Consider the following 144,179-nt stretch of genomic DNA (forward strand, 5'->3'; position numbering starts at 1 on the left):
TATTTCCATTTCAGCTAAATCTATCAGGATGCAAAACAATCTGTTTCAGAGGTGAACTAAAAACATAAAGTCTGTTGGACATTTAAGCAAGAAGCCTCAGAACTGAGTGCAAATGAAAATCGTCAACAGAACATCTTTAGCTTAGGTGAGCTATTGCAAAGCATCAGCAGTTGTATCCTTTATGCAATTAAGTGTGCTATAGTCAATAAAAGTTAATTTCTTGTTTCTCCAAATTCCTACATGATACAAGTAGTCTAAAATTACACTTGTGTTCAACTTTAAGTGGTCTACCATAAATCAAAAAAATCAATGAGGAAGCAAAACTTCTGAAATAAATTGTTGTCTAGTATTACTGTACTCAAAAAATTTGATGAACATTTAAGGAAATATTCCTTCTACTTTTTAATTTCATTTTTCAGTAGTTAGAGATGGAGAAGTCTCACTTAGTCTCACTTCTACTTTTTCTTTTGGTAAATATCACCAGATATATTTAATTTATTTTGGGGAAAATGCACACACACTTTACATCAGAGAAAATGAATTTTTCACAATAATCATAAATTAATCTGAAATATTAATTATTTATATGTATTCCATGCTATCAATTTAATACTACAAATTATAATGTTCAACCCGATTACAATTCACATTGTTGACCTGAAACTAGCAAGTCACAGCCAACATTAACTGGAGCAAGATTAATTATTTGGGACAACGGCATCAAGTTTTGAACTCAGATTAACTTTCTGAGTGTATTTACACTTCTATCTTGAAAGGTTGCTGCTGCACAGCATTTCCATTTATGAAATTAATGTTATATGCAGTGTATGCAATAGTTTAGTAGTATTTTAGTAATGTTGTATGTTCTTGCCTTACTACAGAAAAAAACAATGCAAGTATCCCTGACTCTTGTGTTTTTCTTTCAATTAATTGCTGAAGTTACTAAACATAACACTATACAAGTCCAGCTATATAGTCTCTGTGTTAATTTCAATGTTATGAAGAAAACTCACTGTAGCTTACTCTGATGTATTTGTCAAATCAAGATTGTGTGTAGAGATCCTGAATCACATGCTCCTTTGTCTCCTTTGCTTAGTTCCTGTGTTGCATGAATGAAATCACCAGAGAGAATGTTACTGGTAGATACAAAGCAGCTTCTTTATTCGACAAAACAAGGTACAGCAGGCATTGAGACACTTTTGATGGAAAGGTCTGCTGGCCCAGTGTGGGGCTCGATACTTATTTGCTAAACACAAAGGGCAATCCATATTTACAAGGTATAGACAATGCTTTCTTTTGAAGCTACATACAAAACTTCAGACCTTCTGATTACATCCATCCCAACGGCACCAGCAGCATCTGGACTGGTATTCAGGAATTCATTGTTCCAAATTGAATCCAAAGTACATTTATTTGGTATTTTATGTGCTTAACATGAAGGACAATCCATACTTACAAAGCATAGATAATGCTGTCTTTGAAACTACATGCAAACCTCACAGCTTCTGGCTTACATCCATCCCACAGGCACCAGCAGCGTCTAGACTGGGATTCTGGTAATCTCAGCTTTTAGGAAATACTTTGTTACAAATGGACTGGGATTCTGGTATTCACAGCTTTTAGGAACAGAAGACTGGTGGCCGAAGCCATTTGCTAAGTGTAAATGACCTAACCCCAAAACTTACTCTAACAGTCCTTCCTCTTGGCCCTCCTGGACAAAAATAAATTTGTACCAGGAAAGGCCAACCTAGGAGGATCTACTCAAATAGGGCAGCAAAAACGCCCTGCCTGGGAATTATCCCCCCAATTTTTGTGTGTCTCGATATCTACTGTATCCATCCCTAATCGCTACCTACCAAATGTTAAGCAGAGAGGCTGTTCCAGAGATTTGAACAAGTCTTTAGAAATTCAGCTTCTTTCGTGTGCCTGTCGGATCTTTCCCTGCAGTCTGATTGCAGCTTCATCACTTTCCTTTGTCTTCAGCTCTTCGTTCTCTGGTTGCTGAAACTCTGTTTGCAGGAGCACCTACAGGCCCTCTCATCGATGTACAGGAAGGGGTTGGGGTGGCCTCTACGTAAATATCTGTAGGGACCTCTCCCTGGTGGCACCCCCTTCCTAACTGTCCGGTCAATCACTGGCCCAACTGCTGAAAAGGGCCCAGCTCCTCAGACTGGGTGTGACTGCTTTCAGATGCCGAGTGCAGTCTGAAATGCCATTGAAATTGTGGAACTTGCTGCCTCTGCTTTAACTTAAAAATCCCTCCCCATCTATTTTCCAATATTTTTCTATTCTATGCTATTAAACTAATTATCTACCTTCAGCAACCAGCCTTCCTTACTGAGTACCATCATCATCACACCTTAGCAGAATGTTCATGGATTTCCAACATGCTCTCAGTGTCTTCTGCCACGCTCTTGACGTTTTCTGCCTTTGCGTTTTCTCCGAGTATGTTTTCATCAGCTGTGGTCAGGTCTGCCATGGTCAGCTGGTGTTCCTCTCTTAGGTTCTCTGTAATTACATGGTTACTGGGTACACTTGGTTCCCCATTCTGTCTGTAGGAGCAACAAGAAGGTGAGTTGTATGCTTTAACCTGAGTCCAGTGTTTCCACTGGCTGCCTCGCCGAGTCTGTACATAGATACACGTATCATTGGTTAAGAGTACCATCTATGGTCCTATCCACCTGCGGGCAAACCCTGGCCTTTCTGGCAGCACCCTCCCCATAACTTGGTCACCGGACTGTGGAAGGACTATCCCCTTTCCCTATGGCTTTTTCTGATCAGCGATTCGCTGCTGTTATTTTGCTTGATCCTTCAACACTTTAAGGTCTTTCACATATTGTGTCATTCTATCCCTGTAAGCCCCAGGCTTCCAGCAACCCGTAATTACCCCATAGGGGAGTTGCATTGCTCGCTCCATCAATAATTCGTAGGGGCTGAGACCCAGCGTGTAGTTTGGGGTTGCGCGCAATCTCATTAGGATTCCTGGTAATACATCATTCCATGTCTTTCCTGTCTCAGCTATAGCTTTGGTTAACGCATTCTTGATTGTTCGGTTCATCCTTTCTACCATTCCTGAACTCTGGGGGTGGTAGGGTACGTGGAACCGCTGTCGAATCTCTAGCAATCGGCACATTTCCTTCATCACTTTCCCTGTGAAATGTGCTCCCTGATCTGAATCCACCTGAACTGGGGTTCCCCACCTTGGGAGGATTTCCTGAACTAGGATCCATGCAGCGGTGCGGGTGGTGCAGTCCCTTGTTGGGAAAGCCTCCACCCACCAGGTGAAGTGATCCATAATTACTGGGCAATACACATAAAAGTTGTTGGTGAACGCAGCAGGCCAGGCAGCATCTCTAGGAAGAGGTGCAGTCGATGTTTCAGGCCGAGACCCTTCGTCAGGACTAACTGAAGGAAGAGCTAGTAAGAGATTTGAAAGTGGGACGGGGAGGGGGAAATCCAAAATGATAGGAGAAGACAGGAGGGGGAGGGATGGAGCCAAGAGCTGGACAGGTGATTGGCAAAAGGGATATGAGAGGATCATGGGACAGGAGGCCCAGGGAGAAGGAAAAGGGGGAGGGGGGGAACCCAAAGGATGGGCAAGGGGTATAGTGAGAGGGACAGGGGGAGAAAAAGGAGAGTGAGAGAAAGAATGTGTGTATAAAAATAAGTAACAGATGGGGTACGAGGGGGAGGTGGGGCATTAGCGGAAGTTAGAGAAGTCGATGTTCATGCCATCAGGTTGGAGGCTACCCAGAGGGAATATAAGGTGTTGTTCCTCCAACCTGAGTGTGGCTTCATCTTAGCGGAAGTTAGAGAAATCGATGTTAGCAGAAGTTGGAGAAGTCTGGGTCAGGTTGGAGGAACAACACCTTATATTCCGTCTGGGTAGCCTCCAACCTGATGGCATGAACATCGACTTCTCTAACTTCCGCTAATGCCCCACCTCCCCCTCGTACCCCATCTGTTACTTATTTTTATACACACATTCTTTCTCTCACTCTCCCTTTTCTCCTTCTGTCCCTCTGAATATACCCCTTGCCCATCCTCTGGGTCCCCCCCCCCATCTTTCTTCCCGGACCTCCTGTCCCATGATCCTCTCGTATCCCTTTTGCCTATCACCTTTCCAGCTCTTGGCTCCATCCCTCCCCCTCCTGTCTTCTCCTATCATTTTGGATCTCCCCCTCCCCGTCCCACTTTCAAATCCCTTACTCACTCTTCCTTCAGTTAGTCCTGACGAAGGGTCTCGGCCTGAAACTTCGACTACACCTCTTCCTAGAGATTCTGCCTGGCCTGCTGCGTTCTCCAGCAACTTTGATGTGTGTTGCTTGAATTTCCAGCATCTGCAGAATTCCTGTTGTTTGCATAATTACTGGGCAGTAGCTTTTCCCCCTGCTTTCTGGCAGGGGCCCTGTGAAGTCCATCTGGATGTTTTCCCAGGGTCCCCTTGGCCATGGCTGATTTGCCAGCCGTAGCTCTCTGCCCTTACCAGGGTTATGCTGGACACAAATGATACAATGGCAGCAGAATTTCTCAACATTCTCGCCCATCCCTGGCCACCACCAGTCCTGCTGAAGGGTTGTGATCATGCTTTGCCTTCCCTGATGCATCGCCCCATGATATAACTTCAATAGTATCTGTCTAATACAGGATGGGGCCATTGCGACTCTTGCCTCCCTGTCTGGTCCTTCCTTTGCCCCTTTTCTCCTCCATTTTTCCTTCTCTTCTGCCTCCACCTCTTATAATTTTACTAAACCACCTTCTGTCATTTCTTCCTACACACTTGCAATTTCAATTGCCTCTTGTTCCCCTGCAATAATGTCTGCCCTTGGAGGGACTGGAAAAACCTTATGTTCTGGAGACAAGCCATTCAGGATCGTTTCAGGGCCCACCCACTCTGGGATGCAATCTCGGCATGGTCTTAAGGGCAGTATAGCCTATTGTTAATATGTAGGCATGATCCACTGGGCTTTACTGGCCATACAGATGAGTTAGTAGTGGCCGCAGTCTCTCTGAGTATCCCCTGGTGTTTTTGTTCCTTTGCTGTACCCGAGATAGCTGCCAGTCTGTCAGTTTTTATAGGGTACTGCTTATGGGGTTTATACAGACCCTCCTCTATTTTAACTGGGTTTATCTTTATTCGACCACAATCTTGTGTCATGGTCCGGTCTGTGGACTCCGGACTCCGGGTCTTCCGGCTGTCCCTTGTTTCAGTTGGGCTTAATCATAAGCACCTGATGCTTGTCTTGGGGCTGGGAATATATGTGGCCCTGGGTTCGTGTGTGGTGCTGGTCTGTCTTGTCAGTATCCTGTCCTTGCCTCTGTGGGGTAAGCCAGGCTGTCTTTGCTGTTACCCTGAGGCTGGACTGTTCCCTTCCCTTTCCCTTCCTTCTGGAGCCTTGCCCTGCAACCTTGTCAAGTTCTCCCACTGGAGCGAGACTGGAGCCTTGCTGTGTCAAGATAAGGAACTGTCTATCATTGAGTTGGAACCATATCTGTGTCCACGCCTTTGCTAGGAAGGTCTGGCCATTTGCCACTACCTAGTGTTAGGAACCGTCTCTGTGTCCATGCCTTCGCTAGGTAGGTCTGGCCGTTTGCCGCTACCTAGTGTTGAGAACTCTCATTGTCTTCAGCATTCTGTGTAGAGCCCCGGCCCCAAGTCCTGTTCCCAAGGAGGGGTCCTGTCTCTGTGTTCTGTGTATGAGTCCTAGCCCCAAGTCCTATTCCCAAGGAGGGGTCCCGGCTCTGTGTTCCTGTCTCTCAAGTCCAAGGCTCCGTGTTCCCATGCTCTAGACCAAGGCTCTGTGTTCCTGTCCTCCCCAAGACCAAGGCTCTGTGTTAGAACATAGAACACACAGTGCATTACAGGCCCCTCGGCCCACAATGTTGTGCCGACCCTCAAACCCTGTCTCCCATATAATCCCCCACCTTAAAATCCTCCATATACCTGTCTAGTAGTCTCTTAAACTTCAAGAGTGTATCTGCCTCCACCACTGACTCAGGCAGTGCATTCCACAACCCAACCACTCTGAGTAAAAATTCTTCCTCTAATATCCCCCCTTGAACTTCCCACCCCTTACCTTAAAGCCATGTCCTCTTGCATTGAGACCTGGGGAACAGGCACTGGCTATCCAGCGTTCCTGTCATCCCAAGTCCAAGGCTTGGCTGTTTCTGAGTACCAAGTCAAGGCTTCATGTTCTCGTCCTGTGCTGGAGTTCCCTTATCCTGCCTAGGAGTCTCTTGTTCTGTCCTGTAGCCTCGCCTAGTCCTGTCCCCAAGAGCACGTCCAGTCCTGTAGCCACATCATGTCCTTGCCTAGTTCCGGGGTCCAAGCCCGAGTCAAGACCCATGTTCTGGGTCCTTGTCCAGTATCTGGCTCGGAGTCCAAGCCCGGGCTCCTAGTTCCCAGTTCATTGTCCTGGTTGCTTGCCTAGCCAATGTCCTAGCCCAAATCTGTGTTCTTGTCCCAGCTGTCTAGTCAAGTCCTGTTCCTAGTACTTCTGTGTCTGTGTCTTGCATTTGGGTCTGCCAACAGCACCCCCCCCCCCCCCAATGACATCTTGCTTGTGTGTAGCCCACACTGCTGGGAACTGCTAACAAAGTAACCCATAGACACCATCCTGGCTCCAGTCTCTGGTGATCGGGGCAACTGTGACTATACTAGCCAGGCTGTGTATTCTGTTGGTTGTACGCATTCGCTGCCCCTGACTTGTCCATATTATTTCTCCCTTTCCCGAATCTATAAAAACTCCTGCTTCCCTTAGGATGTCTATTCCAAGGGTAGTGCCCTCGATATTTGGACAAACCCAGAATACACTGGAAGCTGCACTCCCCCGATTTCTAGTATTTGCGACTCGCTTCTTTCTGCTTCCACCGTTTTCCCTCCTACACTCCTAATATAAATGGCCTGTCTGGTTGTTGGCAAGGGTAAATCTGTTATCAATACTGATGTCCCTGTGTCCATTAACATATTGCATCGCCGTCCCCCTAATAATGCTGTTGTGTACATCCGCGGGTCTCCAGCGCTGGCAGTGGGGCCCGCCGCCACATCTTTTTCTGACCTAGGAGCCATCTTTACTCGCTCTATGATCTGATCGACAGTCAGATTGGTCAGACTGGGTACTGGTGGGTGAGAGATTGCGTGTCTGCTGTGACGTTCACATGTTTTTCTTTCCTCTGTTTTGGACACTGCCTCCAACCAGGTCCCAATAGGCTGCACCTGTAGCATATCAACTCCTTTACCGTCCCACGTCTATTCCAGCAATTCCTCACTTCATGCCCTAGCTGCTGGCAAGCAAAACAAACTTTCTGGGACATCACAACAGCTGCATGAACTATAGCCACTTTACGATTTCTCTTGCACTTTCTTTGGTCTAACTCACTGGCCCATGAAACTATCGCAGAGTAGGTTGACCCCACCGTTATGCCCAAATCTAAAACTTGCTGGTGGGCTGAGCTCAGGCCTTCCTTCAGCATTTTCAGGAAGACTTGGTCATCCCTCCCTGGATTATCCAACCCGGAATACTCCTTGTACACTCGATATTTACGCTCTGCATAATCCATGGCTGTCTCATCAGCTTTTTGAATTACTGCCATTATCGTTCCCCAGTTACTCTCGCCTCCCCCCAGTCACTGCCTCACTTCCCCTTTAAAAATGCAATATCCTCCTTCTTTGCTGGCATTCCCGATAGTTGCCCAGGTACCATCCCGCACCTTCTGTGTCATCCTGTCCCACATATTCCTCGGGCACTTCGCTTTTACCAACACGTGTATATCTTTAGGGTGCATCTGGTGAATTTCAACCATTCCCTCAGGCTTACGCCAGGATTCAGAATTCGCACATGCGACTTTAAGTGAGGGTAACTCAGACAAAATGCTCTGTTTCTCCCTGGGGGTGAAGGGCTTATAAATGGTCATAATCAAAGTCAAGGGCTGGCTCAGATCATCAGGGTTCTCAACCTGATGTTGCTTGACCTCAATAGGTGCCATTCTGGTAGATCTATCTGGGTAAAACCTCTCCCTGAGATATCCCCACACCAATTCCCACACTATGCAAAATATAAAAGATGGGTACCAGTTAAACAGCACATAATTAAAACCGCAGAGTATGTACTCTGCAATCTGCCACTTTTGAGCACCTGAACTCATGATGCCTGCTGTATTCCTTTGCATCACACTTGCAAAACGGTGTACACTAAAATGCAGCTTCCTGAACGAGTATACACGCCTCTGCTCTGGCGTCCTGAACCGTTGGTTACCACCTTTTGCAACTGGTGGCTCCATCTCACCAAATTAACACACGAAGTTTCCTCACTTACATAAACACACATGCACGCACACACACCACTTTTATATCTACTAGTTCAGCGCTTTGCATTCATGATACCTCATGTTCCTGTGTACCACTGACCCGAACAGATCCGAGTGTGAGTGCTATTTCAGAAAAATACTGACCAACATAGACTGCTAGGACTGCTGGCCACATGATTGGTCACGAAGGTATCCCACTCCTGCCACCAAATGTTGTTGCGTGAATGAAATCACCAGAGAGAGAGAGTTACTGGTAGATACAAAGCAGGTTCTTTATTCGACAAAGCAAGGTACAGTAGATATCGAGATGCTTTCAGTGGAAAGGTCTGCTGGCCCAGTGTGGGGCTCAATATTTATTTGCTAAACACAAAGGGCAATCCATATTTACAAAGTTTTGACAATGCTTTCTTTTGAAGCCTTATACAAAACTTCACACCTTCTGATTACATCCATCCCACCGGCGCCAGCAGCATCTGGACTGGTATGCAGGAACCCATTGTTCCAAACTGAATCCACAATACATTTATTTGGTATTTTACGTGCTTAACAAGAAGAACAATCCATATTTACAAAATATAGATAATGCTGTCTTTGAAACTACATGCAAACTTCACAGATTCTAGTTTACATCCATCCCATAGGCACCAGCAGCATCTGAACTGGGATTCTGGTATTCACAGCTTTTAGGAAATGCATTGTTACAAATGGGCTGTGATTCTGGTATTCACAGCTTCTAGGAACAGAAGACTGGTGGCCAAAGCCATTTGCTAAGTGTAAATGACCTAAACTCCAAAATTATTCTAACAGTTCCCCTCCCATCTCCTTACTTTTATTCCTTGGTCCACTCTCTTCTATCAGATTTCATCTTCCTCAGCCCTTTCTCACTTCCACTTCCCAGCTTCTTGCATTATTCCCAATCTCTCTCCCCACCCCCCACCTGCCCATCAGTCACCCCCTCACCTGGATCTACCTATCACTTGCCAACTCTTGCTTCCCCCTTCCCCTCAACTTTTTATACTGGCTATCTCATCTCTTTTTCCAGTCTCAATGAAAAGTCTCAATCTGAAACATCGACCATCCACTGTAGGAAACATATTGAGGCTTCGGAGAGGGTGCAGAAGAGGTTTCCCAGGATGCTACCTGGATTTGAGGGCATGTGCTATAATGAGAGGTTGGATAAACCTGGTTTCCTTTTTCTGGAGCGGTGGGGACTGATGAGAGACCTGATAGAGGTTTATAAGATTATGACAAGCATAGACAGAGTGGACAGACAGTATCTTTTCCCCAGTGTTTGAATGACTAATACCAGATGGAATGCATTTAAGGTGAGAGAGGGTAATTTCAGAGGAAATATCAGGGGTGAGTTTTGTTTTTACACAGAGAGTGGTGGGTGCCTGAAGTGATGGTAGAGGCAGATACATTAGAGACATTTAGATAACCACATGAATGTGAAGAAAATAGGAGGGTATGGAGGGCATTAGTTAGGTTGCCCATTTGTTTGTTAATTTAACTGGATGGGCACAACATTGTGGGCCAAAGGGCCTGTTTCTGTGCTGTAATGTTTTATGTTCTATAGTGTGATTTTAGGAGGAAAAATTTAAGATTTGAAAATTTTACAGTGAATAATGGCAGAAATTAATCAAAAGTGGAAATTTCATTGATGCTTCTAACAGTAATGCTTGTTTTTTCTCTCTAAGTCATTTGAAGATGTCAAAAACCTTGTTCAAATCAAACTTGAAGTGTGACATTATTATAAATAGGAAGAGTTCGATGCATGCTTAAGAGAAAAAGAAAGTATGACTATTACTCTAAAATGGCCATTATAAATCCTTGGAATGGAAGTATCAGTTTGAAATGTTTTGTTGATAAATGAAGTCAAGGAAATGACAGACTGTTGAAGTGAAAGTGATTTAATGTTATTTTGTAAAAGCAGTTTTAATGCCCTGGTTAAGATTTCTACTGTTATGCTGTGAGGTATTTTATTTTAGTAGTTTTCTGTAAAAGCAGTGTGTCCTGTTGGTAAGAGTGTTTTGGCTCTGACTAAAGATCAGGAATTATGTTGTCTAATTTAGGAATGTCATGTCAGCCAATTAGGATTGTGGGATGTGAGAGAAGGTTCTAGAAAGCTGGGTGGGAGGAGATTTCTGAAGGACAGTCTGGTTTTGGGTGTTTTCGTGGGAGGTGTGGGAAGATTCCTGGAGGATCCCCTCCAAAGGGGAAACCCTTTTGCAAGGAGTGTTTTGTGAGATGGAGGATTCCAGGAAGGGAAGTTCTACCTGCGGATTCAACACTGAGTAAAGCAATACACGCAGCTACTACAGAAATGAGCTCCGTTTATTTGTACTTTTAGACTAGTTGAACTGTAATTGGCCCTTTTATCTTTGTTTTTCCTTCTCTGTTAACTGTTGATAAAATTGAAAATTGGTAAATATCTTTTCTTTATAACATTATGCAGGTGTATGATCTGTCATTTCTGGGCTACTGATGATTTACATAGGCAGTATTACACAGCATTCATTCAAATCAAAGTTCCTTTAATTGGAACATTCCGATGTTCCTGTTTGGTTCCCAAATTATACTGGCCCTAGAAGTATACTGCTTATGAAAGGGGCCATTCTCACTGCTGAGTCACATGGCTGTTAGTAGATTAGCTAGTGAGCCAATTTGGTGCATGAGCCTGGTGAGAGGGTTGTACAATTCATCTACTGAAAACCAGAAAAAGGGGAACAGGTTAGAGATATCAGAACCAAATATGAGTTTCATAATCCTTTTTTAATACAATAGTATATAGTCATCTTAGTTTAAAATAGTTTGAAAGTGCCAAGAAAACCTCATATGGAAAGTTGAACTTCTGCAGGAGCTATTCAGTTAATGACTAATTTATGTTGATTTCAACACAAGATAAACTTGTGCTTTTGTTTAAGGAAAACCTTGAGGTATCATACACTTCTTTAAAACATACAAGTCAGGAGGCTGCTGTGGATATACCCCAAGTTATGAAAGAAGAGGTTGCCACAGCTTTGGCAATGACCTTTGTGTCTTTTCTGGCCGTAGGAGTAGCAACAGACAACTGGAATGTGGCCAATGTTATTTCTCTGTTCAAGAAATGAAATAGGGATAATCCTTGGAATTATAGACCAGTGAGTCTTATGTAGGTAGTAGTCAAACTATTGGAAAGCACTCTTAAATATAGGATTTACAAGCATTTAGAGAAGCATAGGCTGATTAGGGTCAGTCAGCATGGCTTTGTGAGGGACAGGTTGTGCCTCATGAGCCTGATTGAATTATTCGAGGATGTGACAAAACAAATTGATGAAGGTGGAGCAGCGGATGTAGTGATATAGATTTTAGTAAGGAGGTTGACAAGGTTCACCATGTAGCCTCATTCAGAATGTAATGAGGCATAGAATCCAAGAAAACTTGGCTGTGTGGGTTCAGAATTGGCTTGTCCACAGAAGGCAGAGGGTAGCAGTAGGTGGAGCCATTTCTGCCGAGAGGTTGGTGACTGGTTGTGTTCCGGAGGGATCTGTTTTTGGACCCCTGCCCTTTGTGATTTTTATAAGTGACTTAGATAAGGAAGTGGAAGGATGACCACAAGACATAGGAGCAGAATTAGGCCATTCAGCCCATCAAGTCTTCTCCATCATTCCATCATGGCCAATCCTGGATCCCACTCAACCCCATACACCTGCCTTCTCGCCATATCCTTTGATGCCCTGACCAATCAGGAAATGATGAACTTCCGCCTTAAATACACCCACAGGCTTGGCCTCCACTGCATTCTGTGGCAGAGCATTCCACAGATTCACTACTCTCTGGCTAAAAAAATTCCTCCTTAACTCTGTTCTAAAGGGGTCATCCCTCAATTTTGAGGTTGTGTCCTCTAGTTCTGGATATCCCCACCAAAGGAAACATCCTCTCCATGTCCACCCTATGTAGTCCTTTCAACATTCAGTAAGTTTCAATGAGATCCCCATGCATTCTTCTAAATGCTCTGCAACTGACATGAATGTTGGTGGTGTTTCAGATGTTTGTGGGTTTCAACAGGACATTGATGGGATGCATAGTTGTGCTGAGAATTGGCAGATGGAGTTCAATCTGGAAACGTGACATGATGCACTTTGGAAGATTGAACTTGAAGGCAGAATACAGAGTTAATGGCAGAGTTCTTAGCAGTATGGAGGAACAGAGAGATCTTGGGTTCACATTCAAGCATCCCTCAAAATTGCTGTGCAATTTGATAGGGTGGTTAATAATGCATGTGGTGTGTTGGCCTTCACTTGTCAGAGGATTGAGTTCAAGAGCCATGAGGTAAAGCTACGGATCGATAAAACTCTGGTTAGCACACACTTGCAATATTGTGTTCAGTTTAGATTGCCTCATTATAGGAAGGATGTGAAAGCTTTAGGGAAGGTACAGGAGATTTACTAGGATGGTGCCTGGATTAGAAAGCATGTCTTATGAAGAACGGTTGAGCAAACGACTACTTTTCTCTTTAGAGTGAAAAGAATTGAGAGATGACTTTACAGAGGTGTGTAAGATGATAAAGGCATTGAAGTGTGGATAGCTAGTGCCCTTTTCCCTGAGTGAAAATGGCTAATATGAAAGGGCATCATTTTAAGGTGATTGGAGGAAAATATAAATGAGGTGTCAGAGGTAGTTTTTTTTAAAAAACACAGGAAGTATGAGTGTGTGGAAGTTTGCAGATAGTTCCACCTAACAGCTGTCCTCTGAGTTCAGCCTGAATGCATTCCCATGGGGAGAAACTGTTAGGGGTCGCAGAGCACAAACCCAAGCAAACACCATCTGTAAAATAACAAATACTTTATGTAACATGATGAAACAAATTACATGAAAATACTGAAAGTGTGATACAAAATATCATGCTCTAATGGTTTTCTGTACTTTTAGCAGTTTTAACCTTGCAGCTCCTTTTAACGCTCCTTCTCTCCCTACAACCAGTTAATTCTGTTTGTCATTCCTTGCAAACTACCCTTTAACATTACTTATTCTTTAACTCCAGGTGATTTTTGACAAGACTCACATGGTGACTACTCAGATTGTTTTGTTTATGACTTCTTGCAAATTGCCCTCTTTCTTGCTAAACCCTCCATAACCGATAAAAGTTTGCACCTGTTTAAACTTGCTTGATGTAACCTTTCTTTTTGATTGCACCACTTCCATCCTGGCTGGTGGATGTTGGAATGGATCACATCCAACCTTTTACAAGCTAATAATGCTTTGGTGGAGGAGTGTTTTGAGTTTCCAAGCAGTCTAAAACTGTGTTAGCAAGCATTCCCCTTGACATTTACACTCATAAATGCTAGTCGAGGACAGAGTTATACATACGAGAATTATTCATGCAATTACTTGCTATCTTAGTGACATTGTCACACGGTGGAAATCTAGAAGAAACCCTTGAGAAAATATTGGTCAGAATTTGGGCTGACAGAGTTATACACACGAGAATTATTCATGCAATTACTTGTTATTTTAGTGACATTGTCACATTGTGGAAATCTAGAAGAAAATCTGAGAAAATATTGGCCAGAATTGGGGTCAGCTGGTTAGGATTGAATGAGGAGAAATTTCTTTACTCAGAGGAAATTTCCACCACAGAGAGCTATGGAATCTTGGTCATGGAATTCATTCAATATAAAGATGCAGATTTCTGAGGTTATGGCCTTCCATATATCTTTGTGGGTGTACTTTCCTTTATCAGACACATTTGCTATATGATTACCCATAATAATTGAAGTACAACTCTTATCACCTGTAGCTCAATTTGAGGATGCTTTTCATGCTCAATAAACTCAGCTGTAGATATTTTCTAGGGACAGCGAGTTTCTTCAGAGAAAAGGTATATGTGTATTATAATCACACTCCTTGATAAATGGACATCATAACAGAGTACACTTCTCAACTTTTAAGCCTTGGCTCCGTCATTGGCTCCCTGCCTGCGCTGAGGGAATTATTGCGAGGTTCCAAATTTCTATTTGGCTCTTGTAAATACATTTGTAAATATTACTGGAAATTATAACAAAATAACCTTTTGTTAAAATCTTATAGCTTGGAACCTTAGCAGTTAAAGGCTACCAACAGTGGAGCAATCAGAATTAAGTGATCACATGAGGTGAAATTTGAGGAGCGTGATTATTTTGAAGGGCATCCAGTGAAATCAGTGATAACAAAAGCATGAAAATAACTGTCAACAGATGAACTGTCACTGAAGATTTTGCACAGCAGTACAGAGGTAAAAATAAGTGAACTAATTCATAGCTCTTGGCTCATCTGATAATCAGGCACAAACCAAACCTGCAGAAACAGTAATTCAGATCCAGAACAGTGGGAGAGGAATGCAGACAGTGACCTAGGGCTTTTTTCTCTAGCATGAAGGAGGATAGGAGGTGGCTTGATAGAGGCGTTCAGGATGATGACATATAGCTCAATGCCCAGAGACTTTTTCCCACTGTGTAAATGGGTAATACCAGTGGGCATAATTTTAAGGTGATTGGAGGAAAGTACGGGGGGTTGGGGGGGTGGATGCCAGAGGCAAGTTTCTTACACAGGGAGTGTGGGTGTGTGGAACGAGTTTCCATTGATGGTGGTAGAGGCAGATACATTAGGGACATTTAAGAAACTCTTGAAAAGTCACATGGATGATAGAAGAATGGAGGGTTATGTGGGGAAAAAAGGGTTAGATTATTCTTAAAATAGGTTAAGAGGTCAGCATATCATGGGACTAAGGCCCTGTTCTGTGTTCTGGTTTCTATTAGTTCTGTGTTCTCCTCATACAAATTTGGAGCAAAAACTCAGTATTGGAATTTAGAGAGGTGACGATGAAGCACTGTTGAGTCGTACATGGGCAGATCTGTAGAGGTAAATGTATTTTGTGCAATTTCTTCATCCAACATCAGTAATGTGTTGCAAACAGCCAACTGATATTAGTGCAGGGTTACAGTGCTGGGAAACAAAATAAGGTGCAACATGGCCCACAGCTATTTAATGTTTCTAACAATGGTTTTAACTCCTTCAGGAAAATAGATCAGAATCAAGTTTATTATCACCAGCATGTGACGTGAAATTTGTTAACTTATCAGCAGCAGTTCAATGCAATACATAATCTAGCAGAGAGAGAAAAAAATAAATAAAACATAATAAATAAACAAGTAAATAAATTACGTGTATTGAATAGATTATAAAAAAATGTGCAAAAACAGAAATACTGTATATTAAAAAAGTGAGGTGGTGTCCAAAGCTTCAAAGTCCATTTAGGAATCAGATGGCAGAGGGGAAGAAGCTGTTCCTGAATCGCTGAGTGTGTGCCTTCAGGCTTCTGTATCTGATGGTAAGACACTGCTTTCTAAAGATGTCCTGGGTAATTTGTAGGCTAGTGCCCAAGATTGAGCTGACTAGATTTACAACCTTCTGCAGCTTCTTTCGGTTCTGTGCAGTAGCTCCTCCATACCAGACAGTATACAGCCTGTCAGAATGCTCTCCACAGTACAACTATGCAAGTTTTTCAGCTTATTTTTTGACATGCCAAATCGCTTCAAACTCCCAATAAAGTATAGCCGCTGTCTTGCCTTCTTTATGACTACATCAGTATGTTGGGACCGGGTTAGATCCTCAGATCTTGACACCCAGGAACTTGAAGCTGCTCACTCTCTCCACTTCTGATCCCTCTAAGTGTTGTGTTCCTTTGTCTTACCCTTCCTGAAGTCCACAATCAGCTCTTTTGTCTTACTGACGTTGAGTGCCAGGTTGTTGCTGCGGCACCACTCCACCAGTTGGTATATCTCACTCCTGTACTAACTCTCTGAGAAATTAGCTTTAGTTAACCTGATCATTTTTTTCCCTTCTTAGGCACCTTCTTTGAGTTAAGGATTAGTTGCTCCACTTCACTTCTGAAGAGACAGATAAAGCCTCCAGGTAACTTGAAAACTGCCAGAAATGAAGCAGGATGAGCTGCTGGTCATTTAGGAGGTATCACAGAACTACTCTGGACTCTTAAGTGCCTCTGGCAAAGGAAGATAATCCTCTCTCGATTAATCACAGCTCTGGGATTTCCTGGAGTTAGCATGGATAATAATGCTTTATCAAAGCTACTTTTTGTCCTGATAATATTGTGGTGGACCAGATTTGAAATACTTGTTTCAGGCATCTGGTGTTCAGTGTGCAAATGATGTGACCTTCTCATTTGAGCCTGCCGAGTGTGATTATAGCCTATATTTGCCTGGTAGAAGACACTGCGATTGTTTTAGTTTTTCTCCTTTTGGACTTGGAGGATTGGAGTTACATTACCAAGATTTAAGGTACCTGCTGTGGGTCGTCCATGACTCAGAAGTGCAATAGAGGGCAAGGATTCCTGCTGCCCATTAGCCTGAGCTTGGGGCTAGGGTTGAAATTTGATCAGACTACAATGGGAGGGAGCGACTGAACTCTGCTTTCAAGGGGAAAATTGTTGGGTTAGGTCCTGCTTCTGACAGTAATATATTTGGCAAGGGTTGAATACATGAATGGTGACATAAAAAACATTCCATGAAGCTGAATTGGATCACAATTATCTAAATATTTATAACATAAAACAGCTGTGATTCTTTAAGAATCTTGAATGCAAGTTTCTCATGGTTCATCCTCCCATCTCTTCTAGAAGTGGTCCAGAAATCCCCTTTAACAATTTTCCATCCACCTAAATTTTTGGAAATGCGGGCTTTTCCCAGAACTGGAAGAATCATTTAACTCTCCTTTTCTTCAGTAGCACGAAGAATTCAGACTTTAATTGCTGGGGAAGTTTGCTTATAATTAAACAAATTAGCTACGTTGCCCTTTAGAGTTCATTTGTTATTTATTTACTCAGAGACACAGCACAGTAACAGGCCCATCAAGCACCACCCAATTGGTCACCATGTGACCAATTAGCCTTCTACCTTTCGAATGTGGGAAGAAACCAGAGTACCAATGGAAAGCCACACAGTCATGGGGAAAATATTCAAACTCCTTACAGACAGTGGTGGAAATGAAGCGGGGCCACTTCTGCTACAATAGCATTATGTTAACGGCTATGCAACTATGCCACTCCTAATGATAATTAATTAGAAACATTGAATAAAATCATCACATGTAGAGAACAAACATTTCCCCTGCCCCAACAATGTGATTGCTCACTTTATCTTTGTTTTGCCACTGCTGCATCGATCCTGACCAGAGTCATGGGTAATACTGGACTGATTCATGTCTGAAAACTTGGCAGACGGCATCCAGGAATGATGCAGTGAAGAAAGTTTTCTCACATGCAAAGGAAATACAAGTATTTATTTATCCTGTTACGTATTTTCTGATGGTGAAGTATTGCAAATTAATGACTTGCTAGGCCAATTCAGAAAGCAACTACGTGGGAGGGGACAGATGCCTTGCATAAACCAGCCCTGGATGGGAGATTTCTTAAATACAAGAGATTCAGCAGGAGCTGGAAATCCAAAGCAACACATACAAAATGCTGGGGAAACTCGGCAGGTCAGGCAGCATCTATGGAAAGGAATAAACAGTTGGTGTTTTGAGCTGGGACCCTTCATCAGAACTGGAAAGGAAGGGTGAAATAAGGAGGTGTGGGGCGATGGGGGAAGAGGGGCAGAAGGACAAGCTAGAAGGTAATAGATGAAGCCAGGCGCGTGGAAGAGGAAGTAAGAAATAGAGAAGTGATAGGTGGGACAGGTAAAGGGCTGGAGAAGAAGGAATCTAATAGGAAAGGTGTTGTAAGTGAGGAAACAGATTCGATAGGTCTCAAAGGCAAGGACTCTGGACACAGACTTGGTAGTAAAGGATTTTATTTACAGAAGGCAAATGTGGGAAAATGGCAACAGAAGCCACACACACACAATTCACAGTAGTCGGATCAGCAATAAAACACATGCGGACAATTAATAAAATTGCGCGGGAACGAAGTACACACCGCCCTCCCCCCCCAAGGGAAAAGTCAATACGATACCTGACACCCTTGGCTCTGTGCGTGCACGGCTCTTATGATATTAGGGGCGATACCCACACCCCTCACCCTATTCAATGCACAACTCACCAATGGCAGAGTGGTCCCTTGGAGGTAGCAAAAAAGAGAAAGGGTCAAGCACGCGTGGCTTCCTTTTGTAGTGCAGCAGGGCTGATGAGTCCAGCCCAGGTGATTCACAGGGAAGCCAATGGCTTGGTGCCAGCAGGGTTAAGCTGATTACAAAGACCAATTGCCCGAGGTCAAGTACAAGGCTAATTAAAGGGGCTAATGGTTAGGTGTGCTTTGATGGCGAGGGGGAGTCAAACCTTGATTGGCAGGTGATGTGTCTTTTGACCAGGTAAATGGGCAAAGCTGTCACGTGACAGTCACGACCCCTCCAATACAAAAGGAGAGTGGACCATGGGAGAAGGGGAGGTGAGATGAGAGGCAGGTGAGGAGAAGAGGCGAGAGGGGATTCAGAGTGAAGAGGGAAAGGGGAGGGGGAAAATTACCAGAAGTTAGAGAAATCAATGTTCATCTCATCAGGTTGGAGGTTCCCACATGGAATATGAGGTGTGCTCCTCCAACCTGAAAGTGGCCTCATTGTGGCAATAGAGGAGGCCAGGGACCACCATGTTGGAATGGGAGTGGGGATTTGAATGGTTGGTCACTGGTAAATCCTTCATTTTGCGGATGGGCAAATGTGCTCGACAAAGTGGTCTACCAATCACCATTGTAGAGGAGACCACATCAGGAGCACCGTATGCAGTAGACAACCCCATTAGATTTGTAGCTGAAGTATTGTCTCACCTGGAAGATCTGTTTGGAGCCCTGAATGGTGGTGCATGAGGAGGTGAATGGGCAGGTGTAGCACTTTTTCCGCTTGCAGGTACAAGTGCCAAGAGGGAGATGAATGGGAAGGGAATCATGGAGGGAGTGATCCCTGTGGAGAGTGGAATGGGGGGGGGGAGGTAATGATGTATTTGGTGGTAGGATCCCATTGAAGATGTCAGAAGTTGTGGAGAATGATATGTTGGATGCAGAGCTGGGCTGGTAGGTGAGGACAAGAGGAACTTTATCCTTGTTAAGGTGGAAAGAAGATAGGGTTAGCATGGATGTCCAAAAAATAAAGGAGATGCAGGCAAGGGCAGCATCAATGGTGGAGGAAGGGAAACTCTGCTCTTTGAAGAACATCTGATGTTGGTAAGGAAAGTCTAATCTTGGGAACAGTTGTGGTAGAAATGAAGGAACTGAGAAAAGGGAACTGCATATTTACAGGAGTCAGTGCGGGAAGAGGTATAGTCAAAATACTTGCGGGAATCAGAAGGTTTATAAAATATATTGTCTTTCTAAAACAGTTTGTCTCCAGATATGGAGACAGAGAGATTGAGAAAGGGGACAGAGGTGTCAGAAATGTACCAAATGAATTTAAAGGCAGGGTGGAAGTTGGAGGCAAAGCTGCTGAACTTGACAAGCTTAGCATGGGTGCATGAAGCAACAATACAGTCATCAATGTATTGCAAAAAGAGTTGGGGAGCATTACCAGGGGTGGCATGGAACATGGACACAACATGTTGGCAATGAAAAGGAACACAGTGCTGGAACCCATGAGTTTAGAAAACGTGGGAGGAGCCGAAGGAGAAATTGTTGACAGTGAGGACCATCCAAACAGACAGAGGAAGATGGTGGAGGGGAACTGGTTGGATCTTTTGTTGAGAAAGAAGTGGAAAGCTTTAAGGCTGTCTTGATGGAGGATAGACGTGTATAGGGACTAGAGAACCATGGTGAAAATGAGGCAGTCAGGGCCAGGGAATTGGAAGTTGTTGAGTAGATGAAGAGCATTGGAAGTGTCATGGATGTAGGTGAGAAGGGACTGAACCAAAGGGGATAAAATAGAGTCAAGGTATGCACACTCAATGGCCTGATGGCCCTCAGTGGGGTCCTTTTCAATGGGCAAGTAAGAGGAAGTGTCAGAGTTTCTGCCAGGCCTTAGCAAGTAGAGGTCAGTGCGCCAGACTACAACAGCCCTCCCTTTGTCTGTGGATTTGATGTTGAGGTTGGGATTGGTGCAGAGAAAATAGAGGGCAGTGCACTCATAGGGAGTAAGGTTTGAATAGGAGAGAGGAGTGCTTAAGTCGAGATGGTTGATGTCTTGTTGGGAATCAGAGATGTAAAGATCCAGAGCAGGCAGAAAACCAAAGCAGGGTGTACAAGAAGGCGAGGAGGGTTGAAGATGGCAAAAAGGTCCATTGGTGCGAGGTGGGGAATCCTTGCCAAATAAGTGGGCTTGGAGATGGAGGTGACAGAGAGAGCTGGGTGTTGTGGCGGGTACAGAACTCGCCGAGGGAGATTTCTTCCCCTGAAGTGCAGTATGCTTTTACAATAGTCCAGTAATTGGTGTTTGCTCAAATAAACTGATTTTAAATTCCACGGCTGGGAAGCAATGGAAGTTAGCTCTTTGGATTGCAAGTCTAGTAGCTGAATCTCCACACCACACCAGAAGGTTAAAGGAAATAGCAATCTGAAGGCGAAACAGTTCTACTGGTCATTCCCACAGCATGTTATTTCTCTTTAATCACTTGCATTTTTTTAAAATTAATATTTTGAGTTTTTATAATAGAACAAAAAAAGAGATTTATACAATGCAAAACAAACATGCCTAATATACAATTCATAACAATAAAGAAAAAGCACCCAAAATAAAATCATATAAAGTTAGTATCCTCCCCACCCTCCCACTATGCAACTCCAAGCCAGCCATTTCAATGTAAAGAAAAGTTAAACAGAGCTTTTGTCACCATAGAGCTGTAAATGTAAAAAAAGTATATTGCCTATTATGTAAACTGTAATATATTTCCCATGAAAAAAACCATAAAGCTGAACCAGAAAAAAAAGTAAGGGAATAAATTACAAAAAAAGAGGATAAACCTTTAATCTAAAGAGGAATTATGAAAATATTCAAGGATAGGTCCCCACACCTTACGGAACTTTATGTCCGAATTAAGAAGTGAATAATGAATCTTTTCAAGGTCTAAGCAGAACATAATGTCTCTAAGCCATTAAGCATGGGTGGGTGGGGCAATATCTCTCTACCTAAGAAGAACTAAACGTCTAGCCAAAAGAGGCAAAAGATAATGTTTAGTTGGACTCAAATGTATGTCAGCTTCACCCGAGGTGCCAAAAAGAGCAATCAAAGGGTTAGGTTCTAAGTGGCAATTAAGAATATGGGATAAAGTTGAAAAGACTTCTCTCCAAAATTTCTCCAAACTAGGACAAGCCCAATACATATGGATAAGAGAAGCCTCGTCCCCTTTACACTTGTCACAAAAGGGACTAATATCAGGATAGAACCGCGATAATTTAGTTTTGGACATATGAGGCCTATGTACAACCTTGAACTGCAAAAGGCAGTGGCGAGCACATAAAGAGGTTGAGTTAACTGAATTAAGAATTGAATCCCAAACCTTGTCGGACAGAGAAGTATTTAAATCATGCTCCCAGGCAGTTCTAATTTTATCAAAGGGGGCACGCCTCAAGGTCGTTAACTTATCGCGAATAGTAGATATTAAACCTTTACCCGATGGATTTGTACAAAGAAACAAGTCCACAATGTTTTTTTCAGGCATCTCAGGAAAGTTTGGTATAAAAGGGTTAATAAAATGTCTAATTTGAAGATATCTAAAAAAAAATGAGTATTAGGTAGGTTAAGCTTTGCAGTTGTTTAAAAATTGCAAAGCGATTGTCTATGGAAAGATCTTCAAAGCACCTAATGCCCTTTCTGTACCAGACATGAAATGCTAAGTCTTGCATAGAAGGTTGAAAAAGATGGTTTTGCAAAAATAGGACTAGAGAGAGAGAGAAACTGTGAAGACCATAATATTTTCTAAACTGAGCCCATATTCTCAGAGAGGATTAACAATTAGTTTAGGCAAATGACAAGGAAGTGCAGATCCAAGAAATGGAGAAATCCTTATTAGAGTTCAACTCCATTGCCACCTATTTTGGGCTGTCAGACTGATTATAAAAAAAAGGCCAAAAAGTAGACAACGTATGTTGGCTACCCAGTAATATAAGTGAAAATTAGGCAAGGCCACACCACCTTCCCTTTTAGGTTTTTGAAGGTGAACTTTATTAAGTCTGGAGCATTTGCCCTTCCATAGATAGGACAAAATAATAGAATCAAAAAAAGCTTTAGGAATAAAAATTGGTATAGATTGAAAATTAGTATAAAAATTTAGGAAGGATATACATTTTAACAACATTAATTCGACCTACCAGAGACATGGACAGGGGTGACCAGTGTGCCAAACTCTGTTTTGTGTGATTTAAAAGATTAGTGAAATTTTCTCGAAAAAGACGCTTAAAATTCCTTGTTACTATAATACCGAGGTAAGTAAATTGATTTATTACTTTAAAAGTGAGGTTTATGAAATTCTAATTCTAATATTTGTTCTTCTCTGTTAATTGGGATAAGTTCACTCTTATGTAAATTAAGTTTGTATCCGGAATGCTGGCTGAATTTATTAAGACTAGCATTTCTGACTAGGTCAGCATTTATCGGCTTCCCTAATTGTCCTTGCAAAGGTGAGCAGAGCCAATGAGTGTGGGTAATGTAAAACGTAGAGAGGAGAATGCAGGTGCTGATGGTTCACTCACTCATTCTTCCTACTGGATGATATAATTTTTGAGTTTGAACAGTGTAGTCAGGTTTGTGTCCCAATCATAAATGCAAAATTATTCTCAGGATGAATTACTTATGGTCAATCAATCAACTGCATTTTGCTTGGTTTCTGTTTGCAAGGGAACTACCAGTTTCTCATCTGCTGCCAACCACCACTCAGTTAAACACCTTGATATTCCACAATATTAGATTCTTCTAAAAGGGAAAGGGAATTAATTTCTCTGGAGAATACAAGCAAGGATCTTCAGATAGTGAAAATCTCAAATAAAAACAAAATATGCCAGATTACTCAGTAGATTTGGCAGCAGTTGTATAGAGAGGAACAGGGACTATGTTTCAGGTTAATAGTGTTCTTTGGAATTGGGAAAATTCGGAAAAGGGGCATACAGTTGGGATAACATCATGAGGACCAATGTTTAAATCGCAAGTGCATTAGCACTTCACCTGGAAGAACTCCCTGGGGACTGGGATGATAGGAAGGGAAGAGTTAACAGGGGTGGTGTCTTCTGAGGGAAGGTGATGTGAGATGTGAAGATGGGAAGATGAGACAGAGTTGGGGAGGAACAGTCCTTTCAGAATGCTGAAAGTGAAGGAGAAGTGAAGACGAATCTGATAGTGTTATTTTATTGAAGGTGAAAGAAATTACACTAGCCTGTTTTGACATGACTTTGTTTTTCTCTCTCTACTATTGCACATTTCTAGTGTTTTATTTGTTTGATTTAAACTGGAGATTTGTGGTTATTTCACTTCAAAAGCAGCTGAATAAAGACCTGAAGCAACCGAATTTGGCAGATGTTTCATGATCCTAGGGACCCCGTTATGAACAGGTTATGCATGGGTATAAGTTTACTTTTGTCTGCAGACACAGTAAAGAATCTACATTTCACAAGGGTGCTTTGTAGAGTCTCCCCTCACAAACAGAAGTCATTATTCAATATTAATAGGGATCTCATTGTCAACTACTTAATCCCAATAATGACATGCAGTAATTTGGTTTTATAAATAGTCTCAATACAATCATTAAATTTCACGAAGGCAATTCTGATTTATGTTAAAAGTAACTGATCAATGTAAATTGTCTGATCAATAGGCATCAGACAATGAAGTTATCCTTCTTGTACTACTATCCTGCAAAAGTACTCTGTTTGTGGATTATCACTTTAAAATGGACTAGATGGCAGCCAGGTCCCTGATCCAGTGGTTATTTTTTCAAAAAGTAATGGGTGTGTAGTTTCTATTGGATCTTTTGAATTCTTCTTCAGTTGGTTGAAATATTTCATTAAATCGTTTTTCTTTTGTCCTTTTGAAATTCCACGTAAATGGAGGAGGGCTGAAATATGTTCTTCGCTGCAAAATAAGCATTAATAATGAGAATTTATTTAAGATATACATTCTCAGAGATGTGAACTGCAACTATTTAAGAGGATTCAAGACAGGCGGTGAAAGCAGATAGCCGCAACAATAGTTAGCGAATAGTTGAGGTAGGAATTTGGCGCAGCCTAAACTTCAGGAGGAATGAATGACGTTGCTGCAGAAAAATGCAATTAGATCTCGAGAGGAGAAAAAGTCAAAACAGAAGCTTAGAAATGGAAACATCACCAGAATTACAGGGCTCGGGCTCAGAACTTCAGCCAAAATACACAAGTTCACCAACAGATTTAAAATACATTGCTAAGATTAGAGAAGCTAAAACTTGGCCAAAGTAAATAAACATTAAATAATATCTTGCATTATTAAGCAGAGAATGTATAAAGCACCTTGTGAAACACATACTTGAAATATTATTTCTTCACATGCAATTTTGGATCCATGATTGCAATTTACTAATAAACAATTTAAACAAAGGCAAATTAATTGCAAGGCCAAAGTCCAAGTCCATTTCACATTTCCAATTCTCAGGTCCTTGCGTTTTTGAAACTGCAGTGTTTTCTACATTATTTGGTGGAATTTTACCAAAAGCTTGATCACTAAAAGCCAAAAGCACCCAAGCACATGCAGTGAAATCAGATCACAGACAGAGCACAAAGGCATTCTGCATACACAAAACTTGGAAGCAATACAGATCTCACACACTGATATAGGCTTTAACTGGAGACCGAGTGGTCTGCTTCCAAGTTACTTAAAGGGGTCCAATCTGGTCACATCCACTTCTCCTTTAAGAGATCTCCTTAGTGGTTATTACATAACATCATCCCAACCCCTCCATTGACCTCAAACAAGAGAAAATCTGCAGATGCTGGAAATCCAAGCAACACACAAAATGCTGCAGGAATTCAGCAGGCTAGGCAGCATCTATGGGAAAGAGTACAGTTGAAATTTTGGGCTGAGACCCTCTATTAACCTTTTCAGCCAGCCCATTCTTCAGCGCTCTGATGCTCTGCTTGCACCACCTTTCCTCTTCAAGTAAAAACCACTAACTCAGCCCAAACCCCTATGTGACCCTCCATATTCTGCTATCCCTCTGTGGACCTGCCCCTCCATCCTCCCCTTCTTCTTGTCCAGGCCTCTCATTCCATTTCCTCACCACTGTTTGGCTTGCAGTGATTTCCTTGTCATGGTCTACAAGGGCGAGCAATGTCATTGTGCGCCGGGCCTCAGGCATATGAGAGTGTCACTGCTAAAGACTGGTGCACTCAATTGGCATAGTCCTCCCCCACTCTCAAACTCAGCACTGGCTTACTGTACCTCTTCAGGTGCAATGTAATTTCTAGCTCCATAAGTTCAATATGAAAAACTCTTAAACCAGAGCTTAAAGCACTTGAGTGCAATTTACCCAATCTCTGGACAGTCCTCGAATAATGCTCTGAGTTTTGATTCAAGTTCATTTTCATTTCCATTAATAAAATCGAACAAATGTTGAGTTATTGGAAAAAGCCACAAAGCAGTGCTACCCTGGGAAATAAAAGACACAGTTAATAGATTTAGTAATTAAAATAAATTACTTATGCTAACACATGAAGACAAGTTTTTATGTTTCTCTGTTGCTCAGCCACGGTTCTGACTAATAATCATAATGAATGCAGTAACTTATACACTTCTGAATGAACATGATGACCAACTGTATTTTAGAAGTAAATTTTACCAGTGACTCATACAACATGCTGGAGGAACTCAGCAGGCCAGGCAGCATCTGTGGAAAAGAGTAAGCAGTTAGTGTTTCTGGCCAAAGCGTCGACTGTACTCTTTTCCATACAAGCTGCTTGGCCTGCCGAGTTTCTCCAGCATTTTGTGTGTGTTGCTTGGATTTCCAGCAACTGCAGATCTTCTCTTGTTTCTGATTGGATTTTTACCAGTGACTGCATATTGATTACAATGCTTTATAAAACTATGCAATCATTTGCACATTGCACATTCAGACAGATGTAACGTAAAGATTTTAACTCCTCTTGTATGTGAAGAATGTAAGAAATAAAGTCAATTCAATTGAAAAAAATTCAATTGAGAAAAGATTTCAAAACATGCTCTTTTACATTCAGATCATGGTCACATTTTTCAGTTCCTATTAATTACAAAAACTCCTCAATACTGTAAAATGAGTAGAACTTTTCCTTAGACTTATTACATACTACCATAGGATACGGACATAACTGGGATTGCCAAGTAGCACATATTGTCCACCCCCATGTTCTGCTCCCCCAAGAGGATCACAACCTTGTTGGAGAGTTTGGAGGCTTGTGTGCCTGAATAACCCTGAGAGTTATGTTGGCTGGAGTCAGGGCCTTGGGCTTTGAGTCTTGGTAGGGTCACCCATGCCAAACAGGTCAAAGGGTAGAGGCCAGACGAAGAGTGATCCACTAGTCCTCCAGGTTCTGGGGTTCAGCTCAGAGCTAACAACCCTGGCTGGTCAAAAAAAATTGTTATGGAAACAGCAATGAAGATTCCTTCTACATCTGTGTGCGACAGTATTTCCTGAGTCTCCACTGGGATTTGTATGACTGATAGTAGTGAAAAATGAGAGGGAGCTACTGGCATGATGAAGGGAGCCCTGAACACTGCCAAGACCAAGACCAACATTGGGTTTTGGAATCTACGAACTACGTACAACACTGGCAAGCTAGCACAAATATCTGCAGAGATGTGTTGTTACAACCTACGTATACAGGGTGTCAAGGAAAGCAGATGGACAGGGTCTGGCAGACTAAAGGCAGCAACTGGTGAAACAGCTTTATACTCAGGAAGGGCTGATGGTCAGCATCATGATGGTGTAGCTGTTGTTATGAAGAAAGGCAATGAGAAGTGCTTGAGGGAGTGGAAACCAATCAACAGTGAGTGGGCTGATGAGAGTCAGGCTGGAAGGGAAGCAAGTGAACATGACTGTGATCCAGAGCAATGTCTATCTAACAACGGTGACATTGAAGAAACAGATGTTTTCTACAAACAGCTGTAATCAGAGGTAGAGACGTAATCATCATCACTGGAGATCTAAACACCAAAGTGGGAAATAACAACTCACACTCCACTAGGGCCATGGGCACTCATGGATGTGGAACAATGAATAACAGTGGTGAATGACTGGTGGAATTCTGTGCCATGAACAATCTGGTCATAGGAGGGACCCTCTTTCCATGCCATGAAATCCACAAACTGACATGGTGCTCTTCGAATGGATGTGACCATTTAATGATCAACATTATATGGAGACGATCTTTCAGGATGTAAAGGTGAAGAGAGGAGCAGATAGAGGAAGTGATCATCACCCTGTTGGAGCAGTATGAAACTCAAGCTGAGAAGCACTGGGGCCAGAGAACATGTACAAAGACGTTTTATAAGACCATAATATATTGGAGCAAAATTATGGCATTTGGCCCATCAATTCTGCTCTGCTATTTCATCGTGGCTGATGCAATTTTCCTCTCAGTCCCAGTCTCCCGCCTTCTCCTCGTATCCCTCCATGCCCTGACCAAACAAGATGTTGAAAAGCTCAAGGACACCAGTGTGAAATCTGCTTTCACCATTCAGCACAAGAACAGACCTTGCAAGACCTTGACAAGGACGTGGCAACAGACAGGATCAATACAATATGGAAACAGACTGCCTCACTCTTTAAGGAGAGCAGCAAGGCTTGTCTAGGTACAGAGCAGGAAAGAAGAACAAAGAATGGATACAGCAGGAAACATGTACAGCCTTAGAAGAAAGACAAAAATTTAAGAAGAAGTTGTTAGATGCAGAGTCAACCCGAATTAAGGAGAAACTTCAACTAGCATACACTGAAGCTAACAAGAAAATGAAGAGATTTGTAGGAAAGGACAAGAGAGTCTACAAGAATGACTTTGCAGAGGAGGCTGAAGCAGCACCCACTTGAGGTAATCAGGTAAACATATACCAGATTTCAAAATTGTTATATGGAAAGTTCCAGGCCAGATCCAGTGGTCCCGTGAGAGATAAGAACAGTTTGCTTTTGACAACTGAGAAAGATCAAGAAGCATGATGGACAGAATATTTCAGAGAATTACTGAATAGACCACCACCAGATGAAGAACCTGACTTACAAGAGGCAGCAGAGGACCTCAACATCAACACAGATCCACCCAAGAAAGGAGATTGTTGCTGCGATTAATTCATTACAGAACAGCCGATCTCCAGGACATGACAATTTGAACACTGAACTGTTCACAGCTGAACCAGAAGTTGCAGCAGCCATCCTGCAACCACTGTTTCCTATAATCTGGGAACGAGGACAAGTAGCCAAGAACCGGACAAAGGGAGTTATTGTTAGAATCCCCATGAAAGGAGTGCTAAGTGATTGCAACAACTGGTGTGGCATCACACTTCTGTCAGTGCCCAGCAGGATTCACGCCAAAGACATTATCCAATGGATTATAGATGCCGTCGATATGTGCTTGAGGAACAGAGGCTGTGTTGGCCAGATCTTCATGCACATAACATCACAAAACATCACATAACATCACAAGACAGTAAACAGAGTGGCAGAGACAACTGTATGTACATTTTGTGGACTTTGAAAAGGCTTTTGTTAGTATCCACAGGGAGAGCTCTGGTGAATTCTTAGATCATATGGGATCCCTTGCAAAATTGTCCAGCTTATCCAGAGTTTCTTTACTAACTTCACTTGCACAGTTGGGGACTGCAATTTGAGAGTTGAACTCAAGACAGGATCAGCCCAGGCAGTGTCATGTCGGCAATATTACTTAACCTGGTGATTGATTGGGTTACGAGGCAAACAACAAAAGAAAAGCAGAGAGAGTCATTAGACAGACTCTATTCTCTAGTTCAGAAGACAGTGACTTTGTGGATAACCACACATTACTGTCACATACACACCAGCACATGCAAGAGAAAACTCAGCACCTGTGTACCTTTGGCGGACAGGTTGGATTCAGAGTCAGCTAGAGAGAAACAGAGAACATGACCCTCAATATAGGGTCTCCTCCTCACATCAAGGCATATGGCATCAACTTACCCAGATTCACCTACCTGGGCAGCATCACTCGGCAGGATGGTGGGACCAAGGACGATATTCAGTGCAGACTTAGCAAAACTAAAACATCTTCAGATCACCATAAGGAGGTCAACCAGGTACAGCATCCACACCAAGTTGAAGCTGAACCAGAGCTGTGTTTCGTCCACATTTTTATACAGGTCAGAATGCTGGTGCATGATAGACAGTGACCTCGCTAAGCTGTTGTCATTCCACACCATGAACCTCTGGAAGATCCTCTGTATTTTTGGCCAAGAAAGATCTCCAACGACACCCTACTTCTTCAGTGTCATTAAGAGGACATGGCCACAATCTTCATGAGGAAACATTGGAGATGGATTGGGCATGTGATGAGAAGACAGACCAACTCCATCATCAAGACAGAACTTCATTTGACCCATGAAGGGCCAAGGACAACTTGACACTGTGTCACAAAGGCAGAAATGAGGACCCTTAACTACACCTGGAGCACAACAGAGATGACGGCTAAGGACAGACATAGATGGAAGACCTTCATTGCTACTCTAAACACCAGTGGGGTATCAGGCATTGATGTTCTCCTTAACTAAGAAGCCAATTAAGAAACAAACACATAGGTGAATCTGGAATCATACATAGGCCATATCAGGTTCAAATGGCAGACTTCCTTCAATAAGGTCATTAGGGATGTACGTTGGTTTCTTTAACAACCCACTAATTTCATAGTTACCATAAGTAGCTACACAGTTCAGTACATGAACTTCGAATCCCAAAGTGCCAGTGTGAGTTAAGACTATGCCACTATATCAATACACGAGAAAATCTGCAGATGCTGGAAATCCAAGGCAACGCACACAAAATGCTGGAAGAGCTGAGCAGGCCAGGCAGCATCCGTGGAAAGGAATAACCAGTTGATGTTTTGGGCCAAGACCCATCAGCAGGACTCACTGTTATTCCTTTCAATAGATGCTGCCTGGCCTGCTGAGTTCCTCCAGCATTTTGTGTGTGTTGTCTCTATATCAATAGTCCATTTTCTAGCTGTTAAGTCTACTAATCATAACTCTTAGTAACATACGGATGGTTTGCTCCATCCTCCATGCAAGAGTCAACTGGACTGGCTAGAAAAAAGCATTTTGAAATGCCCCTTGAATAACTTCTATCTTTGTATCAGAACCTGCCGTTTTGATTGGTTAATAATCATTTTTCGTATCTTGGGATTAAAATTACCTGTAAACATAAGTATTTATTTAAGACTAATTACTTACCCTTAATTGACCACATTACACAACTTTCCTTTAAATGGTCTCCACTTTATTTAACTTTGACTGGTCGTATTAATGCTGTTAAGATGTTTATTCTACCAAAATTTTTATATATATTTCAGACATTACCGATTTTTGTTCCAAAATTCTTTTTTGATAAAGTAGACTCCAAAATCTCTTAATTTATTTGGCAAAATAAAAACCCGAGATTGGGTAGAATACATCTACAGAAAGCTAACAGAGATGGAGGCTTGGCATTATCTAAATTTAGATTTTATTATTGGGCAATTAGTATTCAACACATGAAATTTTGGTTACTTGACCAAGATATACTATGCATTCCTAAATGGGTAGTATTGAAATTACATTCTGTTCAACGCTATGCACTTGGCTCTATATTAGGATCTTCTCTTCCTTCCGATTTGAAAGGCTATAAGCAGGTTTGCAACCCGATAGTTAAACATACCTTACGTATCTGGTTTCAATTCCGAAAATATTTCAATCTTAATCAATTTGTGCTAGCAATTCCTATTATTGGCAATATATTTTTTCTCCCCTCCTCTATGGACCGTGCCTTTCAAATTTGGAAGACTAATGGTATATCACAGTTTTTGGACTTACTTTCAGATGGCTCCCTTATGTCTTTTGAACAGAACACATTCTTTTAGATATTTGCAAGTTAGAAATTTCCTAAATACCATATTGTCTTCCTTTCCGGCGTTAACCCCTACAAATATTTTAGATGCTATCATTAACCTCAACCCATGTCAGATAGGTGTAACGGCTATTATTTATCATACTATCATGAAACTTAGGAAAGCTCCATTCGATAAGATTAGGACTGACTGGGAAGAGGAATTGGGCCTTTCTATCCTGGCGGATGGCTGGGCTAATATTTTACAACTAGTTAATACTTCCTCTATCTGTTCCAAACATTCCTTAATTCAATTTAAAGTTGTCCATAGGGCACACATGTCTAAAGATAAATTAGCTCATTTTACTCTCATATTAACCCTCTTTGTGATAGATATGATCGGGAGATAGCTTCCTTGATCCACATGCTTTGGTCTTGTCCTACTCTGGAAACTTTTTGGAAAGACATTTTTAATATTATCTCAAAGGTTTTGAATAGTGATATTTCTCCCCATCCTATTACTGCTATCTTTGGATTACCTAAAACTTCCAGAAATTTACCCCCCTCAACGCGTAGAATGATTGCATTTCTCACTGTAATGGGGAAAAGATGTATTCTACAACGTTGGAAGGAGATTAATGCCCCAACTACATTTTTTTGGTTCTCTCAAACAATACTGTGTCTAAATTTGGAAAAAATCAGAAGTAATCTTTATGATACTTTAACTTTATGATCTTTAAATTTGAACAGAACTGGAGATCTTTTATTTAATATTTTCATTTAATGTAACTTTTTTTTTCTCTCTGATCATACATACACTCCCTTCTTGGATTTTATCTGCTACTAGTGGAGGTCGGGTTTGAGGATGTGATTGTTTAATTTGTTCAAGTCTACTATTTACCTAGTTAGCCCATTGCTTTGCTTACAACAGGAATTCTGCAGATGCTGGAAATTCAAGCAACACACATCAAAGTTGCTGGTGAACGCAGCAGGCCAGGCAGCATCTCTAGGAAGAAGTACAGTCGACGTTTCGGGCCAAGACCCTTCGTCAGGACTAACTGAAGGAAGAGTTAGTAAGAGATTTGAAAGTGGGAGGGGGAGGGGGAGATCCAAAATGATAGGAGAAGACAGGAGGGGGAGGGATGGAGCCAAGAGCTGGACAGGTGATTGGCAAAAGGGATATGAGAGGATCATGGGACAGGAGGCCAAGGGAGAAGGAAAAGGGGGGGGTGGAACCCAGAGGATGGGCAAGGGGTATAGTCAGAGGGACAGAGGGAGAAAAAGGAGAGTGAGAGAAAGAATGTGTGTATATAAATAAATAACAGATGGGGTACGAGGGGGAGGTGGGGCATTAGCGGAAGTTAGAGAAGTCGATGTTCATGCCATCAGGTTGGAGGCTACCCAGACGAAATATAAGGTGTTGTTCCTCCAACCTGAGTGTGGCTTCATCTTTACAGTAGAGGAGGCCGTGGATAGACATGTCAGAATGGGAATGGGATGTGGAATTAAAATGTGTGGCCACTGGGAGATCCTGCTTTCTCTGGTGGACAGAGCATAGATGTTCAGCAAAGCGGTCTCCCAGTCTGCATCGGGTCTCGCCAATATATAAAAGGCCACATCAGGAGAACCGGACGCAGTATATCACCCCAGCCGACTCACAGGTGAAATGTTGCCTCACCTGGAAGGACTGCTTGGGGCCCTGAATGGTGGTAAGGGAGGAAGTGTAAGGGCATGTGTAGCACTTGTTGCACCTACAAGGATAAGTGCCAGGAGGGAGATCAGTGGGGAGGGGTGGGGAGGGATGGGGGGGATGAATGGACAAGCGAGTCACATAGAGAGCGATCCTTGTGGAAAGCGGGGGAGGGGGAGGGAAAGATGTGCTTAGTGGTGGGATCCCGTTGGAGGTGGCGGAAGTTACGGAGAATAATATGTTGGACCCGGAGGCTGGTGGGGTGGTAGTTGAGGACCAGGGGAACCCTATTCCTAATGGGGTGGCGGGAGGATGGAGTGAGAGCAGATGTGCGTGAAATGGAGGAGATGCATTTGAGAGCATAGTTGATGGTGGAGGAAGGGAAGCCCCTTTCTTTAAAAAAGGACATCTCCCTCGTCCTGGAATGAAAAGCCTCATCCTGAGAGCAGATGCGGTGGAGACGGAGGAATTGCGAGAAGGGGATGGCGTTTTTGCAAGAGACAGGGTGAGAAGAGGAATAGACCAGATAGCTGTGAGAGTCAGTAGGCTTATAGTAGACATCAGTGGATAAGCTGTCTCCAGAGATAGAGACAGAAAGATCTAGCAAGGGGAGGGAGGTGTCGGAAATGGACCAGGTAAACTTGAGGGCAGGGTGAAAGTTGGAGGCAAAGTTAATAAAGTCAACAAGCTCAGCGTGTGTGCAGGAAGCAGCGCCGATGCAGCGAAGGAAAAGTGGGCGACAGATACCAGAATAGGCACGGAACATAGATTGTTCCACAAAGCCAACAAAACGGCAGGCATAGCTAGGACCCTTACGGGTGCCTATAGCTACACCTTTAGTTTGGAGGAATTGGGAGGAGCCAAAGGGGAAATTATTAAGAGTAAGGACTAATTTAATTCCGCTAGATGGAGCAGAGTGGTGGTAGGGGGGAACTGATTAGGTCTGGAATCCAAAAAGAAGCGGAGAGCTTTGAGACCTTCCTGATGGGGGATGGAAGTATATAGGGACTAGACATCCATGGTGAAAATAAAGCGGTGGGGGCCAGGGAACTTAAAATCATCGAAAAGTTTAAGAGCGTGAGAAGTGTCACGAACATAGGTAGGAAGGTATTGAACAAGGGGGGATAAAACCGTGTTGAGGTATGCAGAAACGAGTTCGGTGGGGCAGGAGCAAGCTGAGACAATAGGTCGGCCAGGACAGGCAGGTTTGTGGATCTTGGGTAGGAGGTAGAAACGGGAAGTACGAGTGTGAGAACTATAAGGTTGGTAGCAGTGGATGGGAGATCCCCTGAGCGGATAAAGTCGGTGATGGTGTGGGAGACAATGGCCTGCTGCTCCTTAGTGGGGTCACGACTATCTACTATAAGCCTACTGACTCTCACAGCTATCTGGTCTATTCCTCTTCTCACCCTGTCTCTTGCAAAAATGCCATCCCCTTCTCCAATTCCTCCGTCTCTGCCGCATCTGCTCTCAGGATGAGGCTTTTCATTCCAGGACGAGGGAGATGTCCTTCTTTTTTAAAGAAAGGGGCTTCCCTTCCTCCACCATCAACTCTGCTCTCAAACGCATCTCCCCCATTTCACGCACATCTGCTCTCACTCCATCCTCCCACCACCCCACTAGGAATAGGGTTCCCCTGGTCCTCACCTACCACCCCACCAGCCTCCGGGTCCAACATATTATTCTCCGTAACTTCCGCCACCTCCAACGGGATCCCACCATTAAGCACATCTTTCCCTCCCCCCCCTCTGCTTTCCGCAGGGATCGCTCCCTACGCGACTCCCTTGTCCATTCGTCCCCCCCATCCCTCCCCACTGATCTCCCTCCTGGCACTTATCCTTGTAAGCAGAACAAGTGCTACACATGCCCTTATACCTCATCCCTTACCACCATTCAGGGCCCCAGACAGTCCTTCCAGGTGAGGTGACACTTCATCTGTGAGTCGACTGGGGTGATATACTGCATCCGGTGCTCCCGATGTGGCCTTCTATATATTGGCGAGACCCGACGCAGACTGGGAGACCGCTTTGCTGAACACCTACGCTCTGTCCGCCAGAGAAAGCAGGATCTCCCAGTGGCCATACATTTTAATTCTACATCCCATTCCCATTCTGACATGTCTATCCACGGCCTCCTCTACTGTAAAGATGAAGCCACACTCAGGTTGGAGGAACAACACCTTATATTCTGTCTGGGTAGCCTCCAACCTGATGGCATGAACATTGACTTCTCTAACTTCCGCTAATGCCCCACCTCCCCCTCGTACCCCATCCGTTATTTATTTTTATACACACATTCTTTCTCTCACTCTCCTTTTTCTCCCTCTGTCCCTCTGACTATACCCCTTGCCCATCCTCTGGGTCCCCCCCCCACCTTGTCTTTCTTCCCGGACCTCCTGTCCCATGATCCTCTCATATCCCTTTTGCCAATCACCTGTCCAGCTCTTGGCTCCATCCCTCCCCCTCCTGTCTTCTCCTATCATTTTGGATCTCCCCCTCCAGCTTTCTCCTATCATTTTGGATCTCCCCCTCCCCCTCCAACTTTCAAAAACTTTGATGTGTGTTGCTTCCATTGCTTTGCTTTGTAGGTTAGTTGCATGGTAGGTTTTTTTTTTGGGTTTTTTTTCCTGTTTTTTTTCTCATTTATCGATATATATGGAAAATTAGTATACAACTATATTACCTTGTTATTTTATAACTAACTTATGTTGTTTGCATTGTTTTTTTTGTATTAATATTACTTGTATATTTATATCTTAACAATGTATTGGTTGCTATATGTTTTACCTTTTGTGTACTAATTCAATAAAAATATTTAAAAAGAATAACTTCTATCTCTATGTCCCACATCCTTCTTTATTATGTAAGCAAAATAAATATCAAACGCTTTCAAACTGGACCTTCTAAACCCAAGAAGGATTTTTGAGGTGATAGGATTTCTGTTGATCTATCAGCAGGTTCCTCTACATTTTTCCCAACACCTTCCCAATTTATTTTAATTTTTTTATATACCAGTAAAGAAAAGCAGTCCATAACAATGAGTTTTTTCCCCTTAGTTGCTGACATGGTCTTTTGATATTTCAGGTGAACACCCTTGGAAGTGTGCATATTTGCAGGAACTTTTTGGAAGCTAATTTTTATTTTAGGGTAATACCTAAAATAAATATTTGCAAATTTCACCAGATTTAGCTAAATTTTATATCAGGGATTAAAAGGGAATGCAAAAATCATCTAATAATGCTGAAGATTAAAAGGAACAGTTGCTACCTAGATATAGTTGCTGACTAGATATAGGCTACATAATTAATTCTGAATATTTACACAATTCTATGAATGGTGGAGCGGTGGTGTTTGCTTTGGCTCAGAGAGGAAATTAGTACTGGAATGCATCAATTAGTATACACAAAATACTTGCAAAAAACACAGGAGGAAACAAAAAAATGGTATATACTTACAAATTCTTCATACATTTTATTTATTGCTCCCAATTCTTCTCTTATCTTAGCTGCTGTGATATGCTTTGAAGATGTTATTTTGCTGATTTTCTTTTTCATGAATGCAGTAATGTACTCTCTAACAAACTGATAGTGAAGATCAGAAATCACCACCTTTTATTTAAATAGATATGCAACTTTTGGTTATTTATAAGAAGCACCTCTTTAAAAAAATAATAAGCTTTTTATTTAAGAGCAATAAGCGATTTACCTGGTAATTGGCCTCTTTCATTTTCCTTAACTCGTAACAATATTTTTCAGTCATGTCCATTAACTGATCAAAATCTTCACTGCTGGACAACTGCTTATTTTTCATGATCTTCTTAAAACAACACTAGAAAATACAGTTAACGGTATAATACCAAGTCCTTGATATTTAAACATTTGAGAGAACTATTGACAACCTACCAAAACTTCAGAAAGGAGATCATCTGAAAGAATTTTGTTGAGTTCATGTAGTGCTTCATTTAATGCCTTTTCTACCTCATTGAGAGACGCAGAATTATCTTCTTTAAGGTTCTTAATGAATTCCCTGTGTTGGATAGGAAAGAAGATATAGGTAATAATATTGTGTGCATCAAATAATAGCCATAAATGAAAGGGTAGTTAGTAGACATGGAGCTTTAGTTGTTATGGACCTAGGTTTAGGAATCCCATCTTGTGTACATATCATGTTGGGACTATACTGCAGTGGGGAAGATATTCCTTGGCCGATTTTTGACAGCATTTTCAGAATCCATTATAGTTTGTTTTATTTTGCAATCAGGTAATATTTTATAACAATAACTTTATTTATAGAGTGCTTTTCATGCAGATGATGTAATTGGAAGTGCTTTACAATGGAATAAAATGCAAATGTGAAAATAAAATAAAAAAATAAAAATAAACCTGAAAATAAATGACAAGACGATGTCGGTTAAAAGCAAAGTTAAATAAATAGTTTTTAAATCTGCTCTTCAACAGTATCAATTGAGACTGCGTCCCTTATAGTTTCAGGCATTGAATTCCACAGTTTAGGAGCATTGGGTCAAAAAAAGATGACCTGCCAATTATCTTTTCAGGGAGATTGCTTAAATTTAAGAGACCAGCAGAAGAACACACGAGAGCTCAAGCAGAATTACAAAAAGAAAACTATTCTGTGATGTACTCCAGTTCTAGACTATCAAGAGCAGTAAAAACAAATAAGAGAACTTTAAAATTAATTCTAAAAGATATAGGTGATGCTTTGATAGAAGTATTTAAAATTATAAAGGGCTGGCTTATGGAATTGATTGTAATTTCAAGCTGATGGGATTTTTTTAAATGGAGAAGTATAAATACAAGTTGAATTTGCCTTTAACCAGTTTGTACTCATTGTGAACTTTACAACATTTTATGGTTCTTATAGTACACGTGGTAGAGTTAAAACTAAATACAGGACTTCACTATAAAAATAAGATTGTGGAAGTTACTATTCAAATCAGTGGGGGTTGGGGTGTGTGGTACAAAAGCAGTTGTTAAAAGAAAGGGGAAACAAAGTCTATTCTATGGGAACAAAGTCAATAAAAGAGATTCTGACAGGTATTTGTACAGAAGAAGAACAGCAATGCAAGCTGGGTGGGCCAATAACCTGCTGAGCTTTTAGTTTTCCCCCCCCATGGAGCTAGCAAACACAAATATCATGGATATAATCAAGTGCTAAACTTGATTACTCCATACAGAAACTTTAGAAATTAACAAAATGTTTGAGAAATGAAGAAATTTGCAAGTTTATCTGAGAACATAGAATAGTACAACACATTACAGGCCCTTCGGCCCACAATGTTGTGCCGACCCTCAAACCCTGCCTCCCATATAACCCCCCACCTTAAATTCCTCCATATACCTGTCTAGTAGTCTCTTAAACTTCACTAGTGTATCTGCCTCTACCACTGACTCAGGCAGTGCATTCCATGCACCAACCACTCTCTGAGTAAAAAACCTTCCTCTAATATCCCCCTTGAACTTCCCACCCCTTACCTTAAAGCCATATCCTCTTGTATTGAGCAGTGGTGCCCTGGGGAAGAGGCACTGGCTATCCACTCTATCTATTCCTCTGAATATCTTGTACACCTCTATCAAGTCTCCTCTCATCCTCCTTCTCTCCAAAGAGTAAAGCCCTAGCTCCCTTAATCTCTGATCATAATCCATACTCTCTAAACCAGGCAACACCCTGGTAAATCTCCTCTGTACCCTTTCCAACGCTTCCACATCCTTCCTATAGTGAGGTGACCAGAACTGGACATAGTACTCCAAGTGTGGCCTAACCAGAGTTTTATAGAGCTGCATCATTACATCGTGACTCTTAAACTCTATCCCTCAACTTATGAAAGCTAACACACCATAAGCTTTCTTAACTACCTGTGAAGCAACTTTCAGGGATCTGAAAACATGTACCCCCAGATCCCCCTGCTCCTCCACACTACCAAGTATCCTGCCATTTACTTTGTACTCTGCCTTGGAGTTTGTCTTTCCAAAGTGTACCACCTCACACTTCTCCGGGTTGAACTCCATCTGCCACTTCTCAGCCCACTTCTGCATCCTATCAATGTCTCTCTGCAATCTTTGACAAACTTCTATACTATCTACAACACCACCAACCTTTGTGTCATCTGCAAACTTGCCAACCCACCCTTCTACCCCCATATCCAGGTTGTTAATAAAAATCATGAAAAGTAGAGGTCCCAGAACAGATCCTTGTGGGATACCACTAGTCACAACCCTCCAATCTGAAAGTACTCCCTCCACCATGACCCTCTGCCTTCTGCAGGCAAGCCAACTCTGAATCCACCTGGCCAAACTTCCCTGGATCCCAAGCCTTCTGACTTTCTGAATAAGCCTACTGTGTGGAACCTTGTCAAATGCCTTACTAAAATCCATGTAGATCACATCCACTACACTACCCTCATCTATATGCCTGGTCACCTCCTCAAAGAACTCTATCAGGCTTGTTAGACATGATCTGCCCTTCACAAAGCCATGCTGACTGTCCCTGATCAGACCATGATTCTCTAAATGCCCATAGGTCCTCTTTCTAAGAATCTTTTCCAACATCTTTCCCACCACAGACGTAAGGCTCACTGGTCTATAATTACCCGGACTATCCCTACTACCTTTTTTTGAACAAGGGGAGAACATTCGCCTTCCTCGAATCCTCTGGTACCATTCCTGTGGACAACAAGGACATAAAAGATCCTAGCCAGAGGCTCAGCAATCTCTTCCCTCACCTCGTGGAGCAGCCTGGGGAATATTCCATCAGGTCCCGGGGACTTATCTGTCCTAATGTATTTTAACAACTCCAACACCTCCTCTCTCTTAATATCAACATGCTCCAGAACATCAACCTCACTCATATTGTCCTCACCATCATTAAGTTCCCTCTTATTGTGAATACCGAAGAGAAGTATTCATTGAGGACCTCACTCACTTCCACAGCCTCCAGGCACATCTTCCCACCTTTATCTCTAATCGGTCCTACCTTCATTCCTGTTATCCTTTTGTTCTTCACATAATTGAAGAATACCTTGGGGTTTTCCTTTACCCTACTTGCCAAGGCCTTCTCATGCCTCCTTCTTGCTCTTCTCAGCCCCTTCTTAAGCTCCTTTTTTGCTTCCCTATATTCCTCAATAGACCCATCTGATCCTTGCTTCCTAAACTTCATGTATGCTGCCTTCTTCCACCTGACTAGATTTTCCATCTCACTTGTCACCCATGGTTCCTTCACCCTACCATTCTTTATCTTCCCCACCAGGACAAATTTATCCTTGACATCCTGAAAGAGATCCCTAAACATCGACCACATGTCCATAGTACATTTCCCTGCAAAAACATCATCCCAATTCACACCCACAAGTTCGAGCCCTATAGTCTCTATATATAGTCCCTAAAGCCTATGGCATTCCCCCTGGTCGGCCTGTCCACATACTGTGACAGGAATCCGTCCTGGACACACTTAACAAACTCTGCCCCATCTAAACCCTTGGAACTAATCAGGTGCCAATCAATATTAGGGAAGTTAAAGTCACTCATGATAACAACCCTGTTATTTTTGCACCTTTCCAAAATCTGCCTCCCAATCTGCTCCTCGGTATCTCTGCTGATACCAGGGGGCCTATAGAATACCCCCAATAGAGTAACTGCTCCCTTCCTGTTCCTGGCTTCCACCCATACTGACTCAAAAGAGGATCCTGCTACATTACCCAACCTTTCTGTAGCTGTAATAGTATCCCTGACCAGTAATGCCACCCCTCCTCCCCTTCCCCCCCATCCCTTTTAAAACACTGAAATCCAGGAATATTGAGAACCCTTTCCTGCCCTGGTGCCAGCCAAGTCTCTGTAATGTCCACTACATCATAATTCCATGTATGTATCCAAGCCCTCAGTTCATCACCTTTGTTCCTGATGCTTCTTGCACTGAGGTACACACACTTTAGCCCTTCTACCTTACTACCTTTACACCCTTTATTCTGCTTCTCTTTCCTCAAAGCCTCTCTATATGTTAGATCTGGCTTTACTCCACACACTCCTTTCACTGCTCTATCGCTCCGGGTCCCATCCTCCTTGAAAATTAGTTTAAATCCTTCTGAACCATGCTAGGAAACCTACCTGCAAGGATATTGCTCCCCCTCGAGTTCAGGTGCAACCCATCCAATCTGCAAAGGTCCCACCTTCCCCAGAAGAGATCCTAATGATCCAAAAATCTAAAACCCTGCTCCCTGCACCAACTCCTCAGCCACGCATTCAACTGCCATCTCCTCCAATTCTTACTATCACTGTCACGTCGCACTGGCAGCAATCCTGAGAACGCCACCCTTGAGGTCCTGTTCTTCAGCTTTCTGCCTAGTTCCCGAAACTCACACTTCAGGACCTCATCCCTCTTCCTGCCTATACCGTTGGTACCAACATGTATCACGGCTTCTGGTTGCTTTCTCTCTCGTACCAGGATGTCATGCACCCGGTCAGAGACATCCCGGACCCTGGCACCCGGGAGGCAACAAACCATGCGAGTGTCCTTCTCACGTCCACAAAATCTCCTGTCTGCTCCCCTGACTATAGAGTCTCCAATGACGACAGCTGTCCTCTTAACCATCCCATCTTTCTGCACCACAGAGTCAGACTCAGTGCCAGAGGCCCTGCTACCGTGGCTCACACCTGGTCGGTCGTCCCCACCAACAGTATCCAGGACGGTAAACTTATTATTCAGGGGAATGGCTGCAGGGGTGCTCTGCACTACCTGTCTACTCAACTTTGCTTTCCTCCCCTCTGACTGTCACCCAACGACCTGCTTCCGGTACCCTAGGTGTGACTACCTCCCTGTAGCTCTCAGGGAGGTAGTCACACAGCAAAACGCAGCAAGGAATCTATTAAATCTTTGAAATGGATGGAATGTATTAAGTAAGTTTTCATGCAAACTGTTAATAGGTAAATACCAGGAAACGTTTAAACTTGTACTAAAAATGATTAACAACTGGGAATGCCTTTCCAGTGTGCTAATCTTTGAGGCAATAAAAAAAAATCAGAATCTGCCATAGGTTTCTTTGCAAGAATGGATTTGATGGGCTGAATTCTGGGACACTTCTATACTGGTTTCCAAAGCTTTACTCCTGAGATTTCAACACATAATCTCAGATGACAATTCACTGCAGAATTATTAGAATACTACACAGAGGACCTTCTCTGCTCACTCTGTTGGACATAAACGATTTACTGGCTGATTTTGAGGAAGAGCATGGGAGTTCAACCAGCACCCAAGCTGACATTATTCTTCAATCAATATATAGGCATCTGTTAGTCTTGTGAGACCATGGATTTATGCCTTGGAAGGTTTCCAGGGCGCAGGCCTGGGCAAGGTTGTATGGAAGACCGGCAGTTGCCCATGCTGTAAGTCTCCCCTCTCCACGCCACCGATGTTGTCCAAGGGAAGGGCACTAGGACCGATGCAGCTTGGCACCGGTGTCGTTGCAGAGCAATGTGTGGTTAAGCACCTTGCTCAAGGACACAACACGCTGCCTCAGCTGAAGCTCGAACTAGTGACCTTCAGATCACTAGACCAACACCTTAACCACTTGGCCACGTGCCAACACAATCAATAACAGAGTAACCATATCACCTGATCACTTATCTTTTTTAAAAAAATCTTGCCATCCACTTACACAAAACGAGGAATATGCAACTAGAATTAATGGGAGAAGGCAAAACTCCACGTTGACATTTAGGAATAGATTGAATAGATTATTAAAATAAAGGGGAAGAAAGAGATATTAGAACTAGGATGCAGATGAATAAGTGGCTGAAGAACTAGAGCAGCGGGCAGGGCTTCAGATTTCTGGATCAATTGGATCTCTTCTGGGGCAATGCATGACCTGTACAAATGGATGGATTATGCCTGACCTGGAGGGGGACCAATGTCCTTGTGGACAGGTTTGCTAGAGCTGTTGAGGAGGGTTTAAACTAATTTGGCAAGGGGGTGGGAACAGGAATGATAGGGCTGAAGAGGGAGCAGTTGGTATGCAAGCAGAGGCAGTGTGTAGTGAGACTGGCAGGAAGGACAGGCAGATGACACGCAAAACTGCAGTCAGTGGGATGAGTTGGCAGTGTAACATGGGGATAAAACCTAAAAGGGTAACGAGTACAAAAGATGTTATATTTCAGTGCACGCAGTATATGGAATAAGGTAGCACAGTTAGAGATTGGCAGATATGATGTTGTCAGCATCACTGAGTCATGACTGAAAGAAGATTATAGTTGGGAGCTTAATGTCCAAGAATACACATTGTATTGAAAGATAAGGCAGGTAGGCAGAGGGTTTGCCATGGTTCTTTTTGTAAGAAATGAAATCAAATTCTTAGGAAGAGGTGACAGGATTGGAAGATGTAGAATCCTTGTTGGTAGAGTTAAGACTCTGATGGGAATTATATACAGGCCAAGCAGTAGCCCGAATGTGGGCTACAAATTACACTGGCAGATAGAAAACACATGTCAAAGGGCAGTGTTCTGATAGTCATGGGGGATTTCAATATACAGGTAGACTGGGAAAATTGGGTTGGTGCTAGATCCCAAGGGATAGAATTTGTAGAATGCCCACAAGATGGCTTTTTAGAGCAAATTGTGGTTGAGTCTACTAGAGGAAAGGTTATTCTGAATTGGGTGTCCTGTAATGAACCAGGTTTGATTAAGGTAAAGGAAGCCTTAAGAAGTAGTGATCATAATATGATAGAATTCACACTGCAATTTGAGAGAGAGAAAAGCTAAAATCAGATGTATCAGTACTACAGTAGAGTAAAGGGAATTATAGGGGCATGAGAGAGGAACTGGCCAAAGTTGATTGGAAGGGGACACTTTCAGGATGACAGCAGAACAGCAATGGCTGGAGTTTCACGAAGCAATTCAGAACGGGGATGATAGATTTGTCTAAAGAAGGAGTGGTATTCTAAAGGCAGGATGACACAACCATGGATGACAAGGGGAGTCAAAGATGACATAAAAGCAAAAGAGAGTGCATATACAGTAATAGAGCAAAAATTGGTGAGAAGTTAAGAAAATAGGGAAACCTTTAAAAACCAACAAAAGGTAACTAAAAAGCTGTAATATGAAAGCAAGCTAGCTAATAATATCACAAAGGATACCAAAGGTTTTTTCCAAATATACAGTGTAAAGAGTAAAGAAGAAGCAAGAACAGTGAAAAGTGACAGTGGAGAGATAGTAATGGGGACAAGGAAATAGGCAAACTGAATAAGTAATGTGCCGGAAGTTCAAGAGTGTCAGGGGGCAGATGTGAGGGCAGTTGCTATTACTAGGGAGAAGGTGCTTTGGAAGCTGAAAGGTCCGAAGGGAAATAAGTCACCTGGGCCAGATGGACTACACCCCAGGTTTCTGAGAGAGGTAGCTGAAGAGACTGTGGAGACATTAGTAATGTTCTTTCAGGAATAACTGGATTCTGGCATGGTTCAGGAGGACTGGAAAATTACAAGTGTCACTCCACTCTCCATGAGGGGAAGGAGACAAAAGAAAGAAAATTATAGACCAGTTAGCCTGACCTCAGTGGTTGAGAAGATGTTGGAGTCGATTGTTAAGGATGAGGTCTCAGGATACCTGGAGACACACGATAAAATAGGTCAAAATTGGCATGGTTTCTTTAAGGGGAAATCTGTCAAATCTGTTGGAATTTTTTGAAGAGGAAATAAGAAGCAGGATACACTAAGGTGTGTCAGTGGGTGTTGTTTACTAGAACTTTCAGAAGGCCTTTGACAGGGTGCCAAACATAAGGCTGCTTAACAAGACAGGAGCCCATGGTATTACAAAAAAGATACTAGCATAGAAAACGTAGAAAACCTACAGCACAATACAGGCCCTTCGGCCTACAAAGCTGTGCTGAACATGTCCTTACCTTAGAAATTACCTAGGGTTACCCATAGCCCTCTCTTTTTCTGAGCTCAATGTACCTATCCAGGAGTCTCTTAAAAGACCCTATTGTATCTGCCTCCACCACCGTTGCCGGCAGCCCATTCCACGCACTCACCACTCTCTGCGTAAAAAACTTACCCCTGATATCTCCTCTGTACCTACTTCCAAGCACCTTAAAACTGTGCCCTCTCGTGCTAGTCATTTCAGCCCTGGGAAAAAGCCTCTGACTATCCACACGATCAATACCTCTCATCATCTTATACACCTCTATTAGGTCACCTCTCATCCTCTGTCGCTCCAAGGAAAAAAGGCCGAGTTCACTCAAGCTATTCTCGTAAAGCATGCTCCCCAATTCAGGCAACATCCTTGTAAATCTCCTCTGCACCCTTTCTATGGTTTCCACATCCTTGCCATAGTGAGGTGACAAGAACTGAGCACAGTACTCCAAGTGGGTTCTGACCAGGGTCCTATATAGCTGCAACATTACCTCTTGGCTCCTAAACTCAATCTCACAATTGATGAAGGCCAATGCACTGTATGCTTTCTTAACTAAAGAATCAACCTGCGCAGCAGCTTTGAGTGTCTTATGGATTCGGACCCCAAGATCCCTCTGATCCTCCACACTGTCAAGATTCTTACCATTAATACTATATTCTGCCATCATATTTGACCTACCAAAGTGAACCACCTCACACTTATCTGGGTTGAACTCAATCTGCCACTTCTCAGCCCAGTTTTGCATCCTATCAATGTCCCGCTGTAACCTCTGACAGCCCTCCACACTATCCACAACACCTCCAACCCTTAGTGTCATCAGTAAATTTACTAACCCATCCCTCCACTTCCTCATCCAGGTCATTTATAAAAATCACGAAGAGTAGGGATCCCAGAACAGATCCCTGAGGCACACCACTGGTGACCAATGTTCCCTCTAATTTTTAGTAGTCAGCGTGCACAAAAACCTTATGTTGTGCTATTTTTTTTCCTGTGACAAAAGTATGTGCGCATTGAATGCACACATGGCAGAGTTTATGAGGTTTACAAAATATTTGACATAAAACTGCACAGAATAACAACAAAATAATATATATACTTAAGTCACTCAGTTATTTTTCTCTCTCCTGTCTTTGGCATTTACCCATTCTTTGTAAACTATCTAGACTAATAGAACTTCCATTCAATTGATAGCTTTTGATTCTCATTAACATATCCAAATGACATTCACCTAAATGGTTTCTCGGCTTGTTTTTCAGTTGATTCATTAGGCTAAAACCTCGCTCACAGTCCGCACTAGTTGCAAAAAAAGTTCCCCCAATGTCCATCAACTGTGCAAGGTCACGAAACTGCTCATTTTGAAGTACAAATGCCACCCTATGAGCAAGGTTTAAAATCAGTTTGGATTTAATTTTTTCTTGTATGGAAAATTTGAAATCATTAAACTGTGTAACTATTACAGTACTTTCAGCTAGAAAATCATGATATTTTAGACATAAGGCATTAACTTGTTCATCACCAAATGTGAAGTCACAATCTGCAATTGTGGAGAAGTCAAAAGCTGACCAATCTTGTACCTCATCTTCAGGAAACCTTTCCTCTAAATGAATACAAGGACTATTTATAAAATTCAACAGCGAACTTGTATCTACTGTGACGTTTTCTTCATGTTGTTGGCTTAGCAAAACTTTAACTTTGTCACTCCACAAAACATTGTCTCCCAAATACTGCTTTCTTATCTTGTTAATTTTGCCTCACGCAAAATGAAGTGATGCAGCTGTACAAACCGGAACAGGAAAGGTGATGTGATGTAAATTAGTGATGTGCATTGTGGTAGCTGAAAAACCGACTAACTAGTTAACAGAAACATTTACCTAAAAGATTTTCAATAAGTATAATTATTAATTACTACATTATTTTAGGTAACTTACCTTTTGTTAATTTCCTTTGTACGCTGGTTGAAGACGTGTGTGCACGCGCACACGCGCATAGTTTAGTAGAAATATAGCTGGCGACCGACCTCCATGCAGAATATGACTCGTCTACAATTACTCTTTGCCTTCTGTGGGCAAACTAGTTCTGGATCTACGAAGCAATGTCCCCTTGCATCCCATGCCTCCTTACTTTCCCAATAAGCCTGGCATGGAGTACCTTGTCAAATGCCTTGCTGAAATCCATATACACTACATCTACTGCTCTACCTTCATCAATGTGTTCAGTCACATCCTCAAAAAATTTAATCAGGGTCGTAAGACATGACCTGCCTTTCATAAAGCCATGCTGACTATTCCTAATCATACTATGCCTCTCCAAATGTTCATAAATCCTGCCTCTCAGGATCTTCTCCATCAACTTACCAACCACTGAAGTAAGACTCAGAAGAAGAAGAAGAAAGCCCTTAACTCTGAGTGGAGTCATCACAATGCTGTCGTGACGGCGTTTTTTTTAGCAGGCTTTCTTATTTTTGCAAGTCTGAGTTGCTAGCTCGATGCTCAAACCAGCAAGGATGGAAAAGCGTGCAAGGGAGCTGGCTGGATTCGAACTCGGGAGCCTTCATTCCGAAATCCGGCGCTGATGCCATTATGCTACCAGCCAGCGAAGAAAGGCTCACTGGTCTATAATTTCCTGGGCTATCTGTACTCCCTTTCTTGAATAATGGAACAACATCCGCAAACCTCCAATCCTCTGGAATCTCTCCCCTCCCCATTGATGATGCAAAGATCATTGCCAGAGGCTCAGCAATCTCATCCCTCGCCTCCCACAGTAGCCTGGGGTATATCTCATCCGGTCCTGGTGACTTATCCAACTTGATGCTTTCCAAAAGCTCCAGCACATCCTCTTTCTTAATATCTACATGCTCAAGCTGCAAGTCATCCCTACAATCGCCAAGATCCTTTTCCTTAGTGAATACTGAAGCAAAGTACTCATTAAGTACCTCTGCTATCTCCTCCGGTTCCATACACATTTGATTGGTCCTATCCTCTCACAACTTATCCTCTTGCTCTTCATGTACTTGTAGAATGCCTTGGGGTTTTTCTTAATCCTGTCCACCAAGGCCTTCTCATGGCCCCCTTCTGGCTCTCCTAATTTCTTTCTTAAGCTCCTTTCTGCTAGCCTTATAATCTTCTAGATTTCTATCATTACCTAGATTTTTGAACCTTTCGTAAGCTCTTCTTTTCTTCTGGACTAGATTTACAACAGCCTTTGTACACCATGGTTCCTGTACCCTACCACCCTTTCCTTATCTCATTGGAACTTACCTATGCAGAACTCCACGCAAATATCCCCTGAACATTTACCTCATTTCTTCTGTACATTTCCCTGAGAACATCTGTTCCCAATTTATACTTCCAAGTTCCTGCCTTATAGCCTCATATTTTCCTTACTCCAATTAAATGCTTTCCTGACTTGTCTGTTCCTATCCCTCTCCGATGCTATGGTAAAGGAGATAGAATTGTGATCACTATCTTTAACATGCTCTCCCACTAAGAGATCTGACATTTGACCAGGTTCATTTCCCGATACCAGATCAAGTACAGCCTCTCCTCTTGTAGGCTTATCTACATATTGTGTCAAGAAACATTCTTGAACACACCTAACAAACTCCACCCCATCTACACCCCTCACTCCAGGGACATGCCAATCGACATTTGGGAAATTAAAATCTCCCACCACAACAACCCTGTTATTATTACACCTTTCCAGAATCTGTCTCCCTATCTGCTCCTTGATGTCCCTGTTACTATTTGGGTGGTCTATAAAAAACACCCAGTAAAGTTATTGACCCCTTCCTGTTACTAACTTCCACCCACAGAGACTCCGTAGACAATCTCTCCATGTCTTCCTCCTGATCTCTGATCAACAGTGCCACGCCCCCACCTCTTTTACCTCCCTCCCTGTCCTGGCTCTCGAAGTAACCATTCCTGCCCCTGAGCCATACAAGTCTCTGTAATGGCCACAACATCATAGCTCCAAGTACTGATCCACTCCCTAAGCTCATCCGCTTTGTTCATAATACTCCTTGTTATAATACACCTTTACCATAATACACCTCAAACCATCAGTCTGAGCACATCCCTTCTCTATCATCTGCCTATCCTCTCTCTCACACTGTCTCCAAGCTTTCTCTATTTCTGAGCCAACCGCTTCTTCCTCCATCTCTTCAGTTTGGTTCCCACCTCCCAGCAATCCTAGTTTAAACTCACCCCAATGGCCTTAGCAAACCTCCCTGCCAGGATGTTGGTCCCCCTGGGATTCAAGTGCAACCCGTCCTTTTTGTACAGGTCACTCCTGCCCCAAAAGAGGTCCCAAAGTTCCAGAAATCTGAATCCCTGCCCCCTGCTCCAATCCCTCAGCCACGCATTTATCCTCCACCTCACTCTATTCCTATACTCACTGTCACATGGCATGGGCAGTAATCCCAAGATTACTACCTTTGAGGTCCTGCTTCTCAACTTCCTTCCTAACTCCCTGTAGTCTGCTTTCAGGACCTCCTCCCTTTTCCTGCCTATGTCGTTGGTACCAATATGTACCACGACCTCTGGCTGTTCTCCTTCCCACTCAGGATATCGTGGACGTGATCAGAAACATCCCGGACCCTGGCACCTGAGAGGCAAACTACCATCCATGCTTCTTTCCTGCATCCACAGAATCGCCTGTCTGACCCCCTAACTATGGAGTCCCCTATCACTGCTGCCATCCTCTTCCTTTCCCTAATCTTCTGAGCCACAGGGCCAGACTCTGTGCCAGAGGCGCAGCTACTGTTGCTTCCCCCAGTAGGCCGTCCCCCCAACAGTAATCAAGCAGGAGTACTTATTGTTAAGGGGTATAGCCACAGGTGTGCTCTCTAGTATCTGACTCCTGTCCTTCCCTCTCCTGACTGTTACCCGCTCATCCGTCACCCCAGGCACCAGTGTGACTACCTGCCTATAACTCCTCTCTATCACCTGCTCACTTTCCCTGACTAGATGAAGGTCATCGAGCTGCATCTCCAGTTCCCTAACCCAGTCCCTAAGGAACTGCAGTTTGACGCACCTGGTGCAGGTGTGGTCATCCGGGTGGCTGGGAGTCTCCCTAACTTCCCACATCCGACACCAAGCACAGAACACCGGCCTCACACACATTCTTCCTGTCTGTATCCTACACACGCAACCTACCTCGCCTCCATCTGTTATCGCTAAAGCCCCATTGAGCCAAAGCTTTTCTACTCTGTCTCCCTCTACTCTGATGCCCGGTGCTCCGGCACCCGCTCTATAAGGTGTCTCCTTTTAAACTCTTCTCGCTGTTCTCACTGGCTGATGTCCACGCGCTTGCTCAGTCATACCCCGATCAAACCGCTGAAGAAATAACCAACCCATGGACAGGGGATTGGCTGATGGGAGGCAAAGAGCAGGAACAAAGGAAGTGTTTTATGGTTGCTTATGAAAGTGACGTTCAATCTGCAACCAACATTATACTATTTTAGTGCTCAAATTATTTATACTCATCATTAATAAAACTTACCCAAGATCAATGTAGCTGTTGATGCTTACAATCAGGAGTGGCAGTGGGTCTTGGACATTCTGTTTTCTGACCTTCAGGTTTTCTTGGTAGCTGGATTCGAATCACACAGAAACAAAAGCTGATTAATATGTTAACTCCTGCTGCAATAGCAGTCTAATGGACAAGTAAACTTATTCCTTATATTTGATAATATCTCAATTATTCAACAGACTACTTTCAACATTTTGATAGATGGATTCACATGTTTAGTTCCTGGGTAAAACTAGAAGGAGAAATGAAAATATATTTCACAGTCAAACGTGTTCTTTAATTTAAAAAATTGTTGGTGTCTAACTTCGAATGATAATGTTCATTTATAGCCTTTTATTATTTTTACTATGCTCAATTGTTGGTTAACTGCAACATAAAAATGCAAACAAATTCTGGCATTCAAACTTAGGGGAGCAGAATTGGAAAATAAGGAAGTAAGCTGACATCTTTTTGGAGCCTTTGTTGATGACAGCTAGGCTGCTGTGCATAGGTCGTGCACAATATAAAAACACAGGAAACCCAGTGAAGGGAAAGCAATTCACAAAGCTGATGGTCGAAGTTTGTACATGTCAGAAGAGGCTGCATTCCTTTTTTGAAAACCTTGATAATGAGGACCTTAAAATTATAAATATAGGGGAGATGTTTCTATTTGTAGAAATGCTATATACAAACTGCCATAAACTAACACATTAATAAACCTACTGGGAAATTTGGAAGAACTCTCTACATGGAGAGTGGCCCAGTGATGCAGCTAAAAGAGCCATTGGTTCACAATGCCAGATACCCAAGTCCAAACATGACATTGAGGGCTGACTGTGTGAAGTTTGCATACCATCTGATTTCTTCTTCAAGTTAAATCAAGTCGCTTTTATTGTCATTTCGATCATAAACTGCTGGTGCTGGACTGGTGCAGAGCCAACAACCTATCTCCTCCAGGACCATGGTGCTACATGAAACAACACAAAACTACACTAGACTATGTGAGACAACACAAAACTACATTAGACTTCAGACCTACACCGGACTACATAAAGTGCACAAAACAGTGCAAGACAGTACAATAATTAATAAACAAGACAATAGGCACAGTAAAGGACAAATTACAATATAATAATAAATGATGTAAATGTAAATATAAACAATGTTTTAGCAGGAATTGAGAAAGAAATGAACAAGAATTGCAAAGAGAGTGGAGTGGTATTCAGGTAGGGTGTGTGTGGGTGTGTGTGTGTGTGTGTGTGTGTGTGTGTGTGTGTGTGTGTAGGTTAGTGTCAGTCTAGACTCTGGGAATTGAGGACTCTGTGAGCCACATGGAGAGGATATTGATGGGCTCACAGAGTGCACCACTGAATACATCAACTTCTGTGTGGACTGCAATGTTCCGACAAGAACTGTCCATTGTTATTCAAATAACAAGCCATGGGTGACAAAGGACATTAAGGACATCCTGAACGCTAAAAAGAGGGCATTTAGAGATGGAAATAGGGAGGAGCTGAGGGCAATACAGAGGGACCTGAAAGCCAGGATCAGGGAGGCTAAAGACAGGTACAGGAGGAAGCTTGAGTGAACCTGCAGCAGAACAACATGAGAGAGGTCTGGAGTGGGATGAGGACCATCACTGGGTTCCAGCAAACTAGCAACAGAGGAGCTGAAGGCAGTGTGGACAGGGCCAATGAACTTAACCTGTTCTTAACAGATTTGACATTGTGGCCCCTGCCCATCCCCCACATGAGCCATCTGTTGTCGGCCCCCAACCAACACATATTCCACTCTCCCCTCCTACCCCTCCTCGCAGTCCCCCACCCTGCTCTCATGACTATACCCCTTCCCCACACGAAACCACTACAGTGGGCTTCACAGCTGAACAGGTGAGAAGACAGCTGAAACGTCTCAACCCAAGCAAGGCTGCAGCACCGGATGGTGTCAGTACCAGGGTGCTCAAAGCCTGTGCCCCTCAGCTATGCGGAGTACTTCGCCATGTATTCAACCTGAGCCTGAGGCTCCGGAGGGTTCCTGTGCTGTGGAAGACGTCCTGCCTCGTCCCTGTGCCAAAGACGCCACGCCCCAGCGGCCTCAATGACTACAGACCGGTGGCATTGACCTCCCACATCATGAAGACCCTGGAGAGACTTGTTCTGGAGCTGCTCCGGCCTATGGTCAGGCCACACTTAGATCCCCTCCAGTTCGCTTACCAGCCCCGACTAGGAGTTGAGGATGCCATCGTCTACCTGCTGAACCATGTCTACACCCGCCTGGACAAGCCAGCGAGCACTGTGAGGGTCATGTTTTTTGACTTCTCCAGTGCGTTCAACACCATCCGCCCTGCTCTGCTGGGGGAGAAGCTGACAGCGATGCAGGTGGATGCTTCCCTGGTGTCATGGATTCTTGATTACCTGACTGGCAGACCACAGTACGTGTGCTTGCAACACTGTGTGTCCGACAGAGTGATCAGCAGCACTGGGGCTCCACAGGGGACTGTCTTCTCTCCCTTTCTCTTCACCATTTACACCTCGGACTTCAACTACTGCACAGAGTCTTGTCATCTTCAGAAGTTTTCGGATGACTCTGCCATAGTTGGATGCATGAGCAAGGGAGATGGGGCTGAGTACAGGGCTCTGGTAGGAAACTTTGTCACATGGTGTGAGCAGAATTATCTGCAGCTTAATGTGAAAAAGACTAAGGAGCTGGTGGTAGACCTGAGGAGAGCCAAGGTACCGGTGACCCCTGTTTCCATCCAGGGAGTCAGTGTGGACATGGTGGAGGATTACAAATACCTGGGGATACGAATTGACAATAAACTGGACTGGTCAAAGAACACTGAGGCTGTCTACAAGAAGGGTCAGAGCCATCTCTATTTCCTGAGGAGACTGAGGTCCTTTAACATCTGCCGGACGATGCTGAGGATGTTCTACGAGTCTGTGGTGGCCAGTGCTATCATGTTTGCTGTTGTGTGCTGGGGCAGCAGGCTGAGGGTAGCAGACACCAACAGAATCAACAAACTCATTTGTAAGGCCAGTGATGTTGTGGGGATGGAACTGGACTCTCTGACGGTGGTGTCTGAAAAGAGGATGCTGTCCAAGTTGCATGCCATCTTGGACAATGTCTCCCATCCACTACATAATGAACTGGGTGGGCACAGGAGTACATTCAGCCAGAGACTCATTCCACCGAGATGCAACGCAGAGCGTCATAGGAAGTCATTCCTGCCTGTGGTCATCAAACTTTACAACTCCTCCCTTGGAGGGTCAGACACCCTGAGCCAATAGGCTGGTCCTGAACTTATTTCCTGGCATAACTTACATATTACTATTTAACTAATTATGGTTTTATTACTATTTATTATTTATGGTGCAACTATAATGAAAACCAATTTCCCCCAGGATCAATAATGTATGACTATGACTAATGGCGTGGGGAAAGAAACTGTTACACAGTCTGGTTGTGAGAGCCCGAATGCCTCGGTAACTTTTGCCAGATGGCAGGAGAGAGAAGAGTTTGTATGAGGGGTGTGTGGGGTCTTTCACAATGCTGTTGGCTTTACGGGTGCAGCGTGTAGTGGTGCTCTTGTTCCCACCCGTACCTCAAAAAAAAAGTGGTTGGCAAGTTAATTGGCCACTGTAAGTTGTACTTCGTGTGTAAGTAAATGGCAGAATCTAGGGGTGGTTGATGAGAAAATAGGGAAAGTGTGAAAAAGGGATTAATTTACAATCAGTGTAGAATGGATGGCTGAGGGTCAGAACACACTCAGTGGGCCAAATTGTCTTTTTCCATGTTGCACTTCTCTCTCTGCAACTCTGGTTAGAAGGTGGAACCTGATGCCTTTGTGGTGAAGTTATTGATAAAAGGAAGAGAAGAAATTATAACTAGGGTTATATGAGGTGACTTCCATTGAATGTCATATTTCTATGTCAAGGCACTCCTGCATGATCCTGTCATTTTATGAAGAGAAGGCATTCTCTAAAACCAAAAGGGAAATTGAGAAACTACACAAATATAGTAAGACTGGAAACACATATTCCAGATTTAAACATTCCTAATAGGATAATTAATATTTTTTCTTTTTCCACCAGAGAAGCACTCTCAAACGATGTAGAATAAATGCTGCAACATTAAACCCGGTTCTATATTCCCCTGCTGGATTACATTTTCTCTTACTATCCTTTATTATACAATAGACATTAAAATCTGAATCTCTGAGTAAACTGCTTCAGAAGAAGCTGTCACTAATCATTCAGATTTGCAGTAACTTACTGTAGTTCCACTGCTACAAAAATCACCTGGGTAACTGCGGCTGGAGAGAAATGTCTGTAAACAGGGTTGCCATGAACACAATTAAAGCAATAATAAAAAATTACCAGTGAATTAAATTTGTTAATTCTTTCAGGCAGTAACATAAAACTTTCTCCTTTAAATCTTTGCTGATCTTGCCAGATTCATTCAGGTATGCACCAATGATCTGAAAAGTTAAAACAACCGAGGTTATTATTTGAGGATCCATATTTAATTTTCTCAATGAAGCTGGCTGAAAAAATACAAACTACATTTGTATATTGTTTATAATATTTGGAATGTCAGATTTAATGTTTATGTTCATTATACTTGAAGTGAATTCCAGTCATTAACCACATCCTGTATTGAATTACATTGGTATGTGAAGGAATCCATTTCATATCCCATGGTTAATGTGAATCATAGAGCAATAGCAAAGCCAGAATAATCACTGAAAGTTTTTTTAAAGCTTTTCCCAGAACATCTGGAACTGTATGCTTAAATTTCTCCTTTCACTCAGTTACAGATGAACCCCACATTACAGGAATGGTTGCATTCCTAGAAAATTGTCGGTATCGCAATTTTCTATAATACAAAGCTACATTATCTGCACATGCTTCAAGAAACGACAGTTGAAAATAATAAATATACTGTACTTGTCCATTTACTTTATCTTCCACATAAATTCTTTGAGAATAAATTTTGCGCTGCATCTCAAACTTTTTGGGCAGTGATTTGGAAATTTTGTGAAGGTGAATATTTGTTACCCAAAAGACCTGAATGCTAAGTTGGGGGTGCTGCCTGTATGTTATTTTCACCCAATCTTCAATGGCACCATTGTGCCAGTTTATCCAAAAATGAATGCATTCTTAGTGAAATGGTTTTAAATTTCCTTTCAGATCAGCAAATATTGACCTTCAAACTTCTTCAGGCAATGCATTCCAGAGTTAACGAAACTCCAGGTGAAAAAAATCTTTCCCAAATTCCATTCAGCTCACTTACTCCTTAAACATTTGCTGTCCTGTTATGGGCAGCTCTCCTAAAGTGCCTTCAATGTGCCTATCAGAATTTTATGCATCTGGTCTTGCCTTAGCCTTCTCAGCACAAAGCCCATCCAATCTTTCTTTCCTCACAGCTGTTGTATCTTACTGCTGAGCAACACTCTTTCCAATGCAATCACATCCCTTTTACAATGTGATGACCAGAACTGCATGCAGTACTCCAGGTATGAACTAATTGATGTTTCATATAGCTTTACCATAGGCCCCTGTGCCTCAGCTAATATAGGCAAGTATTCTGTTTGACTTCTGAACCACTTTAACTACCTGTGCTACTGCCTCCAAATATCCTCGTAAATGTACAGCAGGAGTGGGATGTGGGAAATCTGGGAGAACTCCAGTCCCCCAGGTAAACACATCTGCACCAGGTGCACTGAGCTGCAGCTCCTGACAGATCGTAGTAAGCAACTGGATCTGCAGCTCGATGACCTTTGACTCATACAGGACAACCAGGAGGCGGTAGACAGGAGCTACAGGGAGGTAGTCACCCCAAGGTTGCAGGAGACAGGAAAATGGGTGACTGTCAGGAGAAAGAGGGGAAATGCAGAGCCAGTGTAGAGTACACCTGTGGCTGTTCCCCTCAACATTAGATACTAGTGAGTGGGACGACCTACTGGGGGGAGCCACAGTGACCATGTCTCTGGCACTGAGTCTGGTGCTGTGGCTCAGGAGAATAGAGAGGTGAAGAGGACTGCAGTGTTGATAGAAGATTCCATAGACAGAGGAACAGAGATGAGGCTCTGTGGGTGTAATAGGGACACCCGGATAGTATGTTACTTCCCTGCTGCTGGGATCAGGGATGCCTCAGATCATGTCCATGGCATTCCCAAAGGCAAGGGTGAGCAGCCAGAAGTTTTGGTACATATTGGCACCAATAACATATTAGACAAGGTGAGGAGGTGCTGAAGAGAGATTTTAGGAAGCTAGGTAGAAAACTGAGAAACAGGACCTCCAGGGTAGTAATATCCGGATTTCTTCCTGTGCCACGTGCCAGTGAGGGTAAGAATAGGATGAATTGGTAGGTGAATGCATGGCTGAGGAACTGGTGCAGGGGGCAGCGGTTCAGATCATTGGGATCTCTACTAGGGAAGGTATGACCTGTACAAAGGGACGGGTGACACCTGAATCTCAGAAAGACCAATATCCTTGGGGGCAGGTTGGCTCGAGTTGTTCGGGTGGGTTTGAACTAATTTCGCAGCGGGATGGGAACCAGAGTATAGCGCTGAGGATGAGGTAGCTGGTTTACAAACAGAGGCAATGTGTATTGTGAGTCCTAGCAAGGAGAGGCTAACAATAGGACAAAATTGCAGTCAACAGGATGAGTTGCAAGGTAAAAGGTGGACAAAATCGAAAAGGGTGAATACAGGACTGAAGGTGTTACATATGAATGTGTGCAGTAAACGGAATAAGGTCAATGAACTTGTAGCACAGTTACAGATTGGCATGTATGATGTTGTAGGCATGGATGAAAGAAGATTATAGCTGGGAGCTTAATGCCCAAGGATTGTATCAAAAGGACAAGCAAGAAGGCAGAGGGGGTGGTGTGGCTCTGCTGGTAAAAAAAATTAAATTAAATCATTAGAAAGAGCTGACACAGGGTCAGAAGGTGTTGAATCATTGTGGATAGAGCTAAGGAACTGGAAGGGTAAAAAGACCCTGATGGGAGTTATATACAGACCCCCTGATGTGTACACACATCTACTGATGCTTCTGGACACATCTTCAGTGATGTTCCTGGAATCATCGAGTGTTTCGGGTCTTTCAACATCATACAACCTCCTCCAGGTGACCCAGCCGGGGCTGATCAGACCCCAGCTTGTATCCAGATGGCTAGCTACTTATGACTCCATGGCTCCCCTCTTTTGAGCCACAGCCATCTTGAGGCCCTCTCTGCCGCATCGGTGGTACTGCGGATGGCTCTCCTCTTCCTCTCTCCCTCGATGCCCAAAATGCTGAAGGCTCTAGCTAAGGAACTGGCTGTGAATCCCCTACAACCGACCTCCACTGGGAGACACCTCGCTCTCCGTCCAGCCTGCTGACAGTTGCTGACCAGTCCTGCCTCCAGAATTTGGTTAACATCTTCATCAAACTGCTTCCCCAGTGAAGTCATGTTAGCTGCAGGCCATTTGATCCGCCTCCTGTTAGACTTCACGCTAGAGGGATTAGTTTGCAACACTTGGAGGTTCCAGGCACTATGCGGTGACTCCGGGCCTGGCCCCTCCTTCCCAAACAGTAGTAAGGATGTGGTCAAGTTACAACGGGCGATAGAAAATACATGCCTAAAGGGCAATGTTACAATAGTCATGGGGAATTTCAATATGCAAGTAGATTGGGAAAATCAGGTTGATGCAGAATTTCAAGAGGGGGAATTTCTAGAATGTCCACAAATGGCTTTATAGAGCAGCTTGTCATTGAGCCCACTATTCTGCATTGGGTGTTGTGCAATGAAGCAGAATTGATAAGATAGCTTAAAGTAAAAGATCCCTTTGGGGAAAGTGATCATAATATGATCAAATTCACCCTGAAATCTGAGAAGGAGAAGCCAAAATCAGATGTATCAATATTACAGCGGAGTAAAGGGAATTACAGAGGCATGAGAGAGGAGTTGGCCAGAATTGATTGTTAAAGAACCCCAGCAGGGATGACAGCAGAGCACCAATGGCTGAAATTTCTGCAAGCAATGTGGAAGGCACAGGATATATACATCCCAAAGAAGGAAGAAGTATTCTAAAGGCAAAATGATACAATCATGGCTAACAGTGGTAATCAAAGTCAACATAAAAGCCAAAGAGAGGCCAAAAAGTAGTGGGAAGTTCGAGGATTGGGAAGCTTTTAATTACCAACAGAAGGAAAATAAAAAAAGTCACTGAGAAGGATAAGATGGAATATGAAAGTAAGCTAGCCAATAATATTAAAGAAGATATCAAAAGTTTCTTCAGATACATAAAGGGTAACAGAGGAGATAGTGGATAATGGACCTCTGGAAAACAACACTGGAGAGGTAGTATTGAGGAAACAAGGAAATGGCAGATGAACTGAATAAATATCTTGCATGTCTTCACTGTGGAAGACACTAGCAGTATGATGGAAGTTCCAAGTGTCAGGGGTCATGAAGTGTGTGAAGTTACCATTGCTAGGGAGAAGGTTCTTGGGAAACCAAGAGGGATTTCTCACAGGTTGGTGGCGGTTATTTAAAAAGAGAGCTTCAAGAGTGTTTGTCCATTGTACACAGCCTATCAGCAGCGTCAACAGAGCTTTACCAAGAAGGATTTCTCACAGGTCGGCAGCGGTTATTTAAAAAGGGAGCTTTGAGAGTGTTTGTCCATTGTACGTGGCCTATCAGTGGCTATAACCAGAGCACCAATTATGAGTTAGATGGCAGGGAAGGTTCAGGCATAAAAAGGGAGACACTGCCTAGCGGAGTGGTCATCGATGGAGTGATCTGAAGCAGTGTGGCAGGGCTTTGGCTCATTCGGCCTTCGGTGAGGTAAGAGGGTGAGTGGACTTAATTTTTTTTCTTTCCTTTTTTTTTAAAAAGAGGACTAAAGAGCAAGTCTGCAGAGTTAGTACTTTGCTCTGGGTGTTAGATGTGGGAATCCTGGGAATCTTCCAGTCTCCCAGCTGGCCACACCTGCGCCAGGTTCACTGAGATGCAGCTTCTGAGAGACCGTGTTAGGGATCTGGAGCTGCGGCTTGATGACCTACATTTTATTAGGGAAAATAAGCAGGAGATAGATAGAAACTACAGGGGGTTAGTCATCCTAAGGCTGCAGTTGTTAGAGAAGTGGGTGACTGTCAGGGAAGGGATGGGAGGAGCTCAGATAGCAGAGAGCACACCCGTGGCCATCCCCCTCAGTAATCGCTATTTCATTTTGGATGCTATTGGGGGGGCGGGTGAACTGACAGAGGACGACTACAGCGATCGGGTCTCTGGCACTCTGCCTGGTTCCGTGGTGCAGAAGGAAGAGAAGAAGATGAGGAATGTGGTAGCCATAGGGGATTCTGTCAGTCTGATAGAGATACCCTTATTGTGTGTTGCTTCCCAGGTGCCAGGGTACGAGACGTTTCAGATCAGGTGCAGAGTATTCTGAAGGGAGAGGGTGAACAGCCAGAAGTCTCGGTACACTTTGTTACCAATGACATAGGTAGAAAAATGGAGGAGGTCCTGAAGAGAGAATTTAAGGAGTTGGGTAGGAAGCTGAAAAGCAGGACATCCAGGTAGTAATTTCAGGATTGCTGCCTGTGCCACGTGCTAATAAGCGCAAGAATAGCATGAGAGACTGGTGTAGGGGGCAGGGTTTCAGTTTCCTGGATCACTGGGGCATCTTCTGGTGGAGGTACGACCTGTACAAAAAGGACGAGTTACGTGTGAACCCAAAGGGGTCCAATAACCTAGCAGGCAGGTTTAATAGAGCTGATAGGGAGGGTTTAAACCAATTTGTCAGGGAGATGGGAACCGGAGTGATGGGGGTGAGGAAGGGGAAAACAGAAATAAATCAAAGATAGTGTGCAACAGTGATGATAGGAAGGATAGGCAGGAGATGAGGAATAATCACAGCCAGTGGGATGAGTTACAGGGCAATAGAAGCGTGTTGCAGTTAAAACAAAAAGCAACAAATACTGGAAGTGAATACAATACTGAAAGTGTTGTATTTGAATGCACGCAGCACAAGACATAAAATGGACGATCTTGAAATTCAGCTACACATCGGCAAGTATGATGTTATGGCCATCTCTGAAACTTGGCTAAAGGATGGCTGCCATTGGGAGCTGAACATCCAAGGATATACGGTGTATTGGAAAGATAGGTTAGTTGTCAGAGGGGATGGTGTGGCCCTGTGTATAAGAAATACTAAATCATTAGAAACGGATGACATAGAATTGGAAGGTGTAGAGTCTCTATGGGTTGAGTTAAGAAATGCAAAGGGTAAAAGGACCCTAATGGCAGTTGTATACAGGCCTCCAAACAGCAGTCAGGATGTGGATTACACATTACAGCAGGAGATAGGAAAGGTGTGTCAGATGTCATGATAATCTTTTGGGGTTTTAACATGAAAGTGGATTAAGTACACCAGGACAGTACTGGACCTCAAGAGCGAGAATTTGTAGAATGCCTCAGGAATGGCCTTTTGGAATAGCTTGTTGTTGAGCCCACTAGGGGATCGGCTGTGCTGGATTGGGAGTTGTGCAATGATCCGGAGGTGATAAAAGAGTTTAAGATTAAGGAACCCCTAGGGAACAGTGATCACAATATGACAGAGTTCACTTTGAAATGTGAGAAGGAGAAACTAAATTCCAATGTGTCGGTATTTCAGTGGAATAAAAGAAATTACAATGGCATGAGATGGGAACAGGCCAAAGTTGACTGGAAAGGGACACTAGCAGGAAGGACAGCAGAGCAGCAATGGCCGGAGATTCTGAGAAAAATGAGGGAAGTGCAAGACAGATATATTCCAAACAAGAAGAAATTTTCGAATGGAAGAAGGACACTACTGTGGCTGACAAGTTAAGTCAGAGCCAAAGTAAAAACAAAAGAAAGGGCGTACATGGAAGCCAAAGCATGTGGGAAGATAGAGGATTGGGAAGCTTTTAAAAACTTGCAGAAGGAAACCAAGACGGTCATTAGGAAGGAAAAGATGAATTATGAAAGGAAGCTGGCGACTAATATCACAGAAGATACTAAAAGCTTTTTTAAGTATATAAAGGGTAAAAGAGAGTTGAGGGTAGATCTAGGACCAATAGAAAATGACACTGGAGATATTGTAATGAGAGACGCAGAGATGGCAGAGGAACTGAATGCGTATTTTGCGTCGGTCTTCACAGTGGAAGACATCTGCAGTATACTGGACATTCAAGAGTGTCAGGGAAGTGAAGTTTGTGCAGTGAAAATTACAACTGAGAAGATGCTCAGGAAGCTTAATGATCTGAGGGTAGGTAAATCTCCTGGACCTGATGGAATGCACCCTCAGGTTCTGAAGGAAGTAGCTGAAGAGATTGCGGAGGCATTAACAATGATCTTTCAAGAATCGATAGATTCTGGCATTGAACCGGATTGACTGGAAAATTGCAAATGTTATTCTGCTATTTAAGAAGGGTGGGAGGCAGCAGAAAGGAAACTATAGACCTGTTAGCCTGACATTAGTGGTTTGGAAGTTGTTGGAATCAATTGTTAGGGATGAAATTATGGAATACCTGGAGGAACATGACAAGATAGGCCAAAGCCAGCATGGTTTCCTGAAAGAAAAATTCTGCCTGACTAACCTACTGCAATTTTTTGAGGAAATTACGAGCAGGGTAGACAAAGGAGATGCAGTAGATGTGGTGCACTTGGATTTTCAGAAGGCCTTTGACAAGGTGCCGCACATGAGGCTGCTTAGCAAGGTAAGAGCCTATGGAATTACAGGGGAGTTACTAGCATGGTTGGAACATTAGCTGATCAGCAGAAAACAGAAGGTGGGAATAAAGGGATCCTATTCTAGCTGGCTGGAGTTCCACAGGGGTCAGTGTTGGGACCGCTGCTTTTTACAATGTATGTCAATGATTTGGACTATGGGATTTGTGGCTAAATTTGCCGATGTTACAAAGGCAGGTAGAGGAGCGGGTAGTGTTGAAGAAACAGAGAGCCTGCAGAGAGACTTAGATAGTTTAGGGGAATGGGTAATGAAGTAGCAAATGAAATACGATGTTGGGAAGTGTATGATCATGCACTTTGTTGGAAGAAATAAAAGGGTAGATTATTATTTAGATGGGGAGGGAATTCAAAACGCAGAGATACAAAGGGATTTGGGAGCTCTTGTGCAAGATATCCTAAAGGTTAACCTCCAGGTTGAGTCGGTGGTGCAGAAGGTGAACGCAATGTTGGCATTCATTTCTAGAGGTATAGAATATATACAACAGGGATGTGATGTTGAGGCTCTATAGGGCACTCATGAGACTACACTTGGAGTGTTGTGTGCAGTTTTGGGCTCCTTATTTTAGAAAGGATATACTGATATTGGAGCGGGTTCAGAGAAGATTCACAAGAATGATTCCAGGAATGAAAGGGTTACTGTATGAGGAACATCTGGCAGCTCTTGAGCTGTATTCCCTGGAGTTCAGGATAATGAGGGGGGGATCTCATAGAAACATTCTGAATGTTAAAAAGCTTGAACAGATTAGATATGGCATGACTTTCCAGATGAGTCACCTCGACCACATGGTAATTACTGCAGGGTTCTGAAAGAGGTGGCTAAAGTGAGTGTGGAGGCATTGGTAATGATCTTTCAAGAATCACTCGATTTTGGAATGGTTCCGGAAGACAGGAAAATTGCAACTGTCACTCTACTCTTCGAGAAGGGAAAGAGGCAAAAGAAAGGAAATTATAGGTCAGTTAGTCTGATGTCAGTGGTTGAGAAAATGTTGGAATCGAGTATTAAGGAAGAGGTCTCGGTGTACTTGGAGGCACATGATAAACTTACGCCATAGTCAGCATGGTTCCCTCAAAGGAAAATATTGCCTGACAAATCTGTTGGAGTTTTTTGAAGAATTAACAAGCAGCATTGGCAATGGAGAATTAGTTGGTGTTGTCTGCTTGGATTTTCAGAAGGCCTTTGACAAGCTGCCACACATGAGGCTGCTTAACAAGCTACAAGCCCATGGTATTCCAGAAAATATTCTAGCATGGATAAATCAGTGGCTGATTAGCAGGAGGCGAAGAGTGGGAATAAAGGGAGCTTTTTCTGGTTGGCTGCCAGTGACTAGTGATGTTCCACAGGGGTCTGTGTTGGGACAGGTTCTTTTTACATTATACTGTATATCAGTGATTTGGATGATGGAATTGATGGCTTTGTTGCAAAGTTTGCAGACGATATGAAGATAGGAGGGGTAGGTAGCTTTGAGGAAATAGGGAGGCTACAGAAGAACTTAGACAGATTAGGAGAATGAGCAAAGAAGTGGCAGATGGAATACAGTGTGGAGGTGTATGGTGATGTATTTTGGTAGAAGAAATGAAAGGGTTGACTATTTTCTAAATGGAGAGAAAATACAAAACACTGAGGTGAAAGGGACTTATGAGCCCTTGTGCAGGATTCCCTAAAGGTCAAGTTGCAGGTTGAGTCTGTGGTGAGGAAGGTAAATACAATGCTAGCATTCTTTTCAAGACGACTTAAATATAACAGCAAGGATGTAATATTGATACTTTATAAAGCACTGATGAGGTCTCACTTGGAGTATTAAGAGCAGCTTTGGGCCCCTTTTCTTAGAAAGGATGTGTTGAAACTGGAGAGGGTTCAAAGAATGTTCACGATAATGATCCCAGGATTGAATGGCTTTTCATATGAAGAGCATTTGATGGCTCTAGGCCTGTATTCACTGGAATTCAGAAGAATGAGGGGTGACTTCATTGGAACTTACCAAATGATGAAAGACCTCGATAGAGTGCATATGGAGAGGATGTTTCCTATGGCGATTGAGTCTCAGATCAGTGGACACAGCCTCAGAATAGAGGGATGTCCTTTTAGAATGGAGATGAGGAAAATTTTCTTTGGCCAGAGAGTGGTGAATCTGTGGAATGCTTTGCCACAGGTAGCTGTGGAGGCCAAGTCTGTATGTATACCTAAGGCAGAGGTTGATAGATTCTTGATTTGTCAGGGCATGAAGGGATACGAGGTGGGGGGAGGCAGGAGATTGGAGCTGAGAAGTAAAATGGATCAGCCATGATGAAATGGACAAGCAGATTCGATGGGCCAAGTGGCCTAATTCCACTCTTCTATGTTATGGCATTATAATCTCTCTGTTCCTCAGAACTTCTTTGTGTCCTTCGTTCACTGTGTATAGCCTCATTAGTTCTCCCAAAGTGCATCATCTCACGTTTTTCAGGAATAACTTTCATCTGTTGTTGCTCTGTCCATCTTACCAAATCATTAATATTGTTCTGTAGCTGAAGAATACCTTTCTCAATATCCACAATGCCATCAGTTTTGTGTCACCTTACCAAAGACATTCACATCCATATCATTAATGAATACTACAAACAGCGAGGGTCCCTGCAGTAATACTACAGGTCAACCACAAAACAGCTTGGAGTGTCACTCTTCGACAAGCAAAATTCACATCCAATTTGCCAAGTTGCCCTGGGTCATTTTAAGCTCTAACCAGAGATAATGCAAAAATATGGAGTTAACGATGATTGTCAAGGCTCCAGCTTTTCCATTATTTAACAGAAGAAACGATGCCTTTAGATTGGGGATTGGGGTGTGATCCCTTTGCTACTCCAGGCAACACTTTGTAGTCTTGGATTCTAAAGACAGAATTCTGCAAGGGATTACGGATTGAATATTTAGATACTGTGAAATGTCAGAATAGCTTGGAGATTCCAAGATTTACAAATGTTTTCAATATTTCTTTGACCTTTCAAGGCTGAGGAAATTTTTACACAATGTGGGAATTTTGTGAAAGAGTGGTAGAGGATAGGTTCGAACCTGCTGTGCCTCTTCTGATGTCCTGAATTGTCTTGCCTAGACATTCTCCTGAAAATGAATCAACATTAAAAAAGTCTTCAAAGTTCCACAGAAGTTGAAATTTGACAGACTAGCAACAGGGAAAAATTACCCCTCAATGTGGTATTCATAGCCAGGATACCTTCCAGTAGCTCCTACCCTCATTAATACTGGAACAATAATTATTTAGGGAAGATGGTGAGGAAAATGTTTTGAAGGAATTAATCATACTTTCTCTGTTCGTAACATCTAAAATAGTCAGCATTTGGCGTACTACAGTCAAATCCTCTCTTCATTTATCTTTGCTTTGACAAAAAGAATTCCAGTTTAATCCTTCAGCTGAAATACCACTTCTCTACAACTCTCTCTCATAAATAGTAATAACTTTAAGCTCAGTTAATGTTCAGTTTAAAATAGGAAATACATTTGTTTGCTTGCAAAGGGTTAAGACACAAGGACAGAAACAGGTCAAATTCATAGGTCAGTGAATAGCTGAATATGTTAGATGAGCCTATTTGTGTTCCGGTATACTGAAACAGTCAGAATATTGAGACACTTACCTGACTTAAATCAGAGGCAATATGCGATTGATAACAACCCATCATTATTTCTGGTACATATGCCTCAGATTCAGACCATTTTGCTTCATCTGCCTTCACTGCATTCTTCATCCACTGTGGAACTGTTAACTGGAATTCAAGTGGGATAGAAGTTATTTTGAAAAGCTTGGACTTATTTTACGCTAAACTTCCAGGAATGCCAGATTTATTTTCATATTTATTTGATTAAAACTAGATGTTGAAATGGATGAGGTACTAATGACATTACAGAGCCTGCATTTGTACATCTCACTGTTTTCACATATGCATATCGCATGGCCTTCTCTGGAATATCCCAGGGCTACAGCACTTGAGAATTAAAGCAACTGAATACATTTTTCAAAAGAGAAAGTTTTTATCCTGAAGAAGGAGACTCAAGTTTTTAATGAAAATGTTAGACTCAAGTTTTTAATGAAAATGTTAGATTAAATCCAGAACAAGGGGTTGAAGTGGTTGGCAAATGTGAATTTTTGGTAGCCTCTGCAATGCATTTTTTGACAACATTATAATTCATTAATACCAGAATCCCAACCACCATACTTGTCACCTTTTTGTTTGGATAATAAGATATTTGTTGAACTTTGATTTTGAAAATATGAATTAAGCCAGCAATTCCTGAATTCAATATTAATATCTCTTGACTTCTTTGTAGAACAGTCTGGCTCTGACATTATGGTCATGTTTCTTTCTCTTCTTCTCCAGTGGCATTAATGTGAATTATTATGATATGTTCAGAACATTTCAAACACCCAATGCAGTGTATGTGCAAATATTAGAAGTATTCATTACTTGTTATTACTGTATATTCATTTTGGTGAATTGGCTGATATTCTGGTTCCAAAAATTACAACTTATAAATATTCTTAATTGGTTGAAAGAATGTTAGAACATATTAAGGCTATTCGTACTCACTATTATAATATAAATATATTATTTGCTCCATTAAGGAGCTCCAGAATCTAATTATGTGTTTTGCTAATTTCATAAACTGCCATGAGGCAAACTCTTCAGAGAGCATTAGAGCAACAGGTTCTTGGATTAATTAACACCTAATGGAGGCAAAATGGGACTGCACTGGCGATAGATTGCCTCTTCAAAACACTAAAAGATTTTTCAATCCTTTTAAAAGTCTTTCTTTAAAAAAATGGTATTATTCAAATCAGGACAGTGTGACCAAACTACTTTTCTCTGAGTTATTGATTGATCTAGCAAACTCTGTTCCAGTTCCAGAACAGCTCTCTGACAGGAAATTTTAAAGACCTGTCAATGAAGAATCAGGTCTTAGAACAAATAATCTAGCTGTGAAAAAAATTGCAGCCAAGAAGCAGACATTGTTACGCTGAACAGGAGAGGATCTTATCTAAACTTGTATTAAAGTCTTTTTCTATACATTGATTTCTTTTCTTAGTCTGTTGTCCGATAAGATCACTTGAAAGGTACTTATCATTTCATTCATACCTTCAAAGCTTCAATATATTTGTCCATGATATTCTTTATAATTTTTTCATCTAACAATGGACCAAGTCCCTCGATGTTCACTTCTGGTGAAAGCTGAGGATGGTTCATAACAGCATCACTACAAGTAAAGTGGGATATATTAAGCATAATTACCAATCTTGCTCAGTTTCTTCTCACTCTCTGACCTGACTATTTTTGGAATTACTTTAGGTTTCCAGCATTGCAGTATTTTGATTTTGTAAAATAAGCTGTAGATTTGTTACATAAAAACCATAACAATAATAGATTTGGAAAAGTACAATTTTGGGATGGATTTATTGTAAAGAAAAGTATTCTTCTGCATATACCAGAGAAGATACTAGCTTTATTTTATGTGAATAGTGCGTACTTTTGCATTAGGTGTACAGAGTCTGAAATTAGTTTTGATGACACAGAGTTGTGTATGGCAAAGTAAAAAGGAAAGAGATAGATAGATGTGATCATCTCAGAAGAACAAAAATTGAAAAAAAATGTACTTTTGTTCACTTAACAGCTACTTGGAAGATAAACCAATAGCCATTTTATCCTGAAGTTTACTTATTGAACCTGCAAGGATGCAAGTTTATCTTTTTTGCAATGAGATCCAAGGGACAAATCATTTAAATATTAGATTATGCAAGTGTTCTTTACTTCCCCTATGGTTTTCTGCCTGATACCTGTTATGATGAAAGAACAACTGTAAATATTAAGACTGATGCTCTCTACAAATATTATCCAACCTGAGTATTCCCAGATTTCAAGGTTTTTATTTCGGGTTTCCAACATCTGTAGTATTTTGATTTTGTAAACTAACAGTTGTAATTTTGTTATAATAAATAATCTGAGCCACAGCAGGCTGCAATAATATTTCCAACCAAAGGGAGGATGGTTGACAGTAGAATTATTTCATCAAGCTTACTGCCGTATTAAGGACAAAATACTTGGATAACTATCTTCTCTAATCACACTTTCCTGGTAAAATTATCAAGTTTTTAGTGGGAAATATTGCTGTGTTTTCATTCAGGAATTTGATTCCTTTGAGTTATTTCACTTCATTGTGTAATTGATTGTTTGCTGAGAACATAATCAAATGCCTTAACACACTTCCAGCTTATTGGGTGACAGTGTTACCAGAGGGACCCTGTACTCTTCAAAGCCCAAATGTTATAGGATTATGTTGCCCTCTAGAGCTCAAGCACAAAAAAGCTCAAGACTGCCACTTCAGTATAGCACCGGCAAAGATATCTATTATCTATTAGATGAAGCATTAAACCTACACCCCATATATTCTCATGCAAATTATCCCTTTACAACATTAAATATAACAGTTCAGGAATTATATACAGTGTGCTTCACCCACAGCTTGCTCAGAAAATGCTCACTAGAGTGTGCTGTGTGCATGCTGGTTGTCAGGTTCCCCATAACAGTAATATCTCAAAGGTAAATTATTATTGTGAAATATTATGATATCACACGTGGCCCTATCAAGTTCTTTTCTTTCACTGTCAGTAGACTGTGGGACTTATTGAGCAAGCAAATGCAGTGTAAGTACTGACATTCTGAAGCCAATTCCCTATTCCTCCACTGATCAGAATCAGGTTTAATATCGCCAGCATACGTTGTGAAATTTGTTAACTTTGCAGCAGCAGTACAATGCAATATATAATATTAGAGAGATTTTAAAAAATGGAATTAAATTAAATTAAATAAGTAGTGCCAAAAATAGAAATAAAATGTAGTGAGGTAGCGATCATGAGTTCAATGTCCATTCAGAAATCGGATGGCAGAGGGGAAGAAGATATTCCTCAATCTTTGAGTGTGTGCCTTCAGGCTTCCTCATCTTCCTCCTGATGGTATCAATGAGACAAGGGCATGTCTTCTCATTGCTACCATCAGAAAGGAAGTACAGAAGCCTCCCACCAGCAATCAAAGAAATGACACTTTTCATAGATATTTGAGCCGTCTCTATTTCCTGAGGAGACTGAGGTCCTTTAACATCTGCTGGATGATGCTGAGGATGTTCTACGAGTCTGTGGTGGCCAGTGCGATCATGTTTGCTGCTGTGTGCTGGGGCAGCAGGCTGAGGGTAGCAGACACCAACAGAATCAACAAACTCATTCGTAAGGCCAGTGATGTTGTGGGGATGGAACTGGACTCTCTGACGGTGGTGTCTGAAAAGAGGATGCTGTCCAAGTTGCATGCCATCTTGGACAATGTCTCCCATCCACTACATAATGTACTGGTTGGGCACAGGAGTACATTCAGCCAGATACTCATTCCACTGAGATGCAATACCAAGCGTCATAGGAAGTCATTCCTGCCTGTGGTCATCAAACTTTACAACTCCTCCCTTGGAGGGTCAGACACCCTGAGCCAATAGGCTGGTTCTGGACTTATTTCCTGGCATAAGTTACATATTACTATTTAACTATTTATGGTTTTATTACTACTTAATTATTTATGGTACAACTGTAATGAAAACCAATTTCCCCCGGGTTCAGTAAAGTATGACTATGACTATGACTATTTGAACTACTCTCACTATAAAGCTTCTGAAAATATTATTCTCTAGTGAGATGAATTAAAAAAATTCTAAGCCACAATTGCTTATTTTGCTAATTTTATGACCTGAAGTATTTTATGTGGAGTATAATTCCCTTAGAGACATATTTCAATTTATGACAATTATGATGATTATTCGACATTTCTAGCTGTGAAGGCAGTTTGAAGGGAGTTGGTGATTCTTTGAATTGATACTGTATGGCAACAAATGTTAGAGAAAAGATGAAAGCAATGTTTCACAGATACCAGGGCTTGGAATTCATAGTAATAAAAGGCCATGAACCTACCTTTTGTTCTTCCATTATACTTGGGGCAGTGGGCAGTAACTTTAGGATTTGGCATACATGTGACTTAACATTGCAAATCCTGAAGATGCTCTGAGTGATGCAATGGGGATTGCAATGTTTGCAGCCATTACACTGATAGGAATCTAAACTTATTACAAGCTATTAATCCAAGAGAAATTTCAGGGTGAGATTTTAATGGCACACTAAACCACAACTACTGCTTTACTAATTATCAAGTCCAATAAACGAATAACATATGCGCATTGCAATTTCCTTACATGTGTATTTAAAAGTACATGGATGATTATAATAAAAACCTTATTTATAATATATTAATAATCACATGTATTTGAAAATAATTATTTGGCAACCTCTGCCATGATTTAAACGTTAGGTAAGATATCACCTGGATTCTTGGCTGTGAGGATTATTTAATGTGATTGGCTAATTAGTCAGTTTGGTGGCAGTATAGCTGGACAGCAGGGATCTCCTGAAATTGATGACCTATGCAATTGGATGTCAGAAACGGGGAAGTTCTCACCATATCGATTGGAAGATTTTGGTGTCGGTTTCCCTTCCCAGTCAGTGGAGCCTTTTTCAGGGTCAGGAGTGATAAGCGTCCCTTTCCTACTGATTGGAAATTTCCTTTTACATCTCAAGAAAGCAAATTAGAAGGTACTCTACCTTTTGTAGGTGTGAATAATCCAGTTGAGTAGTGAATACAGATCACTTGCTTCAAGTTGTTTCTGTAGGATGCTTTCCAAATGAGAAGCTACAGTTTGGTGATAGCATTTCACGTACATGCTAAGAATATTGTAACTTTCTGGATAACATTTTTGTATAAAGTTCTTAACAGTTTTCAGGTCTTCAACAATAATTTCTTGAATGTCTGATAAATGCTGTGCCACGCAGGAACCCTTCCCCTTTGTAAATAAAGGCACATTATCTATCCTGTCTTTTACACTTTTGGTAACTGTTTCTCTCCACTGTCCTCGCCACTTTCGAGGCCTTCTGAAACACTTAATATCAGAAAGATTCTTTTGTTCTTGCCACTCTTTGTCTGCTGCTTCTTCCATTTCAACAACTTTCATTGTCCAGCACAAATAGTTACCATTTTCTTTAGCAATAGTGAGGGAATTGGCAACTATGGACATCATTTGCCCAATAAGTGCATCACACAGCAGGTTGAGATCTCGAACTTTAACCATATATTGCTGATGGTACTCTTCATGTTCTGTTGGTTTTCCTTCGTTTATCAATTCTTTTTCCATTTTATTTATATTTTCATTTGCATCCAGTAACATTTTTTTTGTTATTAACTGGTTTATTTCCATTACTGCAAAATAATTCAACAGGATTAATTGTAAGTTGTTTGAAAGCATTACATTTAAAATGATTAATGTAACTTTTCTTTATTCATTCCAGTGGGTTTCGGAGTATTTTGACCTAGAATTAAACAAGTTTAAGGGCAAAAGAATTTCTAGACTCTTATGTTTTCAAATATGCACATGAAAGATTACAAGATAGATACACAAAATTAATGTTTTAGTGAGAGAGAGATTGGAGAGCAATAATTATAGCTTGGACCAACTAGAGAAGCTTCCAAACTTGATGAAGGTTTCTGGGGTACTTCAAACTAGGGATAGTATGTAACAAGCTTAAATTCTTGTCTGTTGAATTAACCTAATTTGAGTCATGGAAACATATGAATTAGAGCCATGGAAAGACCATTGGGCCCAATAAGCCCACCCCACCTTTTAAAAAGATCATGGCTGAGATTTTCCCAGAAGAAGCAACAGCCTTTATACATCCAGCCTGTCAACAATCCTCAGGAACTTGATGATTCAATCTAGTCCCCTCTGATTCTTCATAGACACAAGCATAACTCTCACCCTTTCCTCAAGACAACCAGATACTAGTCTAATACTCCTTCTCAGAACTGCATTATCTTCTCTCCTTAAATATTGAGACTAATATTTTGCACAGTACCTTACTTCTCTATTGGTTTTCCCAGGAGCAAATAATAACATCCTGCGAACTTTCTTAATTACTTGCTACAGAGGCATACTAGCTTTTTGCAAATCATATACTTTGATACACATAGACAGGCATCTCAGAGCCAAGTCATTTATAATAATGGTAAAATGTTGAAGCTTCAACACTGATCTCTCTAGCACACCAGGCTTCTCAACCAGAAAAAGATGCATTTTTGCCTATCTCCCAGTTTCCTGTGAGCCAGTCCATCTCCTATCCACAGCGATATTGTGCTTCCTACACAATGTGCTTTAATACTATGCAATAATCTTTGATGTGATAACTTATAAAATGACTTTGAAAACCCAAGTATGGTACATCTACCAGTTCCTCTTCATCCACAGCACACAACTTCAGTTAACTGGTTACTCTGTTAGATTAACTTGTATTTTTAAAGATCTTGCTGTAATATATTTGATGCTACCTTCTAAACATTTCCTTGAATCAAATGTTAATCTTAACTATTCTGCATATGAGGTTTCTGCCTCCCTTTCCCTCCTACCAAAGAGATATGGGCCAAACTTTATAAGGAGATTTTATAAAGTACCGGTAAGGCCTCACTTGGAGCAGACATCCCACCTCTCCCAGAAGTTCCAGGAGTCTCCCTCATATTGATAGTGGCTCCCTGATGCCCGGAAATTATATACAATATCCCGCAAATCAATTTTTTGAGAGGGAGAGAGAGAGCATGAGCGAGCATCCTAATTGGTCTCTCTTCGTGCTGAGTAGACCTATCAGTTTTCTCTGTGGGCGGGCTTTACAGTCGACCTCAAAAATAATAACAGTGTTGCTCGCTACACTGTTTGCAACAGTGACTTTTCTATTGCCCATGGTGGGTTAAATAGTAAAAGACATGTTGAGGTGAGTTTAACAGATGTTATTCGTTCATTAGCGTAGCGAACGTTATTTAAACTAGCTAGCTAGCTGCCAAGGAGCTACTCTGTTGATGTCCTACGTGATGAGGCCAAACTCCCCGTAGACTTGCTTAAAGTTGTGATAGAATAAACATGATAATATAATGTAATCATATAATATAATATATGTTCATATTTTAATGTCATATTTTCTGCATATACCCAACTTGGTTTACAGATTAGATAAAATCACTAAACAAAGTATTACATACACCCTTTGAGGTTGACGGGGGGAGGGGTGGATATGGGGTTGCAGGGGGCGGGGCTGCTACCTCCCTGAAATGAGTTTTTGTAGAGTGGGATGTCTGCTTGGAGTACTGTGAGCAGTTTTGGGCTCCTTATCTTTGAAAGGATGTGCTGAAACTGGAGAGGGTTCAAAAGAGGATCAGGAAAATGATTCCAGGATTGAATGGCTTGTCATACGAATACTGTTTCATGGCTCTGGGCCTGTATTCATTAGAATTTAGAAGAATGAGGAATAACCTCATTGAAACTTATTGAATTGATAGGGTCGATGTGGGGATGATGTTTCCTATGGTGATAGTCTAAGACCAGAGGACACAGCCTCAGAGTGGAGGGGAGATGAGGGGGCATTTCTTTAGCCAGAGAGTGCCGAATCTGTGGAATTCTTTGCCACAGGCAGCTGTGGAGGCCTAAGTCTGAATGTATATTTAAGGCAAGGTTGATAGATTCTTGATTGGTCAGTCATGAAGGGATATAGGGAGAAGGCAGGAAATTGGGGCTGAGAGGAAAAGTGGATCAGCCATGATGAAATGGCAGAACAGACTCGATGGGCCAAATGGCTTAATTCTGCTCCTATATCTTATGGTGTTATGGTAAAACATGAGCAAATGTGACTAGCTTGGTAAGTACCATAGTTAACATGCACTAGTTAGAATGAAGGACCTATGTCCATGCTGTATCACTCAATGATTCTAATTCGCTAAGCACTGTACCTGAGTCTAGTTAATGTATGGGATTCATCTCTTCCCATGTATTTGCACGCCATCACTTTCTAACTTCATCCACCTCAGCTTTGAATCTATTTGTTTATTCATCTTCAACAAGTTTACTTTCGGGGCCTTCTAACTATGGAAAAGTTTATAATTTATTATAAATATTGGCCCAAATTATGCAGGCTGCATTGTTAACAAAACTATTGGTGATCACCATTGTTACTACGTGGAAATGACTTTGCAAGCATGTGCAACACACACAAAATGCAGCATCAATGGAAATGAATAAACAGTCGACCTTTCGGCTGAGACCCTTCTTCAGGGCATTGTGTGCAAGCATATGCCCCTTACCACAAGTCTCAAAACAACTCTCAGTGACTCAGTATATGTCTACATGCTGCTCAGCAGAACTCTCCAAATGTAAAAGGAACTGGAAGAGAAGAATGCAGGAAAACTACAGTTACCAGGGCAGTTGTACTGAACAGGTTGTTGGAGCTGTAGGCTGCCAGCCTCTGTGTTTCTGATGGGACTTAAAAGAAATGGCCTACTCAATAATTAGCTAAGTTACTTTTAAATGGCGTAATTGTATCTGCTTCAACCGTATGCTCTGACAACTTATTTCATAAAGGCACCACCCTCTGCACAAAGAAGTTGTCTCTCGGGTTTCTAAGATCTTTCACCTCCCAACAATTAGTCAACTGCAAGCACAATTGTAGCTGGGATGTTAAACAGAACCACAAGTCCATGGATCCTGTAATGCAGCTGTTTTTTCCTCTGCAAGGAACATGAAACACTTCAATGTGTGTTACCCCTAATTAATGTCTGTATTTTTTTACCTGACAATGGAGACTTCGTGTTTTCAACTGTCTTATCTTCCACACACACTTCTTCTTCTGTTAGGTTATAAGCTGTGTTTTCATTTGACATAACCTTTGTTTTCTCATTGTCTGAAGTTTTTGGAGGTGAGAAACTTAATTTCCTCCTACTTAATCGGTAAATGTTTTTAAAGAATGCTTTCTGTTCCTTTGGACTTTCATCAGGCACTTTGGCTTCTGCATTGCTGCTTTCATTCTCACTGTTTTTGAAGGATCTTTGACCCATTTTATTTCTTCCATCTTCAATATTTGAAGTATTACCAGCAGTCTGGCCTTGACCTGGTGAATCCTTGGCACCGGGTAAATTGTCATTTAACACCATTTCCGTATTTGACATTATCTTGCTTTTCGGAAGTACTTCTAAATACAATTTTTAAAAAATCAGTGCCTTTTCTGTACTTAGGAAAATAAAATAAAAATTCTATTAAAATATATCTGATAGTTTATTTATAGTAAACCTTTAAATCATTCAGTTAAAATATTTTAAATGGACAATGGATTACATTACTCTGGTTCAGTGTAGAGCAAGCTCAATGTGATTATTTTGGCTGCAAGGCTGGAAAGCAGACTGTACATTTCAAAGAAAAACACAAAAAATGCTGGAGGAACTCAGTAGATCAGCAGCTTCTTTGGAAATGACTAAACAGTCGACTTTTTGGGCAAAGGTGGTTCTTCAGGACATTGTGCACAAGCATGTGGTCTTTACCACAAGTCTCACAGCAACGTAAGGATTCAGTACTTGTCTACATACTGCACAGCAGACCTCTCCAAATCAACAAGAATCGGAAGAGATGAATGTAGGAAAATTACAGGTGACTGGGCAGTTGTACTGAACTTATTGTTGGAGCTGTGGGCTGGAAGACTCTGCGTCCTGATGGGTTTAAATGACGAGGCTTACACAATAATTAAATATCTTATATACGTTGTTACTTTATCTGCTTTAACCACATTCTCTGACAACCTATTCCATAAAGGCAACATGCTTTGCACAAATAAGTTGTCCCTCAGGACCCTTTTAAATCTCTCACCTCCCAGCAATCAGTTAACTGCAGGCACATTTGTTGCTGGAATGTTAAACTAAACCACAAGTCCGTGGGTCTTGGGAAGGAGAACAGGTTTTATGACATTGCTACACTTGGTTATTTACACGTATTGGTGTGTAATCCCTGGTTTATATTTTTTTACTGTTATGCTGTATTTATCTCATTTCGTGCTGTTCTGTGCGAGCTGCTTGTTTTTAGCTTATGTCTGTGTTAGTGTTGAAGATAAGAGATGAAGTGAGGAGGTGAGGTTTCTCTGGTGAGGGACACTAAGGTTGGGCTTGGGGTTTTTTTGTGTTTCGACAACGATGAAGGGAGAAGGTGCCGGAGAGAAGAGGTTGTAGGATTCAACCCAGAGTGGAACAGTGATTCGACGAAGCTTGGGGTGAGACTGATTGAGGATCGGTGACTTGGGGAAACTGTGAGCCCCAACTAGTGCACACCAGACAATTTCATTAAAATAGGCCCTTTTCTTTTTTGTTCTTTTCTTTACTAATCTTTTAGACAAATTAAGAATTATAAAGATAAACCTTTTCATTGTATGCAGTGTACTGTCTGATATTCTGTGCCACTCATTTGTAATGGGATAACGAATTACACAGCATCCACACAAATGGGGTTCAGGGTGGGCTCGTGTCTCAATCTCACAAGTTTGGTGGGCCAGAAATTGTCGTCCCTAGACTTACGCAGCCAAGGAACACAGGGTGTTTCGTTCTGGGTGTATCATCCGGGATCGATTTCATCGGATGCTGTGTGATTGCCCTGAGCATTGATCCAGAGGGTCTGTGCTAAACTATTGTCCAGTAATGTGATTACGATATGTGCTTATGGATGCTACAGAGGTTGAGCGGTGGTGCGAATCCGCGGGGTTACTGGGGATGAGTGCTTGTGTGTTGAGTGGAGTAGACATTCGTATCCCTGATGAATTGTTAATTCGAACTTTAAGTACTGTTAAAGCCGCAGGAACAGTTATGATTGTGGAGCAGAGATTTGTTAAAATGGCGGTCAAAGACTTTCTTTTAAGCCAGTCTAGTGCTGACGTAACAATGGTGGAACTGCCTGGTACTATTGGGGTCCCGGGGAAGGGGGGGCCATAGGCTGACCATACTTTCCGGGGGGAAACGAGTGTAGGAGGGTGGGCCAAATCGCAAGCTGCGTCTCCCGTAGCTGGGGGCGGAGACTTCAAAGGTAGGTTACGCTCGTTTCTGCGGAGCGAGGGAAAGGAGTGGTCTGATTTGAAATGTCGAATGAGTCCCCTAGCGGAGAGTGAGACTTCAGAGTTACTATCAGCCCTTACCTCCCTGGTGAATAAATGGCCCAGTGCCCAGGCAGAGGGTCCTAGCTATCGACAGCTGAGAATGCTCTCTGGGGTGAAGACCAGCCCCGCGGGGGAAGAGGAGTATGAGACTTGGGTGGAGAAGATCTCTCTGTTGTTAGATGAGTGACAGTGCTCTGATGACAGAAAGAGTCAGCGAGTGGCTGAGAGCTTGAGTTCGCGGGCTGCTGATGTAGAAGGGAGTCGTAGAGGCACGGAACCCCCTTGCTCACTTCTGCAGCCTGCATGCAAGCACTAGAGAAGCTGTTTGGTGCAACGGGTAGTCCAATAGAGCTCATGACGGAGTTTCACAACATGTGTCAGGAGAAGGGGGAGAAGCTTTCTACTTACATATTTCAGCTAGAGAGGCAGCTGCTTCAACTACTGCACAGAGTCTTGTCATCTTCAGAAGTTTTCTGATGACTCTGCCATAGTTGGATACATCAGCAAGGGAGATGAGGCTGAGTACAGGGCTACGGTAGGAAACTTTGTCACATGGTGTGAGCAGAATTATCTGCAGCTTAATGTGAAAGAGACTAAGGAGCTGGTGGTAGACCTGAGGAGAGCTAAGGTACCGATGACCCCTGTTTCCAGCCAGGGGGTCAGTGTGGACATGGTGGAGGATTACAAATACCTGGGGATACAAATTGACAATAAACTGGACTGGTCAAAGAACACTGAGGCTGTCTACAAGAAGGGTCAGAGCCGTCTCTATTTCCTGAGGAGACTGAGGTCCTTTAACATCTGCCGGACGATGCTGAGGATGTTCTACGAGTCTGTGGTGGCCAGTGCTATCATGTTTGCTGTTGTGTGCTGGGGCAGCAGGCTGAGGGTAGCAGACACCAACAGAATCAACAAACTCATTTGTAAGGCCAGTGATGTTGTGGGGATGGAACTGGACTCTCTGACGGTGGTGTCTGAAAAGAGGATGCTGTCCAAGTTGCATGCCATCTTGGACAATGTCTCCCATCCACTACATAATGTACTGGGTGGGCACAGGAGTACATTCAGCCAGAGACTCATTCCACCGAGATGCAACGCAGAGCGTCATAGGAAGTCATTCCTGCCTGTGGTCATCAAACTTTACAACTCCTCCCTTGGAGGATCAGACACCCGAGCCAATAGGCTGGTCCTGGACTTATTTCCTGGCATAATTTACATATTACTATTTAACTATTTGTGGTTTTATTACTATTTAATTATTTACGGTGCAACTGTAACGAAAACCAATTTCCCCCTGGGATCAATAAAGTATGACTATGACTACTATGACTGTGACTAAATTGCTTGCAGTGTAGAGGGACCATTCAGACGACTGAGGTAGATCGGTTAAGAATGGACCAAAGAGCGAAAGGCACCCAGTCCCAGAACCTGATCGCTTGGGGTCTCCGACTGTCTCGTAAGATGCCCCCCCCCCCCCCCGGTTTGTTGAGTTGATCAGAGAAATACGAGAGGAGGAGAATGCGTCAGAGGCACAAGGAGGACTCCGTCAGCAGGGTACAGTCCTCGGTAGTAGCCACTGCATTGAAGTGACCGCAGATAGCCCACCCCGGGGAGTGGGAAAGGAGATCGTGGCAGAGTTGAGAACTGAGGTGTCCCGGCTGTTATTAGCGGGTACAGTGCACCCCTCGGGAGCTGATAGGGAGGCTGACCACCCCCCAAGGGGACAGACTACACAGAAGGGGTGCAGCCAGTGTTGTCTGTTATAACTGTGGTGAAGAGGGACTCTTCAGGCGGGAGCGTGAGCGTCGGAAAACCCATCAGAGGGTGAGCCCCCGGGTACCTAAGCAGAGAGAAATGTCGGGAAACTTAGAAGAGACCCAGTGTCCTCTCAGGGGGAACACATTCCTAGCAATATGTCACGGAACACCCTAAAGCAAAAACCCCTATTCCTGAAGGCTTAATGGGGCCAAGCTCCAGGGCCTCGCTATGGATAAAGGGCATTTATGCTACAGCCAAACTTGGCACAGGCTTGCAGGTCACTTTGCTGAACTGTTCGTTTCACAACCAGTATTGATGTATTTACCATTGACGCCACTCAGTGCACTTGGGGACTTGGTACAGGTGATTATCCATATGATGGTTATTTGTTAGTGAAGCTGGAGCTTTTGGAGGCCGATGTGGGAGTGGCTGAGGTTCTTGATATATTAGCGCTAGTTTGTCCGGACCCCGTTGAGGAGGGTGGAGTTTCAATTCTTGCGGGGACAAATACTCCTATTGTGAGGAGGCTAGAGGGGGCCTGCAAGGACAGAGCTGGAGAGAGCTTTCTGAAAACATTGTCCATTCACATGGTGTTTCGAGCTGCTTTTGAGGAAGTGCGTGGCCACACTGGGCCAGATAATGAGCTTAGACGAGGGACTGTGTGGTTCACCACTCGTGTTACAGCCTGGGGAAGTAGTGAGAGTGATGGGAAACCCCAAATTACCCAGAATGCCTGAGGCCGAGCCCCTCTCGGTGGATGCTCCGGAAGACGACGAAGAGGAGTCAGGCATCCCTGCTGGGGTATTAGTGAGGCCTGATGTGCAGAGGTCCTCAGTGGTACAGGTGAACAGGATGGCAGTGATTGTCAGGAACACTACGAAGAGGGAGATCACCTTCAAGCAGGGGATGCCCCTGGCATATCTCTTCCAGGTGATGGTAATGTCTAGTGTCCCAGTGAGACAAGCCGGGGAGAAACTCTCTTTGAAAAAGGGAAAGTTGACTGCTCAGTCATTCAACTTTGAAGGCTCCCTGGTACCTACAGGTTGGAAGAGGAGGTTGACAGAGTGGATGTTGAAGCTGGAAGGTGTCTTTTCTACTGACAAGTTTGACATGGGTCGTTCCAAGAGCACTCGTTACACTATCTGGGTGACCGAGGAAACCCTGTTCCGAGAGAGGTCGTGGCGACTGGCCCTGCAGAGATCGAAGATGTTCGGCAGTATTTGTAGGAGCTGAAGGAAGCTGGGATCATCACTGAGTTCAGAAGCCCCTATGCGTCCCCAGTAGTAGTGGCCAGCAAGAAGAATGGGAAGGTACGGATGTGTGCGGACTATAGGACTCTGAACAGGTGTACTGGCCCCGACCAGTATACAGTCCCGAAGATCAAAGTCGCGCTGGCCTGTCTGAGTGTGCGAAGTGGTTCGGTGTGCTGGATTTGAGGAGTGGACAATACCAGAAATGCATGAGGCTGACAAAGACAAGATGGCATTTACATGTCCACTGGGATTCCTCCAGTTTGAAAGGATGCCCTAGGGCATATCAGGAGCTCCTGCGACTTTCCAGCATGTCATGGAGAAAATGGTGGGGGATATGAACTTGCTTGAGGTATTGGTGTATCTGGATGACATCAGTGTTCAGGTCCACCTTGGAGGAACATGAAGCAAGGCTACTGAATGTGCTGGGCCACCTGAAAGATGAAGGGTTAAAACCTTCCCTGGACAAGTGCCAGTTCTGCAAGACATCTGTCGGCTATGTTGGGTCTTATGGGATGGAGTAGCTACCGATCTATCTAAGATAGAGGCAGTGACCACATGGCCAAGGCCCCAGACTGAGCGCTTTGTGCTCGTTCCTTGGGTTCTGTAGGTACTATCGGAGTTCCCTGAAGGACTATGTGAAAGTGAGTCACCCTTTAAAATCAGCTTCTGTGTGGTTACCCTCTCTTGGGGAAGAAAGGGAGGAGGACAAAAGGAGAGGAGGGTAAAGATTAGCTTAGTCCTTTGGAGCAAGATGGGATGCGAAATGTGAAGAGGCCTTTCAATCGCTGAAGGAGCTGCTGACACAAGAGCCTGTGCTAGCTTTTGCAGACCCCCAATTGGCGTATGTACTGCACATGGATGCCAGCAGAGAGGGCTTATGGGGATCAGGGCACAGGGTTGAGACCTGTTGAATTTGTCAGCCGGAGTCTGTCACCCTCTGAGAAAAACTATCCCACGCACAGGTTGGAGTTTCTGGCATTGAAACGGGCTGTGGTGGATAAGTTGAGTGACTACCTCTATGCTCCCAAGTTTGAGATGAGGGCGGATAACAATCCCCTAACTTATATCCTGACCTTGGTGAAATTGGATGCCACAGGCCATCGGTGGTTGGCGGTGTTGTCTGCCCATGATTTCAACCTGAAGTACCGGCCGGGAAGTAGGAACGTTGATGCTGATGCTCTGCCCCGACGTGCACATGAAGGGCTGGATAGGAACGGAGAGTGGGAGAGCGTTCCTGCCCCAGGAGTGAAAGCCATGTGCCTGTTTGCCATCACGGCGAAGGTAGACGGAAGGCAAGGGCAGGATTGAGCGGTAGATAAATTGGGAGCTTCTGATGACGACATTCCACAAGTTTACTGTAACCTCACTGCTTTGTAGACAAACCAGTTACTGGAATTGAGTCCTGGGGAAGCGGCAGCTGCATAGCGAGATTACTCAGGCATCAGTACCATTTGGACAGTGGTCGAAAAAGGACACATGGCCCAAGCACAGAAGACGAGACATGCTGCGGTGCCTCCATTACTGAGAGAATGGCCCAGGTTGGAGTTGAGGAACCAGATCCTATACTGAGTCATGTCACTTTTGGACCTACCTTGACGTTCCCAGCTGGTTCTGCCTGAGAACTATCGGAGGATTGTGTTGAAGTAACTGAGTCACTGCATGAAGATTCTGGACATTTGGGGGTTGACAAGATTGCTCAGAGATTGGTTTTACTGGCCCAGAATGAAGCCTGAGGTCAAAGAGTACAGCAAGTTGTGCATTCGATGCATATGGAGTAAAACGCTGCCTATGAGGGCAGCTCCATTGTCCCACTTACAGAGTGTGGGGCCCCTTGACCTGGTGTGTTTGTATGTCCTGTCAATAGAGCCAGATGCCAGCAACATGGCGAATGCCCTAGTCATCACGGACCACTACACCAGATATGCACAAACCTTCCCTACCAAGAATCAGAGGGCGTCCATGGTGGCCAAAGCGTTATGGGAGAAGCATTTCATTTAATATGGCCTCCCCACGTGGTGTCATAGTGATCGGAGACGGGATTTCGAGAGTAGGCTCATACATGAGTTACTGAACTTGGAGTCAAGAAGTCAAGGACTATGCCTGATCACCCACAGGGTGGTCCCCAGCCTGAGAGGTTTAATCCCACCTTGCTAGACATGCTCAGAACCTTGGAGATCAGCAAAAAGAACAAGTGGAGTTTGCATATTGGACATCTGGTCCACAGATACAACTCTACACGAAATGAAGCTACCAGGTACTCGCCATATTAGCTGATGTTTGGGTGCGAGGCGAGGTTGCCCATCGACCTTTTGTTTTGGGAGATCCACCACTGACGACTTATCTGAAGTATCTGTCTGATATGAGAAGGAGCTGAAAAAGACTTATGAATTAGCTGAAGTTGTGGCTGCCAAGCAAAATCAAGGAAATAAGAAGAGTTATGATCAAAAGGTTAGGTTCTCCCAACTCATGCTGGGAGATTGAGTCCTCAAAGAATTTGGGGCTACCTGGGAAGCATATGAAACACTGGTTTCCTCGGCTGCACAAGTCTCGGGAAGACCATCTCCGGCCCAGCCAAACGTGTGAGATTAAGGCTCGAGCCACCCAAACCCTGTTTGTGTGGATGCTGTGTAATTCGCTACCCTATTACAAATTAATGCCACGAGATAACAGACGGTACACTGTATACGATTAAAGGAATTATATTTATGAATCTTACCTAAGAGTTTAGTAAAAAATAACAAAAAGAAAAGGGCCCATTCTAATTAAACAGTCAAATGTGCAGAAGTTGGAGCTCATCTGGAACTTCTCTGTCACTCATGCTCTGGGCCCTCCGTCAACGTGAAAGCACACACCACCTTCTGAATGTCGCTCGCAATCCATCTCGAACGAATGGGTCTCCCACCAGATCGTGTGCTATGACCGGTTCTCCCCATTGTCATCTCTCTTCATTTTCTTCATCTCCTCTTGAAGAAAAGCCCAAGACCAACCTTATTGTCCCTCACCAAGAAAAACCTCCCGCTAATTGGATGGCACACATTCCACATCATCCCTTTATCTTCAACAATAACCCAAACTGGCTGACAGTCTCACAAGTTTGTTGGGGCTAGAGATAGTCTTCCATAGAGTTACGCAGCCGAGGAAACCAGGGTGTTTCAGGTGGAACAGTCTTATATGTGATAAACACAATTTATATGCAACACTGAACTACTAATAGCATTTGCAAATAATTCTGACATTGAAGTCAGTAGAAAATTGAAACAGACAGTCAAAGCATGCTAGAGAAATTTAATTACAAAATATCTGTTCAGTCATTCTTTGAAAAATTGCTTCTTTGTGGAACCAGTCTTAGGTTGATAGGTTCTTGATTAGTAAGGGTATCAAAGGTTATGGGGAGAAGGTAGAAGAATGGAGTTGAGTGGGAGAATAAGTCAGCTATGATTGAATGTCTGAGCACATTCAATTGGCTGAACAGCCTAATTCTGCTCCGATGTCTTATGTGTACAACTTAGTAACCCTAATTTGTACCACTGGAACATTGGAGGCAACTCATGCAGTCATGGGGAGAATTGAAGTCTGATCAGACAGATAGCACAGCGAAGTGTACACTAACTGCTATGCTACCATGCTAACAGAAGACTTTAATTTATCCATTAGATCAATGACAAAAAAAGTGCATAATTTGAGAGATCAAACAGCTGTAATGCAGCTGTTTCTTTGCAAGGAACACAAAACACTTCAATGCGTTTTATCCCTAATTAATGTCTATATTTTTACCTGACAATGGAGTCTTCGTGTTTTCAACTGTCTTATCTTCCACGCAGACTTCTTCTTCTGTTAGGTTATAAGCTGTGTTTTCATTTGACATAACCCTTGCTTTATCATTGTCTGAAGTTTTTGGGGGTGAGAAACTTAATTTCCTCTTACTTAATCGGTAAATATTTTTAAAGAATGTTTTCTGTTCTTTTGGACTCTCATCAGGCACTTTGGCTTCTGCATTGCCGCTTTCGTTCTCGCTGTTTTTGAAGGGTCTTTGACTCATTTTATTTCTTCCATCTTCAATATCTGAAGTATTACCAGCAGTCTGGCCTTGACCTGGTGAATCCTTGGCACTGGGTAAATTGTCATTTAACACCATTTCTGTATTTGACATTGTCTTGCTTTTCGGAAGTACTTCTAAATACAATTTTTAAAAAAATCAGTGCCTTTTCTGTACTTAGGAAAATAAAATGAAGATGTTATTAAGATATATCTGATAGTTTATTTATAGTAATATCTTTAAGTCATTCAGTCAAAAATATTTTAAATGGACAATGGTTACATTGAAATGGATTTGAAAATCTTACATTACTCTGGTTCAGTGTAGAGCAAGCTCAATGTGATTATTTTGGCTGCAAGGCTGGAAAGCAGACTGTACATTTCAAAGAAAAACACAAAAAATGCTGGAGGAACTCAGTAGATCAGCAGCTTCTTTGGAAATGACTAAACAGTTGACTTTTTGGGCAAAGATGCTTCTTCAGGACATTGTGCACAAGCATGTGGTCTTTACCACAAGTCTCACAGCAACATAAGGATTCAGTACTTGTCTACATACTGCACAGCAGACCTCTCCAAATCAACAAGAATTGGAAGAGATGAACGTAGGAAAACAGGTGACAGGGCAATTGTACTGAACTTGTTGTTGGAGCTGTGGGCTGGAAGACTCTGGGTCCTGATGGGTTTAAATGATGAGGCTTAAACAATAAGTAAATATCTTTCATATGTTGTATCATATCTGCTTTAACCACATTGTCTGACAACCCATTCCATAGAGGCAACATGCTCTGCACAAATAAGTTGTCCCTCAGGACCCTTTTAAATCTTTCACCTCCCAGCAATCAGTTACTGCAGGCACAATTGTTGCTGGAATGTTAAACTAAACCACAAGTCAGTGGGTCTTGGGAAGTAGAACAGCTTTTATGACATTGCTACACTTGGTTATTTACTCTTATTGGTGAAACAATTTTTTTGTGATAAACAATAACTTATATGCAACACTGAACTTCTAACTGTATTTGCAAATAATTCTGGCATTGGAGTCAGTAGAAAACTGAAATAGACAGTCAAAGCATACTAGAGAAATTTAATTACACAATATCTGTTAAGTCACTCCTTGAAAAATGCTTCTTTCTGGAACCAACCTCTGTATAGGTTGATTTGTTCTTGATTAGTAAGGTGTCAAAGATTATGGGGAGAAGGTAGGTGAAATGGGGTTGAGGGGGAGAATAAGTCAGCTATGGTTGAATGTCTGAGCATATTCAATTGGCTGAACAGCCTAATTCTACATGTCTACAACTTACTAACCCTAATTTGTACAACTGGAACATTGGAGGCAACTCATGCAGTCATAGGGTGAATTGAACCCTGATCATATAGATAGCACAGCAAGGACCACAAGATCATAGGATATAGGAGCAGAAGTAGGCCATTCAGCCCATTGAGTCTGCTCTACCACGCAATCATGGGCTGATCCAATCCTTCCAGTCATCCACACTCCCCTGCCTTCACCCCATGCCCTTTGATGCCCTGGCTAATCAAGAGCCTATCCATCTCTGCCTTAAATTCACCCTATGACTCGGCCTCCCTACCCGCTCATGGCAACAAATTCCACAGATTTACCACCCTCTGACTAAAGTAATTTCTCCACCTCTCTGTTCTAAATGGATGTCCTTCAATCCTGAAGTCGTGCCCTCTTGTCCTAGACTCCCCTACCACGGGAAATAACTTTGCCATATCTAAACAACAGGAATTCTGCAGATGCTGGAAATTCAAGCAACACACATAAAAGTTGCTTGTGAACGCAGCAGGCCAGGCAGCATCTCTAGGAAGAGGTGCAGTCGACGTTTCAGGCCGAGACCCTTCGTCAGGACGGTCTCGGTCACGAAGGGTCTCGGCCTGAAACATCGACTGCACCTCTTCCTAGAGATGCTGCCTGGCCTGCTGCGTTCACCAGCAACTTTTATGTGTGTTGCTTGCCATATCTAATTTGTTCAGGCCTTCTAACATTTGGAATGTTTCTATGAGATCCCCCCTCATTCTCCTGAACTCCAGGGAATACAGCTCAAGAGCTGCCAGATGTTCCTCATACAGTAACCCTTTCATTCCTGGAATCATTCTCGTGAAGCTTCTCTAAATCCTCTCTAATGTCAATATATCCTTCCTAAAATAAGGAGCCCAAAACTGCAGACAATACTCCAAGTGTGGTCTCACAAGTGCCTTATAGAGCCTCAACATCACATCCCTACTCTTATATTCTATACCTCTAAAAATGAATGCCAACATTGCATTCACCTTCTTCGCCACCAACTCAACCTGGAGGTTAACCTTTAGGGTATCCTGCACAAGGACTCCCAAGTCCCTTTGCATCTCTGCATTTTGAATTTTCTACCCATCTAAATAATAGTTTGCCCATTTATTTCTTCCACCAAGGTGCATGGTCATACACTTTCTAAAACTGATTTTCATTTGCCATTTCTTTGCCAATTCCCCTAAATTACCTAGGTCTCTCTGCAGGCTCTCTATTTCCTCAACACTACCCTCTCATCCACCTAGCTTTGTATCATTGGCAAATTTAGCCACAAGTCCATTAATCCCATAGTCCAAATCATTGACATACATCATAAGAAGCAGAGATCCCAACACCGACCTCTGTGGAACTCCACTGGTAACTGGCAGCCAGCCAGAATAACCCTTATTCCCACTCTATTTTCTGATGATCAGACAACGCTCCACCCGTGCTAGTAAATTCCCTGTAATCCATGGGCTCTCATCTTACTAAGCAGCCTCATGTGCGGCACCTTGTCAAAGGCCTTCTGAAAATCCAAATACACCGTATCTACTGCATTTCCTTTGTCTACCCTGCTTGTAATTTCCTCAAAAAATTGCAGTAGGTTAGTCAGGCAGGATTTTCCCTTCAGGAAACCATGCTGGCTTTGGCCTATCTTGTCATGTGCTTCCAGGTACTCTGTAATCTCATCCCTAACAATCTATTCGAACAACTTCCCAACCACTGATCACTGATGTCAGGATAACAGGTCTATAGTTTCCTTTCTGCTGCCTCCCACCCTTCTTAAATAGCAGAGTAATATTTGCAATTTTCCAGTCATCCAGTACAATGCCAGAATCTATCAAAACTAGAAAGATCATTGTTAATGCCTTTGCAATCTCTCCAGCTCCTTCCTTTTGAATCCAAGGGTGCATTCTATCAGGTCCAGGGGATTTATCGACCCTCAGACCATTAACTTCCTGACCACCTTCTCAGTCGTAATTTTCCCTGCACATACTTCACTCCACTGACACTCTCGAATGTCCGGTATACTACAGGTGTCTTCCACTGTGAAGACAGATGCAAAATATGCATTCAGTTCCTTTGCCATCTCTGTGACACTCATTACAAAATCTTCAGCGTCATTTTCTATTGGTCCTATATCTACCCTTGACTGTCTTTTACCCTTTATATACTTAAAAAAAGCTTTTAGTATCTTCTTTGATATTAGTTGCCAGCTTCCTTTCATAATTCATCTTTTTCTTTCTAATGACCTTCTTAGTTTCCTTCTGCAAGTTTTTAAAAGCTTCCCAATCCTCTATCTTCCCACTAGCTTTGGCTTCCTTGTATGCCCCCTCTTTTGCTTTTACTTTAGCTCTGACTTCACTTGTCAGCCACAGTAGTGTCCTTCTTCCATTTGAAAATTTCTTCTTGTTTGGAATATATCTGTTATGCTACTGTGCTAACAGAAGAGTTTAGTTTATTGATTAGATCAATGACAATAAAACAAAACACTTCAATGCATTTTACCCCCAATTAATGTCTATATTTTTACCTGACAATGGAGACTTTGTGTTCTCAACTGTCTTGTCTTCCACACGCACTTCTTCTTCTGTTAGGTTATTAGCTGTGTTTGCATTGGACATAACCTTTGTTACATCTTTGTCTGAAGATTTTGGAGATGAGGAACTTAATTTCCTCTTACTTAATCGGTAAATATTTTTAAAGAATGCTTTCTGTTCTTTTGGACTTTCATCAGGCACTTTGGCTTCTGCATTGCCGCTTTCGTTCTCGCTGTTTTTGAAGGGTCTTTGTCTCATTTTATTTCTTCCATCTTCAATTTCTGAAGTATTACCAGCAGTCTGGCCTTGACCTGGTGAATCTTCAGCACTGGGTAAATTGTCATTTAATACCATTTCCGTATTTGACATTGTCTTGCTTTTCGGAAGTACTTCTAAATACAATTTTTTAAAAAATCAGTGCCTTTTCTGTACTTAGGAAAATAAAATGAAAATGTTATTAAAATATATCTGATAGTTTATTTATAGTAATACCTTTAAATCATTCAGTTAAAATATTTTAAATGGACAATGGTTACATTGAAATGGATTTGAAAATCTTACATTACTCTGGTTCAGTGTAGAGCAAGCTCAATGTGATTATTTTGGCTGCAAGGCTAGAAAGCAGACTGTACATTTCAAAGAAAAACACACAAAATGCTGGAGGAACTCAGCAGATCAGCGCTTCTATGGAAATGACTAAACAGTTGTCTTTTTGGGCAAAGATGTTTCTTCAGGACATTGTGCACAAGCATGTGATCTTTACCACAGGTCTCACAACAACGTAAGGATTCAGTACTTGTCTACATACTGCACAGCAGACCTCTTCAAATCAACAAGAACAGGAAGAGATGAATGTAGGAAAATTACAGATGACAGGGCAGTTGTACTGAATTTGTTGTTGGAGCTGTGGGCTGGAAGACTCTGGGTCCTGATGGGTTTAAATGACAAGGCTTACACAATAATTAAATACCTCTTATATGTTGTTATTGTATCTGCTTTAACCACATTGTCTGAAAACCTATTCCATAAAGGCAACATGCTCTGTACATTTCAAAGAAAAACACACAAAATGCTGGAGGAACTCAGCAGGCCAAGCAGCATCCATGGAAAAAAGTAAACATTCAACGTTTTGGGCCGAGACCCTTCATCAGGACTGTACATTTGTCTGTTCACTTATTTTATATCAATGTTGTGTTATTTCTCCAAATTAGGTGCAAATATTATGGGTTCAAATAAAAGAGAAATACGAATCAACACAACAAGAGGATGTCATATAATCCTAAAGATTGCCCAATTTAGAATTCCTACTGAAAGCCAAATTTACTGACTTAAGATACAATTCAGGAAAAGCTGACTACACACCATTATTATAGATAAATTGATATCGAAGCAGAAAGCAGTTTTCAAGAAAAAGTTAGAAGGGCTCCAGTAACACACACAAAATGTTGGAGGAATTCAGCAAGTCAGGAAGCGCCCATGGAAGAGAACAAACAGTCGACATATTGTGCCGAGACCTTTCATCAGAACTGAAAAGGAAGGGGGAGAAACCAGAATAAGGTGTGGGGTGGGGGATGCGTAAGGAGCACGAACTGGCAGGGAGGAGGTGAGACCAGGTCAGTGGGAAACGGGAAGGTGGTTGGTGGGTGGGTGGGTGATGTCCATTCCATATCTCAAAATATATTTTCCTACAGAATGAACTGCATACTTATGGAGTTTCTGAAAAAATAAAACAACATTATACTCTCAATTTGTATTTCTGGGCCCATATTCAGATGGCATAGCTTTGCATTACAGAACATTATGACATGGCCCATTTTCTAGAAACACAACCCCCGGTGAGTGTGAGTGCACCTGCATCCTTATCAATCCAATTAGTTACCAAGAACTGGAAAACTAATTGACCAATGCAAACATCAATAACTATTTGATCGTCTTATGATTTTCAAATTGTCCTGCAACCACTTAACAGTGGTTTCTAGCATTTTCTCAAAAACTTCAAGCTCACTGGCCTATCATTTTTGCTTTCAGTCCAATGAAAATCTTAACCAATGAACCACCATCTCTAATGATCCTTGGATTTATCCATCTTTAATCCCTAATGACAGTTTTTTTTATTTCCTCCCTTTCTTTGCCTTTGATTTTCTACTATCATTGTAATGCTTTCATTTTAATGTTTATTCTAAGTCTCTGTCATTACTTCAATTTCCATTGCAAATTCCTCTAAGGGACAACATTTAGTTGCTCTTTTCAGTTACCTGCAGAAGCTTTTAAAAATTGTATCTGGAGTTTGTAGACATACACATGCAGATACACGTGGAAACACTGCTTAGTTTGAAGGCTCTTACAAAGAGTGAGTAAGATTGGTAATTGATGGGACATTAATCAAACAGCATCGTCTTTGTGGCGTCTTTGTCCTCATGACCATTGTGTTCAATGAAAGAAAAGGGAAGCACCAGAAATGAAAGAAAAGTGGATGAATTAGAAGCAAGTGAGAAAGGAATAAAGAGAGGGAATAGGTGAAAAGGAGAAAAAGGAAAAAATAAATGGAAATAATATGTTAATGTAAGTAATAAGCAGAGCTGGAAGAAACAGTAACAGGAATTTGGGAATCGCCTTTAGTCCTTGAGGAAATGAAGAGTGGATAGAATGTAATATTCTGATCCATGAAATAAAGAAGCTCAGGATCAGAAACACGAATAGCAAATAGCCGTCGGCGATCGTACACTAAGAAACATCCAAGGTCAGTCTCGCTTGCCTATCTTCCCAGAAGTCCCGTGAATTTCTGATAACAGAACTTGAGCACGCAAAACTTGATCGACAGGATCGCGTTCCGAAACAAAAACAAAAGAACATGGCAGAAAATGCAAAACGAATCCATTAAAAAAGAAGAAAATGCAAACAAAATAGCTTAAAAACAAATAAAGAAGCGCACTTATATTAATATCTGAACCTGATGATACACCAAACCTGATGCGAGTCCAATAATTAAACATTGAAGGCTTAATGCTCCACTCCATACTTTAAACAAAGACATTAAAGAAAGGGAAAGAAAATACAAATTACTTTCGTGGACAGTTGGTTTGGACGTGACTAATTATCACATACTTACTACGTTATGCTGAATCGAGTACGGCCACTAACTTTGGAAAACGTCAAGCCGTGAAGTGATCCTTGGGAATACCCAGATAATCATGAGAGAACACCTCAAAGAACCAAATGGTCAGAACCAGTTCTACAGCGTAGTCATCAACCAGAATTCGTTCTGGAAGTCCGGCTGTCGACTGGACTTCGTTCTAGAGGCCGGGCATAAAAGAAAGTCCGGTCTTGGGGTCCTTTAAAAAGGCAGTCCGGTCAGAGTCCAGGTGTAATCAGGTTTTGCTTTGGGTCCCCGTTGTTATCCATCGTCCGTTCGGAGAGCCTAGGTGTCAGACGAGTCCCCGAATTAGACTTGTAATTACACCCGTCTTGTTTTTCATGCGCATTTTAAAAAAGACTTTCTTTAGGCAAGTAAGAGGTAAACCTTTCACTTTCACTTTTACCTGCCACAACGAGGCAATCGTATAACACCACTAAACCCGCCCACCAACGATGTGGCAGAGAATACCCCAGAAACTCAATTTAAACTGGATATGGGTGCACAGGTGCCTGCGTGTATGAAGTGAACCGGGACTCGATTAAGCTGTGAATACAGAAGTGCTAAGTGATGATGCTGATTAATATAACCATAAAGTCTGTAAGAGTTGCTAACCACCGAGCTAAGATCGGGCTGTTAGATTTCATAATGTTTAAATGGAAGATTATCACTTTATGTCTTCACTTTTGTACACTTAAGTTTAATATGAATCTCCGAGTCCTAAACAGAATTTTTGCACCGTGTGTACTTACACTGGAAACCCTTCCCTTATTTTAAATATATTCAAACAAGAGAGTTGGTTGATTGATGAGATGCACCTGAATTGGGGTAACAAGCAGAAAGAAGATATGAAAATTAAGTACAGCAAGTTAAGTTTCTGAATCTACAGCTTGGTCCATAGGTTGAGACAAAATCTATACCATATTTCAAAAGAGATGGTAACTGAAATAGAAGCCAGGCAGGAGCTAAGGATGAACGGGAGGCCAGAGATGAGGTTGTGGGGAAATCTGATGAATGGCTGCAAGAAGATGCAGAGGTTTGGGCCATGAAAGCAAACAGATTCAGATTCAAGAAGATGAAGATGAAGATTCAAGAAGATGAAGATGAAGATGAAGAAGATGAAGATTCAAGAAGATGAAGATGAAGATTCAGATTCAAGAAGATGAAGATGAAGATGAAGATTCAGATTCAAGAAGATGAAGATTCAAGAAGATGAAGATTCAAGAAGATGCAGATTCAGATTCCGATTCAAGAAGATGCAGAGGTTCGGGCCATGAAAGCAAACAGATTCAGATTCATTTACTTACCACACGTACAGTGGAATGCATTGTTTGTTCTGGGGGCAGAACCAGGTTTATTATCACCAAAATGTTTCGTGAAATTTGCTAACTTACCAGCAGCAGTTCAATGCAATACATATAGAGAAAATAAGTAAATGAATTACAGTGTGTGTCTGTAATTATACATTAGATTTTAAAAAGTGCAAAACAAACAATATATATAAAAAGTGAGGTCATGTTCATGGGTTCAATATCCATTTAGGAAATGGACAGCACCTTTCTGATGGTAACAACGAGAAGAGGTCACATTCTGGGTGATGGGGGTCCTTGGTAATGGACAGCACCTTTCTGATGGTAACAACGAGAAGAAGGCACGTCCTGGGTGATGGGGGTCCTTGGTAATGGACAGCACCTTTCTGATAGTAACAACGAGAAGAGGGCACATCCTGGGTGATGGGGGTCCTTGGTAATGGACAGCACCCTTCTGATGGTAACAACGAGAAGAAGGCACGCCCTGGGTGATGGGGGTCCTTGGTAATGGACAGCACCTTTCTGAGGCACTGCTCCTCGAAGGTGTCTTGCATACCACAGGGCAGCCCACAAGTGTTTCCACACATTCCAGCGACAACATAGCATGCCCCCAATATTCAGCAGAACAACACACACAGCAAGCAATAAAGCAACAACTGCAAAACAAGACTTTTTTGCTTCAGCCTTCACTGTCAACCTCTGGACCAGCTGATGATGGGACCTCAATCTCCTGGCCTGTTGACTCACCAGTCCTCATGCATCCTGCTTGCATTGGCAATTCCAGGATCCACTGACTTGGCACGGTCTGACATTCACAATGTCCTTCATCACACATCCTCATCACACATCCACATCACTGGCTTCCGAGCATGGAGTTGAAGCCTAGACTCTGGTCTGACCTTTAACCCTTCCACATCCCTGTCTTGAAACGCCAACCTGATGCCTAACTCCTTCTCTGTCCCTAAAACCACACATACAAACTTTTAAAAAAAAAACAGCTAAAACCAAACCATGACCTCAATGGAGACTGCTGCTCGGCACTATCTTCACCAGAAGGGAGAGAGAGGGAGGCAGAGAGCTAATTTATGCATTTTAAAAACAAGGAAAGCATGGCAGTGATGAATGAAAAGAACTTGGTAGGACATGGGCACAGGAGTCATAAAGCCCACTGAGTCAGTGTCAGCCATCACCACCCACTAACATTAATCCTATGTTTTTATTCTCCCTACATCCTCATCATCTCTGTCCGATTGTATCCCTTGCCTACACGCTGCTGACAATTTACAATGATGGCAATTAACCTAGCAACATGCACTACCTTGGCAGGCAATTCACATGGTCGCAGTGAGTATCTACTCTCTTAGCAACCTACTGTGACACTTAGTAGAGCTGACAGCTGGTAGAAGCTAGATTTAAGGCAGTGAGAACAATGCGGAGGTGTAGAGATTAGACAAAGCTAGGAATAAAACAGGTTGAGGATTTCAGCTTTATGGGTACTCGTGGGGTGGTTGGATGGCAGCCAGTCAGGGAGAGGTATTAGGTGATATTTGTTGGGTTAAAAGTGATCAAAGTGCGCTTATATCAATGATCACTATTTGCCTCAGTTTGCCAAATTGTCTCACAAGAAGCACTGCCATGTAGTAATGCTTTCTTATAATCAACTCATTAGAACATAATAAAATTAAGATTAGGATACCTGCATTTCTCCACTACTTATGTCTTCTCCATCATTCAATGAGTTCATGGCTGACCTTTTACCTCGGTAAGACATTCCTGCACTTAATGTATAACCCTTGAGTATTTTAATGTCTAAAAGAGCTACTAATCTCTGTCTTGAATATATTCAGCACCTGAGCTTCTACAACCCTCTCAAGAATTCCAAAATTAATTGCACTTTGTACAAAGAGCATTCTGCTCATCCTTTTCTTGATTTTCTACCCTATTTCCAGCCAGAGCAAATGTCACCTTCTATTTATTGTTAAGCATTGTAATGAATATTATACCTTTCAATTAGATCTCCTATCATCCTTCTAAACTCAATAGAGCATGGGCCTGGCCTACTTAATCTCTCCTCATATCATAAACTGCCCAGCTGAGGAATCAACTTGATGTACCTACACTGCACTCCCCGCTTCACAAATATACCCTTTATTTGGTTGGGAGATAGGACCTCCACACAATATGCCAGACGCTGGCTCCCTATATGGTGAAAGCATCCCTTGTGTCCAAAACATGTTGTGAAAAGACCAACTAGCAAAATGTTGTGGTGATTCATTCCCAAAGACAGCTAGGTCCTCTGATCACCAATGTCTTGCAACCTGTCACTATTTTTCATGGAGGTATGTGCGTGATATTCATCATTGTCCATACATTCCATCCATCTCCACTTCTCAGAACTCTCCTCACCAGCCACACTGCCACCTAGCTTAGTATCATCACCAAGAGTGGATATATAATTTGTGAACAACTGGGGCTGCAGCAGTCCACTATTCACAGCCACAAAACAAAAAAATTAACTATACTTAGCCTTTTTTAATCAGTCAATCATTTCATGAATCAACCCTCATTTCATACCAGTTTAGTATGCATAGTAATGTATTCCCTAATTTTTATTCATAATACATTGTGTGGCACTCTTGCAAAGAGCTTCTTATGTTCCAAAACACCACATCACCTGATTTCCTCCTATCTATTCTCTAGGTTTGAAACATGGTTTCACTGTCATAAATCCACGTTGACTCTTCCTGTTTTGTAATACTGCTACCAGAAAAAATGTCCATTCCATAAGGAGGCTATAACCATATAACCATATAACAATTACAGCTTGGAAACAGGCCAGCCTGGCCCTTATAGTCCATGCCAGAATATTGTAGAACAATTGTGGAACAGTGGAAGATATTCAAAGAAAATTTTCACAGTGCTCAACAAAAATATATTCCAGTTCAAAGGACAGTAAAGATGGGAGAGCCAGGCTTAAATAAAGGAAGGTATCAAACTAGGAGCTCATGCATACAAAGTCACCAAGAGTTGTGGGAAATTGGAAGATTTGGAAAATTTGAAAAAAAAAAGCAATGAAGAACCATTGAATAAGAATTAAAGAAATAAAGAAAGGGAAGTTAGATAAGCTTCTCAAGTTATGTCTCAACAATCACAGATTTTATCAGCAAGTGTACTGAGGACTGTGTAGCAAAGAGGACAATCCAGGTGTTTCCAAAGCAGAAACTGTGGATGAGCCAGAAAGATCCATTTTTAAAAAAAAGTCTTTCTCTGGATGTGGAGAAGGTTTTTGACTGAGTTGAATGGAATTACCTATTTAAAACCTTAGAAAAATTTGATTTTGGGCCCAATTTTATTCATTGGATTAAATTACTTTACTTATCTCCTTCCGCTCAGGTCCTTACTAACTTCCAGAATTCTAAACCAATTAAACAGTGGAACCAGACAAGGATGTCCGTTGAGCCCTTTGCTTTTTGATTTGGTATTAAAACCTTTAGCAATTGCCTTTCGAGAGTCTAAAGATATCACCGGTATCTTAAGGAAAGGTACTATTCATAAAGTCTCGCTTTATGCTGATATCCTATTGCTTTTTATATCTAATGTTACAACTTCTATACCCTCTATGTTTCTTTTACTGACTAATCTTAGTCAGTTTTCAGGATATAAATTGAATTTACATAAGAGTGAATTGTTTCCTTTAAATAATTTGATACCAACTGATATTAACCTTCCTTTTAAAATTGTAAGAAAACACTTACATATTTGGGTGTAACAATCACTAAGAATGATAAAGATCTATTCAAAGAAAATTTTCTAACCTTAATGAATTATGTGAAAAAGACACTTTCTAATTGGTCGCCTCTCTCTTTATCATTGATTGGTCGAATTAATTCTATTAAAATGAATATTTTACCTAAATTTACATACATTTTTCAAACCGTACCTGTTTTTATTCCTAAGTCTTTTTTTGATTCTTTAGATTTGATTCTTTCTTCCTATATATGGAAGAACAGAAAACCCTGATTAAATAAAGCCCACCTTCAAAAAATTAAAAAGAATGGAGGCCTTGCTCTACCCAATTTTAGGTTATATTATTGGGCAATTAACATACGGATCTTACATTCTGGTTATATTATATTAATTGTGAGGATTATCCAATATGGGTCTTTTTGGAAGCCAACTCTGTTAATGAAATTTTCTATTATTTCTCTCTTGGATCCTCTCTTCCTTTATCTTTAAATAAATTAACTGACAGTTTGGTGGTTAAACACACTTTGAGGATCTGGCTACAGTTTAGAAAACATTTTGGTTTATTGAGATTTTCCCTTTCTAGTCCTATTTTTTCTAATTCTTTTTTAAACCATCTATTTTTTAAAAAATAATCTGTTGTTTAGAGATTGGGATAGATTAGGCATTAAACGGTTTCAGGATCTGTTTGTTGGAGGGACCCTTTTCTTCTTCCAAGCAGCTCTCAATGAAATATAACCTATCAAATGCCGACTTTTTTTGATACCTACAGATTAGAGATTTTTTAAGATCTAAACTACATATACTTCCTACCAGCCCGGATAAGAACATAATAGATGTAATTTTTAATTTGAAACCTTTTGATAATGGCTCAATATCTTATATTTATGGCCTGTTGTTGGGACTGAGAGTGGCTCCTTTAGACAAAACTAAAAAAGATTGGGAAAAGGATTTACAGACTTCATTACCTGATGAGACCTGGAGGGCTATTTTCAAAATGGTTAATTCTTCATCGTTATGTGCTTGTCATTCCCTCCTACAATTTAAAGTGGTACATAGGGTTCATATGTCTAAAGACAAGCTCTCTTATTTTTTTGCAGATATATCTCCTTATTGTGACAGATGTAATAATGGAGGGGCTTCATTAATTCATATGTTTTGGTCATATTTGAGCCTTGAAAATATTGGAAAGATGTATTCCAAACCTTTTCTGTACTTTTTAAAGTTAACTTTAAACCCAATCCTTTGACTGCCTTATTTGGTATTGTCGAGGAAAGAGCTATAATTTTGGAGCCTTCTCATTTGTGGGTGCTGGCTTTTATTTCTCTTATGGCTAGGAGGGTGATCTTGCTTAAATGGAAGGAGGTTGCCCCCCCTATACATGCTCAATGGTTATGCGATGTTATGTCATGTTTAAATTTAGAGAAGATTCTTTGTTCGATTTCTGATTCTAATCAAGATTTTCAAACGCTATGGGGACCCTTTCTGAACTATTTTGAAAATCTTTGAATTGTTATTGTTATTAAAACATAGATCTGAGCTATTATTATAAAACACTATATGGTAAAGTACTCTTTTTTATCTTTTGTTTTTTTTTACCAAACGGCTTTGTCTTGGTAGTGAGTGTAGATTTTTTTAATAATATAATTAACCATATTATTGTATTTCATTATTCAATTTATTTTATTTGATTATGAATATGGGATACCGTGATTGTATCAGTGTGATTTATATATAGTGCATTTTGTGCTACCTTATTTTGATTTATAAGAAGTATCCTTATGAATTCTGTATTTGTGTATATGAAATTTAATAGAAAAAGAAAAGAAAGAAAGAAAGAGAGCAGTAACGAGGGTAAAATCTCTTCCGTTCAAGTATTGGCTGAAATGTTTTACACCCCAAACCAGACTCAAGGCCTCACTGTCAATCTGTGCATAATTTTTTCTCTGCTGCAGTCAGGGAATACGATTCAAAATCTAAGGGGCGTTCACACTCATCACTCATAACGTGCGACATGACTGCACCTACACCATAAGGTGAGGTGTTACAGGCAAAGTTCACCGAATGATGTTGACCATAATGTGTGAGGACAGTATCTGACATCAACTTTTCCTTTACTTTTTTGAAAGTCACCTTACAATGCTTTGTCCATTACTATTTCTTCCCGATCTGTAGTAATGAGTTGAAGGGGTAAAGCACAGTAGCCAGGTTTGGCGGGAACCGATCGTAGTAATTGACAAATCTTAAAAAAGGACTGCAACTGTGACATGTTCTTTGGCCACCACTGCTCCTCATTCATGCTGCTGCTATTAGTGGAACACCCTTCTGTAGATTGAAAATGGCCACTCGTGGTTGGTGATCAGTAATGAAGGTAAACTCTCTCCCATACGAGTACTGGTTGAATGTTTTACACCCCAGACCAGAACCAAGGCCTCCTTGTCAATCTGTATGTAACTTTTTTCTGCAGGAGTAGGGCAACATGGTGTTCTGTCACTTATAACATGTGTCATGACCGCACCTATACCATAAGGTAGGGGTGGCCAACCTTTTACATTCCACGCGTCAATTTTTTCATGCATGAGATCTATGTTAACATTTTTTACAAGAATTGAATGGGGGTACAAGAGTGGTATGGCGCATCTGAACTCGTGAGGGGAAAGAATTGACGCATGGAATGTAAAAGGTTGGCCACCCCTGCTATAAGGTGAGATGTCACAGACAAACTTCACTAGATGATCTGGATCATAATGTGTGAGTACAGTGTCTGTTGTCACCATTTCCTCTACCTTTTTAAAAGCCACCTCATATTGCTCTGTCCATCGCTATTTCTTCCCAATCTGTGGTAATGAGTTCAAGGGGTGGAGCTTAGTAACCAGGTTTGGCAGGAACCTGTTATAGTAACTGACAAATCCTAAAAAGGACAGCAACTGTGACATGTCCTTTGGTGCTGGGCCATCCACCACAGCTTGAATTTTCTCAGGATATTTGTGTAATCCTTGTGCATCAAAAGTGAGACCACAGTGTCAGTACATTTGGATATGGCCCAAGTATGGGGAGGGAGACACTGAAGCGGGTCACTAGTTCACAGACTTTAATGCAAACAGCATTTTAAGGGGGGAAAAAAACAATAAACACTAGGCCAAACAGGGTTGTTAACTAAAACTCTCAAATGGAAGACTAAATGCCAACACTGTGGCTGAAAGTAATATAAAACGAATACAACTCATCTTCATCATCAGTTGACTCAATAGTCCACTTTCTCAAACAAGGCCGAATGTAAGCAGGCAGTGTAACGTTGCTGTGCTTTGCTCAAACTTGACAAGCGTTACAATGAAAAGAAGGGAGTTAAATACCACCATAATGAAATAATAATGAGCTGACATGTGCATATTCTCAAGCACAATTGTCAAAACTGCTGTACAGCTGAATCCATGATTGCGACAGGGCCCCTTTCCCTAGGCACAGCTCCTGAGATGCCACAGACCTCTGCCTGAACAGCTTATCCAAAATGATTAGATTAGATTATGCAGTCCTCTTTTATTGTCATTTAGTAATGCATGCATTAAGAAATGATACAATGTTCCTCCAGAATGATATCACAGAAACACAAGACAGACCAAGACTGAAAAACTGACAAAAACCACATAATTAGAACATAGAGTTACAACAGTGCAAGCAAAACTGTAATTTGATGAAGAACAGACCACGCGCACGGTAAAAAGACTCAAAGTCTCTCGAAAGTCCCAACAACTCACGCAGACGGTAGAAGGAAGAAAACTCTCCCTGCCATGAGCTTCCAGCGCCGCAAACTGGCCGATGCAGCATCCTGGAAGCACCCGACCACAGTCTGACTCTCAGTCCGTCCGAAAACTTCGAGCCTCTGACCAGCCCTCCGACACCGAGCACCGAGCACCATCTCTGCCGAGTGCTTCAACCCCAACCCCAGCCACCAGCAACAGGCAAAGCCGAGGATTTGGGGCCTTCCCTCCGGAGATTCTCGATCACACAGTAGCAGCAGCAGCGAACCAGGCATTTCAAAAGTTTCTCCAGATGTTCCTCTGTGCTTCTCACATCCATCTCCATCAAATCAGGATTGTGCACGACCCCTATTTAACAAATATGATATCATTTCACCAGAGAGGCCGTGCGCGCTGTGTTGCACTGCCATCTTCTCCTCCCTATCGAAGATGTCCTTTGCCAGGATCCAAGAATGTTCTTCAGGACCATACCCTTCCTAATCCACAAGGTACTGGACTTAACCACGTACCTGGCCAGATACCCGGAGGTGCTGCACAATATGGACCAGGAAACCATTTACCAGGCGGGCAGGAGGAGGTGGTGGGTTGAGTGGGGCCAGCGGACAGGTAGTAACCGGCTTGAGCTGGGAAACATGGGACACTGGGTGGATCTTCAGTGATGCTGGTCAACATAATCTATAGGATACCTTGTTGGCAGCCTTTTCCTCTACAAATGGTCTCATGTAGCGCGGTGCCAATTTGAAGCTCTCGACTTTCAGGGGAAGATTCCTTGATGCCAACCGATCAGCCTGCTGTGCATGTTGTTCCTGGGTGCGCAGCAGAGAAGCCCTGACTTCTCGTCTCCAGGTGTGTTTGTAGCATTGGATCAGCTGTTCAGCAGCAGGGTCTCCTATGTCAATCTCTTGGTGGCTGGGAAGAGAAGGGCAGTGGCTGGAACCCTTTCTGGCATTCAAAGGGGGACATACCGCTGGAGGATGACCGGAAGTTATTGTGGGCAATCTCTGCCCAAGCCAATTGGGATCTCCAGGACGTGGGGTAGGGAGATGCAAGTCAGTGCAGGGTCATCTCCAACTGCTGATTCACTCTCTTAGGCTGGCCATTAGATCGGGGGTGGAACCCAGACCAGAGGCTGGCCATGGCTCCTACAAGAGAGCAGAAAGCCTTCCAAAGGCACAAAGTGAACTGTGGGCCACGATCAGACACTATGTCTTGAGGGAAGATGTGGAGCTTGAACACATGTTGAGCTACGAGTGTGACAGTCTCACGAGCCAACAAGAGCTTAGGGAGGTCAATGAAGTGGGCAGCCTTGGAGAATCGATCCACAGACCAGAATGGTGGTGTTTTCTTTGGATGGAGGCAGCCCAATGATGAAATCCACCAAGAAGTGGACCCAGGGGTGGTGGGGCACAGGCGGCGGAGATAGCAGACGTACAGGACGCTGGCATGACGTCTTGTTCTGAGCACAGGTGGGGCAGGCAGTTACAAAGTTGTGGACATCTTGGGACATAGATGGCCATCAAAATTGCCTCTTAATAAACTGCTGGGTCTATTGAACTCCCGGACGGGCAGCCAGATGGGAGGAGTGACCCTGATTCCATCACTTAGTGTTGCACTGCGGTAGGGACAAACAGCCAGTTGGGAGGTCCCCCACCCGGGCCTGGATCCGACTTTTGGGCGACCCACACCTCTGCCTCTCTTCCCCAGATCACTGGAACAACAATATACGAGCGAGGAAGGATGGGCTCTGGATTGGCATTGTCCTGAGATCGTTGAATTGGCAGGAGACAGCATCAGCCTTGGTATTCTTGCCGCTGGGATGATAGGTGAGGATTAAATTAGATCAGGTGAAGAAGAGAGCCCACCCGGCTTGATGGGAATTGAGTCTCTTTGCTCTTGAATGTAGGAGAAGTTCTTGTGCTCTGTCCAAACCAAGAAAAGATGCTCTGCCCGCTCTAGAATTTGGCCATTCCTCCAGTGCCTTCTTCGTAACCAGTAGCTCCCGGTTCCCAACATCATAATTACTCTCGTCTGGAGTCAAGCGATGGGAAAGAAAGGCACAAGGATGCATCCGGCTATCTGCAGGAGAGGACTGAGCGAGGATAACTCCAATGCCAACCTCAGATGCATCCACCTTGACTATGAATATCTGTGATGGGTCTGGGTGTTGCAGACTGGGGCAGTGGTGAAACATCACCTTAACCCCAAAAATGCTCAGTCGGCACCATCCATCCATCCTGCCAAGGACCTCCTAGTGAGTGCATTTATGGGAGCCGTAATAAAGCCAAAATTCCGGATGAAGTGGAGATAAACGTTTGCAAACCCCATGAAGGGCCTCACCTGTTTGACTATAGATGGTTTGGGCCACTCTGTGACTGCCTGAACTTTACCCAGGCCCATTTGAACATTGGATGGGATAAGTATATAGCCCAAAAATGACACCTGGTCTTTATGGAACTTGCATTCCTTGGGCTTGGTATGCAGGTTACTTTCTAGGAGCTGTCTGAGAACCCTGCGGATATACTGGGTGTGTTCTTGGGAATAGATAAGGATGTGATCTAAATACAAGAAAACAAACTAGTTCAACACGTCTCTGAGCACTTTGTTAACCAGGGTCTGGAAAACAGTGGGGGTGTTAGCAAGACCGAAGGCAACACAAGGTACTCATAGTGGCCATTAGAGGGGCTGAATGCCACTTTCCACTCATCCTCTTCTGTCATACGAATTAGATTGTAAGCATTGCGCAGATCAGTTTTGGAAAAAATAGAGATGTTCATGCAGTACCTTCTTTAATTTGCCTTCTTTTGACTTTATTACCAGGGATGTGGCATGTAAGTGGTGGATAGATCTCTAATCAAGTTGTAGTTGTCTGGCCAATCACAGCCCCACAATGCTGGCTGTCTTGTTTTTACCATATACAAGCCCAATGTGGCTTGTTGGTATTAGTATTTCACTGTTATGAATGTCAATCCCACAGGAGTTCTCAGTTTTAGGTTCAGTATCTTTGAAATGCCATGCAAGTGCATTTGTGGAATGACTGCAATTTAATTGTGTCTCTGGCTCATGTTTCTAATGATACAGCAATTTCAACTGCTCTTTAAATGTGAGTCAGAATCAGGTTTATTTTCACCAGCATGTGGCATGAAATTTGTTAGCTTGCTAGCAGCAGTACAATGCAATAGATAATAATATAGGAGGAAAAAATATATAAGTAAATCAATTACAGTGAGTGTATACATGTTTATTAAGTAGATTAAAATAGTGCAAAAACAGAAATACTATATATTAAGAAAATTAGGTAGTGTTCATGGGTTCAATGTTCATTGAGGAATCAGATGGCAGAGGGGAAGAAGCTGTTCTTGAATCACTGAGTGTGTGCCTTCAGGCTTCTGTACCTCTTCCTGACAATAACAATGAGAAGGGGGCATGCCCTGGGTCATGGGTGTCCTTAGGAAGCAGCAGAAAGGAAATTATAACAACAGGAATTCTGCAGATGCTGGAAATTCAAGCAACACACATCAAAGTTGCTGGTGAACGCAGCAGGCCAAGCAGCATCTGTAGGAAGAGGTGCAGTCGACGTTTCGGGCTGAGACCCTTCGTCAGGACTAACTGAAGGAAGAGTGAGTAAGGGATTTGAAAGTTGGAGGGGGAGGGGGAGATCCAAAATGATAGGAGAAGACAGGAGGGGGAGGGATGGAGCCAAGAGCTGGACAGGTGATAGGCAAAAGGGATACGAGAGGATCATGGGACAGGAGGTCCGGGAAGAAAGACAAGGGGGAGGACCCAGAGGATGGGCAAGGGGTATATTCAGAGGGACAGAGGGAGAAAAAGGAGAGGGAGAGAAAGAATGTGTGCATAAAAATAAGTAACAGATGGGGTACGAGGGGGAGATGGGGCCTAGCGGAAGTTAGAGAAGTCGATGTTCATGCCATCAGGTTGGAGGCTACCCAGACGGAATGTATACACCCCCTCTTTCTCTCACTCTCCTTTTTCTCCCTCTGTCCCTCTGAATATACCCCTTGCCCATCCTCTGGGTCCCCCCCCCTTGTCTTTCTTCCCAGACCTCCTGTCCCATTATCCTCTCGTATCCCTTTTGCCTATCACCTGTCCAGCTCTTGGCTCCATCCCTCCCCCTCCTGTCTTCTCCTATCATTTTGGATCTCCCCCTCCCCCTCCAACTTTCAAATCCCTTACTCACTCTTCCTTCAGTTAGTCCTGACGAAGGGTCTCGGCCTGAAACGTCGACTGTACCTCTTCCTACAGATGCTGCCCGGCCTGCTGCGTTCACCAGCAACTTTGATGTGTGTTGAAAGGAAATTATAGACTAGTTAGCCTGACCTCAGTGGTTGGGAAGATGTTGGAGTCTGTTATTTCTTTTCAATCTTTTTATTAATATTATATTATTCAAAAATAACACGGGTACATCAAAGTAAGCAACACTTACAATGTATCAAGGAAAAAAAAATATTATTTTAAAGATTGAAAAATTTTGGTGATAATAAAAAAAACGTACTAAGCAGAAAAAGTGGGAAAAAACCCATTAGGTGTACAACCCCAGAGCCATGCGTCATTAAAAAAGCTTCCAAATATAAACATCAAACCACAAGCAAGAAAAAAAAAACAAAAATTTACAATTAGATCATGGAGAAAATCTATCAATTAACCCAAATGATAATAACGAGCAAGTGAACCCCATCTTTTCTCAAAATCAAATGAAGGTTCAAAGGTTCGACTTCTAATTTTCTCCAAACTATGACATAGCATCACTTGAGAGAACCATTGTGACAAAATGGGAGCCGTTGTATCCTTCCACTTCAACAAAATGGCCCTCCTAGCTATCAGTGTAACAAATGCAATAACATGTTGGTCAGACACAGAGATACCGTGGATATTTTGAGGAATTATTCCAAAAAGCACAGTTAATTTGTTAGGTTGTAAATTAATTTTAAGTGCTTTAGAAATTGTCGAAAAAACTGACTTCCAGAACTGTTCTAGTATAGAGCAAGACCAAAACATGTGTGTCAGTGTAGCTGTCTCAGTTTTACATCTATCACAATAACTATCAACATTAGGGAATATTTTAGACAAACCCTCCTCGTCAAATGGTAACGATGTACAATTTTAAATTGAATCAGTGAATGCCTAGCACAGATTGAAGAAGAGTTAACGAGCTTCAGAATCCACGTCCAATCCTCCGTCATAAAAGTCAAATTGAGTTCCTTTTCCCAATCTTGTTTAATCTTAAATAAAGGATGCTTATCCCATTGTAATAATAAATTATAAATTCTTCCAGTGGAACCCTTCATCAAAGGGTTCATACTCATAATAGTATCTAACAGATCAGCATCCAATATGTAAGGAAAATTACTTAAATATTTTTGTAAGAAATGTCTAACTTGAAGGTATTGTAAAAAGCGTGAGTATGAAAGAGAATATTTATCAACTAATTGTTCAAAAGACATCAATATATCTCCTTTAAATAAATCCAAAAAAAAATTAATACCTTTATTTTTCCAAAGTAAAAAAATTGGATCACTCAAAGAAGGTTTAAAAAAGTAATTTCGATAAATTAACCTACAAAGTTTAAATCTTTTAAGATTAACAAAATTGCGGAACTGGAGCCAAATTTGTAAAGAATGCTTAATCACAGGGTATAGGTTTAAATTAGCAACTTTAGCTAATTGTATAGGTAAAGCAACTCCCAATAGTGAGGTTAAATAAAACTGTTTCACAGCTTTCAATTCCAGGTCTACCCAAATTGGCCTATCATTCTTATCAACCCAATATAACCAAAAGGACATGTATCACACATTAACAGCCCAGTAATACATTCTTAAATTACGCAAAGCAAGACCTCCATCTTTTTTCAACTTTTGTAAGTAACACTTACTAATTCTTGGTCTTTTATTATTCCAAATAAAAGATAAAATAATAGAATCAATCCAATCAAAAGACTTCTTAGTCAAAAAACAGGGATATTCTGAAATAAATATAAACATTTTGGTAAAATCATCATTTTAACTATATGGATACAACCAACAAGTAAAAATGTAAGTGGACTCCATCTATTAAATAAATACTTCATAGAGTCTACCAAAGGAACGAAATTGGCTTTATAAAGATCCTTATATTTTTTAGTGATTATAACACCTAAATATCTAAAAGAATCCGTGACTTTGAAAGGAGTATTATCATATATAGAGACAGATTCATTTAAAGGAAACAATTCACTTTTACCAAAATTTATTTTATGTCCTGAAAAATCTCCAAATTCGTTGAATAATTTTAGCAAGACAGGAATAGATTCTTCGGGATTAGATATATGAACAAATAAATCATCAGCGTAAAGAGAAATCTTATGAATGGTCTCATTCACAAAAAATCCCATGAATATTTTTAGCTTCACGAAGAGCAATAGCAAGGGGTTCTAATATTAAATTAAATAACAAAGGACTTAACGGACAACCTTGTCTTGTTCCCCGTGAAAGCTGAAAAAAAGGAGACCTACATTTGTTAGTGACAACAGTAGCAATAGGAGCTTTATGTATCATTCTAATCCAATTATTAAAATTAACATCAAAGCCAAATTTCTCTAAAACATTAAATAAATATTCCCATTCCATTCAATCGAATGCTTTCACAGCATCCAAAGAGATGACGCATTGTGGAGTTTTAAAACAGGACGAATATATAATGTTAAATAGTCTCCAAACATTTGAAAAAGAATAACGACCCTTTATGAAACCTGTTTGATCTTTAAAAATAATTTTACCCAAAATATTCTCCAACCGATTGGCCATTATCTTTGACAGAATCTTAGCATTGACGTTCAATAATGAAATAGGTCTATATGAGGCACAGTCCGTAGGATCTTTATCCCTTTTAAGAATTAAAGAAATAGAAGCCTCATAGAAAGTAGAGAGTAAATCACCTTTCACAAAAGAACCCTTAAACATTTCAAACATTTACGGAGAAAGCAATTTTCCAAATTTTTTATAAAATTCTACAGGATAGCCATCAAGTCCAGGGACCTTACCAGAGTGCATTGAAAAAATAGCTTTATGAATTTCGGCTTCGGTAATTTGGGCATCAAGAGTTTTTTGATCCTCAACAGAAATTTTAGGGAAAGCAATCTTTCCTAAGAAAGCATTCATTTCAGAAGAATGTACTGGACATTGAGATTTATAAAGTTCAATATAAAAATCTTGAAAAATCTTATTAATTTCTTCATATTCCCAAGCCAGGGTACCATCTTTCCCACGAATTTTCAAAATTTGCCTTTTGGCTCTAGCTGTTTTTAATTGAGATGCGAGCAGTTTGTTATTTTTATCTCCAAACGTACAAAACTGGCTCTTTAACTTAAGCAAATAGCCCTCAATGGGATGAGTTAGTGATAGGTTATATTGTGATTGAAGTTCCACCCTTTGTTTGAATAAATCAATATTAGGGGAAATTGCATAAATATTATCTAAGTCTTTAATTTGTTTTGAAATCTTATCTAATTCTGCTTTAGCCTTTTTTAAGCTTAGCTGGTTGGAGTCTGTTGTGAAGGCTGAGATTATAGAGTACTTAGTGACATGGGATAAGATAGGACAGAGTCAACATGGTTTCCTTAAGGGAAAATGTTTCCTAACAAACCTGTTTGAATTCTTTGAGGAGATTTCAAGTAGGACAGATAAAGGAGCTGTAGTGGATGTTGTATATTTGGACTTTCAGAAGGCCTTTGACAAGGTACCACAAATGAGGCTGCTTGCCAAGTTAAGAGCCCATGACATTACAGGAAAGTTACTGGAATGGTTAGAGCATTGGCTGATTGGTAGGAGGCAGCGAGTGAGAATAAAAGGACCCTTGTCTGGATGGCTGCCAGTGACTAGTTATGTTCCGCAGGGGTCTGTGTTAGGATTGTTCCTTTTTATGCTGTATATCAATGATTTAGATGATGGAATAGATGGATTTGTTGCCAAGTTTGCAGATGATATTTGTAATGTGCTGTAAGGCTTCACTGCTAATGTAATGGTTTCTCTGTAGCAGCAATGTTTGGGTTATAGCTGGAGATAACAGGACTGTGGATGCATGTTAGCCAATCAGGATTCTGTTGCCCTGTCTTGTGATTCTGGAAGCAGTTGATTTTGCCAGAGGGAGAGAGAGAGATAAAGAGAGAAGACGCGAATGGAGAGATTTGGAAGATCACTGAATGGGGTAGACTCGCAGCGAGGGTCCGAGGGGCAGCGACGATCGAAGGAGGATCAGCGAAGGGGAAACCATGAGCTCCAACTTTGTACACAGACTGTTTAATAAGATTTGGGCCCTTTTTCTTTTATATTTTGTTTCTCTACTAACCATATAGTCGAGGTAAGAGTTATAAAGCTTAATCGGTAAATCGCATATTGTGTACTATTTGTTATTTCAGGGTACTGATTTGTAACAGGGGACACATCGCGCAGCATCCACCCAAACAAGATTTCTTAAGTTTGGCCGGGCAGGGGGTTCTCACCCCCTATATTAAGCCGCTAGGCAAAGCAAGTCTTACACAAAGATTGGTGGAGTGACAGGTAGTGTTGAGGAAACAGGAAGGCAGCAGAAGTACTTTGACAGACTGGAAGAATGGGCAAGAAAGTGGCAAATGAAATACAATGTTGGAAAATGCATGGTCATGCACTTTGGTAGAAGAAATAAATGTGCAGACTATTTTCTAAACTAGGAGAAAATCCAAAAATCTGAGATGCAAAGGGACATGGGAATCCTTGTGCAGAACACCTTAACTGTTAACTTGCAGGTTGAGTCAGTGGCGAGGAAGGCAAATGCCATGTTAGCACTCATTTCAAGAGGTCTTGAATACAAGAGCAGGGATGTGATGCTGAGGCTTTGTAAGGCACTGGTGAGGCCTCACCTTCAGTATTGTGAACAGTTTTGGGCTCCTCATCTGAGAAAAGATGTGCTGGCATTGGAGAAGGTCCAGAGGAGGTTCACAAGGCTGATTCCAGGAATGAAAGGGTTATCATACGAGGAAGGTCTGATGGCTCTGGGTCTGTACTCGCTGGAATTCAGAAGGATGAGGGGAGATCTCATTGAAACCTTTCGAATATTGAAAGGCCTAGACAGAATAGATTGGACAGGATGTTTCCTATGGTTGGGGGGTATAGGACAAGAGGACACAGCCTCAAGATAGAGGGGTGTCCATTTAAAACAGAGATACGGAGAAATTTCTTTAGCCACGGAGCGGTGAATTGTGGAATTTGTTACCACAGGCAGCTATGGAAGCCAAGTCATTGGGTGCATTTAAGGCAGAGATTGATAGGTTCTTGATTGGACATGGCATCAAAGGTTATGGGGAAAAGGCCACAGAAAGGGGTTGGGGAGGGGTAAAAGAGGATCAGCCATGATTGAATGGTGGAGCAGACTTGATGGGCCAAATGGCTTATTTCTGCTCCTATGTCTTATGATCTTATGGTCTTAGGCACTGGTATAATTGTTGGATTTTTGAAGCAGATGCGAACTTCTGACCATAGCAGTGAGAGGTTGAAAATGTCAGGCTGAGTACTCCTGCCAGTTGGTAGGCACGAGTTTTCAAAGGCTTACCAGGTACTCCATCGGGACCTTCTGCCTTGCGAGGTTCACCATCCTTAAAGGCAGCCTGACATCTGCCTCTGAGACAGAGATCACAGGTCACTGGGTACAGCAGGGATCTTCACGGCTGTAGTTATGTTCTCCTTTTCAAAGTGGCCATAGAAGACATTGAGCTCATCTGGTAGTGAAGCATCACTGCCATTCATACTATTGGGTTTCGCTTTGTAGGAAGTAATATCTTGAAAATCCTACCACAGTTAACGTGCATCCAATGTCACCTCCAACCTTGCTCAGAATCATCCCTTTGCTCTTGAAACAGCCCTCTGCAAGTCATACTGGGTTTTCTTGTACAGTCCTGGGTCACAAGACTTAAATACCACAGATCTAGCCTTCAGCAGATGATGGACCTTCTGGTTCATCCATGGCTTTTGGTTTGGGAATGTACAGCAATTTTTCGTAGGCTTTCTCTCAACCACACAGGTTTTAATGAAGTCAGTAACAACTGCAGTGTACTCATCCAGATTCGAAGATGAATACAGTCCAGCCCACTGATTCAAAGCAGTCCTGTAGGCACTCCTGTGCTTCCCTTGTCCATACCTTCTTGGTCGTCACTACTGGTGCTGCAGTCTTCAGTCTCTGCCTATACTCAGGGAGTAGAAGTACAGCCAGATGATCAGACTTCCCGAAGTGAGGGTGTGGAATAGCACGGTAGGCATTCTTGATGGTGGAGTAGCAGCGGTCCAGTGTGTTGTTTCCTCTGGTACTCAAGTGATCTGTTGATGGTAATTATTGAATGACTTCTTCAGGCCGGCCTGGTTAAAATCCCCCGTAGTGATGGTGAAGGTGTAAGGGTGTGCTGTGTATCTCACAGTTTGGCCAGCAGCTTAATCTAAGGGAAGACAGCCCTCGGCCCGGCCAAACTTAAACAATCTCATTTGAGTGGATGCTGCGCGATGTGTCCCCTGTTACAAATCAGTACCACGAAATAACAAACAGTACACAATATGCAATTAAATGATTGAGCTTCATAATTCTTAATTTGACTATATGGTTAGTAAAGAAACAAAAAAAAAGAAAAGGGCCCATTTTCATGTAACAGTCTGCTGCGCAACGTTGGAGCTCACGGTTCTGTTCATTTGTTCCCCATCGACCTCCTCCGAGTGTAGCCGACCCTCGGACCCTCATTCCAAGTCCACGCCGTCCGGCAGCCTACCAACTCTCTCCATTCATGTCTTCTCTCCTCATCTCTCCCAGGCAAAAGACCGCAAAATCCATGCTCCCAGACCCACCAGAAAGAACAACATTTCGCTCATTGGTTAGCACATATTCCAAAGCCTACGTTACCTCTGGTCATAACCCAAACATTGCTGCTACAGAGAAACCATTACCGCAGCAGTGAAACATTACAGAGAGGCCATTACATTAGCAGTGAAACCTTACAGCGCGTTACAGCTGTTTCAAGCATGTTGATCCCATTGCTCAGATAATCTAGAGTCTGTTTGACATTGGCCTGTGGTGGAATGTACACTGTTACCAAAATGATCGCAGAAATCTCTCTCGGCAAGTAAAATGGACAGCACTTCATTGTGAGGTATTCCAGGTCTGGTGAGCAGAATTGGGACAACACTGACTTGTGCACCAAGAGTTGATCATGAGGCAAACATCTCCAGCCCTGCATTTGAGAGACTCGACAGCCGACAGTGCATGGTGAATCCGTCAATCTGAATCGCTACATCTGGTACAGAAGGGGTTAACCATGATTCTGTGAAACAAAGGACTCATGCAATACAGCACCCTAGATCTGAGATCTTTGATCTTACTTACTACAGACTACTTTTGCCAGCAAGATAGTTGGTACTGGGAGTCGAAAACCCTGTTTTCTTAAACACACTTGTATCCTTGACCTGCAGCCACGTTTCATATGAGGAGTCCGGCAAGAAGTACAACCATAATCAGCATTGTTTCTATCAGTTTTAAGCAGCGATGGATTACTCAATTGCATTCAGCCATTTTTATTAACTGTACAGACCTTGGAAGCAATTGCGATTCTCGGCTGAACCGGGAATATTTAGTCATAACCGTTGAGCTGTGCTGCACAAGATTGCTTTGAAGGCACCCTGAAAGTCAAGGAAGTTGTGCTTTAGTTAGGAGCTGTTCTTTGAATACTTTCTTGTAAGATTCCACAAGCTAAACGATTTCTCACTGCATCATTATGTTCATCATAATGCTCAGACAATTTCTTCAATTCAGCCATGTATGCTGAAATGGAATCCCCTTGCTTTTGATTCCTAAACTATTCTGCAATCATAATGGCTTTGACTACTTCATTTGCTTCAAAACACTGCTCAATTTGTTCAATATACATCAGCCAGTTATCTGTGGTGCAATTGAACGTGTCTATCTTTCTGATGTAGCCAGCCATTTCTATTTATTTAATGTTATCACCTGGTAATCACTGTTTATGAACCTGTGAATTTTGTTTATTTTCTGTATGTTTTTTAACTTGACCAGCTCTGATGACTTCCAGAAGAAACACGTTCTGCACTTTAAAAAAAAACTCGAATGGCTCCCTTTCTCCCCTTGCGAAGAAAAATAAAGGTGCTGCACCTTTATCGAGGTCATGTCAGGTTCGTTTTAAAACTTACTTGTCGCCACTGTTAAGTTGTGAATCTCCAGAAATTAATCAAAAGAGAGAAATGGGAGCCTGGTAAAATGTGTCTACTTCATTTTACTTTAGTGACGCGCAGATTTATAACATTGTGGTGTAATGACATCTGTCATTCACATACTTTTACATTTAACCCATAATGAATTATTATAAACAACAGAATGCTTAATCAAACAATATATTTACTATATTACTCAAATATTAAATACACCACAATATATACATAAAGGGGCCAGAGAAAGGCCAACAATATTATGAAGGATCCCATCCATTCCTGCTTCCGTTCCATTCTCCTCAGGAAGGAAGCTACATATCATCCACACCATGACCACCAGACTCGAAAACAGTTACTTTCCACAGCGGTAAGGCTAATCAACACCTGCACTCTCTAACCCACCCACAATAGCCCCCACCACTACTTTATAATTTCCTGCCAGTCACCTTATCTACAGATCTAGTATTATCTAGCGTCACTTTATGTACATAAAGGCAATGCATATAAGTTATCTTGTGTATTTATACAGTATCTACTGTGTTTTTTTAAATTATTGTGTTCTTCACCTTACTGTGTTTTTTTGTGCTGCGTCAGATCTGGAGTAACAATAATTTCGTTCTCCTTCACATTTGTGTACTAGAAGTGACATTCAACAATCTTGAATCTTGAATCTCGTATTGTGTCATGGATAAAAGATTTTTCAAGGGATGAAAGACCAGGTGATCATAAGGGGCACTGAGGAGAGCAGTAGAACACAGGAAACTGAGAATACGGGTCCATAATTCATTGAAAATGGTGGCACAGGCAGATAGGGTCATAAAGAAAGCTTTTGGCACATTGGCCTTCATAAATCAAAGTATTGAATACGGGAGTTGGTATGTTATGTTGAAGTTGTATAATATGCTAGTGAGGCCTAATTTGGAGTATTGTGTATAGTTTTGGTCACCCACCTACAGGAAAGATGTCAATAAGATTGAAAGAGTGCAGAAAAACTTTACAAGGATGTTGGCAGGACTTGAGATTATAGGGAAAGGTTGAATAGATTAGGACTATATCAGAATCAGAATCAGGTTGAATATCACCAGTGTATGTCATGAAATCTGTTGTCTTTGTAGCAGTAGTATACTGCAACACATAATAATAGAGAAAAGATGTGAATTACAGTAACTATGTGTGTGTGTGTGTGTATATATAAAGTAAAAATGTGTTTGGAGCAGATGGGAATTGGGTTACCAAAGGGTGGTTGGAGTTGGGACTGGGTTGGGCTTTTAAAAGGTAGGAAGGATGTGGGTGTTGATAAGCTAGGGTGTGGGAGCAGGTGGTTGAGCAATTGGTGATGCATGCCAGGTAAAGGTTTATGCCAGGTGACGAGCATGATGAGATCATGAGTGGTGGCGAGTTGGGAGGAAGACAATCTAACCTGGCTGAAACCTCCTCATGCAGGTCAGCTATAAGTTATTACAGAGGCAGGCCTCGGAGGCACAGTTAAACCTGAGTGGTATGTAGCAACAATACGCTGAGGAAACATCCACAATGATTGACACGTTAGACACCACAGTTGAGTTAAAGGATCATCCATTAGGTGGAACTGAAGGAAAAATTGTGCAGCTTGTAGAACTTGCATCTTGCACGCTATTTTCTTTTGACTACATTTTTGAAATAAAGTCACATGGTATACAGGAAATGTAGCACTGCACAATGCAAGTGTACCTTTAAAATAGGCCACGAGGTGGCGCGATTGTCAGTTTATAAAGAGGCTGCACACAGCCAGTTTTAAAGCAAGAAGTAGATCATGTTGCATAATCTTGGGAAATGTTTTAATTCTATATTAATTGAAGCTCAGTAGTGTTTTGTGTGTCTTGTGAAGTCTTTACATCAAGGTTTCTTTATATTCATTTTATCTGTATTGATTATTAGCTGACATAATCTGGTTAAAATCTTTCAGTGTTAAGAAAAGCCATTATTCTGTTTCAATCACGTTCCTGAATTGAAAGCAAAAAAATAGCCTCTGTCTGAGGCAATTGTTTCAATCAAAAACCTAACTGCAATTCACCTTAATAACATTATTTTAAACAACAAACCACAAAGACAAATGCAATACGTTGCAATTAGGAATTAAGTATGACCAAATGTAACTTCTATTTGTGTAATGATTGATTTTGACTTTGTACGTGGTAAGATAAAATAGTGTAAACCTTGCACTATTAACACATTGATAATGCAATTACTTAATGATTTTCAGAGTGGCCTTTTTCAGGTTAGGCTACTGTCTCCCATTTTGCTGCAGTTTTGACAGAAGCATAAAACGAAGTATGCTGCAAAATTAGTTATTTGGTGAAAGTGTCTGTGTTGAAGGTTGTGCTTTTAGCTCAAACAATGTTATTGGTTGCTTTCTAATCTTGGCTGGCAATGCAGCAGCTAGGAGCAATATATCACCGCACTGTGTTAAAATTCATTAGGTTCAATAGCTCAAAAGTTTTGCACCTCCTAAAATTGTTATGAATGAGCTCAAGGCTACTTTTGCTTTAAAAATAAATGTTGTAGTTTGATTGTTATTCTTCCATACAGAGAATGAAAGCTAGTGAAAGAAGATCAATGGCTTTTCTGAATCACTTTATTAGATTAAATTTTGTGTGAATCAGAGAGCATAACAGCTAAAATAATTACAAATGGAAAACAATAATTTCAAGAAAGATTGGTCATTTGATTTTTCGACATAAAAAATGAAAATAATGACCAAGATTATGGTGGCTTGGCACGGTAGTGCAGCAATACACATAACGTAACACAGACTGTGTTCAATTCCCTCTGCTGTCTGTGAGGAATTTGTACGTCCTCCCTGTGATCACATGGGCTTCCTTCAGGTGCTCCAGTTTCCCCCACCATTCCAAACACTTACGGGTTAGTAGCTTAATTGGTCACACAGGTGTAACTGGGCGGCTCAGGCTTGGTGGGCTGGAAGGGCTTGTTACTTTGCAGTATCTCTAAACAAAATAAAACCGAATTTAAAAAAACTGCTGCCAGTCACAGAGGCTTTGGAGAGGGATGGTAAATGAAATGATGTTATACGTAGATTGGTGCTTCCATTAAAACAATATAATACTGAAGTTAAAGTTCGTCCAAAGAAAAAGAAAAAAATTATATATGTTATTTCTGTGACTGGCCAATGAACTGCTTGCAAAATCCTATGCCATTCTGTGTGGACTAGGAGCATACTGGGCTGTCATGCTCAGAGTAGGGACACTGCTATCCCAAGATTACGTAATGTTGCATGAGGAAAGTTGCAATGCCAGTAAGATTCTATGGTCACTGAAAGAATCCACACTATAAGTTCACTCGTGGGAAACAATAGTGATATCCCTTCACTTTGTAAATGTCCCTTTTCATTGTTTTATGTTGACTGTTCTACATTTCTTGGGTTGTCTACCATAAAGACAATTAAATAGTCAGGTAGCTTGACTCTACTACTGAATCAAGATCCCGTCTGTCCAACATCAAAGCAATGGATGATATAAAACTGCTGAAAAGGGAGCAGGGTCAACTCCTGTCACTGCCTGCAATCCTCATTTAACCACAAAAAGAAACAGTTTAGATTCTCTTAATTGCTGTTTATAGGATTTTTTCCTAAAATAGGCGGTTGAAAATTCCTGCAAAACATATCTGACAATTGTGAATATAAAGATTGTGAAGAAACTTTATATGTGATAATTAATATATCAATTTTGTTTCTAAAAGGTAACCAGCTGAAGAAAGTAGCTTCCACTAAATTGAGACAGGAGAGGCTGCAGATGTTGGAACTTTGAAGCATAATGCAGGTCGGGCAGCATCTATAGTGGAAATGAACCAACGACATTTTGTCTTGAAACATTGACTGTTACTTTCACTCCGTGGATTCCACACAATTGAGATGTTTGCATTAAAGTGTAAAATTTACGAGGATAATATCATTCCCTAGTAGAAAGTAACTCAACAGGTTAGATAGCTTCTGTGAAAAGAGAAATTTCTAGCATTTTGGGTCCAGGGTCTCTCATCAAAACCATTCAGCTAAAGAGTTCTAAAACTGAAAGGCTTCCCTTTCCACAGCCAGCGTCTTGACCCTGTATGGATGAACTTTTGAACTTTGACCTCCAGGAAACGAGGATGTCTAGAGTTTGAATCCATGCCACTCAAGTTTTCTCGACCTGGATATAGTCATAGCTGTCATGGTATCTTTGTAACTCACATAGAATCAGGGTTACAGGTTTATCATTCATAACTCCTGTAGTGTATTTAATACCTCAGTAATACTTGACTAGTAATAATTTCAGTAATATACCTAGTAATATTATTTACTGGTAATAATACTGTAAATATATTGCTGAATTAAGCATTCTTTGATTGTTTACAGAATTCATTACAGGTTGTATGTAAGTAGTGCGTAAATGGCATATGGCATTACACCACCTTGTCATAAGTACATACCTCACTAAAGTAAAATGAAATGGATACCTTTTCCCTGTTCCTATGTTTTTCGTTCAATTAACTTCTGGAGTTACAAAACATAACAGCGGCGATGAGGCAGTTTTAAGATGAACCCAAGACAACTACTGACTTGTTGAAGTGCAGCATATTCTTTCACTGGAAGGGGGGGGGGGAGAGAGAGACAGACGTTTGAGTTAAAATAAACTGCAACAGGTATTTTTCTTCAGAAGGGCAGAAAAACGGTTGAGTTAAAAGAAAAGGCAGAAAACAAACAATATTCACTGGTTCATAAACAATGAGTACCAGGTGATAATAATAATAATAATAAATTAAAAAAAGAAGAGAAATGGCTGACTATATTGGAAAGATAGATGTGTTCGATTGTACAACAGATAACTGAGTTGTGTATACTGAATGAATTAAGCAATATTTTAAAGAAAATGGAATAACCAATGAGAAAAGTGACAGTTTTGCTGAGTGTATTAGCTGGCACAGCATACCATTTGCTTACAAATTTAACAGCTCCAACAAAACCAGCTGACATGAGTTTTGCTGATATTGTGAAAGTAATGCAGGAACATTCAGTACCAAAACTATTGTTAATTGTGGAACACTTTAGGGTTCATAAGTGGAATCAAATGGAAGGGAAGTTGATTTCAGTAAATGTGGCTGAACTGAAGAGATTGTCCGAGCATTGTCAGTTCAATGATGGGCTTACTGATACACTGAGAGATTAGTTAGTTTGTGGAATCTTGCAAGAAAGTATTCAGAAACAGCTCCTAACTGAATCACAACTCACATTTACAAGACCAGTAGAAACAGCAGCCAGAGATGCAATTGAGTTGCAGTCAGCAATTAAAGTGAGCATGAACAACATTGCAATGCCTAAACAGAAACCTGCCTGGCCAAATAATTTGTGTTACTGTTGTGGCAGGGTCTCACATATGCCAGACTAATGCAGGTTTAAATGTGAAACTTGCAGAAAATGCAATGAAGTAGGACACATACAAAGAGCATGTTGGGCAGACAAAAATAAGTGGACTTCACAGGGAAGAGAAAAAGATTTTAAAAGAAGTCAAGTTGCAGTTTCAAAAAGAGCACTGATTTGCATGCTGTTGATGAAAACTCTGATAATAAGGAGAGCGAAACAGGACTGACAAGCCTTGAGGATTACTACATGAAAACTAACAATAGACAAGCAATATGGCTTACACCATAAGTAAGCAGCAAATTAATTAAAATAGAATTGGACATTGACTCAGCTATTTTAGTTTGAATGCCATTAAAAAAATCCGAACTGAAACCTGCAGATATCCACCTAAGAACCTATACTGGAGAACAGATCACTCCTGAGGGAATGACATATGTAACAGTGAAATACAACAACCAACAAGCCACGATGGGCTTGTACAGTATGTGTTTAAATCAGGAGGGTCAGTATTGTGGGGCCATGATTGACTGAGTCAACTACAACTTGGTTAGAGAATCCATCCACCATTTGCATGCCACATCCCCTGCAAGAGACAGCTGAAAGCGAACTATGGATGATCCCACAGCAGGGTTCAAGGATGGCATTGGAAAACTCAAATACATCAAGAGTCAAATAGAGTTAAATGAAAATGCCATGACCAAGTTTTACAAAGCCTGTCTGGTTCCTTATACTGTCTGTGAGTAAAATCACATGGCAATTGAAGGAATTCAGTCCAAGGTTGCATGGAGCCCACAGATAACACCAATGGTTGCAATAGTCAAGAAGGATAGGCATGTCAGGATTTGAGGTGATTTTAAGGTCACCATCAACCCAGTACTGAAAGTAGATCAATATACTCTGCCCAGGATAGAGGATATCTGCAAAACTTTCTGAAGGAAAACACTTCAGCAAAATGGATTTAGCTGAGGCCTATCTACAGATGGAGATGGAAGAAAAGTCTGAAGTGTTTCTCACCATTAACCCTAAAAAGGGTTTTATCACTATAATGGTGTTATTTTTCGAGTGGCATCTGCACCTGCACTCTGGCAAAAAGCTATCGATCAGCAGCTGCAAACCTGGCCAGTCACTCAGTGTTACATGAGGGATGTCATTGTTACCGGTGAGGATGACAAGGAACATCTCCAAAAGCTCAAGACAGCGTTTAAAAGGATTAGAAGATGATGGGCTCAGAATTAGAAGATAATGGGCTCAGAGCCCGATGCAACAATTGTGCCTTCCTTAAACCAAGCGTCACTTACTGTGGTCACACCATTGATGCACATCATTTACACAAGTGTGCTGGGAAAATTCAAGCAGTGGTGGATGCTCCAAAGCCAAAGGACGTGTTACAGATGCTGTTCTTTTTGTCAATTACTGTAACAGGTTCTTGCCAAACTAGCCCATTGAGCTCCATCCCTTGAACTCATTACTACAGATCTGGAGGAAATGGCAATGGACAAAGTAGTGTGAGGTGGCTTTCCAAAAGGCAAAGGAAATGGCAACAACCCACACATTATGATCCTCATCGTCCATTGAAGCTTGCCTGTGATGCCTTGTCTTATGGTATAAGTGCAGTCTTGTCACATGCTATCGTGATGGAGGTGAACACCCCATTGCATTTGCATCATGTCCCCTTACTGCTACAGAGAAAAATTACACACAAATTGACAGAGAGGCCTTGAGTCGGGTTTGGGGTGTAAAATGTATCAACTGGTATTTGCAAGGGAGTGTCCATTTTCCGTCCACAGAAAGGTGTTCCACTAACAGCAGCAACACGAATCAGAGATGGGCTCTGTTTCTTGGAGGACACAATTAGAGGATCAGTTTCCAGAGGAAAACCAATCATGGAAATGCTAATGGATTGTCCCATTTACCCTGGGGAAAGGAAATACCTGAAAAATTTACAGAAGAGGAACCCCCCCCCGACATATTCTCCCTAAAACAAATCAAAAATCTCCCTATTATGGTATATGTTCCTTTTCTTGGGTGAGGGAGGGTGTTGAGGATTTGAGGTCTGATGTTCTTGTTGGAGTTTTGCTGTCTGAGCGATCTGTTAGATTTTTGTGTGTGAGGGGGCTTGGGGGGGTTTCATGTTGTCGCTGATTTTTCATTGCATTGGAGGGGCTTGGGAGTTAGGGGTTTGATGTTTTAGCTGCTGTATCTGGGTGGGCAATTTGTTACTTTTTGTGTGAGGGAGGGTCTGGGGGTTTAGGGTTTGTGAGTTTTGTTTCTTTTTCTTTTTCATATGGGTTGACTTTTCTTTCAATGACTTTCACGGTTTTTTCAGTATTTCATGGCTATTTGGAGAAGACGAATCTCAGAGTTGTACTCTATGTACATACTTTGATAATAAAAGGAACCTTTGAATCTTTGAACCTAGGTGATCCAAAGAGAAACCAAAAAATACTCCTCACACTGTCTCAGGTCTACCTGGCCACCCAAAAAGTCTGGAATGTGCAGCAGGAATTCCAGTTCCCCATTTTTACCATCGCCGTGGTGAATTTGTCCTTGACAGGAATTGCTTTATGTGGGGATTGAGATTTGTTGTACCATCCAAGCTGAGAGCTAAAATATTGGAGGGGCTACATGCTGGTCATCTACGCGCAGTCAAAATGGAAGTGTTGGCTCGAAGCTTTGTCTGATGGCCTGGGATAGATTGGTGGATCGAGCAGCTTTCCATGCACTGTTTGGGATGCCAACACATCCAGAAGATACCAGGAGCGGCATCTCTCCATCACTGGGAACGGCCTGCATTGCCCTGACAGGGGGTTAATGTGGAATTTTCTGAATAATTCATGGGCACAAATTTCTTGTTGGTGGTGGATGCAGCTACAAAGTGGCCAGAAGTGATCCCAATAGCCTCCACTACAGCCTCGCACACTGTTGATGTGTTGAGAAGCTTCTCAAGGCCTGGGGTTCCAGAACACCTAGTCAGTGACAGTGGATCAAAATTCATTGCAAAACAGTTTCAATCATTCCTGAAAATGAATGCAATAAGACATATGTTGTCTGCACTGTACCGCCCACACACAACCGGCTTTGATGAAAGGTTTGTTCAGAGTCTGAAGAATACACTGCAAGCAATGTCAGCAGAACACACCACACTAACACTGGATCAGAACCTCACCAGTTTCCTCCTTGCAGATTACAATGCAGCACACTCCACAACTAACAACTCACCAGCTATGGTGCCCCTGGGTTATCCCAGGCACTCGTGCTTGGATCTCCTCAAACCCAGTCTCAGAAGGAGTATGCAGGACAAACAGCAGAGACAAACAGAGGGCTCCTCAAACAAGGAGGTTCAATGTTTCACTCCTGGACAAGCAGTCCTGGTGAGGGACTACAGAGGCGATCAAAACTAGGTACTTGGAAAGATTACGAACAGAACTGGACAGCTCTGCTATAGAGTGGAAATTGCATCTTATGTCATCTGGAGATGACACATTCATCAGCTGAGGAGAGCAGAGCCAATTATTAGAGAAGCCAGGTGGCCAGAGCAATCAGAACCACTTCCTGCCGTCCCAGAGTCAACTTCTACAACCAGCACGAAGAAGGCTCCAGAACCTGAGATCATTTCACAACCGTAATTCTAAGTCTCACCTGTCAAGTAGAGTGACTCCACCACCACCATCAGGAAAGACGTTATCCTACAAGAGTAAGAACTCCTCCGAGGCCTGAATGGGAGGATTTACAATTTAAACAAAGTAGACATGGTTGGCTGGTTCCCGTGGGTCTTTTTTGATCAGGTTTGGGAACTACAAAACATAATAGCTGCCTCCCTCCCTCTTTTATCCCGGTACTTTAGTGATCTCCTTAAAAGCTTCCCCCTTTCTCTGAGCATTCACTCTTCTCTCCTCTCTCACTTCCTTCTTCCTTTTCACATTGTACCTTTTCCACCTTTAATGTTGTTACACAGATTGGACTATTGTGTCAGGAGTCATGAAGAAATGCAAGCTATTGTTTTATTTGGCAGTTGGTTTCCAATGACATATTGTTGGATGCCATTAAAACGCTAAGGCAGTTACATTAAAACTCCAAGAGACAGTTCAACCTGACTACTAAAATTCAACGCCTCGTCTATTTTGGCTGAGGAATAAAAGCTTGATGTTCTCCTTATGATCTTTTGATCTCTCTTTGAATAACATGTTTACATTGCTTTTCCAAGTACAATATATACTGTTTTATTTCCTATTCATTTTCATAATTTTTAGCTGCTTCTTTAATAATATTATTCCCAACCATGCTTTAATATTGTCAGGGCTTGTTTAACTGATTTAAAGAAGAAATCATTTTTTGATAAAGGTATACCTTACTGCAATTGTATGAAGTCATTATGTGATTACTTGTGTAATACAGACACCCATGGACAGATTAATTTCCTTAAGAAAGATGATACTTATGATAGGAGCGTATTGGAAGTTTGCCTGTGGTTTCCCGGAATGGCAGATTTGCAGTATGGCTAGACATTAAGTAAGTTTAGATGAAAGGCAGGTGATTTCCATTGAAAATACAGAATTCTTACGTGGTTTTGCAATACAAATGCAGGAATGATACTTCACCTAGCAGGGGTATCTGGGACCAAGAGTCACTATCACCACGTAACAGGTTAGACATTTAGGACTGAGATGAGAAGAAACTTCCTCACCCAGATGATAATTAATCTTAGGAATACTCAATGGCTCTGGAGACTCACTTATTATTTTCTAGGAGTCTGATTGATTTTTGGTTGCTAAGGGATTGGTGTTAGAAATAAATTGTAATGGGATGCTCTGGTTAAGCACAAAAGACAATTCCATGATAGTCTGATCGTCTGATGGTGTTTGAGATCTGGCCTAAACTAAATACTTTTTGGTTCATTTGAGACAGTGACAAAGGCATGAAACTTTAGTTGAACCATATTACTTGGAATTGCATTCAGTGTGCAAAGCCATTTACTACAGTATAGCATGATAACTGTTATGTCACCTTCCCCATGATTACTGTTCTGCTTACTTAACAATTTAGCTGTCCAGGCAACATGTTTTGTACGAAGAGTCGTAATAAAAATTATGTGTTGGAGACCGGAGGTGGGAGCAGGAATAGGAAAGGGAGGCAGTTGAATAGTTTTCAGCACTGCGCTGGTATCACATTGAGAGGTATCTGCTGTGTACTCACAGTCAAAGAATTTGCATGATCTATAGACATAGTGTCAGATATGGCCTTCCTGTTCTCAATGGTAAGGTAATCTGCAGCCTCGATGATCCGGTTGCTGGCATGTAATCCAGCAGGATCCTGGCTCTGTATCTCTTCAGTTTAGAACTGAGGCAAAGGACAAGTAGACAGGCAGAGACCCTGCCCTGCCACACCCACCTCCAGAGCGGCAGTGCAATGCCTCGACTTTGAGGGTAATTTTCCTCAGAATAAAGGAAAAGCAAAAAGAGTAGCATAAGAGCTAGTAAATGTAAATGGATTGTAATTCTAAATTTAAAAGGGCTCATAAGGTTTTTGTAGAAATGATTCCACAATGTCTTCAAGTAGTTGCTAGTCTCTGAGAAAGAAAATCACTGTGAGTAGGGTCACAGTTCTATTTCATGCTACAGCCATCATGTAAGTCGAGAGGCTGATTTCAGTATTGAAGTTATTATTTATTCTTTGCTATAGAATTGAGTCCAAGTTGTTTTTATGTAGTTGATACACGGGTATTTTGATTGTTAGCATCTGTCTGATAACGTTTTGCAGTGCCATGAAAATAACTTCTACTAAATCTCCTTGATGTGATCCAGTGTTCAGTTTAGAATGTTATATTTGCAATCCACCCTTCGTCAGAACTTGTTTGTATTTCCGATGTCCATTACCTGCGCCTTGTTTTGAATTTTCTGTTGATTTGATCTTGTGATATAATTTCTCATGATGGTGCTTGCAATCTGTATTAAGCATACTAAAAGGCAGAGTAATAGTCTCCACTGGTAGCATCACACATTGAAAGGGAAGAAAGCGAAAGTTATAATTTCTAAAATAAATGCACAAATGCTGGAAATGCTCAAGAGATCTCTCTGCATCCGTGGAGAGAGAAACAGGGTTAATGTTCCAGCGATGATTCGTCAGAATTAATGCTAGAAATATTAATGGGGTAGACAGCATTTACATAAAACATTAGAATGATCTCTGATCAGAAGAAACATCCACGGCTGAAATGTTTCTCTCTCTGTAATTGCTGTCTGACCTGCTAAGTGTTTTTAATTCTGATTGTCAGCAACTTTGATGCTATAGAATTTTTACTCCACAAATTAATTAACTATAAAAATTTGCTGGAGACATATGCACATCTCCAAATAATCTGAGAAAGCTACCTACTTACTGCCCGTTATTCCACTGGCATTCAGAGCAGCAATGAAAGTCCTTGATCTTTGGCAGTGTTCAGAAACTTCATCATGTCAGAAACTTCCTCTCAGTTTTCACTACTGTCAGTCAAGCAAGTCTCAGCTGGAGACTCAGGAATACCACCAAACTCAGATGTAGAAGGAATCTTCATTGCTGTTTCCATAACAATCTTGTTTTACCAGTCAGGGTTATTAGCCCTGAGCTAACCTCCCGAACCTGGAGGACCGGTGGACCACTCTTAATCTGGCCTCTACCCTTTGACCTGTTTGACATGGGTGACCCTACCAAGAGCCGAAGCCAAACCCTGACTCCAGTCAACATAGTTCTCCAGGTCATCGAGGCCTCCAAACCCTACGGCAGGGTTGTGGTCATCTTGGAGGTTGAGTAAGCTAGTGACTACATAAACATTTGAGTAACAATCAGAAACCCACAAGATTAAATATTATAAATTAATATTCACTGCTCTCTTACATTTGGAATTTTCTAACGTTTAGCTCTGTTTGGTTTCCAGTAGAGGCAGAAAAGCAATAAAGTCAAAAGAAGCCACAAGCAAGACAAGAGATTTAATCATCCCTTTCAGTAAACTACTGTATTTCTATAATAGGTTTCCAACTAAAGCAGTTAATACTCTGTCGGTTAAATCTCTGTGAAAACGTTTATTTTTAAGAATGCTTGTTGTTAGACTGCCATGCTCTATCCATGCTAGAGTCTCATTGCCCATGTATGTGTGGGTGGTATATTTGTGTGGAAATACATTGGCTATGGTTGCTGCTATCACCAACAGCTGTAATAAAAGCAAAAGCTGCTGGAAGCACTCTTCCGTGTTTGAATTTGCATTCCTGGCACAGTGTTTGTGTGCTTGAAGCACATTTGTGGTATTAAGGTACAGAAGTCAATAGACTCTGCAAGATTTTCCATAAAATCCTACACAGCCTGTGGATCTCCTGCAGCTGATCTCTTGATATTTTTCCTTATGTCCAAAACCCTGAAGCAGGAGTAAAACCCATGAAATATCCACATTTGCATCACATCACACCGCACCTCACTACTTAAATTTACCATAAATGTAAAGATTATCTTTCTATTTTTAAAAAAATTGAGCCTGTGCATTAAACTCTGCTCTGCATTTCTTTCTTGTGACTTAAAATTTTCTTTCCCTGCCTCTGCCAAAGCTTTTGTTAAATCAAAAAATATGAGATTTAAATTTCTAACAAGGAAGGTTCATATACAGTAAATGTTAGCAGAAACTAAATGAAACACAAAATGTATTAAAGTTGAGATGATGTCACCTACAATTTATTTGTTTTGTTCACATGGGTCTGCATTTGATTTATTCAATCATCTAAACAATTAATACAGCAAACCAAAAACCTCTTGAGAGCTGAAGTAGTCAAATAAAACTGAGTTAAAAGCTTGGTGCTTGCAAAATTTAGGTTGATATTTTTAAAATATTTTATTGTAGGTTACAAAAACTTCTTTCAAAAGAAAATATTTGTATTTGCATGCCAAAATATTTGATAGCAGTTCATTATTTTTGTTGGTCAAAATGGAGCCTTCATCATCCTCATTCTTGTTTTCAATCTTCCCAGTTTTCTACCATCACTTGTAAAACCATGCACAAAATGTTACCTCGGTGCGGCATGCTCTAACACGAGCCTGATATTAATCAACATCACAACCTACACAAGATAAATTCTGAAAACTTTTTTCTCAAAAGGTTTGATGTAATTAAGCAATTTTCTGTTATTAACAAAATTCCATTATGCATTGAGGGGCTCACCTCTTCTGTAATGGACAATAAAAATTCTGCTCTCGGCCAGTGTGTATCACATGGCTGCTTTATTTGGATTTTAGTCATCAATTTGTAAGAATTGTTTACATGGTCTTATGTTGCTGGTAAGCTGTAGAGCTTATTTTGTTAAAGGATTATTGAGGAATAAAGATAATAATGGAATGACTTTTAATCTATTTCCCACGACTGAGGCAACAAAGTAAAAGTGAATAAGATCAAAATGCTTGCAGATTTAGCAAGAGCATAAACGTTTGTTTAAAAATTGGAGTGAATGAAGCAAACAAGGTCTTTAAAGTTTCATGATAATCAAAGCAATTGTAATAAATGAAAAACCTGACCAAAATAAGGCCATTCCTCTTATTGATTTGTCAAGGTGCTTGCATCCAATCTTTTCAGGCACAGGTTTCTATCTTATCTGTTCAGAATGGCTGTTGCAGCTACAGAAGAAATTGAGCGCAGTGGAAGGTGAGCTGAAACAGACAATAAAAAGGATGTAGGATGGTGGAAAACAGACAAATTAAGAGAACAAATTGAGAACATGGCAAATTAAAAGTATTCTTGATGGGCAATTATTATAAACATGGTGTGTATATAATCAAGACTTTATCAAGGATGCTGGATAATGTTTATGCCTGGGCCAACTGGTGGCAAACATATTTTCAACACAATTGAAAGGAAAAGTATAGAAGCAAATGGTAAGTCTAGATGAGATACAAACAAGGATAGGAATTTATAAGTATTCTATTCCCATTTATGCTTCTTCTACTCTCACCTTTCATTTGTTGTCCCGTTACCATCTCTATTTCCATTGCATCCATCCTACTTGTCATCTGATCACTCCTGCTTTCTGCCCATCACTGACCTTGCTCTTTGGTCTTTTCTTCCCTCCTTACTTTCCATGCCTCACCACGTATAATTTCAAACACGTTTCAGCTCTGAAAGTTCGCCAAGCAGAAAGAAAGGGTAACTTGATTTCATTCACTTTCTGACCTCCTGAATGTATCTTTTTTTATATATATGCCTACCAATCCCGATGTATCAAAAAGCCAGTTGCCTAGAAACTGGATCGTGCAGCACACATCTGTTCTGGAGCTATGTGATCTAAGATCACATAGAACAACAGGAGTCAGAAATCCCTTCAGGGTGGAATTGGATCAGAACCTGTTATTAAGTCATGATTGGGATTCATGTTATCATGATATCAGTATGCAACATCTGGCTTGTTTGAAGTTCTCTCTGTATAAGTTAGAGCTCTAGGTGTATTAAGTGTCTATTATTTGGCAGTCACGCATAGAAAAGAATAACCCAATATCTAATGCCATTTTAAGGGGACACCTATGAGGTACTTAATAGAGCAGATTCAAAAATCATGAGAGACTGTTCACACATTTCCCAACCTGTGCCAGGGATGCTTAAACTAGCAAAATGTCTTTTTCCCCCCAGTTTATGTGTCTCCTGACTTGATCATAAGTTTGGGTTGAAGCCTATGGTTTTAAACCCCATGAATTACTTGTTTTAGGGTTACAATTACATCACCAATGAATAAACATGAATTCTTTTGAAAAGTTCACTTGAATGTTCTGTATTACATAATCTTTTCATAACAAAAACAAAATTAAAATGATTTGCCTCATTGCCTCTGGCCATGAACAGGAGGACTCTCTTCAGCCAGTTGAAACACTACACTTTCCCCTTCTTGGCAGCTTTTGCTTCAGTGGACGCCTTCCTGTTCTATATTTATAAGCTTGATCGGTGTTTGTGTGAGTGTTGTGTGGCGGGGTGATGCTGTATTTGAGCAGTTATCAGCATAAACAACACAATTTAAATCACCTTGACATATTTTGTTAGGGTGTGATATTATTTTCAGCCATTCCTCTTGGGATAAATCTCATTCGCCTGCAGTCTGGTTTCCCTCTTGGTGAACCTTGATGGTCTCTGCATAGCCTATCATTTTTACTAACCTTCATGGCAACCAGATGTATGTTGCTGCTGTATGGCTGCCGTAGGGAATGCATCTTTACGGCTAAATTACCTCTGAATGTTGCAATGCAAAGGGTAATAGCTTCTCTAAGCTGAGAGTGCTCCTCACATGCCACAGTTTGATGTATCTTGGATGGAGCACGCCTACACTCTTGCCCACTAGTTTGCAGCTAATTTCACAGTCTTTTTGAGAGAACTATTTCGGCAATAGCGCTCATTCTATGTGTTAGTGCAGCAACAAAAAAGGGAATCCAATTTTAGACATTCAGTTTTCGCACCTGCATATCAGAACATTAAGCAGCTTTCAACATTGCTGTCAAACTTGTGTGTTTCCAATGCTCTGATGCAGTGGCTACCCTCTGTTGATCTTATAAAACAGTATCATACAATATTGTGTTTTAATTCTCTAATAGAAGTATTCATGATTTAGCCCGTGCCTATATGGGAGTTGTGCAATGTTGTATAAATGGATGTGGAATAATAGTTCATATTGTACAATTATATAGTATTGAAAACAACATTGCTATGTGTTAATGAGGAGGATAACAAAGGACCAAAGGAAAATTTATCAGATTTGGAAGTGTGAAGGTTTTCTAGTTAATTTTATACAAACCATAATGTCCTATTTCCAAGCATCAAAATCCTTTACACATGCAGGATTTTGGAGGTACTCCAGGTACTGAGTGAATACTTTGAATTGTATTAGCAGCATCATCAGATTTGAGTGTATTTAAGTGATTGCAATCTCCCAAGCATCTGGATGAAGCAAAAGTAATTAAAACCAACCATCAATTTCTTTATAAAGGAAGCCGTGGCTTATCAAACTTGATAGATGAACTGATAGATTGAGTGACTGGAAGAAATGAAATAGATATTTGGGATCTTTAGATAGATAAATATGGATTTTTGGAAAGTATAAGGAGGATGGAATTAGGGGCAGGATTATGAATGGAATCAGACATATGTCAGAAGAGTGGAGGCAGGGAGCAGGTGTAAATCTATGATCCCACTGAGCTATTTGTAGCTGATTGTGGACTTCAGGAGAGGTCGATGAGCCAGTACTCATCAGAGGATTAGAGGCGAAGAGGGTTGGTAACTTTAAATTCCTGGGTGTCACTATCTCAGAGGACCTGTCCTGAACCCATTATATGAATATAATTGGAAAGTAAGCATGACAATGCCTCTACTTCCTTAAGAGTCTGCGGAGATTCGGTGTGACCTCACAAACCTTGATAAACCTCTATAGATATGTGGTGGAAAGTATATTGACTGGCTGCATTACAGCCTGGTAATGCATTTCCACCAATGCCTTTGAGTGGAAAATCCTACAAAAGGTGGTGGACATGGCCTAGTACCTCACAGGTAAAACCCTCCCAACCATTGAGCACATCCACATGAAACGCTGTCATAGAAGGGAGCATCCATAATCAAAGATGCTCACCACCCACGCCATGCTCTTTACTCATTGCTGTCATCAGGTAGAAGGTACAAATGCCTTAGGGCTCAGGACTCGCACTACCAAGTTCAAGAACAGTTACTATCCCTGAGCCAGGCTCTTGTACAGGATAACTACACACATACACATCTACTGAACTATCCCCACAACCATTGATCACACTTTAAGAACTGCTTATCTTGTTATTTCTTATTCTCATTATTTGTTGCAATTTATTTATAGTTGCATTTGCACAGTTTGTTATCTCCTATGCTCTTGCTCTTTCATTAATTCTGTTTACAGTTACTGTTCTATAGATTTGCTGATCATGCCCGCAGAAAAAGAACCTCAGGGTTGTATGAAGTGGCCAGTACAATATGTACTCTGATAATAAGTTTTACTTTGAACTTTGAACCTTGAGAACCAGTGCATAACATCTTTAGGCTTTTCTAGGAAAGGGATTGTATTGTGATCTTTAGGCCTCATCTACCAGCCAGCCTCAAACTGTCTGCCTAGAAAGGACTGAATCAGCAGCTGGTACTCGGGTAGGATCAGAAGTCTGAGGAGTCACAGACTAAAGTACAACAAACCAGCGAGAAGATTAATTGTTGAGTGGAGATCACAGAAGCGTCATTGTCCAACAGCCCAGTAATAGGCCTTTCAGCCACCGTGTCCATGCTGACCATAAAATTACAATCTACAGTCATTCCATTTAGAAGGGTTTGACTTGATCCATAGTCCATGGTGTGTGGGAGAGTGGGTCTGTTAGATTAGACTAGATTCAACTGTATTGTCATTGTGCCGAGTACAGATACAAAGCCAATGAAATGCGATTAGCATCAGACCAGAAGTGCAAAAGAATAGTGTTATTTACAAAATAACTGTGAATAAAAAGTAAGTGCTACAGCACACAAATATAAAAGTACTGAGACAGTACAGTATGGGTGCAATACTGCTTAGCGCTGTGATGTGAGGTTCAGCAGGGTGACAGCCTCAGGGAAGAAGCTCTTCCTGAGCCTGCTGGTGCGGGAGCGGAGGCTCCTGTCACGCCTACCAGATGGGAGGAGAGTAAAAAGCCCATGGTTAGGGTGAGATGCATCCTTGATAATGCTTTTCGCCCTGCCCAGGCAGCGCTTATGGTAGATGTTCTCAATGGTGGGCAATTGGGTGCCGATAATCTGCTGGGCAGTTTTCACCATCCACTGGAGTGCTTTGAGGCCCGATACGGGACAATTGCCATAGCACACTGAGATGCAGTTGGTGAATATGCTCTCAATGGTACAGCGGTAAAAGTCCGTCAGTATCCTGGGGCAGAGGTGAGCTTTCTTCATGCTCCGCAGGAAATAACAGCGCTGTGGCGCCTTTTTGATCAGGATGGAGGAGTTCAGGGACCAGGTGAGATCCTCGGAAGTGTGGACACCAAGGAATTTGAAGCTTGATACATGCTCCACTACAGCTCCGTTGATGTAGATGGGGACATGAGTGTGGCTCCTAGCATGCCTGAAGTCCACAACAATCTCTTTGGTCTTCTGGGTGTTAAGGGCCAGGTTGTTATCGGCACACCACGTGGCCAGGTGCTGGACCTTGTCCTTGTAGGCAGTCTCGTCATCCCCTCTGATCAGGCCAACCACCGTGGTGTCATCTGCGAACTTGATTATGGAGTTAGAAATGTGTACAGGAACGCAGTCATAGTGAAAAGGGAGTACCTTGTGGGCATACATAATTCATATAAGGCTTTATGTAATCCCAACAGCTTCTGGTTTTTGATATGAAAGCTATAACAATCTTCTGATCTGGTGAACAGTGTGGCACTGTGAGTCTAAATGAATCCCTCAAATTAAACACTGTACCAATTTTACCTAAATTGGGGTAAAATTCAATTTGCGTGCAGTGTAGACTGTTCCTGTTCCAGATGGGCAGCTACATGCTCACTTACCAAATAACCTGAAAATTGCATCGAGCAGGTCCTAAGCATTGAGGTTCTTCCCCCCATCTCCCCACTCACACCCACTTTCAGTGACCCCGGCATGAAATCCATGCTTTATAACTAATGACCATGCAATCTTCAGGCACAGTACAAACATCAGTGTAATCTGCATTGTTATCCCAATGTTTGGCTCCATGGCAACATCACAGAGATTTGATGATGAGTCACGAGTAGTTATGTTTATTCCTTATGCAAGGCTGACTAAAATATTTTTGAGCAAATGTTTTTTTATCTTACAAATATTTTAGTGATCCTTTTAGTATCAGCTCTAATTACTTAGTCAACAGTAATGCATAAAATTAAACCTTTAATCAAATAAGTATAATTTTTCTTTAACGTATCCATGTGAATCTTGCAAACCTGTAGAAATAGAAGTTAAAAATTCTTAACCAGATATTAGAAAGAATTAATTAAATTTACTTTCTCTTACTGTGCTCTGCTTCTGACTTTGTCTGAGAGGGTTAATGAGACTTTTTGAAAGATGTATTAGATCTTATTATCTAGAAAGCATTCTGTCTGCATGCATACATAATGGCTTGGCATGTGATGGCAAGAAACTGCAGAGAGTTGTGAACACATCACAGAATCTAGCCTCCTCTCTATGGATTCTATCTATATTTCTTACTGCCTCAGTAAAGCAGCCAGCATAATCAACGACCTCAGATACTCTCTCTTCCCTCTCTCATCAGGCAGAAGATACAAAAACTTGAAAACATGTACCATCAGGCAGAAGGACAGCTTCTATCTCATTGTTATCAGACCCTTGAAATGACCTCTTACAATAAGACTGACTCTTGATCTCACAATCCACCTCATTATGACCTTATACTTCATTATTTATCTGTATAGCACTTTCCCTACACTTTATTTGGCATTGTTATCGCTTTGCCTTGTCCTATCTCAATGCACTGTGTATCGATTTAATCTGAATGAACATTACGCAAGGGAAGCTTTTCACCCTATCTTGCTACATGTGACAACACTAAACCATTACCAATGTTTGAACGAATGGTTAAAAGCCTATAGAAACAACAGATCGATTTGTACTGTACTTTCTGGAAGAGCACAAGTACACAATGGACTGTTTTTCGTCAACACTGTGTGGAATCTGTTAATGCATGTTTCATATTCATGAAATTCTTCTTCCTGGCAGTTTAATGGTGGCGTTGGTTAGTTAAAATAATTGCTCAAACTGGTCTTAAAGTCAAAAAAATTCCAAAAAGCATGTGTTACAAATATCAAAGTTGCTGGTGAACTCAGCAGACCAGGCAGCATCTCTAGGAAGAGGTACAGTCGACGTTTCAGGCCGAGAGCCTTCGTCAGGATTAATTGAAGGAAGAGTGAGTAAGAGATTTGAAAGTGGGAGGGGGAGGGGGAGATCCGAAATGATAGGACAAGACAGGAGGGGGAGGGATGGAGCCAAGAGCTGGACAGTTGATTGGCAAAGGGGATATGAGAGGATCATGGGACAGGAGATCCAGGAAGAAAGACAAGGAGGGAGGGGGGAAAACCCAGAGGATGGGCAAGGGGCACAGCCAGAGGGACAGAAGGAGAAAAAGGAGAGAGAGAGAAAGAATGTGTGTATATAAATAAATAACTGATGGGGTACGAGGGGGAGGTGGGGCATTAGCGGAAGTTAGAGAAGTCAATGTTCATGCCCTCCTGTCTTCTCCTATCATTTTGGATCTCCCCCTCCCCCTCTAACTTTCAAATCCCTTACTCACTCTTCATTCAGTTAGTCCTGACGAAGGGTCTCGGCCCGAAATGTCGACTGTACCTCTTCCTACAGATGCTGCCTGGCCTGCTGCGTTCACCAGCAACTTTGATGTGTGTTGCTTGAATGTCCAGCATCTGCAGAATTCCTCATGTTACAAATATATTGTTTATGTAGATTTTTAAAAAAAATTACATTAAACATTGACTGACCTTGCTATAATTGCCTTTTGAAATTTCCTGACTTGTTGGTACTTGAGTCTGGGAGCTAGAAAAGTTTATTGTCTTCCTTTTCAATTCATTGTTACCTTGGGTTCTTATGGCACTTAAAAATGAACTGAACATGAAGTTTTGCTTTTGATATTTAATAGATTTTCTTTCTACTTAGTGGCAAGGCTGTGCAAAATGTGAACAGAATAGTCATTCCTCAACGCAGTATTATAATCCCAGAAACTAAATCAGAAAGAAGCAAGGAATCAGAAGTGTTACATCATGGCAAAGCACACTAACAAGACAAGACACAAGAGCCAGGTGAAAAAGACCTTTGAGATTGCTATTTTCATCCTTCCAGAATATCAGCCTCGCCTTCTCATCATCAGAATATCTATCTGTCAGATTGACCTCAACTCAGTTCCTGCCGGTTTACTCCTATAGTTAATAATCCAGTATATTGAGTGATAATTGGTTAGAATCATATCCTAAATATCCCTTCATAATCTTGAGCATTTGTGCTCTTTTCCTGCAAAACCTTTTGGAATGTGTTGCGGTAAATTGGTGCAAGAAAGGAGATCTTTGTGGTAACTCACCCGAAAACTAAATATTATTTGATACTTGAGAATGTTTTGGAACATTATTGTAGTTTCTGCAGGAAACCAGATTCTGGCGGTGTAACAATAATGGAAATGAGTAATGCAGAGAGAAGAGATCATAACCACTCCCCAAATTGAGAGAGAAGTTGCTTGAAATCTCTGTCTGGACCCAGTGTCAGTAGGTTAGAAATATTTTCAAAAACCCGTTTCTCATCATAATTCACTCAAAATGTTTGACACTGAATGAGTGTTGTTGCAGCCATTCAGTCAAGCAGTAAGAATTCCATTACATTTGAATGTTTATCCAAAAAATGGTACCGAGGCTTTGAGGAACGAGGCATGATACCAGGTTATGTTCTTCCAGGGAAGGTATATAGAATCCAGTTTTACCTTCTATTTCAATTTCTGGTCAGAGCAGCTCTCCCAAGATGTTGATAACTGTTTAATCTGTAAATTTGCCCAAAGGTTGCACAGTCCCTAAACTACTTACTAAGATGGGAAAGTGGCAAGCAGATCAAGTTTCACCTAACTTATATCAGAAAATTCGTTAATTTATTTGCCTTTTGGACAACTATATATTTTCTGAAGAATGACAGATTGTATGTACAATTAAGCAATTATTTGTTTAGTACCTACTGTGCTTGTGTTTTACATATTTTTCCCTTTGACTGTCATGAACTTGAATGCTTGTGCTAAACTATTAACTGCTCCATCACAACAGCGACACATTGTTTTCATGTATCCCCTAATGTAGCAAACCATCTCTGGCGACTTCACAGGACTGCCATGGTACAACATTTGGTATGGAGCAATTAGAGAGGTTTTAAATTGAGTATGAAAGGAGGAAAAAGAAAAATGGAGAACTCCAGGGAAGGAATTCACATTCTTGGGGGCTTGACAACTGAAGCCATGGGCACCAGTGCATCAGTGGTGGACCAATGCAGTTGATGAGTGATTTAGAACCCAGCGGTGGAGGAGCACAGGTTATCCACGACCCATGATATCAGTTGAACTCATTACAGAGACAGGAAAGAAACATGGTCCTGAAAGAATTTGTAAGAGTTTTTTTTTTTTGCGTCTTCTAGGAAAATAGAGGTGGTGCACCTCCAATGGCAATATTTAGCTATTTGGGTTCTTCATCCCATTTACCCTCTCTCCTGAAAATGATGAGCAGTACCAAATGTTGTGTTTAATATTTCAGTAATATTTGAAAATATTGTAAATATATTGTTTGATCAAGCTTTCTCTGTTGTATACATATATTAATTAAGTGTTATATGTAAAAGTATGTATTTTGTTCAAAATTCCATCTGTTGGGGTCACAGATGGAATTTGTATCACTGTCGGAGATGGAGTAGTCAATTTGGAGAGGAGTCGATGGGGGAAGAGTTTCAATGCTGATCCACCGAACCCAGGTGCGAGGCTGGATTGCTGCAAGCTCCGAGTTTATTTGGTGAGATCGTGAATGGCTTCAGGCTGGGTGGCCCAAACGTATCCGGGCACCGGGATCCATGTCCTAGAACGTGACACTACTCAGTGCTTGGACAATATAAACGTTAGTCCAGATAGTCCGGAAGCCCATGAGTCGGGCTGATTTTGCTCACTCTCCCACGAATGTTTATTCCTTTCTCTGTGGCACCGAGGCCTTGAACTGATATGGTGCTGTGAGTTCCTGCTCTGCTGCTGTGATGAACTGGAGACCGAGGGTTTGGGCCCACTCCAGACTTTATTCCCTGGAGCGTAGACGAATGAGGGGAGATTTGATAGAGGTATATAAAATTATGATGGGTATCGATAGAGTGAATGCAAGCAGGCTTTTTCCACTGAGGCTAGGGGAGAAAAAAAACCAAAGGACATGGGTTAAGGATGAAGGGGGGAAAGTTTAAAGGAAACATTGGGGGGTGCTTCTTCACACAGAGAGTGGTGGGAGTGTGGAATGAGCTGCCAGATGAAGTGGTAAATGCGGGCTCACTTTTAACATTTAAGAAAAACTTGGACAGGTACATGGATGAGAGGTGTATGGAAGGATATGGTCCGTGTGGAGGTCAGTGGGACTAGGCAGAAAAATGGTTCAGCACACCCAAGAACGGCCAAAAGACCTGTTTCTGTGCTGTAATGTTCTATGGTTCTATGCTTCAGGAGCAGATCTGGGACTGAGTTGGTTCGGGATGTTGCTGTCTTGCTTCTGTTGTTTGCATGATGCGTGTGTTTCTTTCCTCTCTTTCTTTGCGCAGTGATTTTTGATCTTTTTTTTACTGGTTTATTTGGGTCTTTTGCTTTGTGGCTGCTTGTAAGCAGTCAAATTTTAAGGTATAATTTATACATTCCTTGATAATAAATGTGGTTTGAATCCTCTGAATCTTTGAGATATCCAACTAAAAACTTATACTGGTTAAAAGGTAATACCAGTGGGAATGACATCCGTAACAGTGAAATATAACAATCAGCAAGCCACATTGGGTGAAAATAGGAGGACTACCGTTGTTGGGTCTTGATTGTCTGAGACCCATTCCTGCAATAAAAGCGGCCAGTGAGTAAGTGGGGCAGTGAAGGTGTGGAGCTTTGAGGTTTTGACTCGAGAGGCTTTGACAAGAAGAGGCGGAGGACAAGCTTGTTCGCAATTAGTCTTTACAATGCCTCCTGAGACGGTGATGTGCCTCGCATGTGAGATGTGGCAGTCTTGGGGGAACGCCCCTCTCCCGCAGAGTCACGTCTGCCAGAAGTGCATACGGCTGGGCAGACCATGTAAGTAATCTGGAGCAGCAGCTGGATGACCTTCGACTCATAAGGGAGAATGAGGCAGTCATAGATGAGAGCTACAGGGAGGTTGTCACACCTAGGCTGTCGGAAGCAGGTCGTTGGGTGACAGTCAGAGGGGGGAAAGCGAAGGTGAGCAGATAGGTAGTGCAGAGCACCCCTGTAGCCATTCCCCTGAATAATAAATTTACCATCCTGGATACTGTTGGCAGGGATGACCGACCAGCTGTGAGCCATGGTGGCAGGGCCTCCGGCACTGAGTCTGACCCTGTGGTGCAGAAGGGTGGGACGGAGGAGAGGAGAGCTGTCGTCATTGGAGACTCTATAGTCAGGGGAGCAGACAGGAGAATTTGTGGACGTGAGAAGGACACCCGCATGGTTTGTTGCCTCTCAGGTGCCAGGGTCCGGGATGTCTCTGACCGGGTGCACGACATCCTGGTACGAGAGGGAAAGCAACCAGAAGTCGTGATACATGTAGGGACCAACGACATAAGCAGGAAGAGGGATGAGGTCCTGAAGTGTGAGTATCGGGAACTAGGCAGAAGGCTGAAGAACAGGACCTCAAGGGTGGCGTTCTCAGGATTGCTGCCAGTGCTACGTGACAGTGATAGTAAGAATTGGAGGAGATGGCAGTTGAATGCGTGGCTGAGGAGTTGGTGCAGGGGGCAGGGTTTTAGATTTTTGGATCATTGGGATCCCTTCTGGGGAAGGTGGGACCTGTAGAGATTGTGCGGGTTGCACCTGAACTTGAGGGGGAGCAATATCCTTGCAGGTAGGTTTGCTAGCATGGTTTGGGAGGGTTTAAACTAATTTGCAAGGAGGATGGGACCCAGAGCGATAGAGCAGTGAAAGAAATGCATAGAGTAAAGCCAGATCTAACATATAGAGAGGCTTTGAGGAAAGAGAAGCAGAATAAACGGTGTAAAGACAGTCAGATAGAAGGGCTGAAGTGTGTGTACCTCAATGCAAGGAGCATCAGGAACAAAGCTGATGAACAGAGAGCTTGGACACATACATGGAATTATGATGTAGTGGCCATTACAGATACTTGGCTGGCACCAGGGCAGGAATGGATTCTCAATATTCCTGGATTTCAGTGCTTTAAAAGGGCTGGGGGGGGGGGGGAGGGGAGGAGGAGTGGCATTACTGGTCAGGGATACTATTACAGCTACAGAAAGGGTGGGTAATGTAGCAGGATCCTCTTTTGAGTCAATATGGGTGGAAGTCAGGAACAGGAAGGGAGCAGTTACTCTGTTGGGGGTATTCTATAGGCCCCCTGGTAGCAGCAGAGATACCGAGGAGCAGATTGGGAGGCAGATTTTGGAAAGGTGCAAAAATAACAGGGTTGTTATCATGGGTGACTTTAACTTCCCTAATATTGATTGGCACCTGATTAGTTCCAAGGGTTTAGATGGGGCAGAGTTTGTTAAGTGTGTCCAGGACAGATTCCTGTCACAATATGTGGACAGGCTGACTAGGGGGAATGCCATACTAGATCTAGTACTATGTAATGAACTGAATCAGCTCAGTGGGTGAGCATCTGGGGAACAGTGACCACTGCTCCCTTGCCTTTAGCATTATCATGGAAAAGGATAGAATCAGAGAGGACAGGAAACTGTTTAATTGGGGAAGGGCAAATTATGAGGCTATAAGGGTAGAACTTGCGGGTGTGAATTGGGATGATGTTTTTGCAGGGAAATGTACTATGGACATGTGGTCGATGTTTAGAGATCTCTTGCAGGATGTTAGGGATAAGTTTGTCCCGGTAAGGAAGATAAAGAATGGTAGGGTGAAGGAACCATGGGTGACCAGTGAGGTGGAAAATCTAGTCAGGTGGAAGAAGACAGCATACATGACGTTTAGGAAGCAAGGATCAGATGGGTCTATTGAGGAATATAGGGAAGCAAGAAAGGAGCTTAAGAAGGGGCTGAGGAGAGCAAGAAGAGGGCACGAGAAGGCCTTGGCGAGTAGGGTAAAGGAAAACCCCAAGGCATTCTCCAATTATGTGAAGAAAAAGAGGATGACAGGAGTGAAGGTAGGACCGATTAGAGATAAAGGTGGGAAGATGTGCCTGGAGGCTGTGGAAGTGAGCGAGGTCCTCAATGAATACTTCTCTTCGGTATTCACCAATGAGAGGGAACTTGATGATGGTGAGGACAATATGCGTGAGGTTGATGTTCTGGAGCATGTTGATATTAAGGGAGAGGAAGTGTTGGAGTTGTTAAAATACATTAGGATGGATAAGTCCCCGGGGCCTGATGGAATATTCCCCAGGCTGCTCCACGAGGCGAGGGAAGAGATTGCTGAGCCTCTGGCTAGGATCTTTATATCCTCGTTGTCCACGGGAATGGTACCGGAGGACTGGAGGGAGGCGAATATTGTCCCCTTATTCAAAAAAGGTAGTAGGGATAGTCCGCGTAATTATAGACCAGTGAGCCTTACGTCTGTGGTGGGAAAGCTGTTGGAAAAGATTCTTAGAGACAGGATCTCTGGACATTTAGAGAATCATGGTCTGATCAGGGACAGTCAGCATGACTTTGTGAACTTGTGAAGGACAGATCGTGTCTAACAAGCCTGATAGAGTTCTTTGAGGACGTGGCCAGGCATATAGATGAGGGTAGTGCAGTGGATGTGATCTATATGGATTTTAGTAAGCCATTTGACAAGGTTTCACATGGTAGGCTTATTCAGAAAGTCAGAAGGCATGAGATCCAGGGAAGTTTGGCCAGGTGGATTCAGAATTGGCTTGCCTGCAGAAGGCAGAGGGTCGTGGTGGAGGGAGTACATTCAGATTGGAGGGTTGTGACTAGTGGTGTCCACAAGGATCTGTTCTGGGACCTCTACTTTTCATGATTTTTATTAAAGACCTGGATGTGGGGGTAGAATGGTGGGTTGGCAAGTTTTCAGACGACACAAAGGTTGGTGGTGTTGTAGATAGTGTAGAGGATTGTCAAAGATTGCAGAGAGACATTGATAGGATGCAGGAGTGGGCTGAGAAGTGGCAGATGGAGTTCAACCCGGAGAAGTGTGAGGTAGTACACTTTGGAAGGGCAAACTCCAAGGCAGAGTACAAAGTAAATGGCAGGATACTTGGTAGTGTGGAGGAGCAGAGGGATCTCGGTACATGTCCACAGATCCCTGAAAGTTGCCTCACAGGTGGATAGGGTAGTTAAGAAAGCTTATGGCGTGTTAGCTTTCATAAGTCGAGGGATAGAGTTTAAGAGTCACGATGTAATGATGCAGCTCTGTAAATCTCTGGTTAGGCCACACTTGGAGTTCTGTGTCCAGTTCTGGTTGCCTCACTATAGGAAGAATGTGGAAGCATTGGAAAGGGTTCAGAGGAGATTTACCAGGATGCTGCCTGGTTTAGAGAGTATGCATTACGATAAGAGATTAAGGGAGCTAGGGCTTTACTCTTTAGAGAGAAGGAGGATGAGAGGAGACATGATAGAGGTGTACAAGATAATAAGAGGAATAGATAGAGTGGATAACCAGCGCCTCTTCCCCAGGGCACCACTGCTCAATACAAGAGGACATGGCTTTAAGGTAAGGGGTGGGAAGTTCAAGGGGGATATTAGAGGAAGGTTTTTTACTCGGAGAGTGGTTCATGCGTGGAATGTACTGCCTGAGTCAGTGGTGGAGGCAGATACACTAGTGAAGTTTAAGAGACTACTAGACAGGTATATGGAGGAATTTAAGGTGGGGGCTTATATGGGAGGCAGTGTTTGAGGGTCGGCACAACATTGTGAGCCAAAGGGCCTGTACTGTGCTGTACTATTCTATGTTCTATGTTCTATGTTGTAATAGTCAGAAAGCAAGTTAAGAAAGGTACTGGATGATGCCACAGCAATGTTCAAGGATGCATGGGAAAACTCAAAGGTATATTTGAATAATAAATGAAAATGCCACAATATTGGTTTACAAAGTTTATCCATCTGTGATAAGATAGCCAGTGAGCTAGGTCGCATGGAGGCTGAATAAATTCTTTTGAAGTTAGAGTGGAGCCCATGGATGATGCCAGTGGTCCCAGTAGCCAAGAAGGATGGGCCTGTCAGGATTTGTGGTGATTTTAAGGTCACCATCAACCCAGTGCTGAAAGTAGCACAATAGGCTCTGCTCAGGGTGGAGGTTATCTTTGTAAACCTTCCTAGAGGGAAACACTTCAGCAAAGTGGACTTAGCTGAGACCTACAAAGTGGACCTGCTTACAGATGGAGATGGAAGAGAAGTCCAAAATTTTTCTCACCATAAACACTCACAAAGGGCCTTATTGCTGTAATATGCTTAATTGTTACTGGTAATTTGTACTGTTATGGATGACAAGGAACATCTCTGAAATCTCAGAATGGTGTTGAAATAATATGGGTGCAGAGCATGATACGGTAAGTGTGAATTCTTTAAAGCAAGAATCACTTACTTGGTGACACTATTGACTCACAAGCATTACACAAGTGTGCTGAGAAAATTCAAGCAGTGGTGGCCAAAAGACGTGTCACAATTGCAGTCCTTTTTAGGATTTGTCAATTACTACAAATGGTTCCTGCCAAACCTGGCTAGTGTGCTTCACCCCTTGAACTCATTACTGCAGATCGGGAAGAAATGGTAATGGACAAAGCACTGTAAGGTGACTTTCAAAAAACTAAAGGAAAAGATGAAGTCAGATACTGTTGTCACACACAATGGTCCACATCGTTCAGTGAAGTTTGCCAGTAACACCTCACTTTCGGTGCAAGTCATGTCACATGTCATGAGGGATGAAAGTGAACACCACATAGACATTGAATCATGTTCCTGACTGCTGCAGAGAAAAAATTATGCACAGATTGACAGCGAGACCTTGAGTCTGGATTGGGCTATAAAACATTTCAACCAGTACTTCATTACTGCTCATCAACCAATAGTGTCCATTTTCAATCCACAGGAGGGAGTTTCACTAACAGCAGCAGCTCGAATGCAGCGATGGGCTCTGTTTCTGGGAGGACACAATTACAATAACAAATTCAAGAGGACAACTAATTATAGAAATGCTGATGGATTGTTCCGTTTATACATGGAAAAGGGAAAACCTAAAAACTTTACAAAAGAGGACACTCCTCTTGACATGATCTCCCTAATGCAAATTGGAAGTCTCCCAATTATGCCAGGGCTGATCCAAAGGAAACCAGAAAAGACCCCACACTGTCTCAGGTAAACATAAAAACATAAGAAATAGAAGCAGGAGTGGGCCATCTGGCCCATTGAGCCTGCTCCACCATTCAATAAGATCATGGCTGATCCGGCCACAGACTCATCTCCACCTACCTACCTTTTCCCCATAACCTTTAACTCCCCTACTATGCAAAAATCTATCCAACTTTGTCACTGGGCAGAGAATTCCACACTTTCACCACTCTATGGAAAAGCAGTTCCTCTTCATCTCTGTCCTAAATCTACTCCCCTGAATTTTGAGGCTACGTCCCCTAGTTCTAGTCTCACCTACCAGTGGAAACAACTTTTCTGCCTCTATCTTATCTACCCCCTTCATAATTTTATATGTTTCTATACGATCTCCTGTAAGATTATTCTTCTGAATTCCAGCAAGTACAGTCCCAGGCGATTCAATCTCTCCTCATAGTCTAACCTCCTCATCTCTGGAATCAACCTGGTGAGTTTCCTCTGCACTGCCTCCAAAGCCAGTATATCCTCCTTCAAGTTAGGAGACCATTACTGCACGCAGTACTCCAGGTGCGGCCTCACCAGTACCCTGTATAGTTGCAGCATAACCTCCCTGCTCTTGAATTCAATCTCGCTCACAATAAAGACCAACATTTGCCTTCTTGGTAGCCTGCTGGACCTGCAAACGAACATTTTGTGATTCATGCACAAGCACTCCCAAGTCCCTCTGCACAGCAGCATGCTGCAATTTTTTATCATTTAAATGATAATCTGCTCTTTCATTTTTTCTTCCAAAGTGCATTTACCAACATTGTACTCCATCTGCCAGATACTTGCTCACTCACTTAACCTATCTAAATCTCTCTGCAGACTCTCCATATCTTCTCCACAATTTGCTTTTCCATTCAATTTAGTGTCATCAGCAAACTTAGATACATTACATTTGGTCCCCTCTTCCAGATGAATGGAATAAAGCATATTACATCTGCACCGTACAACCCAGTTACAAATGGGTTGGTGGTAAGGTTTGGCCAGATTCTAAAAATGCACTGTGTGCAATGTCAGCAGAACAGGACAGAGTCCACTGACACTAAATCAGAAACTTGCCAATTTCCTTCTTGCACATCAGTTTAATACAGACAAGTGTGAGGTATTGCACTTTGGAAGGAGAAACCAAGGTAGAACATACAAGGTAAATGGTAGGGTGCTAAGGAGTGCAGTACAGATACAAAATTCCCTAAAAATGCTGTCACAGGTAGGTAGGGTCGTAAAGAGAGCTTTTGGTACATTGGCCTTTATAAATCAAAGTATTGAGTATAATAGTTGGAATGTTATGTTGAGGTACGTAGATGAGAGGTGTATGGAAGGATATGGTCCAGGTGCAGGTCAGTGGGACTAGGCAGAAAAATGGTTCAGCACAGCCAAGAAGGGCCAAAAGGCCTGTTTCTGTGCTGTAATGTTCTATGGTTCTATGGTTCTATCACAATGCAGCACCCACCACAACCAACACCTCACCAGTCATGGTGTTCCTGGGCCATCCCTTGCGCTCACACATGGATCTGTTCAAACCCAATCTCAGAAGGAGTATGCAGGGCAAACAGTTGAAACGAATTGAGTTCTCCTCAAACGAGGAGGTTCAATGTTTTACTCCTGGACAAGCAGTCCTGGTGAGGAACTACAGAGGTGATCAATAGAGGATACTGACAAAGATTAAGGACAGAATTGGACCAGTTTCCTACACAGTGGAGACAGTGGCTGATGTAATTTAGAGACAACACTTTGAGCTGAGGAGAGCAGAGTCAATTGTTGGAGGTGTCCAGAGCAGTCAGAACCACTTCCTGAAGTCTCAAAGTCAACTCCTACAACCACCATGGAGGAAACCCCAGAACCTGAGATTGTTTCACAGCCTCAAGCAGAGTGACCCCCTATCCCCCTCCCTGTCAGGAAAGATGTTATCCCACAAGAGTAAGAAATCCTCCACAGTGATTGGACCCTTAAGCCTGGAAGGGACAATTTAAAATTTACTCTGCTGTGGATGTTTGTATAACACTTGCATTATAGAGTATACTGTGTACTGTATCTATATGAGTATACTGTGTACATAGAGTATACATAGATGTCATAGAGTATACTGTGTACATAGAGTATACAGTGTATATATCTATAAGAGTTGAGATGCATTCTATATTGAGTTGGAGTTTATAGCTAAGCAGGGAGGAGTGTTGTGTAACATACACAAAATGCAGGAGGAATGCTATTTCCATCATCTGCAGATTTTCTCTTGTTTGAGATAGGAGTATTGGGTATTTAATATTTCAGTAATACCTGTATTGGTCTTTGGTTATAGCTGGGTGGGGTGTGATAATGGGGACAAACTCCCACTAACTATTAAATGCCCCCAATGGCATGAGCCTCAAATGGCCTCTGACAGCCAAGGCCAGCTATTGGCCTTCACATGTGGCTTAGATACTAAGCCCAGCAGAACCATTTCTACT

General features: G+C 41.9%; 1 protein-coding gene across 3 annotated transcripts; it reads right to left on the minus strand.

Moving 5' to 3' along the window:
* Positions 1-17,168: 17,168 nt before the first annotated feature.
* On the minus strand, positions 17,169-91,602 carry LOC140203941 (exocyst complex component 3-like). 3 transcript variants are annotated; one of them, XM_072270139.1, is made up of 14 exons: positions 91,205-91,602; positions 88,089-88,487; positions 84,007-84,405; positions 74,885-75,283; positions 70,829-71,480; positions 67,278-67,395; positions 65,781-65,909; positions 54,773-54,873; positions 50,388-50,477; positions 36,879-37,002; positions 36,682-36,804; positions 36,432-36,584; positions 25,747-25,865; positions 17,169-24,320 (listed from the first exon to the last, which is right to left on the minus strand). In XM_072270139.1, the coding sequence occupies exons 2-14, from the start codon at positions 88,462-88,464 to the stop codon at positions 24,134-24,136; spliced, it is 2,970 nt and encodes a 989-aa protein (XP_072126240.1). In that variant the 5' UTR covers positions 88,465-88,487; positions 91,205-91,602; the 3' UTR covers positions 17,169-24,133. The 3 variants fall into 3 exon arrangements, with proteins under 3 accessions (XP_072126240.1, XP_072126230.1, XP_072126222.1); XM_072270129.1 differs by having other exon boundaries at positions 88,089-88,521; XM_072270121.1 differs by having other exon boundaries at positions 88,089-88,526.
* Between the last annotated feature and the right edge of the window lie 52,577 nt (positions 91,603-144,179).

Source organism: Mobula birostris, chromosome 1 (assembly GCF_030028105.1).
Source record: "Mobula birostris isolate sMobBir1 chromosome 1, sMobBir1.hap1, whole genome shotgun sequence".
In the NCBI taxonomy this organism is placed as follows: domain Eukaryota; kingdom Metazoa; phylum Chordata; class Chondrichthyes; order Myliobatiformes; family Myliobatidae; genus Mobula; species Mobula birostris.

What these genes read in the sequence shown, in the direction of transcription:
- LOC140203941 (XM_072270139.1), bottom strand. Translation starts at nt 88,464, where the DNA reads ATGTCAAATACGGAAATGGTATTAAATGACAATTTACCCAGTGCTGAA. An exon ending in TTAACAAATTTAATTCACTG is followed by an intron (nt 50,478 to 54,772) that starts GTAATTTTTTAT and finishes ATTCGAATCCAG; the next exon opens with CTACCAAGAAAACCTGAAGG. An exon ending in ATAAAATGTATGAAGAATTT is followed by an intron (nt 25,866 to 36,431) that starts GTAAGTATATAC and finishes TTTATTTCCCAG; the next exon opens with GGTAGCACTGCTTTGTGGCT.